This window comes from Equus asinus, chromosome 2, assembly GCF_041296235.1.
Source record: "Equus asinus isolate D_3611 breed Donkey chromosome 2, EquAss-T2T_v2, whole genome shotgun sequence".
Lineage (NCBI taxonomy): Eukaryota > Metazoa > Chordata > Mammalia > Perissodactyla > Equidae > Equus > Equus asinus.
In genome coordinates, this window is record NC_091791.1 from 154,373,217 (window position 1) to 154,517,395 (window position 144,179).

Sequence of the window (144,179 nt, forward strand, 5' to 3'; positions counted from 1 at the left end):
CCACCACGTTACTCAGGGAAAATAGAGGATCTCTCTCAGGAGGCTCCAAGGGAGACGGAGGAAGCTGCTTCTTCTTGGAAGGCCTCAGTACTCCTTGGCACTAACTGAGTTAGTTATCAATTTCTGAACCAACTCCTGGGGCCCAAGGGATGGGCTGTGCTGATTATATTAAGCTGCTAGGGCAACCGTTGGAGCTGGATTTGGAGTTAATCTCACCCAAATCATATGACTGCGAATGGAGGAGGAACGGTTTTCCAAACCATGTTTGGGGACATGGTACTATAAGGAGAGGAAATACTGCTTAGCAACCAATAACACAGGCTTGTTATAGGAGCCACACTTCTGAACGTCAAGGCCATGGTCATGGTTGTACTTTCTCATCTTCCATTTATTCTTTAGCCCTGATCCCAGGACAAAAGCTGCTCCCCAAGCCAAGATCACTAATAACTGCCAAATCCGTTGTTCCTTCTCAGTTCTTACGTTGTTTGACTCATCTGTATCGTTCAGCACTGTGGACGACTCCTCCCTTGGCTTATGTGATGCCACTTTCTCGAGATTCTACTCCTGCCTCTTTGGCCACTTGTTCCCAGCCTTCTTCAGTTTCCTCTTCCTCAGGTTGTCCTTTAAGTGTTGGTTTTCCATTTTGAACACTTTTTTCTTGTCAATCCGCATACTCCGTTGCATCCATCCCGTTGCCCAGCACGATGGCTGACGTATAGTAGAACTCAAATGATATACTGAATGAATGAATGAGTGAATGAATGAATATTCACTCAGGATTGAACTCTACTCTGCTAATAGGAGTCCCAGGATTGTATAAGCAGCTGATTCTGCTCTCCAGGTAACAGTCCTACTGCACAGCCCCTCTCAGATGTCCCACAAGTACCTCAGGTTAAAATGTGTAAACTGACCTTCTTATCTGTATCTCTAAACCCGTTCCTCCTCTTTTACTCACTATACTAATTGATGGGATCACTGTTCATCCAGTTATCCAAACCAGCTCCCTGTGTTCCTTCCTCAAACCTCCCGCAAACACTTGTTAAGCCTCCTGATTCTATCTCCTCAATACATCTCCCTGTCCCCTTCATCCATCCCCCTGCTGCTGCCTTCATTTAATACTTTAAAGTATAGCATTAGTCTCCTCGCCTTCTCCTTGGCCTCTACACCATGCCCCATCTCTTAAAGCCACCCTGTGACTTGTTCTTAGAGAACATTTTTAAAAAGTCATATCTGATTTGTATCTCTCCTTTCAATGATCACCCTTTGTCTCAAGGATAAAGTCCAAACTCTTGGGCTTGGTGTAAAATGTGCTTTGTGGTGTGGTCTGGTGCAGAACACCTCTACAACAGTGTTTTTCAAACTGTGAGCAGTGACCTGTTTGCAAAGTCATAAGATCAATTTAGTGGGTCATAAGTAACATTTTAAAAAATGTAATAGTAGAATCAATATACTGTCAGAGTATATTGCATATAGTAATGGAATACTGTATGGTTCATTTATATGTTACGTAAGTGAAGGATAGGCTAGGTTTTGCTTTAGTAACAAATAACACCAACATCTTAGTGGCTTAACACAGCAAAACTTGTTTTTCACTCATGCAAAGTCTACTGTGGGTCTCAGAGATGCTGTAGAGCAACTGTCCTCTTCTTGTTGGATTAGCGCTGCGGGGTGATTCAGTTTTGTGGTGCATCCATCTCAGTATATGCTTTCACAATCATTGCATCAGGGGAAGAAAACATCGGATGATCTTGAACCTGGAATGAAATGCTTTGGCCAGAAATTGATCAATGTTAGTTCTGCTCATAATCCATTGGCCATGACTAGTTGTATGACTACCTAATTGCAAGGAGGCAGAGAAGTATAATCCTCCAATATGCATGGAGGGATAGGAGCACTGGATGTCCGTGAGCACTAGAAAATTCTACCATATTACTATGTATGTAGACACCGGCTTATAATAGATTGCATTTCTTACTGTGGGTCACAGCAAAAACAATTTTTGAGAAACCACTCTACTGCTTCCTTCTCCCTCTGGCCTCGCCATACCCTGTGGTCCATGGGAGCGTGTAGAGTGCCTCAGCCTGCATTCAGAGGCCAGTTTTACCACCTTCCTGTTTCTGTAAAATTGGCCAGGTCACTTAACCTCTCTGAGATTCATTCTCCTGAGGTAAAAGACAGAAATGACATCTATCATACAAGATCGTGGTAAAACGTAAGAGACATGGCCCTAGGTTTGACTCTGTGTGTGAATTTAGTCAATAGATATTGTTACCAGTGTGCCAGGCAGAACTCCTACATTTCTGCAGACACATGGGCTGTTTCACAACTCCACGCCTTTGGGTGTGTGTGCTTCCTCACCTGGATTGCCTTTCTCCCTCTCATCTGTCTGTTAAATGCTATATCCTTCAGTACTCAGCTCACTTCTTGCCTCTAGGAAGTACTCAGATAAGCAGATGTGATACCGAGGAGTGGATAATGAGCATGCATCCTGGAGATAGCCAACAGACATGGTTTTAATCCCAGCTCTACCATTTCACCAACTGTGACAAGTTTGTGACTAGTGAGTAACTTAACATCTCTAAGATCAGTTTCCTCAACTGTGAAATAGGTATAATATTAGTACCTGCTTCATAGGATTGTTGTGAGGATTAAAAGTGAAAACACTCAAAAAGTGTTAAGTTCAATGCCATGAGTACTCCTTACACGCCTTTTGGGCCACCCCTGTACCTAGCACCTCGCTCTACTACAATTCTCTCACACTGGGCGCCTCATATGGGCACCTCATACAGGTGACATGCCCTGTACTAGACTGAGTACTTGTTGCACACTTCCCCAGTCAGAGTTCAATAGTAATAGATAGCTTTTTTTGAACACTTAGAAAAAATTCCAAGAATTATGCTAAACACTTTACCTATAGCATCCCATTTAATATTAACGAGAAACCACATCAAGGTCCTGATACCTACTAAGGTTGGACAACACCCCTGCCTCTTTTCTCTCTGACTGCAACATAGTGAACTGCAGGGCTTTACTCATTCATGTCCTGATGCACGGTGGCTTCAATAGCCTCTGGTCCCAGACTTCCAAGTGATGTTCATTTCATTTTGAGCAAGGAGGCTTCTCTTTGCAGTGGCCTTCTCTTAATCTGCCTCATTTTGTATCCTTTGTTGTGTTATTATTTCAGGGCATTTGGCTGCCCTATATCTACAAATAAGTAGACTGTCCTCTGTTGTCTCCATTTCTAATTTGGGTGGGTTTCAGTTTTGTTATGAATAAAGCCACAGTTCAGCTCTGGTGGAGCCCACTACCAGGAGCTCCTGGGAGGCTAAGGGAGAAGATGACACAGGTGTGGCTTGGTTAACCTAAATAATAATTTTTCCCTAAAGCTTTGTCCTTATTTCCCTCCCACAATGTCTCTATTCTCTCTTCTGCCTGCCATATTGTGTCCTTCCTTCTTGACTGGAACAATTTCCCTCCTTTGTGTTAGTTTGCAAACTGGCCCCTGTACACAGAGGGCAAGGAGAGACCGAAGGAAGAGGCAGGCTACTCCACATTGGTGGGTTGCAGTTTAAATAAGCAAGGAGCTTACATACGAGGCTTGTCTTGGGAGGCCACAAGTTGAATAGATCTCTGCACCCACCTGCCAGAATCTTAAAAGTTTTTTTTTTTTTAGATTGGCACCTGAGCTAACAACTAGCCAATCTTTTTTTTTTCTTTTTCTCCCCAAAACCCCCCAGTAGATAGTTGCATACTCTTTTTAGTTGTGGGTCCTTCTAGTTGTGGCATGTGGGACGCCGCCTCAGCATGGCCTGATGAGCGGTGCTGTGTCAGCACCCAGGATCCGAACCGGCGAAACCCTGGGCTGCTGAAGTGGAGTGCACGAACTTAACCACTCGGCCATGGGGCCAGCCCCACAGAATCTTAAAAGTTTATATAGAGCCCTTAACTGGGTTCAGTCACGCACACACTCCAGATGGTTTCAACAACACCTTACTCTCTCAAGGCTATGTCCTTGGAACAGATCCCGCTGTGGGAATGGTAGACAGAGCCTACATTCCAAGGACAGGGAAGGGGGTGAGGAACCTCTGATAGTCCGGGTCTACCTCGAGGGTCAACTGGTGGTCATGGTCACATCCTTTTGATTACCTCCTCCAACATCTTCAACCTCCCATTCCTCCTTGGAAAAAAATACACATGGGGTTTCCTATAGTTAAAAAAAAAAAAAAAGCAAACAACTAGTGACTAAGGAAATGCGAATCAAAACCACAAGCTACCACTTCACGCACATTAGGATAGCTATTATTTTTTAAAAAAATAACAAATGTTGGTGAGGATGTGGAGAAGTTGGAACCCTTGTGTATTGCTGGTGGGAATGTAAAATGGTGCAGCCACTATGGAAGACGATATGGTGATTCCTCAAAATATTAAACATAGAATTACCATATGTCCCACCTATTCCACTTCTGGGTATATGCCCAAAATAAATTAAAACAGGGTTTTGAAGAGATATTTGTATATTCATGTTCATAGCAGCATTATTCACAATAGCCAAAAGGTGGAAACAACCCAAGTGTCCATCAGTGGATGAATAGATAAACAAAATATGGTATATACATAAAATGGAATATTATTCAACTTTAAAAATGAAATTTTGGTACCTGCCACAACATGGATGAAATTTAAAGGTATGCTAAGTGAAATAAGCCAGACACAAAAGGATAAATACTGTATGACTCTACTTATATGAGGTACCTAGAGTACTCAAATTCATAGAAACAGAAAGCAGAATGGGGGCTTCCAGGGACTGGCAGGTGGGGTGGGGGGTGGGCACAGCTAGGGAATGAGGAGTGAGTACATAATGGATACAGAGTTTGGGAAGATGAAAAAGTTCTGGAGACAGATGGTGGTAACGTTACACAACAATGTGAATGTACTTAATGCCAGTGAACTATATACTTAAAAACGGTTAAAATGGTAAATTTTTAGTTATGTATATTTTATTACAATAAAACAGCAAGCAAACAAACATTGGTGTAGCCTGATCACTAGTCTCCATTTGAATGTATCATTTTATGATGTTACAACTTGTCACTTCTCCCAGTTTCAGTCAGTTCTATTTCCGGAGCTTTTCTGGGCCTCAGTTTCCTCATCTGTACATGATACTGGCAGCTGCCTCATGGACTAGTTTTGAATATTAAACTATTTTAACACATGTACAACACATCAAAAAGTGCCTGGCACATAGTACATACTCAATAAATGTTAACTGGTATTATCATCTCTCCTAGTAAAAAATTCAATTTTCTGCCCAAAGTTGCACTACTTTTATTTTTTAAATTATTTTTAATTTTTTGTGAGGAAGATTGGCCCTGAACTAATGTCTGTTGCCAATCTTGCCCCCCTTATTTGTTCTCCCCAAAGCCCCAGTACACAGTTGTATATCCTACTTGTAGGTCCCTCTAGTTCTTCTGTGTGGCATACTGCCACAGGATGGCCTGATGAGCAGTGTGTAGGTCTGTGCTGAGGATCCGAACCTGTGAACCCCAGGCTGCCAAAGTGGAGCATGCGAACTTAACCACTATGCCACTGGGCCGGCCCCCTGCATTACTTTTAATTCGCCCATTTGCTCCTTACTCCCCCTAGAATCAAGATTCTGTACAAGCTGCTTAAACTGTTCTCATAGAGACTATAATCAACATCAATGAGGCCACATTTGGCCCTTTTAATATTATGAACCTTGGAAATTATTGCACTCTGTTTTATCTTGCACCATGTGTACTCTCCTTGCTCATTCATTAGGTTCATGATGGGATGTCTAATAAGCATGTAGCAGAGTGTAGGCACTATGGAAAATTCTAGACTCTCATGGAGGCCTTTCTCTGTCCAGCCCCAGGGCCTTTTTGTGGGCGTGTGAGAAAGAGTGGCCCTGAGCTAACATCTGGGCCCATCTTCCTCTATTTTGTGTGTAGGATGCTGTCACAGCATGGGTTGATGAGCAGTGTGTAGGTCTGTGCCTGGGATCTGAATCCGTGAAGCCCGGGCCAACAAAGCAGAGCACATGAGCTTAACCACTACAGCACTGGGCTGGCCTTTGCCCAGGGCATTTTTTTTTTTTTAAAGATTTTATTTTTTCCTTTTTCTCCCCAAAGCCCCCCGGTACATAGTTGTGTATTCTTCGTTGTGGGTTCTTCTAGTTGTGGCATGTGGGACGCTGCCTCAGCGTGGTCTGATGAGCAGTGCCATGTCCGCGCCCAGGATTGGAACTAACGAAACACTGGGCCGCCTGCAGCGGAGCGCGCGAACTTAACCACTCGGCCATGGGGCCAGCCCCTGCCCAGGGCCTTTTTGAAGACCTCCAGCTTTTTTTCTCCTTGCCTTGGGAACTGGTCTTCTACCCCAGATCCTTCTTCACTCAGCCCTCTCTATGCCTCAAAGTTCTTCCCCATGGGGTGGAATACAGTCTCTTGCTGCAACAGATGTCCTTATTCTGAAGAGGGAAATTTGCCATTCTGACCAAAGTTCTACAGACTGGGTGACCCTCATCCCACTAGGTGGTCCTCAGCATCCTCGACCTTCTTGGGAATGATCCCCTCCAGGCACTTCTACACGTGCACTTCCACCCAGAATGTCACCTCTTACATGCAAGTAGGAGGCAGGTGGAGCTAAAACAGGTGGCTTCACTTCAAAATGAAAGTAGTAAATCTGTGTGGGAATATAAAGCAGACTGAATGCTAAATGAGGTTACAGTGAAGTAATAGAAGTGGGTGAAAGCTCAAAGGGGGATGAAAACTTGAGGACTAAATCCTGAAGAACTCTACATTTGGGGAAGAGGGAGAGAAAATACAGAATAATGCCCTACTGGTAAAAACCATCCGAGCCAATATTACCTGACTCTTCTGAAGGTTTAATCTGTGGCAAAAATTATATGTGACTCAATCCTACTTCCCATATCATGTTTATTAATCTCAGACTTTCACATGCTGACTGATTCAGGAGTAACTCACAGTTCTCTCTCCATTTTCTAGGACTACACTGTCCAGTATGGTAGCCACTAGTCACATGTGGCTATTTAAAGTTAAATTAATTAAAATTATATAAAATTAAAAATTCAATTCCTCAGTGATACTAGCCACATTTCAAGCACTTGATAGACACATGTGGTTAGTGGCTACCTTGTGGAACGCTGATATATGGCTCTGATACAGAATATTTCTGTCATCACAGAAAGTTCTATGGGCTTAGGAGGTCTCTGCCCATTTGCCTGTATTTCCCACTAGGTCTACCTGGATGTGCTATTTTTGTTAAAAGAGAAACGTGATCCCAAGGTGGTCAAGCTGTACACTTACAGATAATGGCACAAACTGGGATATATTATTTAGGATTAGGGTTCCTGTGGGTGATAAACCTGAATTAGCAGTGGCTTAAATAGGAAAAAAGTTTTTTTCTTTTTCATGTTGAAGTCCAGATGTAGGCAATCCAGGGCCATTTGGCTGCTCTGATGACAAAGTCCTCAAGGTCGTAAGCTCCTTCCTGCTTTCTGCTACTTCTACAGGAGGTTGCCCTCATCCTCATGGTCCAAGATGGAGTTCTGTCATTTCCAAGTTCTAGGAAGTAAGATGAAAGCAAAGGGAAAGGGGAGAGAAGACACATGCCAGCTATCTTTTAAGGAAAGCTCCCAGTAGCTATCACATGACATTTCCACTTCCATTGGCAGCTGCAAAGGAGGCTGGGAGATCTAAACTTTAGTCACATGCCCAGCTAAATATTCTATAAAATCAAAACGAAGGAGGAATAAATATCAGGAAACAATGAGTAGTTTTCCCCTCAGGGTTCAACACCTGAATATGAGGACCAGGTCAGGAAATGCCAATCAGAAATGGAATCTGTCCAATTCTTGCTCCCTGGCCAAAGCAGTTCATGTTGAGGAAGTTTAAATGGTGTAGCAGATGTAGCAGGTCTTTCCCAAATCCAAGTCAGGGGGGGACTGTGAGAGAGCCTCCTGGGTTGTGATTGCAATTGTAAAGGAGGATAAAATGCTTCAGTCTGAAGTGATTGTTGTGCTCACATATTGCTGGGGGATGGATTGGGGTTTACCTGCCTGGAGTCAACTAAGACCAGAACCATAGAAAAGAACATGTCTGTGTTCAGATATTTATTAAAATGATATCATACAGTGCCTGGCCTCGGCACTGCAGATAGAAATATCCCCCAAAGAAGGACAGACAATTCATTTTGTTTAATGGAAAACCCGCTTGAACACTGTCTTCTCTGATTATGTGGCCCTCCTCACCCACTAGCCTATGTCTGGTCTGCAGGGTGGCCTTGCCCACCAGGAGGGACTGTCCTGGATAGATGATCTTGGATCTCAAATGAAGCCTATTTTCTGTTGTAGACAAATAAGCAGATATTCTGGTTTGTCACTTTTCCTCCAGTGAAGTTGCTTGGCATGGAGTAATCCTCTGAGCAAACAGAGAAAATCAAGTTCCTCAGCAAAGCAGAGAACTAACCCTGGACCTGTAGGGACACCACCATGACCTCAAACTCCCACGAGGTAATCTTCTTTTCTGAAATCATTTATTTCCTTTGCCTGGATCATACCCTGATCATCTGAAGGGACTCCATCAAGAGATGAAATTGCTGAATTGTATTTGCCTCTTGACTGAACTACTGAAATATTCTTTGCTGGCCTGTGTCACTACAGCCCTTCCTAAAGGTTTTCATGAAATTTTCTTTTGCTTGGCCTCTTAAGGCAGTTCCCACTCTGTGTCTAGATTTGTGCAGGTTACTGTAGAAGGTATATATTTTAAAGTATATGACAAAATCACTACCTTCAAGGTTTTTACCCTCCTGTTGAAGAGAAAAGGCTTGTACCCATAAAACAGTGAATGAACAGTTTAGTCATGCTTATAATCTACTTTTTATTTGAACATAATTAAGTACCAATGTGTATAGCACAAAGAATAAATATGATAGGATGTCAGAAGTGGAGCAATCATTATGAGATGGATGTATTAGGGAAAGTTTTTAAAGAGAGCATAGGATTTAAGGTGTGTTCTGAATAGGTGGAATCAATGTATCAATTAAGACCTATAGGTTGCAAGTGATAGAAACCCAACTCAGATTAATTTAGGTAAAAGGAATTTATTGGTGCTTAGAAGTCAAGGAACGACTAAATAGCTAAGCCATGGGAGGACCAACTAGAAGCCACAATATAAATGCTTGACTGGACCTTCTTTTATTCTCTCCCTTCTGTCTTTCTCAGCACCTGATTTTATTTTCTCTTGCTGCAAACCAATTTTCTTCACAGTATTAGCAGGCAGCTCAGGAGCTCCTCAGGGAGACACAGGAGACACCAGGGTCAAAAGGGCGCTTTTCTAGTTTTAGTTCAGAAAATCCCTGGGAATAAGCTGATTGGCCAAATCCTGATCAGATGCCTACCACTGGACCAAACAGCTGAAGTGTGTGTGGGGGTGTCATGTAAACACCTGAGACTAAACTTTTGGGATGTGGAAGACAGAGGAATGCTGAGCATAGAAAATATTAACTCCATTATGAGGAGGAATGAGTGTGGTTTAGGCAGATACCAGGTGGGATGAGAAATTGAGGATACGTATGAGTAGTATAGATGGAACAGGAGATTATGGAGGGCTTAGAATTTACACAGTGGCATGTCTAGAGGCCAAAGCAATATGGTGTTTAGCTCTGGGAGCCATATTTAAAAACGGAAATAGACAAACTGTCGTGTCCAGAGTAGGGCAATCAGTAGATTGAGCGTAAGTTGTATAAGGGCAATAACTATTCAGGTTTCACTGGGTTTGGAAAGGAGGGGAAGATCCAAGACAGCGAAGAGAATTCAATAGGATTTAGGGTCAGTAAGAGGAGATTTTAAGGAGAGAAGCCAAGGATTTCCAGCTTAGAAGATGTGGGCATTTACAGAAATAGGGAAGCTAAAAGGAAGGAGTTAATAAGGGTAAATGGTACATTAAGTTTTAGACATACTGATTTTGAGATGTTAGTGGTATATCCCACAGCTGGAACTGCTATCAAGAGTTTGGAAATGTATGCTGGGGTTTAGGGAAAGATATTGTCAAATTGTCTATAGATAACATATCTGAAACTAGGAAAGAGGAAGGCCAGGCTGGGCTTCGGAGACAACCCGCATTTAAAATTGTGGGAAGAGAAAGAAGAGTAGGTGAAGGAGGAAGCTGGGGAAGGTTCAAGGAGGTAGGAGAACCAGGGAAGGGTAGAGTCTAAAGAAGTCAAAGCAGAATTTCAAGAAGGAAGAGATGGTGGCAGGGAAACGAGTAACGGAGGAAACTTGGAAAAGGCAATTGTATTCGGTGAGGTCTTTCGGATCTTTGGGGAAGAATGGTGTTGATTGCCAGGTGTTACAATTCATTCAAATTCATGCTGAGGCTTAATTTCTGCCAGCACGATGCTAGGTGCTGGGGACGGGAAAAGCAGCACAGTTCCGGACCCAAGAAGCTAACAGCGCCGGCCGAGGTGAGAAGTGAATGCACAATTAAGATACAATGTTGAAGATTCAAACAGAGGTTTGCACAAAATACGATAGAAGACCGAAGAGTGGGCGACCCCACAGGGCGGGACTGGGGAAGGGTGCGTAGGACGGTTTGCTGTTCAGGTACGTGCTGGGTCTCCAAAGATTCCACGGGGGCAATTCCAGCAGAACCAGCCCTCTGAGGCCATGGACAGCTCTTGGGGGACTGCGGGGAGATGGGGCCCCAGGCTACCTTGGCACCTGAGGGCGAAGGGGCGTTAGCAATATTTGGGTCCTATTTGAAAGACGCGGGATGCAGGAAAGACAGGCGAAAAGCGTCTCTAAATTCCTCCCACTTTCTCACCTAGGGCAGAAGAGATTAGGAGGGGTGGAAGCCAGGCCCTTTGGGAAGGTGGTGGACCAAAGGCCTCAGTTCCTTGGTCTTCGCTGCTCTTCTCGGCCCTCCGCACCGGACCGGAACGCTAGTGTCATAATGCCTAGTTTGGCGCCGGACGGGAAAAGCAGATGGACTTATACCGGAAAAGTGGAGAGCACGGTTGAGAAAAGGGGAGGACTTTGGCAGAACTCGCAGCTGGGCGCCAGCCCGGGAGGCGAGCCGCCGCTGGCCGGGTGTTGGTGCCTTCGGGACGTGGGGGACCGACACTGCCCTAGCAGGTGAGGGTTGAGGGGGTCGCCTGGCCGCGGCACTATTCCGTCTGAACTGCTCCGCAGACTCGAATCGGGAGCTAAACACCGGGGCTCTAGAGTTGGTTTTGCCGCTTATTAGCTGTGTGACCTCGGGTGATTTAATCTTGGAACCTCCGTTTCCTCATCTCTATACTTGGGATAATAATAGTACCTCTTAGGATTGTTGGGAGGAGTTAACGAAAATGCACTTAGAACAGTTTCTGGCACATGGTGAGCCCTGGATGTACACTTTTTACTAAGACTGCCCGCTTTTAGCTGCATCGGATACGTTGCCATCAAAACTCACCGTCAACTTCGGCCCAGGATCGTCCAGTTAGTAGGTTTGACTTTATGTTTATTGGTAAAACTATGAAACAAAACATTTATAATTAAAGTTATATTGTTAGAGAAGTAACAGCACTACCGAGGGTTTGGAAAATAGGTGAATAATATTACTCACAATTCCATCAGCCTACACACGATTTTAAGCCTTTTTTCTTTCCCCCGTAAATCTTTTTTGTCCATACATTTTTATACTCCTAATGTTAGCGTATATGCAATTTTGATTCCTCCTTATTTACCACTTAGTAGTGTAGCCTAAGCATGGGGTTCGTCAGAATCATTTTTATGATTGTACACATTCCACTTTATGGGTTTATTACTTGTTTTCCAGATTCCTGTATATGTAGAGGTAAAATCATTTAAGCACAATCAGTGAGGGAAATTTAAGTATTACCTGTGATTCTGGGACCTGTGATCAACTGTTTTTATTTTTTTCTGGTTCCTTTCTATTTTTAGTCCATGTGAAAACATATTGTTTACATGGTTTTCATTTATTCAGCAAACATTATTGAGCATCAGTTATGTTCAAGCCATAGTCCCTAAGATTAAGGAGGTCAGGGTAGTTAGGTAGACTGATAAGAGCAAGATTCTAAGTTTATGTAAGTTCTGTGAGAGGTATGCACAAGTTCTTATGAGAAAATGGAGAGAGAGCAATGTCAGTGCCCACCAGTCAGAACTGCCCTCCAGTTCCCTCCAGGAACATGCCTATGGTTGAACAAGTTCGGGTTATTACTCCTTGTAGTACGGGAGAACTCACACCATGGGAAACCATGGGGTGTCTCAGGAAGAGGCTATTATTAGATCTAGGCTTGTGTTAGGTGATTTTCAGCAAAGTAGTCAGGAGGTGGAGATAATTCTGCGATTAGTTATCGTAAATCTAATGTGGGGGAGAATCTTACCTATGTAGAGTAAGGCTAATGCCATGATTGGTCAAGATAAGCAGTCACTCCTATTAGCCAGGATAGTAGACTGTTTGGTCACTTTTGTGGTTTGAACAATGTTCTTTTTTATGTGTATGTGTGTTCAGATGTGATTACTGTTGGTCTTATTAGAGCTGAGGGTATTGCCCATGGATACAGGGGGGTTAGGCCAGGGAGTTGGGCACCTTTTGTAGGGCCTTGTGTACAATTTTAGAAGTTTGAATTTCTGGGAGGAATTGCTGAATTATTGTAAGAGGAGTGCCCTCATATTTAGACAGATCTCTTTTGTTGCCAGGCAAAGGATGGATTGGGAGAAGAGGGGGAGATTAGAGCCAGGGGGATGAGTTAGGACTTTGCTACTTAAAGGGTGTCCCATGGGCCAAGAACAAGGGCATCACCTGGGAGCTTGTTAGAAAAGCAGAATCTCAGGTCCCATTATACGCCTACTAAATCAGAAGCTGTATTTTAACAAAATTCCCAGATGATTCATAGGCACTCTAAAGTTTGAGAAGCCCTTTATTAGGGGAATTGCAGTATTCCTGGTAAGAAGCAGTAAGGCCCTAAACCAACACACTGATGGCTGAGGTGGAGAAAGGTGGAGATATTATTTATTCAACAAATATTAGAAGCCTCCTGCATGCATGGCACCATACTGGGAGCTGGGAGTACCACAGTGAAGATAGTCTCTCCCCTGAAGACACTTCCAGTCTGGTGGAGGAGACTGATAAGTGAACTGGGTAGTACGCTGTAGCAGGGGAAGTGTAAGTCCAGGATGCAGTGAGAAGACATCAGAGGGGCATCGGTCTTGGTGGAGTTGAATAGTCAAGGAAGGGTTCTTGGAGGAGGTAACCAATGTCTAGGCTAAGTCCCAAAGTATAAATTAGCCAGTCAAAATTGGTAGAGGGCATTCTTGGCCTAGGAGCATTAATTGGCCAAGAGCTGAAGCCCAGAGAGATAGTACTGGGTGACACTGATGGACCACAAGTATTCTCTGTGGTTGGAGCACAGAGTAGGGTGTGACTAGAGGTGAGGCTGGAGAAATGAGCAGAGGCCAGATCTGGGGGAGTCTTGTAGACCCTGTGAAGAAAGTTGGGCTTTATTCTGAAGACCATGAGAGAGCCTCTGAAGTGTTTTCTTTTTTTGAGGAAGACTGGCCCTGAGCTAACATCTGTGCCCATCTTCATCTTCTTTATATGTGGGACGCCTACCACAGCATGGCTTGCCAAGCGGTGCCATGTCCGCACCCAGGATCAGAACCGATGAACCCCAGGCCACTGAAGCGGAGTGTGCGCACTTAACCGCTGCACCACCGGGCCGGCCCCCGCCTCTGAAGTGTTTTAATCAGAGAAGATAAATGATCATTTTTGTATGTTGGGCCCTTCTAGATGCTGAGTGGTTGATGAGGCGGAGGTAAGGTTTGCAAGCCTGGAGGCAGGGAGCAGAGTGCAGTGATCTGAAAGAGAGAAGGTGTGACCCACCTGATTTGGGCAGTGAGGAAGGAGGGGCATTCTAGAAGGATGACCAGACCTGTGTTGTAGTTAGCCATTTTGACGTGGACTCTTAGGCAACTAAAGCAGGTAAGCTGGTTTGTTGGATTTTTGACATTTCTGAGGCTTAAAAAAAAATTTTTTTTTTAAATGTTTTTGGTGTTCCATTTAGTTTCTTATTCAGGACTGTGTTCTGAATAGTGGGCGAGTTTTTGGTTTTGCTTTTTCTTTCTTCTGGTCTCTGGGGCCAGGATAGGAGAAAAGCAAAGAAATTGGCCTTGCATATTTTCTTTCCTTTTAGGGGTAGCTGAAATAGTTAGAAGAGGGGACTATTCTTGCCTTCCTGATTCTGGTAGCACTTCCTGCCAGCACTCATTAAATGTTGCTGCTAAAAGCAAAGTTGTTATTTTATTAGAGCTATAAAAGTTATATTGCTAATGTTTTGCATATAGACAGGCAGCAGCATCTGGTGGAAGGACTTAAGGCTAGAGTTCTAGTTCTAACTTTGGTACTGACTAGCAGTGTGAGCTTCGGCAAGTCACTTCACCTGTTGGTGTCAATTTCCTAGAGAAAGGAAATATCTAGTTGACTTGTCTTACAATGTCCAGGTAATGTCCAGGGGTTCCTTAGAGTGGATGTAGGGTCGGCTTGTGGCTTTTTTTTTAAGTAAACTTTTAATTTTAGAGTAGTTTTAGATTTACAGAAAAATTGCAAAGATTGAGTGCAGAGAGTTCCTATATACCCCTCACCCAGCTTCTCCAATTGTTAACATCTTAACATTACTGCAGTCCATTTGTCACAACTAGGAAACTAACATTGGTACATTCCTATTAGGTAATCCTTATGTGGGTTAAATGAGATAATCTATGAGATAATCTATGTCAGAGTGGTTTGAAAATATTAAGAATAGTATTTAAATGTTATGGTATTATTGCTGCTGTTGCTTAGGTTCTTTCTTTGAGGAGCTCGAATAGTGACATGGTCAAAGCATTGTTACTCACAGTGTGGAGTGTGGGCTAGGAGCTTGTTAGACATGAAGAATCTTGGGGATCTTGTCAGACTTAATGCATCAGAGAGACCATCTGATCCTCTGAAGAATCCCTTTACGTAAGTGGCAGAGGTATTAACACAGCCTTACCCCTCTGGAAATGGAGGCCTCAAAAGATCAACTGCTTTAACTGAGGGTAAACAGCTTTATTCCGTTTAGCCATATGAAATTGCCAATATTCACAGTACTCATAACCTAGTAAGTGGGCAGAGCCAGGTGTCAAGTCCTAGTTTTCTGACTCCACATAGAATGCTCACTATAGTCCCTTTTTTTCCCCCCGTTTTTCCTCCTCAAAGCCCCCCGGTACATAGTTGTGTATTTTTAGTTGTGGGTCCTTCTAGTTGTGGCATGTGGGACGCCACCTCAGCATGGCCTGATGAGCAGTGCCATGTCCACGCCCAGAATCCGAACCGTCGAAACCCCGGGCTACCAAAGCAGAGTGTGCGAACCCGACCACTCGGCCACGGGGCCAGCCCCATGTAGTCTGTTTTTTCACAGATGAAGTACTAGAGTGTCCAGTCACTTGGCTGAGGTCTTAGAGTGAATTGATTTAATATTTTATTTTAGGAACCAATTGTTTCTTTAAAAATCCAGCATAAAAATTTGCTTTAAAATTGATGAAACCTCTTTAGGTGGCTTTTAGCACATACTTGAATAATTTTTGGGTTGATCATTAGCTCCATGAAGGGGCCTGTGTTTTTATTCATCTTGGTGTTTTTTTTTTTTCACACTGCAGTGGGATGCATTACGTACAGTGCAAATAGTGCTCTGCTCATAGTAGGGCCTGGGTAAATATTTATAGGATTAGAAAGTAAGTTCATGAATTTCATAATACATGATCCATGTTGAATCTGAAATTGTGGTACATTCGTTACTATACTGGTAACTCTTCAATGTCTCTTCTGTTATAGGTGAAATTGGGCTATTTGCTGCAACTTCTTTTCCTGGTAGCCCAGCGAGAAATTTACATTTTGACTTTTTATTACCATGGCTTTGGTTCACAAATTGCTGAATGGCACTTGTATTCTCAGAAAATGCCCAAAGCCAAGTGTTGCCTTGTATCCATTTTTGGGTACTCGCTTTGCAGACTATTGTTCCAGTAGTCTTCAGAAACCAGCGGCTGTTCCTGGCAAAGCTTCCTCTCAGAGGAAGACTGAAGGGGATTTGCAAGGACATCACCAAAGAGATGTTGCGTTGGATATAACCTGTCCTGAGGAGAAGCCTGAAGTTAGTTTTGATAAAGCAATTAAAGATGAATTAAAGAACCATTTTTGGCGTTTGAAGGATGATATTGTGAATCGCTGGATAGGCCCTGAAGGCCGCCCTCTGCATGAGGTCTTGCTGGAACAAGCGAGGGTTGTCTGGAAGTTCCGTGGAAAAGAAGATTTGGATAAGTGGATAGTGACTTCTGATAAGACAATTGGAGGCAGAAGTGAAGCGTTCCTGAAAATGGGCAAGAATAACCAAAGTGCACTGCTGTATGGCACTCTGAGCTCTGACACACCTCAGGATGGGGAGAGCAGCCGCAGTGGGTACTGTGCAATGATATCCAGGATTCCAAGGGTAGGTGAGGCCCAGGAGCCTCAGTTTTCTAGTGGACTGGGTGAACTTCACTGTAGCATGGACTGTAGCAGACAACTTTTGTTTCTGGAAATGAGAACACCTGTCATCTCTTCTGCGTGTGGGGTTAAATAACTACTGGGCACAAGTATAAAGTGGCAGCACAAAGGGGAAGTGGTTCTTGAGGAGGAGTTCCTTGTTTCTGGGCATCACCTTGGGCCATGGGGGGCATTCTTATGTTTGAGGAGCTCTGAGAGGTTAGACATTTGAAAAATGATCTGGGGAGATTCGTATCTCCTCTATCATAGACCATGGAACCGGTAATGTCCAGGGGTTCCTTAGAGTGGATGTAGGGTCGGCTTGTGGCTTTTTTTTTAAGTAAACTTTTAATTTTAGAGTAGTTTTAGATTTACAGAAAAATTGCAAAGATTGAGTGCAGAGAGTTCCTATATACCCCTCACCCAGCTTCTCCAATTGTTAACATCTTAACATTACTGCAGTCCATTTGTCACAACTAGGAAACTAACATTGGTACATTCCTATTAGGTAAATTCCAGACTTTATTGGATTTCATTAGTTTTCCCACCAATACCCTTTTTCTATTCCAAAATACCACATTGCATCTATTGTCATGTCTCCTTAGTCTCCTCTTGTCTGTGACAGTTTCTTAGTCTTTTCTTATTGTTCCTGAGGATTTGAGAAATTCTGATCAGGTATTTTGTAGAATGACCCTCAACTGGGGGTTTTCTGATTTTTTTGTCCTGGTTAGACTGGGGTTCTGGGTTTTTAGGAATAATACCACAGAGTTGAAGTACCTTCTCATCACATCATCTCAGGGGTACATGCTAGCAACATGACTTATCACTGATGTGTTAACCTTGATGACCAGGTCAAGGTAGTGTTTGCCAGGTTACTCCGTTGTTCAGTCACTTGTTTTTCTCTCGTTTCCATACTCTGTTCTTTGGAAGCAAGTCACTGAGCGCACCTACATTCACTGCGTGTGGTGGGCCGTGAGATTAAGCTCTATCTCCTGGAAGGGGTGGTGTTTACATAAATTATTTGGGATTCTTCAGTAAGGAAGATTTGTTTCTTCTCCCACGCCTATTTATTCAGTCAGTCATTTAGTATGAACTCACACTTTGGATTATAATCCAATATTGTGTTATTTATTTTGTTACTCAAATTGTTCCAGCTTTGGCCATTGGGAGCTCTTTCAGGTTGGCTCCTGTCCCTTTGACGTGCCCCCATCCTTTTGTTTTTTGAGCACTTTTTGGGACTACAAGATGCTCTAAGCTCAACTTGTATTTTCCCTGTTCCAACCCTAGAATTATCCATTTCTCAAAGGGGCCTTGGTTCCTTTTTTTGGAGAATGGTATTAGAAACTGAGATCTGTGCACGGTGTCCTTGTTCCTCCTGGTTGGCACTACTTCTAGGCCCTCTCAGTGGACACAGCTAGGAAATACATGTATGCATATCAACCTGTGGAAACTCACATCTATAATTGTATCTATGTTATGCTAAATATGAGTTCACCTTAATGTTCTGACTAATCTAGGACCATGTGATTCATTCTAGCTTTCCCCTTGTTTATATGTAATTTCTCTCTGTAGCACTGAGAAACCTGTCTCCCACCGTTCACCGTCCATTTAATTATTAATTCAGCCTCACTATACATGTCAAGCAGTTTTAGATTTTTTTTTTCCTGAGGAAGATTAGCCCGGAGCTAACATCTGTGCTAGTCTTCCTCTATTTTGTATGTGGTTTGTCACCACAGCATGGTTGACGAGTGGTGTAGGTCCACGCCCAGGAGCCGAACCCGTGAACCTGGGCCCCCGAAGTGGAGTGAGCTGAACTTATCTGCTATGCCACGCAGCCAGCCCCTAGAATTTTTAACCCATAACCCTGTGAGAAACAACTTTACCTTCCAGAGTACAGTGTTTATGTATAGTTTCTTTTGTCTTTAGCCTCACAGTTTCCAGTCAGAACCCTATTTTCCAAAGTTCCTTAGGTCAGCTCCTTCGTCTGACTGCTAGTCTGTGGCTTTTTGCCAATTTGCTGACCAGGCGTCGTTTCAGGGTGGCCCTGGAGAGGCTCCTGTGCCTGGCCTTGGCCACAGCCTCTGAATGTTTGCTTGGATATTGTGCTTTAAAGAGAAAGGCAAATGTTAGGAGTAGTATTAGGCTACCTCTCTCCTGATAATGATGAAAGAGAAAGGTATGTGTTCTTTGGGAGGCAACAAACTATGCATACAAGATCTTTTTTTCTGGACCTGAAAATCCACAGAATGGATCGGGTCAGTCCACAGGAGAAAATAATTTTCTGGCTGGATACCCACTTTGGAGTCATTAAATTAGTTGCTAACATTTGTTAAGTCACCCTGCCAATCCTTGTGCTGATTACTTTATATGCGCTATCCCTTTTATTCCTCACGACAACCCTGTAAGGTATGATCACCCCAATTTTACAGATGAGGAAACTGAGTCCTGGGGAGATTTAGTAACTTGGCCAAAGTTCACAGCTAGTAAATAATCGTTCATATCTGAGCACTGGTATTCTTGAAGTCAGAGTACCTCTGAGATTGATAGAAACAAACACGTTTGGAAGTTAACACTAAATCTCACTTTTAGAGAGAGAGAGAGACAGCATTGATAGTTTTTATGAACACAGATTTTGGAGTTTAACAGGGCTGGATCTACCACTAATTAGTTGAGTGCTCAGTTTCTTCGTCTGTAAAATGGAGTACAATGATAGTACCTACCTCAGGGCTGTTGTGATGATTAAATTATGCATGCAAGGTGCTTCATGTAAGTGTTCAATGGATGGTAACTGTTGTTATAAAATATCAGGTTTTTTTGATGAGGAAGATTGTCCCTGAGCCAACATCTGTTGCCAATCTTCCTCTTTTTACTTGAGGAAGATTGTCCCTGAGTTAACGTCTGTGCCAGTCTTCCTCTGTTTTGTATATGGGATGCCGCCACAGCATGGCTTGGTGAGTGGTGTATAGATCTGCATCTGAACCGGCAAACTCCAGGCGCTGAAGTGGAGCACACACTTAAGCACTAGACCACCAGGCTGGCCCCCAAAATATCAGTTTTAAAACTTGAGATTTTTCATAGTTTTCTCATTTATGGGAAGACAGCTGTCATAAAATGGCCTACTCAGAAGCCATGGCTCTGAGGGAAGGACGAGGGAAGGAAAGTACATACAGTAATTCACTGCCATTCTGTGAACACAGGTGAGTGCCTTCCCCAGGTGAACGCTGTCCTGAGCCAATCACGTCTTAAACATTACCTTAGAAACATAACTCTGTCAGGATTTTGTACTAAAATAAGAATCACTAGATTTACCTGTCTATGGTAGTAGAAAGCCAAAAAAGGCAGAAAAATGGTTAGTGGAACCTTTTGATGCTGCTGACTTGGTGATGACTCACATTTTGCTAATAGTGGAAAATGAGGTGAAATTAACTTTCCTTTTTGTACCTTAGGGCCCTTTTGAGAGAAAGAGGTCTTATGATTGGTCCCAGTTTAACACACTGTATCTCCGTGTCCGTGGAGATGGTCGGCCTTGGATGGTGAATATCAGGGAGGACACGGATATAATCCAGAGGAAGAATCAGATATACAGTTACTTCATGTTCACCCGGGGGGGGCCCTACTGGCAGGATGTCAAGGTAACAGCACAAGTCTTTACTGTTTATGAAAATAAGGTCTCTTGAGATTATGGTTACATTGTAGTTTTTTTTTCTTACTAATCCTTCTTGAAAGATGTGGGGAGGGAAGGAGGGAAGAGGACCTGGGGGCAAGACTGACATAATTGACTTTTTCTTTCATTAATATGTATGTTAGCTTACTACCAGTAAATGTTTTTGATAAGGATCTGGCCAGGTCCATGCTAAGTCATGGGTACATCTCTGCTCTGTGCCCAAGTAGATGTTTCTTTTTAAGTTTCTGCCATGTCATCTCCTCCAGGCAACTCCACTAAGCTAGTGTCCCTACGTTAATAGAAAGGCTCCCTTAAGAGAAATAAACACTTCATACTTTACAATCATAAAAATTTTTATTTCTTGGTAATATAAAGCAGTCTTATTTTGTGAGTGAGAAGAAGCTTTGAGATGGTAAATGATGTTAACCTGGAGGAAAATAAGTGGAAATTCAGGAAGTGAGGGCAAAATCAAGTACTCATTCCTTCTGCCTACTGAAGATTTTTAATCCATAAATTCAAAAGAAAGTCCCCATTTTGCTTATATTCAAACCTAAGGGTCATCCTGGCTTCCTTTCTCCCTCACCCTGCATCCAGTTGATCAGTAAGTCCTGTCACCTCTACTTCCAGAGTACACCCAGAATCTGATCTTTTCTAGCCATCTCTTCTACTCAAACCCTAATCCAGGCCTTTGGATTACTGCAGCAGCTTCTTTATTGATTTCCTTCTTTGTCCTCTTGCCCCTTAAAATCTACTCTTCACACAGCAGCCAGAGTGATTCATTAGTTCAGATTGCATCACTCACATGTTTAAAACCCTCCAGTAGTTTCTCCTTACAATTAGAATAAAGTCCGAACTCCTTAACGTGGCCCACATGGCCGTTCTACCTCCCTCCTCCACACTGGCCCCTCTGCTGTGGGTCAGACTCAGCAAGCTCTTTTCTGTCTCAGAGCCTTGTACTTACTGTTGTATGTGCTGCTGTGCTCTTCCCCCATATCTTCACCTGCTTTCTCTTTGTATCATTCACTTCTCAGCTCAAAAGTCACCTCAGGCCTTTCCTGATCCCTCTAGCTAAAGTTGCACCCTCTAACTCAGTCACTTTCAGTAACACCACCCTGTTTAATTTTTTCATAGAATTTATCACTGAGTAAAATTATTTTTACTTTTTTTTTTGAGGAAGATTAGCCCTGAGCTAACATTTGCTGCCAGTCCTCCTCTTTTTGCTGAGGAAGATTGGCCCTGAGCTAACATCTGTGCCTATCTTGCTCTATTTTATATGTAGGACGCCTGCCACAGCATGGCTTGATAAGTGGTGTGTAGGTCTGCAGCCGGGATCCAAACTGGTAAACCCTGGGCTCCCAAAGTGGAGCGCGTGAACTTAACCACTATGCCACCAGGCCCCTATTTTTACTTTCAAAAAATTTTTTAAAAGGAATTTTACTCTTGGTTTATTGTCATTCTCTATGCTACTCCCCTGGAACATAAATCCGTAAATTCTGAGAGCAGAACCTTGTCTGTATTATTCATAGCTGCTTCCCCTATACCTAGAATAGCGCCTAACATAAAATAGGCACTCAGTTACATATTTGTGCACTAATATGGATATATAACCAAAAAATTATGACATGTAACACTTGTATACAAATAATATGTATAATGGATTATTAAAGAAGTATTTCATTATAGAAAATTTGCAAAATGCAGAAAAGGAAAAAATCTTGAAGTACCACTACTGATAGGTAAAATATTATTTTCATTTTAGTGTAACCACACTTTTCTATTTATACTTTTTTTTAACAAAAATGGTATTGTGCTAATGCTGTTTTATGTGTATTTTGTTCACTGAACTGATTTTATATACAACATTCTGTTGAAATATATTTGTACATCATTTTTAATGTCTGTGATATTTTAGTATAGAAATAGAGCACAATTTACTTAATCCATCCTCTTTTATTGGTACATTTGGGTTGTTTTCAGAGTTTTTCATTATGAGACCAAACTCTGAGGTAAACATCCCTAATTATTTTCTTAGGATATATTCCTGGAAATAAAATTCCTAGAATAAATGATATGTACATTTTTAAGGGCTTTTTTGCTGCACATTGCCAATTATTCTCCAGTATCACTACCATTTATTTAATCATTAACAATTACTTTCTTTCCTGAAAATACACATAGTTATAATCTTTGGCTGGAAGTAATAGTTTTTTGCAACAGTTCTCTTTAAATTATTGAGGGAGCCAAAACAATCTTGAGAAAAAAGAACGAAGCTGGAGGCATCACAATCCCTGACTTCAAAATATACTACAGGGGCCGCCCCAGTGGCACAGCAGTTAAGTGCGCACGTTCCACTTGAGCTGCCTGGGGTTTGCCGGTTCGGATCCCAGGTGCGGACATGGCACTGCTTGGCAAAGCCATCTGTGGTAGGCATCCCACATATAAAGTAGAGGAAGATGGGCACGATGTTAGCTCAGGGCCAGTCTTCCTCAGCAAAAAGAGGAGGATTGGCAGCAGTTAGCTCAGGGCTAATCTTCCTAAAATATATATATATATATATATATATATATATATATATACCACAAAGCTATAGTGATCAAAACAGCATGGTACTGGCACAAAAACAGACACACAGATCAATGGAACAGAATTGAAAGCCCAGAAATGAAACCACACATCTGTGGACAGCTAATCTTAGACAAAGGAGCCAAGAATATACAACGGAGAAAGGAGAGTCTTTTCAATAAACGGTGTTGGGAAAACTGGACAGCCATATGCAAAAGAATGAAAGTAGACCATTATCTTACACCATACACAAAAATTAACTCAAAATAGATTAAAGACTTGAATGTAAGATCTGGAACCATAAAACTCCTAAAAGAACATATAGGCAGTACACTCTTTGACATCAGTCTTAGCAGCTTCTTTCAAATACCATGTCTACTCAGGCAAGGGAAACAAAAGAAAAAATAAACAAATGGGACTACATGAGACAAAAAAACTTCTGCAAGGCAGTGGAAACTATGAACGAAATGAGAAGACAGCCCACCAACTGGGAGAAAGTATTTGCAAACCATTTATCTGACAGGGGATTGATTTCCAAAATACATAAAGAACTCATACAACTTAACAACAAAAAAATGAAAATCCAATCAAAAAATGGGCAGAGGTTATGAACCGACATTTTCCAAAGAAGATTATAAATGGCCAACAGGCACATGAAAAGATGTTCAACATCACTAATTATTAGGTAACAAATCAGAACTGCAGTGAGGTATCACCTTACACCTGTCAAAATGGCTATAGTTAACAAAATGAGAAATAATAAATGTTGGAAAGGAGGTGGAGAAAAGGGAACCCTCATACACTGCTGGTGGGAATGCAAACTGTGCAGCTACTATGGAAAATAGTATGGAGATTTCTCAAAAAATTAAAAATAGAATTACCATGTGATCCAGTTTTCCCACTACTAAGTATTTATCAAAGGGCATGAAATCAGTAATTCAAAAAGATAAGTACACTCATATGTTCATTGCAGCATTAATCACAATAGCTAAGACTTGGAAGCAGCCCAAGTGCCCATCAATAGATGAATGGATAAAGAAGATGTGTATATATACAATGGAATATTATTCAGTCACAAAAAAGAATGGAGTACTGATATATGTTACAACATGGATGAACCTTGAAGACATTATGCTACATGAAATAAGCTAGACACAAAAAGACAAATATTTTATAATTCCACTTATATGAGGTAATAGGCAAATTCATACAGTCAGAAAGTAGAACAAAAGTTACCAGGGGCAAAGATGGGGAATTATTATTTATACAATGGAACACTACTCAGCCATAAAAGGACAAAATTGTGCCATTTGCAGCAACATGGATGGACCTTGAGGGTATTATACTGAGCAAAATAAGTCAAACAGAAAGACAGACACCATATGATTTCACTCATATGTGGAAGATCAACAAACACATAGGTAAGGAGAAGGATTAGTGGTTACCAGAAGAGAAGGAGGTGAGGGAGGGTGAAAGGGGTAAACAGGCACATATTTGTGGTGACAGATAAAAACTGGACTGTTAGTGGTAAACATGATGCAGTTTCTATACAGAAACTGAAATATAATAATATACACCTGAAATTTACACAATGCTGTAGGCCAATATGACCCCAATAAAATAATTTTTTAAAAAGATAAATAAGGGAAAGTGTTGGGGAAGAGATTTTTAAAAATCAAATGTTATCAATTGTTCACTTCATGAATAATTCTCCTTTGGTAAATGGAAGTAGGAGGCTCTGATTATAGAGAAAACAGGAAAATGTTGGAAGAACTGTGTATTAGTTTTCTGTTACTTGTAGACAGAAAACAACTATTTATCCTTTTCTTTTTATTCAAGCTTTACAGATTGAATGTTCCTTCTTCAGTTTTTTCCAGGCTCAAAATTTCCAGTTCGCTTGGTGTGGAGAGTGGTCTTAGACAGTTATGTGCCTAAAAAGAGATTAGTTTGAGGGGACCAGTGGGGTGGGTGACACATACTCCTTGGATGGCAAGCAGGTAGCGTTGATTCCATTTCCAAAATAGATTTTAAATGATGAGGTAGATGAAGTGCCAAACTAGGATTTAAAATGAGAAATTCACAGAAGGGGTCCCTTCCAGGTTGGTTTGACAGAAATGAAGGGAGCAGTTGAAATGAGGATGTGACTACACTTAGATTTGCTGTGTGAGCAACATGATCTTGTGCAATGGTGGCTTATTGTATCAGCTTTGAATTGCATTTGTTTTTGTGTGAACAAGTGTTTTTGGTGATAATCTGAACAGTACATTTTATTTTTTAAAATTCGTTTTTATTTTTTGGTTCAAAAATCAAAATGATATAAAGAGATGTACATTGAGAAGTCTCATTCCCACTCATGTTCCTGTTCACCCTTTTCCCGCCCACCCTCTATAGTAACCCCTTTTATTAGTTTCTTGGGTAGCTTTGTAGTTTCTTTATTCAAACACAAGCAAATATGAATGTATATTATTTTCTCCCTCTTTTAACTCAAAAATAAAAATAGCATACTTTATGCACCTTCTGCACCTGTTTATATTTTTTAAATTTAGATCCTGGAAAACTTCCATATCACTACATGGAGTTATTCTTCATTGTTATTTTGTTTGGTATTTGTGGATAGCCCACAGTTGATTGAACAAGTCCTGTGTTGATGGACACTTGGAATGTTCCCAATTGCTATAGTAAATCATGTTGCCAGGAACACCCCCACGTGCAAGGTCATTTTGTGTACGTACAGGTATGTCTTTAGGCTGACTTCCTCCAAGTGAGATGACCGTGCAAAGGGTAAATGCTTTGTTATTTCGATCTATATTGTCAAAGCATCCTCCAAAGGATTTGTACCATTTTTGCTCTCCCATCAGTAATGAAATAACAGTGGCTGTTTCCACAGCCTCACCACTGGAGTAAATTGTCAAACTTTTGGATTTTTGCCAGTCTGATAAGTGAGAAATGGTAATTCTCAGTGTAGTTTTGATTTGCATTTCTCTTGTTATGAGTGAGATTGAACACCTATTCATGTCTTTAAGGGCCAATTTGTATTTCTTTTTCTGTGAAGTGTCTGTTCATGTCTTTTGCTTGTCTTTCTGTTGGTGGTTGGCCTTTTTTCCCCTCGGGTTCTAGGAACTCTTTATTCGGAGATTGGCCTTTTGTCTGTGATATAAGCAATTAGTACACTTTCTACAAGGGAAAAACAGGTCCCTCCTCCTCAGACTCCATGTCAATCTCCCAGAGACAAGCACTGTTAACAGTTTCTGGCATATCCTTCAAGACATTTCTGTTAATATTGAAGAAGAATTTTTTTCTTTCTTGTTTTCCTCAACATTTTATTATGAAAAATCTCAGACAGACATAAAAATTAAAATGGCATAGTGAATGTCCAGATAGCCACCACCTGCATTTCTCAAGGAACATGTTGGCTGTATTTACTTTATATCTGCCTAGCCTTCCTCCTATTTGTTTATCAATCTATCTTTGTTTTAAATCTATGTTTTTATTTTAAAGTAAGTTGCTGACATCAGTACATTTTGCCCCTGAACATGCTTATCATTAGTCTTCAGTATTTATTTAGGGTTTTTTTGAGACCTTTTTAGAAAAATATAAATGAGATTATACTATAGATTTTGTCTGTATCTTCCTTTTTTACTAAAAGTATATTGTGGAAGTCTTCCCATTGCATCCTGTGTAGATCTACTTCATTTTTAAAAGTAGCTGTATAGTATTCAATTGTATGGCTGCACCATAATTTATTTAACCATTCCTGTATTTTTCTTTTTTTCTATTAGAAAAAGCTATATCTTTATGTGTTTGTTAGAGTTTATCTAAAATATAAATTCCTAAAAGTGAAATTGGTAAGTCAAAGTTAACGGCATTTCAAATTTTGCTAGAAATTGCTGTGTTAGTTTTCTATTGCTACATAACAAATTACTAAATTTAGCAGCTTAAAACAACACACATTTGTTCACTCACAGTCCTGTAGGTCATAAGTTGGGACACGGTGTGGCTGGGTTTGATGCTTGGGACCTTAGAGGCTGAAATCAAGGTGTCAGCTGGGCTGTGTTCTTCCTGCAGGCTCTGGGGAAGAATCCACTTCCAGGCTCATTCTGGGTGTTGGCCAAATTCAGTCCCTGTGATTGTAGGACTGACATCCTTATTTCCTCGCTGGTTGTCAGCTGGGGGCCACTCTCAGCTCCTAGAAGCTGCCTGTATTCCTTGCCATTTAGCTCCACCTTCAAAGCCAGCAGTGGGAAGTGGCCCCCTCCCCGCCCAACCTCTGGAAGCCCTCTTAGGCTTCTAATCTCTTTCATCAGAGTCCCTTCTATGGGCTTAAAAGTGTTTGTCAGGTCTACAGAGGATAATCTTCCTTATTTTAATGTCACCTGATTTGGGACCTTACTTCTGCACAGTCCCTCCCCAGCAGCACTGAGATTAGTCTTTGAATACCTGGAAGAAGGTGTCTGTACACCAGAAGGTGGACATCTTGAGGGGCATCTTAGAATCCTGCCTGCTGCAATCTCCAGCTGCCCTCTAAGAGTGGTACTAATTTGCACTCCTACTAACAGTATACAAGTGCGCGTGTTTCTTCCCATCTTTCTACTGGGTTGTTTAATCTTTTTCTCAGTTATTTGTAAAAGTTTTGTGTTTAGGGGGCCGGCCCCGTGGCTGAGTGGTTAAGTTCGCGTGCTCTGCTTCGGCGGCCTAGGGTTTCGCCAGTTTGGATCGGTTCCGACATGGCACTGCTCATTAGGCCACGTTGAGGCAGTGTCCCACATATCACAACTAGAAGGACCCACAACTGAAATATACAACTATGCACTTGAGGAATTTGGGGAGGAAAAGCAGAAAAAAAAAAAAGAAGATGGGCAACAGTTGTTAGCTCAGCTGCCAATCTTAAAAAAAAAAAAAAGTTTTGTGTTTAGGATACTAGTTTTTGTCCATAAATCTTACAAATTTTTTTTCCTAGTTTACCCTTTGTCTTTTGCCATCAGAAAGTTATAGTTGTACTCTACTGTATCACTTTTCCAGTGGGACTTCTGGTTAGAAAGGTTTTCATCTGTTTTCTTCTGGTGTTTATGTTATTTCATTTAAAAAAATTTATATCTATGATCCAAATGACTGGCCACTTGTCATAACTGCATATATTAAATAATTTAGAATTATTGTTTTATCATTGCAATTCCATACAAATGCCTCAGTTGCTTACATTTCATCTATGAAGTAAATGGTTTCTTCTTTCAGATTCCTTTCTCCAAATTTTTCTTCTCTAATCAAGGAAGAATCCGGGATGCCCAGTACCAGCTTCTGCTTGACAAGGTAACATTTTCCTGTACTTTCACTCAGAACTGTATTATCTCTAGTGAAACAGAACTCCTGTGAGGATGAGTTCAGTCCATTTTTGAGGGCTGACAAATGAAAGATGACAATTCCTACTCAAGGCCCCCCGTTATACCCAGAGAGATGTTGACTCAGACCTATCCTGTGAGGCAGCTCTCCATCCTGGAGGGGTCTCAGAATGGTCATCTTCTCAGCATGCCTGCATTTTATTTTAGCTTTAAAATAAGAGAACGGTATTAGAGTTCAGGAGAGCTTCAAGGAACCTCCATTAGACATCCATGTTGTCGTCACTAGTCTTAAGTGGCACTACTTTAAAGGGAGAGGAGAGGAAGTAGAATGTGGAAAGAAAAGCAGCCCTGTACTTCCTCTTATAATTTGCTGCAGCGTATGAGGAGTGTGGTAGACTTGCTAAGGACTGACAGTTCAAAGGCCCAGCTATAGTAATCCCCTCATGGAAGTTTAAAGGCCCAGCTATAGTAATCCCCTCATGGAAGTTTAAAGGCCCAGCTATAGTAATCCCCTCATGGAAGTTGAAAACTCAGGAATGACGTCAGCACATCAGTGTGGGATTTTGATCAATTTCTCTATTTTAAATTTAGATCTCTTCTATCGGATTCACCCTGGCTGATAAAGTGGATGGTCCCTTCTTCCTGGAAATAGATTTTATTGGAGTGTTTACTGATCCAGCCCACACAGAAGAATTTGCCTATGAAAATTCTCCAGAGCTTAACCCAAGACTTTTTAAATAGAGATTATGTGGTAGTTTTGTGTTATTAAACTGAGAGTTGTAGGATCCACAATGACACAGACAAAATAAAGTATTTCTTTGATGGCAACCAACTAATGGCTAGTATGTATTCCCTGAGACAAAGCTAAATGCTGCTGCTAAAAGGGACTATAAAGAGGGAAACACAGCATGAAACCAGATTCTGAGCTTTACCTTAACTTATAGAATGCAAGGACTCATGCAGAAGTACTATGTAAGTAACTGTTTTTGGCTAGAATGATTCCTATTAGGAATAATTCCTACAAGAGTAGGTGGTTTCCAAAGCAAGGAGTCTCTGACATTACTGTTGATGACTTTCTACCACTCTATTCCTTATAGGTTTCTTCTGTTTTCTAATCTACCTTTGAGGAAAGGAGACTGCCAAAGAATATTAAGGATGCTGTAGAAGTCACTGGGAAGAGATGCCTACTGTCTTAGTCTTCTTGGGCTGCTGTAAAAATCACCATAGACTGGGTGGCTTAAACAACATTCATTTATTTCTCCTAGTTCTGGAGGCTGGGAAGTCCAAGATCAAGGTGCCTGCAGATCTGGTGTCTGGTGAGTGTCCACTTCTTGGCTTGTAGCCAGCCGCCTTCTTGCTGTATCCTCATGGCCGAGAGGGAACAAGTGCTAGTCTTGCTCCTGATAAAGGCACTAATTCCATCATGAGGGCTCTACCCTCAGGACCTGATTACCTCCCAAAGGCCCCACTGTCAAGTACCATCACATTGGGAATTAGGGTTTCAACATAGGAATTTTGGGGGGACACAAACATGCAGTCCATAACACCTACTTGGAGAGCTGGTCCTCCAAAGATGCATGATCCTTACTAGTTCTTACTTTATAGTGACTTTTAGTATAACCACTCAGATATTAGGCTAATGTCCCCAAAGCTTCTCCAGTCATTTTAAGTATTACAGAGATTGCATATGCCAAAAATAAGGCCCTGATTAACAGTTTAAATTGATCAATTCTTGTCATCTTAGAGAGAGGAGGAGGTAGGAAGTTAATATAGCCAGAGTATGCTAAGAGCGCCAAGCTTAAAATAAAGAGAACACACAAAGGCTGATTAATAGCTTTTTCCATCATCTTGGCCTAAAGTCTATTTTGTATATTTTCATGTAATTGTCTTTTTATTTTTAAAACTTTAAAACTTTATTGAGGTATACTTTACATAACATAAAGTTCACCTAATTTTAGAAAATTTCCATCAGCCTAAAAAGAAACCTCAGTGCCCCTTTGCAGTCACTGTTCATTCCCACTCCCAGCCCCAGGTAACTACTAATCTGTTTTCTCTTTAGGTTATCTTCTCTGGATATTTTATATAAATAGAATCATACAATATGTGATCTTTTGTGTCTGGCTTCTTTTCACTTAGCATAATGTCTTTGAGGTTCATCCATGTGGTAGCATGTTATCAGTACTTCATTACTTTTTAGTGTATAATATTCTTTTTTAATCTATTCATCCACTGATGGACAGTTAGATTTTTCTCCACTTTTTGGCTACTATGAATAATACTGCTGTAAATATTTGCATACAAGTTTTTGTGTGGACACGTGTTTCATTTCTCTTGGGTATATACCTGGGAGTAGAATTACTGGGTCATATGGTAGATGTACATTTAATTTTAAGAAACTACCAAGCTCAGGGCTGGCCCAGTGGCGCAGCAGTTAAGTGTGCACGTTCTGCTTTGGTGGCCTGGGGTTTGCAGGTTTCCATCCGGGGTGTGGACATGGCACCGCTTGGCAAGCCATGCTGTGGTAGGCGTCCCACATATAAAGTAGAGGAAGATGGGCATGGATGTTAGCTCAGGGCCAGTCTTCCTCAGTAAAAAGAGGAGGATTGGCAGCAGATGTTAGCTCAGGACTAATCTTCCTCAAAAAAAAAAAAAAAGAAAAGAAACTACCAGGCTCTTTTCCAAAGTGGTTGTATCATTTTACCTTCCCAGCCACAGTGTATTTGACAGTTACCCAGTTTTCCTGATTGATCGGATCTCTGCCTCTTGATAGCAAAATCTGAGTTTATTAAGCACCCCGGAGTATGCCATGTTCTGTGGGCTCATAGATGTATAATAATAAATATAACAGGATCAGACACGTGCTGTGAAAAGAGTGAGATGTGGTCATTTCTTCTTGGGGTGGGAGTGGATCATCAGGAGAGGGTACACCAACAGTACAGGTAAACTCCTGTTAATCTTAGCTGGTTAACTAAATCTTGGAAGCCAGTTATGTTTACAAAGAATCAATCTACCACCATGAGAAAGAAATTTTATTTATGAAAATCTTAAGCAGTACAAAGCTTCACTGAGGTGCAACCGACATACATATGATGCTAAGCAACTCTAGTCTTTTCCATAAGTTGAATAAGATGTAAGTTTGGCAGAGCACAGTAATCCTTAAAGCAGCAATCCTCAAATTTCATTCATGGCCCTGTATATTTTTAAATAAGCAAGGCTAGAATGAATGAGCTAATAGTTTTTGTTTTTAAGAATATATTGAGTGACAGATGGCAATTACATGAAGTGATTTGAACAAAGGTACAAATAAGCTTAAACAAAACACTTCACATAGGTAAAATAGTGATGCCATAACCAACCCATATGGCCCACAGTTTCATGAGAACGACTAGACTCCAGAGGATGAAGAGGTGGCCTTTCCCAGCTTACCCTATTCAAATTTGTTACTGTTCAGTTTCTACTAAAGCTTGTGTATAACTAGCTACCATCAGGTAAATGTTTTTGCCTAGAAGAGGATTACAGTTCTGTTAATATTAAAGCCAGCAGACAGAACTTGGCATCAAAAACCTACATCAAGAATCTATAGGATGGGTCTGATTAGAAAACTGAGTTGTACAGGGACTTAGGTAAAAACGAGTTCAAAGAGTTTGTGAGCTTTAAGGCAATAATGTCTTTGCAGAGATGTACCATGTGAAGAACTCACTGACACTACATACATTAAGAACAAAGTTAACAGAAGGTCTTTTGACTAAAGTGGAGAGGACAGTATAAAAAATTTACAAGAAAAAGATTCAGAATAAAGGAATATTTACAGAATGTTAAAAAATTAATTAATTTTCAGCCATGAGGCCCCTTCGAGCTCCCAAAACCTTTGCTTTCTTCTCCTTTCGTTCTTGCTCATGTTTCTTCCGTTGCTCCTCCCTAAAAGCAACGGGGACACGTTTGGCTTCCGTGAACCTCCACAACAGACCACATTAAAGCACCTGTTGTTAGACTAACATCCAGCCACTTGTATAAAACACACTCTTACAGGACACTGTTATCTAGTGGTCTGTGCCATGGAAGTCACACCTGTAAGTCACTACTATGTTAAACGGCTAGAAATTGCTATTTTCCTTTTTATGTTAATGCAGCATTCTAAAATCAAGCATGGAACTGGAACCAGAAGGCACCTTGGTGAAGGAATCCAACCCCTGTAGATTTTGTTTTAAATGAGAAATCTCTGTCTGGAAGTCAAAATCAAAGGTCAAGCTCAAAATCACACAGACTAGTGAAAGTGCTGGAACTAGAACCAGGGTCTACTGCCTCAAGCCACTGTGCTTCTCTAGAGAGGCTAGGAGGGGAAAAAGCCCAGGATCACATTAACAATCTTAATAGCAAATACAGTTAGTAAAGGTCTTGGTGGCAGCTGGATATAGACAAGTCAAATAGAGGTAACCCTCTATCGGGAGGGTTTCACAGGGTCGACTCAACGAGGACCAGCTGCAGCCCAGGGCAGACTCTGCTTTAACTTGGTTTTCATGCAGAAGGAGGCTTCTAAGGGGACCATCCTGGGATTCCCCCTGTGTAGGGCCTTGAATGCCTAGTAGCCTGGTTTCCCTGGGAGTGAGGAATTTACATCCATCTGCATACCCGGGTGTCCTGTGTGGGCAGATGGACCATTTAAGAGCAGTACCCTGAACCCGGGTCCTCTTCTGAATCACTGTAGAGCTCCGGAAAGAGTGCAGATGCTTGGGCCCCACCTCAAACCTACTGAATGGGAACCCACTGTGGTGAGGCCTAGGCACACGCACTTTTAGAAAGTTCTGTATGTGATTCCACTTCTGCCTTCTTCTTAAACACCACTATTACTGAGACTCTGTCCCTCAATGGTCCTACTTTTATATACAGTCTTTGAAAATTTGAAAGAATTAGAGAACTGGATAATTTTGTACTCACCTGGTCTGGAGATGAGGTTGTTTGTAAGTTCTCTTGTAGAGGGTGACTCTGTTTTCTTTAGATTGTCCCCATGGTTTCAGTTTTCCTAGTTTAGGACAGAGATAGACAGATTTAAGGAGATTCTGGTATTTATATTCCCACTGTTATTCTCTTTATCTGTGGCTACTTTGTTTGTATAGACATTTGCCAGTATAATTCGCCTATTTCAATTTCATATTCCACGGATATAAATTGTATTTTTTCTCTAAAAATTAAAGTGTGTTGTACTTTTTAATCCCTGGAAAGTCACAGAAAAAAATCTTAATACTAAAGGGGGCCGGCTTGGTGGCACAGTAGTTAAGTTTGCACGTTCTGCTTTGGCGGCCCGGGCTTCACCGGTTCAGATCCCAGGTGTGGACCTACACACTGCTTGTGAAGCCACGCTGTGGCAGGCATCCCACATATAAAGTAGAGGAAGATGGGCATGGACGTTACCTCAGGGCCCATCTTCCTCACCAAAAAGAGGAGGATTGGCAGTAGATGGTAGCTCAGGGCTAATCTTCCTCAAAAAGGAAAAAAAAATCTTAATACTAAATACTTAAATACTAAAAAAAAAAATTCTAGGGGCTGGCCTGGTGCTGTAGTGGTTAAGTTTGCATGCTGTGCCTTAGCGGCCTGGGGTTCACAGGTTTGGATCCTGGCTGCAGACCTACACACTGCTCATCAAGCCATGCTGTGACAGCATCCCACATACAAAATAGTGGAAGATTGGCACAAATGTTAGCAACAATTTTCAGCAAGTCAAAAGATGAAGATTGGCAACAGATGTTAGCTCAGGGCCAATCTTCCTCACCAAAAAAAAAACAAAAACAAAAATAACTAAATACTAAATCCAACTACATAGCACATTAAAAGAAGCCATTACAACCAAGTAGTTTATTCCAAAGTTGCATGGGTATTTTGTTTAAAGTAGTATTTCATCTATGTAGCTTATTACTGTTACCTATTAAAATGTATTTGGAGTGGAATGAGTTGGAATATTTTCTTGGCTTTAGAACTGTGACCAAATTTCCAGATGTTTATGTATTGCTTTATTTGTATACTTTAGGACCAATTTCTGAATACTAATCATTATCATTTGCGTGTTTCCTATTTTATAAAAAGGACTTTCACACCCATCATGTCATTTGATCTTTTCAATAACCACACTGAAGTATTACAAATTCATTTTCCCTTCCATAAAGGAACTAAGTGACTTGTCTAGGATAGAAAAATAATAATAAGCACAGATAAAGCTCTAGTCCAGGTTTTCTACCCTTAGCAGAAGTTAGTGGTGGGCAGTCACTCCCATAACAAATACTTTTTGAAAACCTGGTATATGCCAGAGACTGTTGTAGGTGCTGGGGACATAGCAGTGAACCAAGCAATCAAAAATCCTTGCTTTCTTGGCTTACCTCCCAGTGGCAAAGGTAGATAATTGTCAAGTAGTTATCTGGACATAGGTGGTGATACGTGCTGTGAAGAAAAGTAACAGTGTGGGAGGCAGGGAGAGGAAAGGCCTCTCTGAGCCGGCAACTGTTGAGTGGATGCCCTATTAAAAGAAGGGAGCAAGCTGTGCACAGGTCTGTGGGAAGAATATTCCAGGTGGCGCAGAGGGATAACAAGTTTGAAGACCTGGAGGCGGGAATGAGCCTGGTGTGTTTGAGGAGCTGGAACACCAGTGTGATTGGCACAAGGTCAGGGGAGGGAGGAGGCGATGAAATGAGATGGGAAACCTTAGGAGGTTCTGAGGAAGGCAGTCACATGCTGATTTGTTTTTAAGGTTTTAGTGGGGCGAAGAGGCTACTCTAGAAGCCCAGGTAAGAGATGGTGATGACCGGGACCAAAGGGAATCGCAGTGGGGGTGAAAAGTGGTCAGGTCAAGGGTCTATTTCAAAGGTAGGGCAGAAAGGACTAGCTGATGGACTGAATTATGGGGTCTGAGAGGGTGAGGAGTCAAAGATGAATCTTAGGTTTCTGCCCCGAGGACTCGGGAGACAGAGGTGCCACTGCCACAGACGGGAAAACTTGCGGGGAAAAAGGGGGATGTGAGAGAAGCAGAAGTTTTTGCACCACGTTTGGTAGACTCTTAGTTTAAATAAGATTTATGTGTTCATTATATTTATGTTTCATTAACATGAGTAATTTAAAGATAAACATTGTCACATAAACCTGATTCTTGTAGGAAGTTTTTTTGTTTTAAAGTAATTCCGGAAGCACTGAAAGACAGATCACATTAAGTATTGATACTGTAAATGGATGTAAGGATCCTTGAATATATGCCCCAGAGTGACATCTGGCCAGTGAATGTTCTAGGTGTTGGACCAGTGGTTCCCAGCCTGGGGTCCTTTGAAAGCTATAAAGAAAACATTCATTTACCCACAGCTTAACTTCTAAATTTCTTGATTTTGTCTGAAGTTTGATTATTTGTTTTATATTTTGTTTTCGGTGAGGAAGATTGTCCGTGAGCTAACATTTGTGCCAATCTTCCTCTATTCTTTATGCGGGATGCCACTCAGCATGGCTTGATGAGTGGTGTGTAGGTCCATGCCCGGGATCCAAACCCACGAACTCTGGACCGCTGAAGTGGAGCGTGCAAACTTAACCACTACACCACGGGCCAGCCCCCTGTAGTAACATTAGAAGTTATGTCTTTGATTAACAAAAATTTAAATGAATCAATTATTCAGTGTTTGTTTAATGGACAGTCTTTTAAATCATGGGTCACGTGGGTAGAAGGGCTGGGGCAGGAATTCTAGGTAGTCACGTATGGCTCCTACTGAATTTCACTAGAATTTTTTACCTCCTCAGATGCATAATTGTTTAATCTTAAGTCTTTTGCATGTCTTGTACCTCAAAACATCCCCATGTACCTTTGTGTGGCTCATAGTTGAGGGGACGAGACAAACTTGCTTTGAGATCAAACACAGGTTTCTTCTGGGAGACGGGAGTCGGTGCTGCCTCAGCGGTCAACTTGAATGGGGTAATAACTGAAAAAGAAAAAGAAAAATCAAAACCCAAGGGCTTAATTAGAAACTTGTTATAGTTTTTTACTGAAGTATCACTTCTCAATCTTAAAAATATAATCTATATGAATGGTCTGAAACAGATACAGGGTTAAAAAGGAGAAAAGAGGTCAAAAGAAAACTGAGGAGAGCTAACCACTGAGGTCTGTTTCCCCTGTGAGCACACAGCTCCCGAAAGAGTCTACATATTATGACATCTCCTAGGATCAGCTGGGAGTTTAGAATCCTGTTTAAAGTAGCTGGGTGATTTTTCTGGCTATTTCCCTGACATTTTTACCCTTTAGAAAATTATTTAGGGGCCGACCCTGTGGCCGAGTGGTTCAGTTTGCGTCCTCCACTTCGGCAGATCAGGGTTTCGCTGGTTTGGATCCTGGGCGCAGACCTGGCACCGCTCGTCAGGCCATGCTGAGGCGGCGTCCCACATGCCACAACTAGAAGGACCCACAACTGAAGATACACAACTATGTACAGGGGGACCTTGGGGAGAAAAAGGAAAAAGAAAATCTTAAAAAAATTAAAAAATAAAAAGTAATTTATTATTAGGGTCCAGCCTGGTGGCGTAGTGGTTAAGTTCTCACACTCCACTTTGGTGGCCCAGGGTTTGCCAGTTCGGATCCCAGGTGTGGACCTATGTACCGCTCAACATGCCATGCTGTGATGGCGTCCCACGTACAAAATAGAGGAAGATTGGCAAAGACGTTAACTCTGGCACAATCTTCCTCAAGCAAAAAGAGGAAGAGTGACAACAGATGTTAGCTCAGGGCCAGTCTTCTCACCAGAAAGGAAAAAAAAGTTTGGTCAGTGGCATTGCTACTGAATTCAACCAGGACAGTAAGCGTCTGCATACCTACTATCCAGCTGCCCCACTCCGAGGTGTAGAGAAACTTGCACATGTACAGGAGATATGTTCAAGGATGGTCATAGCTACACTATATTTGATAACAAAAGTTGGAAATACCCACATGTCCATAAGTGGTAAAATGGATAAACAAATATATTCATACCATTGAAAAACACAATGAAACGAGTGAATTTTAGCTCATTTATCAAAATGGATGAATCTTGAAACATTGTGTTGAGTGAATGAAGCAAATCTCAGGAAAAAAATACAGTTTGGTTTTCTTTATATAAAATTCATATTTGATAATCAGGGGAAAAACATGTATCCCATTCCAACTGGGCACTCTCTTAAATTACTTAGAGGAGAAAGCTCAGAATGTGGTAAATATTTAGTTTCTGCCTCAAGTCTTTATCCATGCCTATTTCTGAGTCATTTCTGATTATAAGGTAGGAGGCTGCCGCTCAATAACCCCAGCTCTCTGTAAAATGACTGTCATTATCTCAGGCAAGGCCACTCTCACTTTTTAGCCCCTTTCTTTCCATACTGCAGATGTAGAGTGTTACATGGTATGTTTGCTTGCTGGTATAGATAAGATTAAGGTTAGGATGGGAATGAGAGAGCACATTTAGAGGAGGAACCATATAAACTTACTATTCCCACCTCTGGACTCTCTTGAAATTTAGTTGTCACTCTCACTGTTCAATCTTTAATTTAGGTCTTTAAGGCATGAAAAAGTCCTCAGACAGAGTCTCCACACTGATTAGTACTGACAACAATACTCTCCTCTAGTCTCTAGTCTCAGGGAATCTGGCAATCCTCTCTGTGTAATGAGGCTCTTGACCGGCATACTCCATAGGACTCTCAGGAGAATCCTGACGTACTCAATCCTAATACAGGCTTCAACCTGCTGGCAATATTGTTTTAAACCCTCGCCTGCTACTGCAGTATTCTTTGGAAAACCACCTGGTCATCGTAGGTGATGCTGAAGTAGACAGTGTGTTGAAGAGTATCTATATGGCTTATTCTGGCTTACTCAGTCTACTAGGCAATAGTATAGCATGTATTCCATGAACTCTGGGATCCTGCTGGTTTCAGAGTCCTGCAGGACCACTCAGAGGCTGTAACGTACACTGTGATCCTTGTTCTAATCCCTGAGTCCGAGAAGAGGCTGAATGCTCTTCAGGGAGGATCACCATCTTGGCTCTCCTCTTGAACAGGATGGAGTCCTCAGGCAGCTATCGGTTTTTCGTCTCTGGTATTTCCCTCACCAGTATAAAATGAAAAATATGCTATAGTGAAATTTTTGCTTTTGATTTTATAGATATGAAGTGGCTTTTACGAAACAGATATACTTAATAATTTCAGGAAGTTAAATGGTTTAAAGATGAACCAGAAACTTTTTTTTTTACCAGCAGCAGAATCCCTGCTTGTGGTCTTTAACTTGTGTGTCCCGAGCACAGCCTGGCCTTTTGGGGTACTCCCAGGTATGGTGACAAGTGGAGACTTTCTGGCTGGAGTCTTGGTCAGTGAACGTTTATGCTCATTATCTTTCGTAGCAGCTGAAAACCTAAATAGGACAGGGGAGTACAAGACATGAGTACCTGGGTCAAGAGTAACTCGTGTCAAGCTTATAAATAAAACCGCTTGCCCAGCACCTAACAGTGAAGGGGCCTCAATAAATACTTGTTACATGAATGAAGCTCTTTTGCAGCATAAACATGTTCTTAAAACACTGATGCTAAAGCAAATCGTTTATCAACTTCTGTTATTGTAAAATATGGTTTTGTATTCTCTGCTCTCCCTGCCTTGGCCCATGACAGTACAAGGCAGAGCTTGAAGGAGACGCCTGCAAGCCTCAAGTTACCGTTTACGACATACTCAAAGAAGCTCCCCTTCTTTCTCCTCCTTCTGGTTATGGCAAGTCAGAGAGAACCGGAGACTGCTATGCCAAATGAATGACAGGAACAGATCTTACATCTTCCTGGAAGGATGTCATTCATTTGAGTGGAACATAGGGCCATTCTCTACTCACAGCAAATTGCCATAAATGTATTTCATTCTCTGATGATAGTTTTTCTACATTTTAACATCCCTGAAATTGGGATGTGTTTTATAATTGGCAACACATCAAAGCTGGCAGTGATTTTTCTTAGTGGTTCATAAAATAATAGTGAATCTTCACTTGATGTTGTCTTAGATTCAATGACAATCCAGTAATGACAGATATAAATAGACATAGCGTTGGTGGTGGGGAGTTAACATAAGGGAACTTCTGGACTTCTAACTAAAGATTTGATGGTGATCCCGAATCAACACCCAAAATTATTGCTAAAGACTCTATAACAGAGTTAAGAAAGTTGGATGTGTTAGGAGAGGGGCTGTGAAGTGCAGGCTGCTCTGTACACTGCACTGGAGCACAGCCCCTGACCACGGTGTTCTTGAATAGTATTAAATACAATCAGAACTGCCAAGTATAGGTACCTCATATTCCAAGCTAACTCAATAAATAGAATTCCAAACATAAGGACATTCATAAGCTTTAAAAACTATGTCAGATAATTGCGTGTGTTGGGGAAGTGTTACCATGCACCAGCTCTATTAGATGCTGCAAATGCCCTTAAAAAGCAGAGAATAAGGGGGCCAGCCCTGTGGCAGAGTGGTTAAAGTTCTGTACGCTCTGCTTCAGTGGCCCAGGTTCACAGGTTCGGATGCTGGGTGTGGACCTGCTCCACTCATCAGCCATGCCGTGAAGGCATCCCATATACAAAATAGAGGAAGTCTGGCACAGATGATAGCTCAGGGAGAATCTTCCTCACCAAACAAACAAACAAACAAACGAAAATTTAGAGAATAAAATTTAGCTATTAAAAGAAAGGAGTCTGAAGATCTCTATCTGTCAGGACAGGAGGACAGTCACAGTTGAGGGCTACCCTGATGTCAGGAAAGGCACAAAGAAAACAGGCATCAATGGGGCATGAGACAGCTATGATACTGCAGTACCCAATGAGTTATAATATTTATACTTTAGGATGAGCCAATTTTTTTTCTCTTTTTTTTTTTAGAGATTGGCACCTGAGCTAACATCTGTTGCTAATCTTCTTCTTTAAATTTTCTTCTTCCTCTTCTTCTCTCCAAAGCCCCCTCCACCCCCCTCCGCCCCGGTACATAGTTGTATATTCTAGTTGCAGGTCCTTCTGGTTGTGCAGGGTGGGACGCTGCCACAACATGGCTTGATGAGCGGTGCCATGTCCGACCCAGGATCTCAACTGGCAAAACCCCGGGCCGCTGAAGGGGAGTGTGTGAACTTAACCAGTCGGCCGCGGGGCGGCACCATGAGTCAGTTTTTTAGTATACTGCATTGAGAAATTTTTTTGTAGGAGTTTAGCTTCAACTTTAAGTCAATGGAAAAATTTCTCTTTACACATCTTTGCAGGCATACATTAAACTAATAAAATGAAGATCTCTCTCTCTATATATCTTACTTTCTCTCTTTACTTATGAATCAAATATGAGCTTAGGGAAGTTGGATAAAACAAGGAAACTGAACACAAATTTAAAGAAAAAAAGATTAGAACTTATAAAAACTGTTTGCTGATCTTTCTTCCCCTTTTCCATCAACATTAAAACACAGTTGATACAGTCCACCTCAAATGGTTAGAAGCAGGAAAGCTTTGAGACCTTGTGCTGATTATATTCTGGAATTCTTTACCTGACGTTCATCTTAGTGGCGGAGAGAGCAGAGTGCTTGGCCGACCCCTTGGCACACAGGGTGCTCCGGCCTGCGGCACTGTGGGGTCGGCCCTGCAAGCGCCGCTGGCTGGCAGGAGTATGAGCCACAGAGCGTCTTCCCTGGAGAGGAACTGGAGTTGCCACCACTCCCTTGCTGATGAGCTGCTTCTGAAGAAAGGGAAATGCACCATGTGACCACGTGGCCTGAGACAGTATTGTCATCTTGGCAAAGTGCGGAAGAGCACCCTCATTTATCTCCTTGTTTCATCCCCACTGTTAACCCCACCGGTCTCCCCTCCCTTCCCCACTACCTCCCCCTACCCTACCTGCCTGGCAGGCTGGGCAGTTCACTGCACCTGTGTTGCTGTGGTGACTGATTTAAGAGTAACTTCTGGTTGTGCTGAGTAATATGTTACAAAAAATCCTTCCCAGCTGCCACGTACCAGGTATTTTCTAACTAGAGAAAGAATGTGACTAAACAGTCCCCTGCGGCCAGAAAGGGAGGAGGAGAAATAGGTTGTCTTGGAAATATGGGACCTTGAGAGCATGACATGCAGTTTATTAAATACAAACTAAAAGAAGAACCTATTATATAATTAACGTGCAGAATCTGCAAATAATTCCACCTCTACCCTCTCCCTAAAAAAGCTTTTACAGTTCTTTAAACAAAAACCTAAAGAAAAGAAAGAAGAGGGCCGGCCCAGTGGTGTGGCGGTAAAGTGTGCGCATTCCGCTTCGGTGGCCCGGGGTTCACTGGTTCAGATCCTGGGTGCGGACATGGCACTGCTTGGCAAGCCATGCTGTGGTAGACGTCCCACATATAAAGTAGAGGAAGATGGGCACGGATGTGAGCTCAGGGCCAGTCTTCCTCAGCAAAAAGAGGATTGGCAGTAGTTAGCTCAGGGCTAATCTTCCTTAAAAAAAAAAAAAAGAGAGAGTGGGAGGGAAAGGTTTTTTGAAATGGCTAGGAAGGGTTCCATCTAGGCTATCTTTTTTTAGATGCTATCAAGGTACAAAGAGTAATTGAGTGTTTTACTATCATGAATCTAAGCTCTACTGCAAGCAGAAGAAATATAACTTCATTAAGTGACAACAGAGGTAGGGCTGTTGAAATTGACAACATAAAGCCAAAAGACATAAAAATTCTAATTATATTCTAGGAAACACAAGCAACTAGAGAACTATGTTAACCAACTTCTGATTTCCACATACAAGCAGAAGAGATTCTAATGTTGTGAGACAAATTTAAAACCAAAATATTTAGTAAATACACATCTTTACTATACGCTGAGAAGCCAGGTTAGACGTAGTAAATATACTGTTATATTTAATCACACCTTTTATGCCTTCTTCTCTCTTTTCTTTAACATTCCTACTTTCCACAGTGTCTCCTTGCAGTTCACTTGGTGCCAGGACCACCAACTCTATATCTTTGTTTGAGCAACTTATAATGTATTAATGATTCTACTTGCCCTGAGTACCAATCATACTGACTTTTTTTTTTTCAGGTGGAATATTATGCCGCTGACTCTAATAGTATCAATTCGTTTTGTTAATGTTATCAGTTCCTTTCTTTTAATAAAAATCCTGTTCTAACAAACAAAGCGCTCAATCATACCACATGTTGAAAAAAGAAATGTGGGTTAAGAATTGGACATAGGGAAAAATAATAAAGGCAGTAAAAGTAAATATAAGAGCATATTTTTAAGATCTCGGGATAGGCAGGGCATGACAAAAATTTCAGGGCCTTAAAAGGAAAAGTTGGATAGATTTAACTAGAAATAAAACAAAAAAACCTTCTACAAGGTAAAAGACAACCATTAATATAGTTAAAAGATAAACTGTGGGATCTCTGCTCATTTATTCTTGTTCATCACTGTCCACGTGACCAATCCCAAAACATGTCAACTGTCAAGAAAAGCTTCATATCAGCTATGGTGAAATTACTATAATTGTTTTTTATCCTCCAGTCTCCAAAGAGATCATCCCAAATACCCCATCTGATAAGCCAATACTTAAACAATGGGTGAGGGGTGGGGGGGGGGGGTGCAGTGGCGAATTTTAGAACTAAACTCATTCAGATGGTGCTATCACTGAAAAATAAGATAAGCTACTCATTTAGAAAAAAGAGTGGCCCTGCTTCCAGGCACATTTGCAGCCAGCTCAGGCCTATGCAGAAAAGGAAGCTGAACGTCTACTTTCTGTACAGCGTCAGCATGGGCCCCTTGTCCCCGTACTCAACTGTAATGTGGTGATACCTGCTCTTGCTTAGATTTAAGAAAGTCTTAATATGGACATACTGAATATCTCTTCTCTGGATTCTCCACCCATGGTGTTAGATCAGTCTGAAGGAATAGAGCCGGTTAATGCCATGACTTGGCTTTGTCACTGTTTGCTGAAGGTTGATAAACAGTGTCGTCAACTGTGGTAACAGTGGTTTTATAAATACTGTTCAAATGAATGTTTATTTCTGAAGATTAAGCCTCTAAGAAGCTTATTATGCTTGTTTTTAAAAATTTTTTAGGGGGCTGGCCCGGTGGCCGAGTGGTTAAGTTCACACTCCACTTTGGCGGCCCAGGGTTTCACTGGTTCAGATCCTGGGCATGGACATGGCACCACTCATCAGGCCATGCTGAGATGACATCCCACATAGCAGAGCCAGAAGGACCTACAACTAGAATATACAACTACATACTGGGGGTTTTTGGGGAGAAGAAGAAGAAAAAAGAAAAAGATTGGCAACAGATGTTAGCTCAGGTGCCAATCTTAAAAAAACAAACAACTTAGAACTTATCATCATAGGGTGATAGAAAGTTGGCTTATTAGCCATGGTGTATACACGGTATCAACATTAAAATCAAATAATTTAGTCCCCTTAAGAACATAACTTTACCAGCATACCTTCAGTTCATTAAATGAATTGTGTTCTTCAAAATGTTTCTTTTTTCTCTCAATATATTGATCAATCGACTCCATTTCCTTAAAACGAGCCTCATGAAGCTTCTTAAAGTCTAGAATGTTCCCCAAAATATGAAAATTAATAACAAGACAAAATCCATTTATTCACCTTCCCTATGTTTTCCTGTTAACACTTAATCTCTTCTCTGCATCTCTGACATTCAACTTCAACATCATCTGTACTAAAACTTTAATTTTAAAACATTTAGCTTTTAGAAATTCAGGGGCAAAGCATATTCATCTTAGAAACTATCAAACATTCACTCTCTCTCCATTGTCCATTCCACTGCTAACTGACATCTTGGTTTAGTCCAGAGGATAAGAAAAGAACAACAAATTTCCCCTCCCCCCCACCAATTAATCAAACGGCCTTTATGTAATCATAAATTTAACATTTTATAACGCTCAGCAAGCTCTATGGCAAGGATTGGCAAACTCTTTATCTAAAGAGGCAGAGAGTAAATACTTCAGGCTTTGTGGCCACGTATGGTATGATCTCTGTCTCATATTCCTCTTTGTTTGTACAACCCTTTAAAACTGTAAAACCCATTCTTAGCTCAAGGGCTATAAGACAGGCGAAGGAAGGCAGAAGTTTGCTGACCCCTGCTCTGTGCTACTCTAATTATATATATAACTATATTCTAATTAAGTATAGTTAAATACTAAGTATATAAATTTCCAACATATGCTGAGCAGCATTCTAAGTACTATAAATATATAACACTCGATTAACATTGTATGTGCCAAGCAATAGAGAGGAAGAATTACATCCAGAGATGGAGTCCCTTAGACTTACTACTTAAAAAAAAAAAAGAAAAAAAAATTTATTACAAGGTGGACATTGTGCTAAGTATTCTATAGACATTCATTCTTAGATATTTTTGAATATTTGCTACATGCTAGTTGCTGTGATAGGTAACCAGGAGTGGAAAAATAGTCTCAATTAATCTCTATCTCAATCTGGTGAAATAGGTAGTACAATCCTTCCCACTTTAAACTGAGGAAGTGGGTCTACGGAGGCTGAACTGCCCAAGGTCTCACAGCTAGAAAATGAGAGAATGAGGATGCGAGCCCGAGGCCCAGTGTCCAAGCTTGCAGCTGTTAGAGGATACTGCCTCTCCAGCCTCAGCCCGGAGGCCAACCAGTACTTTATGCTTCTTCGTGTGCAAAACTTACTTGGAGTAGTGCTTGCAATTCTTTTATTTTTTCCAGGTTTGGAAAATCCATCTATGTAAAGAGACTTCTTTCTGTTTGAAGATACCTTTGAATCTTTATTACCTGAATCCAAAGATGCAGAACTAATGAAATATTTCAAAAAAATTCTTCCCATTCAGAAATATCTGTGAGTTAACATGGAGCGTTTTCCTGTGATAGGCTCTGCCAAGGTGGTGGGAGAAATGGCACATAAGGAGCACAACGAATTATAGCATCACTACAATTTTAGCTCATCTGCTTCAAGTAGGCAGAAATTTTATGCTTCCTGTGTAGAAGTTATATAAATATACCAGAAATTTAATAACAGTTTTTCAGAACTTTTGCTGTGAACATATTACTGTTATAACTAGAATGATAAAAATCACACAATCCCACCAGCCTAAGAAAGCATTAGCATTTTGGCCGATTTCCTCAGGTCCTATGTGCTATACTTTTGTTTTTGTTCTGTAAATCCAGTTGAAAGCATGGTGTATATAAGTCTGCTATTTCTTCCCACTTATAATGATTTTCCACATTCTGGTATCTTTTTCAACTTGAGGCAATCTACTAAAAAATATGCAAGTGGGTTTTCAAGAAATACTACTTATCAAGTCACTCATGCTTAAGGTTCCCCAATGCGTCCATAGAACAAGGCAAAAGAATGATTCAGTGGAGCAGGAGGGGCTGCAGGAGCTTTTGCTTGGAACTTGGCTCTAAAACCAGAGCGGAAGAGTTCCATGAAAAAGAGGATATTTACAGAGTCAGAGTCATTCCTCACAAGATACTATTACCGATGGCAAAGTAGTAACTTTACAAAGGGGCAAATTTGCAGACGCCATGATAACCAGGTGATGGAAGTTAACATGACTAGTCATGGGACAAACCAACACCTGTGCCTTCTGGGGTGCCACCTGAGAAGGACACAGCACCACTCTGGGGGATTCCGCCCAACAGTGCATGATCCGAACCAGCCATCAAGCACGCATTAGACAAACCAAGCCAGAGGACCACAAACCTGGCCTGTATTAAAAAATGTCAATGTCTGAAAGACAAAGGAAAACTGAGGAACTGTTCCAGATTAAAGTAGACTAAAGAGACATGACCACGAAATGCAAGAGATGAACTGAGATTTTCCTTTGCTTTAAGGGACATTAGTGGAATAACTGATGAAATCTAAATAAGGTCTGTCTACAGATTAGATTAGCAGTTCCCACACTTTCTGGTCTCAGCTTCCTTTATACCCTCAAAAATTATTGAGGACCCCAAAGAATTTTTGTTCATGTATGTTATATCAGTGTGTGCCATATTTGATATTAAAACTAGGACATTTAAAAACATTTGATTCAGGGGGCTGGCCCCGTGGCCGAGTGGTTAAGTTCGCACGCTCCGCTGCAGGCGGCCCAGTGTTTCGTTGGTTCGAATCCTGGCCGCGGACATGGCACTGCTCATCAAACCACGCTGAGGCAGCGTCCCACATGCCACAACTAGAAGGATCCACAACGAAGAATATACAACTATGTACTGGGGGCTTTGGGGAGAAAAAGGAAAAAATAAAATCTTTAAAAAAAAAAAAAAATTTGATTCAGTAAAATTAACAATATACCCATTATATGTTAAAGTAAATACATTTATGAAAAATGGCTAAAATTTCTAAAACAAACAAAAACAGTGAGTTGAGTAACATTTTTGTACAATTTCTTTAATGTCTGACTTACTAAAAGGCAGCTATGTTCTCTTATCTACTTCTGCATGCAATACATTGCAATGTGTTATTTTGGTTGAAGCTCATGAAAACAAATCTGGCCACATATAGATAATATGGTTGAAAGGGAAGAGTGTTTTAATAGCTTGGGTTAGTTGCAATGTGGAATATGAAGCCATATTAATGAACTCTTTGTGTTCTGTACATTTATTTGTGAGAGAAAGTCCTTCTGTTTTAAGAAATGCACACTGAAATATTTAGGGCTAAAGGGGCACGTATCTGCAACTTACTCTCAAATAATTCAGGAAATAAATGTACACAACACATATATGGAAGTGTATGTGTATATGGATATAAGTAAGAGAGAGAGAAGGATAAAGCAAATGTGGTAAAATGTTAACATTTGGGAAATCCAGGTGGAAGATATATAGGAGTTCTTGGTACTATTCTTGCTACTTCAAGTCTGAAATTGTATGAAAATTAAAAGTTTGAAAAATTCCTCACCAGAAACTATGATTCGATTTTTTCCCTTCAAACAGCCTGCGTTTCATTAGGCGAACATGACTTAATGGGCCACCCTCATTTCTTCCATTCTCTTTTGAAACTGAGTGCTAAAGCTGAGTCTCCTTGATAAAATGGTTGGTAGCACAGCAGACATTTGTTAATTCCACCCCCACTTCTGAGTCTGTCATATTTCTTTACATCTTGCTCTAAGTCTTGATTTTAACATGGGTTTATGAGGCATATGCATCAAAATTACCTGGATTGCTTATTAAAAGCTGTAGATTCCCAGGCTCAACACAGACCTACTGAATGAGAACCTCTACCTCCTGTAACTTTCCGGATTTAGGAGGACATTCAACGTTCTAGGGAAGATGGGAAGGCTCACCATTAGAAATTCTGCATTTAATTGCTTGGGAAGCACTGGAATGGGTCATCTTCTATCTCCCCTCAGGCAAAGCCTCAGGTGCCCAGACAGATTTCCTGGGGTGAAACTAACCCTGAGACACTGTTGGCAATTAGCAGGCTTCCTAAAGAATGAGATCAGAAAGCACCAAGTTCTGTTGGGTATGGGGGAACTGAAGTTTTCCGGTCTTTTTGAAACAAACTTTACTTGAGAAAGTTAGGGAGAAAGTTTTTAGGAGGTTAGAGACTAAGAAAAGTAAACATTTATCATAATAAAAATGGCCACACGACTGGGAAGGTAAACTTTGCAGGTCCCTTTAAACTGTCCTGGTTGAAGAGGCAAACAGGTCTTTGCACCTGTCTGTGGAGCAGGCCAGAGGAGCTAACAGACAAAATTCAGGCTCTCCTCAGCAGTGAGCAGAGATCAACTTCCCTAACCCTTCCAGCTACCACTCTTATTCTGCTTTCTTCACAAAGTTATTGAAGATGACCTGATGGCCTATTGTATTTGGTTCTTTTGCTTTAACTGCAGAAGCCTTATAAGTTCTATATAATAATTTTAGAAGTTTAAATGTGTCCCCCCAAAAGATATGCTGAAGTCTTACCCTCTAGTAACTGTGATATGACCTTATTTGGAAATAGGGTCTTTGTAGATGTAATCAAGTTAAGATGAGGGCCTTAGGGTGGATGCTAATCCAACATGATTGGCGTCCTTTCAAGATGGAAAGAAAGGCACAAAGGACAGTGCCAAGTGATGATAGAGGCAGAGGTTAGTGTGATGCAGCTGCAAGCCAAGGATTGCCGAGGGTCAGCAGCCATCATCAAAAGATAGCAAGAGGCCAGGAAGGATTCTGCCCAGAGTCTTAGAAGAGAATGGCACTACCGACACCCTCATTTCAGACTTCCAGCCTCCAGAACTGGGAGGGAATAAATTTCTGTTGTTTAAAGCTGCCCAGTGTGTGGCCCTTGGTTACAGCAGTCCTGGGAAATAAACGCACATGGCCACCCTAGCAATTTTGGACTTTTGAAGTTACTTGGCATACCATTTCCTGCACTTCTTCCTGAGGATGCTGCATTCTTATCTCCTTGGCTCTCGTCGGGTGGAGAGGGGACTTCTGCAGCAGGTCTAGCAGCCTGGTTTTCCTGCTCATCTGGATTCTGCAATTCAGTGGGACCACTTACTTTTATCTCTGAATGATCCTGCTACAAAGTTTAAAAGGAAATAAATGATTTAAATGATAAATAAGTAATCACATTTGGAAGGTGCTAAGAGAGTAGATTTTAAAAGTTCTCATCACAAGAAAAAAATCTTCTAACTCTGTGTGGTGATGGATGTTAAGTAGACTTACTGTGGCGATCATTTCACAATATATACAAATATCGAGCCATTACGTTGTACACCTGAAACTAATACAATGTTATTTGTCACTTATACATCAATTCAAAAATCTATCATTAAAATGTTTTTTAATTGTTTATAGTCAGACGTTAAAAAAAAAAGAAAAGAAAAGAGAAATAATCATTGCCTTCCAAGATAGGTACCGAATTGAAGGGGGAGCGGAGTTAAAAGAAAAGTAGGAAGATACACTTTTTGAGCGGCAGCTGGGGTGCTCTGCCTCAGCAAGTGTCACAAGAATGTGAATTTGTGGACAGGAGATCCTAGGAACCACCGGAAGGAGGAAATGGCAAGATCAGCTCTCTCAGGGATGAGAAACTAACACTAGGAGACCTAGAGAGGCTAAGGACTCCGGGACTACACAAAGCGAGAAAATAAAAATCAGGGCCGTGTTTTGTAAGAGTTACACTTGAGTGAAAGGATAATAAAATCCTCTCAAAGCAAGTGAGGGAAGCCCCTGGAGTCACACGAGCGCACTGCTGAGAGTCGGCGTGCAGCATGATCACCAGGCCTGGACCAGAGAGGGAAGAGGGAAAAAAAATCATATTTGATGTTGGTTTCTATTTCCTTCTTATTTACTACACCTCACTTAAGTAAACACTTAACGAATGTTCATATTTATTCAACAAATATTTAATTTGTGCTTAATACTTAATGAGTGCTTCCCAGGGCCTGGTGTGTGATGATGAGCAGCCCTGACTTGGTTCTGTGCTTTCCCGGAGCTCACGGCACAGTGTCTACAACCTCCTGATACCACACGGGAATTCGCAGAGAAAGCCCCCTGAGGACACAGCGGTTCGGCACAGGTGGTGGCTTCTTTTCAGTTTGTAAACTTCCATTCACCTGGGAGTCAGGGTTCCGATGGACTGTCCCGCGCCTTCTCCTCGTTTTGGTGACATGGCCAACCGGCTCCTTTTCAGCTTGTTCCTGGCTGCTAATCTGCATCTTGGTTTCATCAGAAGAGGATGTAGAAGTTTGATTTTTATCCTGAAAAAGAGAGACATTAATCTGCCTTGTCCTAGGTATAGAGTTTTAATGCTCAGGAAGAATAAGATTTTAAGCTGAATAAAAAACATATATATGAAGCAAAAGATAGTTTTAAAACTCCAGCCCTAAATTATTGGCAAGGACAAGAATTACAGAGTATTCAAAAATAAACAACCACATTTAACAACCTAAGCTAGAAAACAAAGCTAGGAAAGCATTCAAAGTTATCTTAAAGTGAATAAATAAGCAAGTTATTAAAAGTGCATTTATTTATGGAATATACACTATGTGTCAGGCAGATGCTCTAATAATAATAATGACAGCTAATATCACAACCTTACTGGGCTAAGTATTTATATAGATTATCTCATTTATTCCTCAAAGCCTAAGAAACAAATACCAATATTATTCCCAGTTCACAGATGGGGAAACTGAGGTTTAGAGAGTTCAAAGTGTCTTGTCAAAGGCCAAAATAAGGGATTAAAGTAAGAATGGCACTTGCAGTATCATAAATTCAAAGAGCTATGTTATCCAAACAGTGTGGTACAGGTACCAGAACATCCAAACAGTCCTGCTCACAGAAGAAGTCATCGCAATGCTAATGGCTGCACTGCCTGTCAGCAGGGGAAGCTGGATTCATTATTCAACATGTGATGCTGAGAAAACTAATAACTATGTTTTTTTCATATTTTTGGTGGGAGGTGCAATGAAACTTAATCCTTCTCTCACATCAAAATGAAATCTGGATGGATTAGAGATTTAAATGTAAAAGATGAAACGATAAAAGCATTAGGAAAAAAATAGGTGAATATATTATCATGAGTATGAGGGCCTTCTAAAGCATGTTATCTCACCTAGAGACTATAAAGGAAAGGCTTGATTTGTTTTTGGTGGTTTTGTATTTTCTTATACATAAATTCTAATTTTTTGAAATAAGCTAATACATATGGCTAAAAAACCCCAAATACTAGAGAGATTGTAATGAAAGGCAATGATTCTCTCTCCTGCCCTTCCCATTTCTAGGGCTTAATTTCAAGTGGTTACTTATATGTCACGTCACTACTGATTTGCTGATGGGATATTCATTTGTATTTTCAATGGCTATTTTTAGTGCTTATGAATGTGCTAAACTTTAGCTCACTTGTACCACTCTCATCTCATCTGCTTCCTCCTAACAAAATTATACTACTTTAGTCACTCTATTAGTTGCCTTTGCAGCTTTACATATACTTAAACCTTTAAATCTTGTTCCACAACACATAGCCTGTAAACTGCAGGTATGTGCATCCTTACACCTTCCTTCACCTCTTATTGTCCTTTTGTCTTAACTTCTGTCATCCATTCTCTTTAAGTAGCAGAGCTGATAACATTTACAGCCCGTTGTGCCTTGTCTGTGTAGCTTGATTCTAAGAGTTAATAACTCACTAAGTTATGGTAAGGCTTTTTAAAAAAAGTTTTTGTCCATTTTCTATATCATTTCTGTTTCCTTTAGGGTTATCCTTTCCTTTTTATCTTAAGCTCTCTCAGACTGCAAGCTTTCCTGAAATGTCTGGTGACTGCTGGTTGTCTGTTGATATTCAGAGCAAAAACCTCATTAGGAGCTTAGTGTGTGGGATGCTTGTTAGCTGGTGGCATCTGACCTACCAGGTTCCTTAGGCGGGGAGGCTGTTGTGCTGGGGGATCCTTGACTGCCACAAGGCAGAGGTCTTTGCCTAATAACCATTGAATTTCCTTGCAGGTTTACCTTCTAATATTTTAGCAGGTAGCAGGCACCTGGTATTCTGCACGTGGAAGTGGGGGGTAGATTGCTTTGTATCTTCACTTTTCAGTCCATTTTACTCTGGTGCCTGGACCCCACCCTCTGTGAGTAGATTTAGTTGGTTGGGGTTTGGCCTATATGTCACTATTTTTAAAAAGCTTCCCAAATGATTCTCTCATACAACCTGGGTTGAAAACCACAATATAAAGTAAATGTGTTGGGAGTGACAGAATAAGGAGGCTTAGAAAATGGAAGGTGTTAGACAGAGGCGAAATGTTATAGTTTAAGTGATATAAGGTCCAGGATATGCCCAGAGAAGTGATGACTGATGAAGAATGGAAATGAAAGTCACAGGAGGTAAGAAACAAGGAGGCAAGAGCAGTAAGGGGCATCCAGATGGAACCTGAATTCACCCAAAATAAGGTCACGACGTGAGGTGATGAGGAAGAAATGAGACAGTGAATACTGGAAAGCAACCAGGAGGTCAACAGATGACAGGTGGGAACAGGTAAGAATAAATTCAAAGATACAAGGAGATTTACAAGACAGTAGAAAGATGCCATCTGGATGCCACTTCCCAACTCCCTGGACAGTCATGGGCAATAAAGTAAAAAGAAAAAGAAGAAACTGTTTTCACAATAGAAGTGGTACCTTTGGGTTACACCACATACTGCTGGAATATAAAGAGACACTTTTAAAGTATTTATTTATTCCTCCCCACCCGACAACCCCCATATTAACAGTACAGGACAGGACCTATAACTGGTTTAAAAGCCTGTTAGCACAACTCCCAGCGATGTCTTGTTTTAACCCCATACACCTTAACCATGGTATGTTAGTCTGGGAGGCTGACAGTGATCAGAGAGGATGTGCTCCTTCGTGAATGCACCATGATGTAGCTGTAACAGACCCGCCTAAATCCAAGAGTGAAGAGACACATCTAGTTCAGATGAGCGAGTTCCCAGCACGCAGCCAGAGCTGCTCCAACTCACAAAGTTAAGGCTGACCTGCAGTGGGAGAATAAGGCTTCCAGAAGGTCCGATGTGATCCACACCTGTGCACTCCCCAGGTGATGACTGGGGGTCTGGAAGCTTACCCATCTGTGTGTCCTTGGTAACATTAATGATCTCTTTGCCGTGTATTTGGACTGTGCTGACTCCTTCTGTAGCCTTAGACAAATAAACTGTATGTCAGGTCATTCCATCCATCTAAGCTCACTATTGAGATGCCCCACTTAGGAATTCTATCCCTGACTGAATTTTGACTATCATCCTACTCTTGTGAAATTTTTTCAAAATGGAACAGCCCCTGAGATGTGTAATTTGAACTATGATAGATCGTTTTTAATTTAGTCTGTCAATTAATACCCTAAGTAAAAATCTTTATTTCAGAGAGCACTAAAATCATGTATCCTTAACCATTAAAAAATAGTAATAAAATAAAATTTAAAAAAATATAAAGGATTTAGTTATGTAGAAACTTTTAAAGTGGGAATTCAAAATTAATTATTTTTTGGCACCTATTTTAATTAAAACTTGGAATCAAAAAGAATTTTGAATGCTGAAAGTTTCTACATGTTTATACCTTGGAATATAGAGAGTCAGGAGACTGTGAAGACAGAGAAGAGGAAGCTGGATTTTCAGGTCACGTGTATATTTGCCTTCATTTCAGACATATAACGGATACTCTCCAAGGCCCGGTTCCTTAGGGCCTTTCAACGTTTTCCTCTTTTCTCAAGTTAAGAATCCTGGCCCTAATGAAGGAGTCATTGATCCACTTAGGTGTCATGCTTTGTCAAAAATCTGTGGTGTGGGGTTACAGCAGCCATGATGACCCCGCCCATCAGCAGTGGTTTACACTTGACTACAAGGCACTTCAGTCCCGCCTTCATTTAATTCTCACAGCACTCAGTTTAGCAGAGCAGACATTATGTCCATTTGACAGAAGGGGAAACTAAGAGTCAGAGAGTTTGAGTTTTCCAAGGTCACACGAAAAGAAATGAGAGCTGCTATTTCACCTGGGTTTTTCTGACTTTGAATCCAGTTCCCCCACTACTCATACCACACTCTCTCTTACTAGTAATTAAGCTTTGCATTTGTATAGGAACATCCTATTCAACAGATTACATGCCACAAGGCAGTTTCACCATTTATAACAAATAGTTATTATGAAAGGATTTGCTATTACCAATAATGATCAGTTTGGTTATAAACAGCATGTCTTAAGTCATCACTAATCATAGTTTATCACTCATTAACTAAATATGTTGTTTTGCTATTTCATAGGTGATAAAAAGTGTTACTTACTTGATTCTCATTTTCTTTTCTTGCTTCGTTTCTAAGGTGGGCTTTCAAGGCTTTTAACAACTTGTTTGCCTGCAGAAAAGTTAAAGAGCTTACCAGTGGAGCCAAAAATCAAATCAGCAGGAAAGATACGTTGAACACTTGCCCCTGTTCTTGTATTCATCAAATGTCCTTTGGGCAGACTCTGGGAACAGGATGATGACGGAAATAGAATTGGTTCCCGCCCTCCCAGATTTCACAGCAGAGGCCGTTACAGGGCAGTGCGCTAAGTGCCAACACGAGGAAGCTCGGGCTGTTGTGAGAGGACGCAGGGGGCTGGGCCCCCAGCCTGGCCCATTAGGGGAGCTTCCAGGAGATAAGTGGACACGCCAGTTCTAAGATAAAGACGTGATGTCTCCCGCTGCTGAGGTCTGAAGGATGATCAGTAGAGAGTGGGATATAGGGAAAAGGGTACAGAAACAGCATGGGAAGGCAGGAATGAGAGTGGAATTTGAAGAACTTAAGTTCAGTGTGGCTGGAGCACGGAGCTGTTGAAGGGGACGGTGAGAGACAAAGGTGCAATCCTTTCAGGCCTTGTGAGCCTCTGAAGAGTATGCACTCTATGCTCAGGGTCAGGGCAGTCTCTGAGGAGTGCAGCAGGGCAGTGGGGGACCAATTTTGCATTACGCAGAATGATCATCTGGCTGAACAATGTGCAGGAGGCATTTGATGAGGATAAGATGGAAGACAGGGAAATGGCCAGGAGGCTGTCGTAGGAAACCGGAGATGACTGTGGCCTGAGCTAGAACAGGGCCAAGGCAGCACGGATGGATTCAAAGTCTTCCTGGGAAGTAAAATCAGCACAAATGTCAGGGTTGAGGCGCAGGGAAGCTTTGTTACACCCAGGTTTCTGGCTTGGGCAGCTGGTGGAGTCTGGTGGGGGTCCCTAAGATGGGAAATGCTAAAGGTGGGGTGTTCTTAGAAGGATGGATACGGGCACCTGGGGAAAGAAAACTCCTAGTTTCTCTTCCCACCGCAGGAAACCTTCCCTTCTGTCTTGAAAGAGGAATGCTAACCTGATTGGGTATGTTTTCCTGTGGTTTAAAGGGCCAAGCATATTGGTTGGCTTCTCTTTTCCTCCTCTTCCCCCAGCCATGAAGTTGAGAGCCAGAGAGTCCCTTCTCAAGGGGGCCAGCCACCGAGCTCGGCTCTTCTCACACATTCATCATCGGCCATGTGTCCAGGAGAGAATGGCAGATATCCTGGTTTGGGTTTGTGAAGCACATCCTCCAGCCCAGGCCACCAGAATGCTCTCTATCAAGATATCAGGCTAGTAACAAAGTGGTACCTTATGTTCTACTTGCTATTGTTCCTCGAACCTCTCTCGGGGTCTTCTCTGTGAAGGGGGTGACTGGCAGGGCAGAACTCAGGCATTCTCAGTTCTTCTTTCTGACTCTGACATCTTTTTGCCCCCCAACCACTTTATTAAGGTATGATTGGCATACAAAAAGCTGTAGATATGTAATGTATACAACTTGAGGTGTTTGGAGATAAATATACACTTAGAAAACCATCATCACTGCCATAAACTTATCCATTACCTCCAATAGTTTCCCACTGACCCCTCTGGGGTTTTTTTTGGTGGTAAGAGCACTTAACCTAAGATCTATCCTCTAGCAAAATTTTAAGTAGACCACACAGTACTGTTGATCATAGGTTCTATGTTGTATGGTAGAGTTCCAGAACACCTTCTTGAAATACCATGAAAACATCGCCAAACACACAACAATGACGAAATGAGGTGTGTGTGGCAGAGCCGAGGGAGGGCATCTAGCAGGTCAAATGATACGGGGTGATGCTCAAGACAGTTGAGCTGGGGGTACAGATGTTACTATCAGTACACATCCACTCACTCCTTCTACAAGCCTTTACCGTGCTGGGCACTGTTCCAGGCATTGGAGAGACGGTGGTGAATGAGAGGGACAGGGTCTCTGCCCTGCAGGAGCCTCTCGAGGTGGACTATGGGGAAAGGGCCTATTACCAGAGTAAGCTAACATAAATGATATATCAGGGGCTATGAAGCAAGCGAAACTGGTGACTGGGGTCGGGTGGCAGTTCTACCTGAGTTAGGATGGGCAGGAAAGGCCTCTCAGAGGTGGTAACTTTTGAGCTGAGATGTGAAGGAAAGGAAGGAGTAGCAGGGGAAGATGACGGGGAAGAGGATCCCAAGTAGAGGGAACACCAAGCCCAGAGGCCTTGAGATGGTCGGTGAATTTAAAGGACAGAAAGAAGCCAGTGTGGAGGAGCATCGTGAACACCGGGGTGAGTGGAGGGCAAGAGCAGTGTGGATTTCTCCCTGCTAACTTTTTATTATAAAAAATGTCAAATCTATAGAAAAGTCAAAATAGATTAGTAAACACTCTCATACTCCCCACCTAGGTTCAACAATCATTAATATTGTCTCATATTTACTTTCTCTTTATATTAATATATATTTCTTGCAATGCTATTTGAAAATAAGATCCAGACATCATGAGACTTTGCCAACAAATATATCAGCCACATCTTCTAAAAATAAAGGGATATTTTCCTATATAACCTCTAATGCAGTAACATGCCTAGGAAATGTCATAATTTCCTAATATCCTCTGATACACAGCCCATAATAAAATTTCCTCGATTATCTCCCATTTTAGTGGTTTTCTTTTCTTTATTTAAAATTTCCCTCCAAATCAGGATCAAACCAAATTTCTCATATTACATTTGGAGGAGTTTGAATTTTATTTTAGGTGTGAGGAAAGTCATTGGAGGGCACTGAGCAGAAAAATGACCCGTTCTAAGTTTCAAATGTCAGCTCACTACCAAGAGAATACTACTGTGAGGCCACAGTAGAGGCAGGGAGACGGGCAGACAGACTGAAGCAGTGGTCAAGAGACGAGGGTGCCTTGGCCCAGGTTCGCAGCACTGGTGATGGTGCCCAGAGGTCAGATTTCAAGTGTACTTGGGAGGAAGGACTGACAAGGATGGATGGGTGTGAGCAGTGAGGGGAGGAATCAAGGGTGACTGAAAGTGGGTCTGAACCATTTACTGAGCCTGGAAGGGATCTTAATTGTTCTGAACCGACTATGCCCTGTAAGATGCACTTAAATACATGAGCCAGCTGCTCAGGGGAGACCCCCCCACTGGAGATGTGGACTTGGGAGTCATTAGTTCTAGAGGAATTTAGAGTTATGAGAGTGGATAAGATCACCAAGGGAGAAAGCAGTTAGAAAGAGGAAGGCCGAGGAGAGAACTCTGGGGCACTGGCCATTTAGAGATTTGGCAGAGGAAAAACCAGCAAAGGAGACTAGACAGAAGTGCTAACCAGGCAAGAAAAAACTCAGTATCAAAGTCTAGAAAAGAAAGTGGTTTGAGCGGAAGAGAGTGTTCGGTCATGCCAAATGCTGCTGATTGGCAGGTGAGGATAGAGATGGACCACACGGTTTGTGAGATGTAGGGCATGGTGACCTCAGTAAGAGCAATGTCAATGGAAAAGAACAGAGAAATTGGGCAGTAGTTGAAGGACATAGGGTCAGGAGAGGGTTTTTGTTTCTTTTTTTAAGATGGGTGATATTAGGACTTGATTGCATATGTTATGGAAATGAGCCAGCAGAGTAGGAGAAACTGGCGTAGGAGAGAGGAGCTCATTGCGGAAGTGTAGCCCCGGAGGAGGGAACGGATCCCCAGCACAAATGGCAAGGCTGCCCTTAGGCACAGCCTTTTACTGTAACAGGAGCGAGGCAGAGTACACAGGACAGGTGCAGGCTGGCTGGAGGGCTGTGGTGGAAAGATGAGGTAATACTAAGCTGACTGCATCCATTTTTCCATGACCTATGAGAAAAAGTCATCAAGTGAGGGAAGACAGCCAATCTGAGGTGAGAAGATATGAAATAACTGTCCTCAAAAATGGGAAAGTTAATGACTACTAAAGAAGTGTAGTAGAATCAAGTGCTCATTTTACAATTTATGGTCATCATTTAAACTAAGTTCAGTCAACAGAGTTAGCTGATTCTCTCTAGCCAGGGTCGGTTGGTTACGTACAGGCAAGGATTCAGTACGGGGCTGGGTTTAATCAGGCTTGGAGTTCTGCCAGGTCAGGGAGAGGCGCTGCAAGAAAGCGGAAATACTGCCAGTCTTTGTAATCTAAGCTTGGGAGAAGGAAAGCAAGGGCAGGAGTGGGAAAAGGACAAGCCGCATAGGATACATACTAGTAACTGCCTCCTTCATTTTGCTTTACTGTTAAGAGTAGTATCTCAACCGGAAGAGCTAATATTTTCTCTTTGAAATTTAGCTAGAATGTTATCATACTGGTGGAATTTACTTAAATCTTATTCTGTTAAGTTTTAAAAATAATCAAATCGATAATTTCTTAAAGCAATTTATTCATTTTTTGCTATTTACTTGGAATTTAAAAAGGGAATTGATTTAAGCCTCTGGGCTGTACCAACTGTAAATAATTTAAAACATTTTAACTGGGGAAAATTTCAAACACATACAAAAGTAGAGAGAATAGTGTAATGTATCCCCATGTATCTATCACCCAGATTCAACAATTATCAACATTCTGCCGTTCTTACTTCATCTTGCCCTCCCTCTTTTTCCTGGAGTATTTTATAGCAAATCCCAGGCATCATAACATTTCACCTGTAAATACTTGGCATGTATTACTAAGAGAGAAGGACTTAAAAACCAGACAAACATAATCATAATGCCATTATCATGCCCAACAAAATTAACAATAGCTTAATATAATTTAATACCTAGTTGAAGTTTAATTTTCTCCATCTCCAAAGTGTCTTTTTATAATTGGTTATAATAAAGGCTTGTATGGTCAAATTTGTCTGGGAAATAGTACCCCTCCACAAATATTTAGTGACACTATGTGCCAGATATTGTCTGCTAGGCAGGCAGTGGGGTCTGCAGTGACAAACTGTACTATTCCACCTCCGTGACAACAGGTGATTAATTGGCTACCCCATATCAGCTGCCTCAAGGCACAATGATAGGTGGGACTCTCATAAAAATATCTAACTTGGCAATAGCTCTTCAGAGATCCAAATGGTTATGGGGCCTTAATGTTAGCCAGAGCTCTGACTCAGGGAGGCATCTCCACTGTAACTCTCTTGCTACCCTCGGGTGCATTATTCTAGCACTGCCAGGAATGGTTGTAAATAAGAGTAAATAGTAATTATTCAGCATCCCCTATATAAAACATACTGTACTTAGTGCAGTAAAGACTTCCAAGCTAGATGGATAAGATCCCTGTTCAAGGAACTTAACTTTTAGTGGAGAAGATAACATACACACACAAATAACCAGAGTACAAGGCGGAAGCCTGCAAGTGCTCAGAGTACTTGAAATTAAACTACTTTAAAAGCACAGAGGGTTCCTGGGATTACTGGGGTGTGGACCTGTGGCCAGGGGAAGGAAGAGGAGATGAGGCACCAAGACAGTGATGACATTTCAGATGGACTCTGAAAAGTACTAAGAAATTATTCATGAAGATAAAGGACAGAGAAGGGATCTGAGGCCAAAGGGCCAAAATTAGCAAAGGGACAAAGATGGAGAAAGGTAGCAAGTGCTCAGGGACCAGTCCAATTTGGATGTAGCCTTGGATAAAAGATTCCAGTCAGCCTGCAAAAAGCCTAAGGGATTTAAGCTAAGGATTTAAGGCTTTCTTTATGAAGTATTGGGGAGCCATTAAGATCAGAGCCCAGAAATATCTCCAGACACTGCTTTATCATTCAGCCCCAAGAGGTACCTGGGCACTGGTTATTTTGTTTAAACCATTTAAAAATATTTGTGATGGCTGATTTAGGCATTCACTCAGCATAAATACTACAGCTTGCAGAACAAATCTCGAGTATACATTAGTATTAGACAGGAAAATTCCACCAGAATCTAGTATAGAACGTCAATCCCAAATTGAATCCCCACATTTTCCCCCAACATTTTGCAGCCTCAGAGTCAAAGACCTCACCGGTTTTGAAACAGAACACTCCTACAACAGTGATCAATAAATGAACGCCCATACTAGATCAGGGCTAATTATAAAAATTTATCCACGGGGGTGGTCCCCTAAAACTCATCCTTTCTTCTAGGTCCCCCAATAAAGTAGCAAGAGATCTTGGGGCGCTATTACAGTTTACCGAAGTGTTACTGTTTGGAATTTCCCAGAAGCCAAGGCAATTACTTCTGCGACTGCCTAACAATTAATCGGCATTGGACACAGCATTCCTTGAGCTTTCTGGGCCTGCATTTCCTAATTGATGCCTCGGGAAGTATCACAGAGTACTCCAATAAAACCAAACCAAACAAACCCTTTTGGAGCCGAGACCTATGTGAGCCCTTAGAAAAGTCAGTCTCAAAATAAGGTGACGACTATGGCTCCCTTTCCGTCTTGCAGAGTTGGAGGGACCGTCGTGAACCAAATCTACTGGCCCAGGGGCGGGCTCGGTCCCTTCCGACCGCGTCTCCCTAAGGCCGCTCGTCCCTACCCCTCCCGCCACCGGCCTGAGCCATCAGCCCCGTACCCTCAGGTTAGCCCGGAGGCCCAGACTCTTGGCCAAGTTCTGCAGGTCACTGTACTTGAAGGAGTCCAGCTCCTCCAGGGAGGGGACGGTCATCGCGTTCTGTAAGCCAGGCGACCACGCAGACAATAGACGCTCCGTTCAAATCTCTGGCGCCACTATAAACGTTGACCTCGCGGAGTTTTATAGACAGTTTAAATCAAGGGTGCTGCACTTCCATTGGTTAAAAATGCCTAGGAGGTGGCTTTTCCTGGCGTTGGCCAATAGAAAAGCTAAGCCTCCCTATTAGACGCACGTTCTTCCCCACCCCCACAACACGTAGGCGTCGAAGGGCGTGTCCAGGCAACGAGCGCGCCTCAGAGCCTCACGATGTCCAATGAGGACGCAGGAACAGTGCTTGGGGCGGGGCCTGGTGCCAGTTCGAAACGGAGGCGCCGCTGCAGGAAGATGGCGGCTCGGCCGCGGCGGCATCGCTCGCGGTATGCGAAGCTGCCCCGGGGTGACTTTTGTGAGGGCGCTAGGAAGGCGACGGACGAACCTTCCTTAACGACTTCCATGGAGTGGGACACGCAGGTGGTGAAAGGGTCCTCGCCGCTGGGCCCTGCAGGGCCGGGGGTGGAGGACCTGCCATCCAGCCCGCGGTTGCCGTCGTGGCTGCAGCCGGAGAGGTGCGCCGTGTTCCAGTGCGCGCAGTGCCACGCCGTGCTGGCTGACTCGGTGCACCTCGCCTGGGACCTGTCGCGGTCCCTCGGGGCCGTGGTCTTCTCCAGTGAGTGGGGGCGGCATCTGGGGAGGGCGGAGGAGGGCCGGAGAGGGTGTTCCCGCTTTTTCACCAGGTGGCGGAGAGCCGGCTGGAGAAGAAAACTGCATGAGAATTTGGAAGGAAATTAACCCCTTTGCTGGGGCTGGGGGCAACTTTTCTTGATTTTTGTGGTCATGATGAGTCTGAAGGGGAAGCGTTTTCCCTTTCAAGGCCTCACAGGTACTCATTCTGACTTGTGTTTGTGTTCCCAGGAGTCACAAACAACGTGGTTTTGGAAGCTCCCTTCCTAGTTGGCATTGAAGGTTTACTGAAAGGCAGGTATGTACTGAGACTTCTCGATCTGAGAATTCGCGATCGATTACCTATCCGTCTTTAGTCCTTGACTTAATGAGACCGAGCAGCGTGGAACCGACATGCACCAGTGTTCCTATCTTGCGCTAAAAGAAACGTTTATTCCATCCATTCACTGTATTTATTTATTTTGAGGAAGATTAGTCCTGAGCTACCATCTGCTGCCAATCCCCCTCTTTTTTTTTTAAATTTTTTGAGTTAATGATAGGTTACAATCTTGTGAAATTTCAGTTGTATATTATTGTCTGTCAGTCGTGTTGTAGGTGCAACCCTTCACCCTTTGTGCCCACCCCCCATCCCCCCTTTCCCCTGGTAGCCACTAATCTGTATTCTTTGTCCACAGGTTTAAAGTCCTCATATGAGTGGAGTCATACAGAGCTTGTCCTTCTCTGTCTGGCTTATTTCTCTTAACATAATTCCCTCAAGGTCTATCCATATTGTTGCAAATGGGACGATTTTGTTCTTTTTTACGGCTGAGTAGTATTCCATTGTATATACATACCACATCTTCTTTATCCAATCATCTGTTGATGGGCACTTAGGTTGCTTCTGCATCTTGGCGATTGTAAATAATGCTGCACCAATCCCCCTTTTTTTGCTGAGGAAGATTGGCCCTGAGCTAACATCTGTGCCCATCTTCCTGTTTTATATGTGGGACTGCCTGCCACAGCATGGCTTGATGAGCTGCGTGTAGGTCCTCGCCGGGGATCAGACTGGGGAACCTGGGGCCACCTAAGCAGAACCTGGGAACTTAACAGCCACTGGGCTGTCCCCCATTCAGTGTATTTAAAGGATGCTCCTTTTACCTCTTTGAGTCTGTTATGGAAACCGAAGTGGGTTTGCCTCTGGGCGAGTCAAATCAGACTCTCCACCAGAAGTAGTTGTGTCACAAAGTAAGGTGTATTTGCAGAAAATAGGAGACCATGCGGAATCACTTCCAGAGTCGAGGAGTCCCTGAACAAAGGGAAGCAGGGACCTTTTATTTCAGATGAGAAATGAATATTCAAAAAGGAGAAGTGGGCATTTACATGCACAGGCTCGGTTGGAAAACGTGCTTCCACTTACACTGCAGGTTATGGGAATAAGGCTTAAGCTCCTCCTGGAGAGATCTTAGCAATAAAAGTGAGGCAGAGGTCATAGGCGGAGCTCTCTGGTGAGGCTTGGTCTGGTTCAGTGTGGTTGGTGATTGCATCTCCTTACCATAACAAAAGGGGAAAAAAAATGATTTGGAAAAACAGTTAAATGCTTCCAAACCCACCCTTGAGTTCCTTGGGGCAGCTAGGCGGGTGACAAGTCTTGTTACAATCTTGATGTGTTAATGAAATGGAAAAGTTGTGTTTATGTGTAGCTTTTAAAATCTTTCTGAGGGTCACATCTCCATAGTGGCTTGTGCAAGTGCAGTGAGGCTTTCAGTGTACAGTGAGAATCACTGACTATAGACTACAATCCTTTGAGATAACTAGGACTTTTAATTTTGCGCTTACGCTGGAGTTTGTGATAAGCTACAGCAGGACTAACTCTGCTGCAACCCTGGAAACTGGGGAAGAACACAAGTTGAATGATATGTACTTGAATACTGCCTGGTAAACTTTGCATCTTGCCTGTACCATGATTTATAAGTGACAACAAAGTACTCAGTGAATTTAGTATTACAAGGCTTCTCAATTTGTGTGTGTGTGTGTGTGTGTGTGTGTGTGTGTGTGTGTGTGTGGAAAATTCACCCTGAGCTAACATCTGTTGCCAATCGTCCTCTTTTTTTTTTTTCTTTTGCTTGAGGAACAGTAGCCTTGAGCTAACATCCAGGCCAGTCTTCCTCCACGTTGTATGTGGGACACCTCCACAGCATGGCTGATGAGTGGAGTAGGTCCATGTCTGTGCTGCTGAAGCAGAGCAGCAGAACCTTAACCACTCGGACACCGGGCCAGTCCCCAAAGCTCCTCAAGTTTGAGTGTTGTCTTTAACAGCCAGACAATTCATTCTGACCACAGTTTGGTTCTAAGTTTTAGGGGTAAAGTATAGGCATTCTTAGTTGCTTTACTCAGTAACCAGGAAGAGTTCTGTAGCCCCTCTTTCCCCACTGAAAGACACTAACTCCCTTCCTTATGGGAGTGTCCTTTTCCCACCCAAAGGGAACAGAGAGGGAAGGGCTGGTGGTCTGCTTGGAACTGGGTCATTTGGGGCCAGAGGCAGAAGCTCTCTGAATATCTCCTTAGGCCTGTGCCATCCAACACTGTAACCATTAGCCACATGAGCTGTTGAGCACTTAAAATGTGGCCATTCTGAATTGAGATGCTGTGAGGGTAGCCTTAGTACAAAAAAATTAATAATTTAAAAATATTGATCACATGTCGAAATAATGTTCTTGATATATTGGGTAGCATAAAATATATTAAAAGTAATTTCATGTGTTTAAGAAATGTTTTTAATGAGACAAATAGAAAATTTAAAGTTACTTATGTGGCTCATATTGTTTTCCTATTGGACATTACTGATCTGATGGTTTATCAAACACTGGAGGGAAAGCCCCATGTTTCTGTATTTATGGAATAAGGAGAGCCACGGGACTTAGCAGTGATGAGGATTTTAGGCTGGTTAATTTTAAAACTGCAGATGAGAAGCAGGCTCCGAGGAGTGGAATTTGCTTGCCCTCTGATGAGAGACATTTGCATTTGTGAAGGAAATCTCCATGCCTCCCCCTCTGCACCAGGAGGAAGCGGGGATGGCCTTATCTCTGGAAACTCTTAATGGGGAAGGCAAGGACTTAAGTTGGTTACTGTCTGGCAACCTCATGTAACTGATTTAGGGTGGTGGCTTCTGGCCTTTACTTAATCCGATTTGATTCTTATCTAAAAGTTGTGAGACCACCCAATGGCCAGACCCCACCTACACTGATACCATTTTAACTTTTCTGCATGTTCTTTCCTTTGTCTTGTAAAGAGATGGCTCACATACCTATGCCTTAAATTTAGCCTTACTCTCCACCCATGTTGGCAGCAGTAGCGGGGGCAGCAGCAGCAGCACCTCCTCCTGCCCGTGGGCCCTGTCCCCACGCAGCAGCTCTGACTGCCCATGGGTCCTGTCCCCATGCCAGCAGCAGCAGCAGCAGCAGCACCTCCTCCTGCCCGTGGACCCTGTCCCCACGCAGCAGCTCTGACTGCCCATGGGTCCTGTCCCCATGCTATTCCACACTATTCTCTAAATAAAAGAGCGCTACTGCCACATCTTAAGAGTCCAAGAAATGTTTCTTTCGACTCCTCGGCTCACCGACCCCGCATCAGCAGGAAGAGATGTGTTACCCGGAATTGGCTGTGCAGTTCTGGAGGGTGAAAAGTCCCAAGAGCTGCTGGAGACGGGAGAGGCAGTGGTTTAGTTCTAGTCCAAGGCGCAGGCCTGAGAACGGACAACCAAAGATGTAAGTTCCAGTCCAAGAGCCAGCAGACTCGAGACCTAGAAGACCTGACATTTCGGTTCAAGTCCAAAGGCAGGAAAAAAGACCAGTGTCCCAGCTCAGCGCAGTCAGGTGGGAGGAGTCCCTGTTACTCATGAGAGGGTCAGCCTTTTGTTCTGTTCAGGCCTTTAACTGATTAAATGAGGGCCACCCATGTTAGGGAGGGCAATCTGATTAACTCACTACTGATTCAAATGGTAATCTCATTAAAAACACCCTCAGAAACACGTTGGGAATGATGTTTGACAGAATGACTGGGCACCCTGTGGCCCAGTCAAGTTGATACATAAAATTTAACCATCAGTTGTTAACTTGGCTCTCACATGCATATCCTAAAACCGTACTTAATCTCCAAATAAAGACAATAACAAGGTCATAATTCTGCCTAACTTGTTACAACCATCCTGTGCATAACTGAGTACACACTAACCCCTTCTCCACAAAAGGAGGTAAAGTCTTTAAGTGATGTTTACTTTTTCTTTGCTATCTCATAACTTAAATGCTATGATGTGAAATTAACAATACTTAAATACTATGATAAAAAGGCAGTACATCTTATATTACGTGATGAGGGAATAAGAGAGGGAAGAAGACAGACATAAACACACATATACATACCCACATATTTATAACAAAATAGGGAGGAAATACTCATGACGTTACAGTCCTCGCTTCTGTAACTCGTCCCGTGGTCATAGCTGGTGTTCGTAACTTCCTTCTTCCACTACCCGTTGTGTATTCCTTCTGCCTCCAGCAGGCATCCAGCTGGTCACAGCTCTTTACCTGGCGTGGTGATGCAAACCTTCATTCCTGAAGGACCTGAGCCATTAGCAGACTAATGTTCAATGAAATATTTGCTTTGTATTGCCTGCATAGGCATAATTTGGGGATTTCTTTACATTTTGCTCTGTGCCATACATTCGTTTCTGTGAGGTACTGTAGATACTGTGCTTTGTGTGATCTAATTAATTCCCACATAGGAATTAATTCAAATTAACGCAACTTTATTTCATGGCTCGCTTTTTGGTTACCGTATTCACAAAGATACAGTACTACATGTGTGGTGTGAGACTTCATTTACCAATAAATTTAGTATGTTTTATTGCTTGCTCTTTTTTAGTATCCATTGACATGAATCTTTCTTTTTTGCCCTGTGGCTTTTATACTCTATTAATAGAATTTTGATGCATAGCATATTATATTTATACAAATAACTTTTCCCTTACCAAACCACTTTAACGTTCCTTTCAGTACATGTCTGATGAAACATAATTTTTTCTTAAAACATTTCTTTGTAATATTTGGATATGGCTTATATATATATAGCAGCAAGTGGCTGGTAAGTGACCTACCCAAGTGGTATAACTAGAACTGAAATCAACATTTCCTGATCCTCATCCAGTAATCTTTCAGAGGATAAAGGAAAAGAAAATAGCTGGCTTGCTAGGGTATTAGAATTCCTTTCCTTTCCTTTTCTTTTCTTTTCTTTTCTTTTTTCTTTCTTTTTCTTTCTTTTTGTCTGGGTAATTTTTTTCAGTTAATTTTTTGTAATATCTGCAAAAGAAAAGGCCTGATTTGAGTTCTATTAATAAATTGTTTAGTAAGCCCCAATCAACTTGATTAATTTACTTCAACTGGAAATTGGTTTAATGGTAACTAATTTATTTGGTCATGTGTAGTTTTCTAGGTTTAAATGTTGATCTGATGAGTTACCTGTTTTTCTGCTTTTCAGATGTAAATTACTTTTCTCTATTGAACTGACAGTTGTACATCCGTGATTGCTTTTGTGGCTAGCATCCTCAAAGGTCTCTGCCATCTAAGGTGTGATTATATTAAAATCTGAGTTAACCTTTCTTTTTTTTTTTTTGAGGAAGATCAGCCCTGAACTAACATCTGCTGCCAATCCTCCTCTTTTTGCTGAGGAAGACTGGCCCTGAGCTAACATCCGTGCCTATCTTCCTCTACTTTTTTATATGTGAGACGCCTACCATGGCATGGCTTGCCAAGCTGGTGCCACATTCACACCTGGGACCTGGGATCTGGGCTACCGAACTCCGGGCTGCCAAAGTGGAATGTGCGCACTTAACTGCTTTCCCACCAGGCCAGCCCCATGAGTTAACCTTTTCTGACATTTCTTCAGTCTCATTCCTGTTATAAGTGTAGTTTTTAGGAGTGCATCCAGAGACTGATGATTTTGTCTTTGTTCTCTTATTTTCTTTCTAACCCATATTCTGGTTTTATTCCCAGCACTTACAACCTTTTATTCTGTAGTTCCTGTGGGATTCCCATTGGTTTCCATCTGTATTCTACCCATGCTGCCCTGGCCGCCTTGAGAGGTCACTTCTGCCTTTCCAGCGACAAGATGCTGTGGTGAGTAGACTTAGGTATTCGTTATCAAATAAATTTTAAAAGATCTTCCAGAAAAGGCAGAATATTTATATCAAAGAAGATGCTAGAGCCAGGCACTGTCTTTTACAAAAAAGATGGCAGTGGGACCAAAATATAATCTCATAACATTATGATAACTTTAGATGCCTTAGAATCATACCATGTCTTAATAATCATACCATGGAATAATTGAGAGGATATTCTTTCATTGTAAAAACTTCTGGAAGGTAGGCTTTTGCAAAATAATGTAGTGGACACTTTTTGGGTTTGTGCCCAGCTCCTGTCGCCCCGCCATAGGCTGTGGCCATGTTTGTATCATGAGATACCACTCCCAGGTGATGGCATCAAGAATGGATGCCTGACCTAAGCTAAGCCAATCAGGCTTTCTACCCTAGGAATTTGAAAGAAAGACCCAGAGGCGTAGGTCATTTGTAGATGGTCTGGTTGAAGTTGGGACATAAAAGCTGTAGCTGGGTTTAGGGTAGCGATTTTCTGTTATGCATGTAGATGCAGAGAAAGAAGAGTGAAGCAGATACGCAGAGAAAAGTGAAAAATAAGGACCATGTGGCCTCATAGAGTCAGAAAAAGTACACTACTGGCTGTTCCTTCTCCTGAATTACTTTGGATATTTCTTTACCTTCCTAGTAAATTCTGCATTTTACTTAGGCTTTTTTGTTTATTATAACAAACTGAAGCATCCAACAAAGTCTTTTCTTGACCATTAAAAACGAAAAATCAAAAATAGCCATGATGACCTAGTTTGTGCCAGAAGTTGTGCTTATCTCACTCAGTTCTTAATATAAGAAAATTGGGGCTCAGAGAGGTGGAGGAGCTGAGATTTGAATCCATGTTTTAACTCCAAAGCTCATTTTCTTTTCATGAAACAAAGTTTCCTTTTTCTGTCTCTTTTTTTTTTTTTTTTAAAACCTTGGCACCTGAGAAGGCATCTGTTGCCAATCTTCTTTTTTTTTTCTTTTCTTCTTCTTCTCCCCGAATCCCTCAGGACATAGTTCATAGTTGTAGGTCCTTCTAACTCTGCCATGTTGGCCGCCATCTCAGCGTGGCTTGCTAGGTGGTGCTAGGTCCGTGCCCAGGATCCGAACCAGCCTGGACCTCTGAACCAGAGTGTGTGAACTTCACTTGGCCATGGGGCCGGCCTCCTTTTTCTCATTTGATGTGCTTAGAAAAGTGTTTCTAGCTGAGTTATGGATGACTAAACAAACTTAGAAATAAAGCCCCTCCTTTACCCTGAGGTTGTTCTGTGTGCATTAGGTATACCATTTGTTGTTCTCTGCAGATTTTCAATAGGAAATATAGACTTAGATGGATTGATATTTTACTCTTAATTTCTAGTTTCTTTTTAAATAATTTCTATTTAGAATTAAGTTTAAAGAGGGAGGAAAGAAGTATGCCTAAATGTGTGCATTAGTAACCTCTAAGCTTTTTTAGAAACAGTTATAAGTAATTGTTCCAGCAGACCTATAATTGAGTTTTTGCTTCAGGAAGTAAGCTTTGTAACAAAAATTTTTAATGTAAATTTGAAAAGCATTGTGGGATTTTAAGTAATTTCTTAATCTTTAAAATAAGGGCTTGGACTCAAAGGTCGGTATATTCTTCTTGATTAAGTAGAAATTAGTAAAGTATAGGTAGCATGAGTCTTGGAAGATAATAAATCTATGTCTGTTGTATCAGTTAGAATGAATTTGGTTGCTGGTAACAGAAAACTTGACTAACATTGGCTTTAATAAGTGAGGAGTGGGGGCAGTTGGCCACTCTAGGAGTCTTGTGGTGGCTCAGTCGTGACAGTGCTCTGAGTCAGCATCTCTGGCTCTCTTGGCCTTTTCCTCTTGGATGCAAGATGGCGGCTGCAATTATAAGCATTATATCCATAGATAGTAGCATCTCCAACTGGAAGGAAAAGGATATGGAAAGTGTGGGAACCCGGGGAATGGTCTCCTTTTACCAGCAAACATTTCCTTATTATTGGCCAGAACTATGTCACATGGTTGCTGGTCACCTTAAGCTGGGAGAGCAAATATGTGACAATAGGGAATAAGGTTGCCACAGTTGGCTTAGAACAGCTATGATTCATTTCTTAGGACTGCGCACACTGCTGGCCTACACAAAATCTGGGTTCTGTTCATAAGAAAGAAGTGAAGAATGGCTACCTAGTAGGCAACCAATGTATTTGTCACAATGCGATTACTTCTAACTGTGCTACAAGATCTGGTGGAGTGTGACACTTAAACTCATCGTGATTTTTCATATGACCCTGGTTTTTGTCTTCAGTTTGTCCTGGGATAATTTTGTCTCATGTATTCCTGGCTGGCAAGGGGTGGGACGAGGCACTGAGTCTCTCTGATGATTTGTTAATTGAGAATTTGTTTTTTCTACAAAATACATTATGAATTTTGAAATGGAAATCGATAAGAAGGCCCTCTTTGCTTGACAGATACTGTCAGGCAAGTTTGGTTCATTGATAATCTTAACTGTGGTATGGAACTAATATTTTCTCTATTTTCTATCTAGCTACCTCTTAAAAACAAAAGCAATAGTGAATGCATCTGAGATGGATATTTACAACGTACCTCTACCAGAAAAGGTTGCAGAGGTAAGGTTTCATGATGGTTGTGTGTTTCCTTTAATATAGACAACTCTTGATAATTTCTACCAATGAACTTAAGAGCATTTAAATGGTGTGACACTCCAATAACCTTTATACTTGGTTTGTCATTCCTTATTGACTTTATGACACAAAGCAAAATATTGAAGCCATATGCAAAGTCTAGTTCAGGAGGAGGTGGAAAGCTGCTCAGCTCCTGCATTCCTGTACTCTCTTCTCTGTGCTGGGAGTGGACACCATCGTCTTTCGTAGATCTGTCCTCTTTGCAAGCACCTTATGCTTAGGTATCTCAGAGGAAAAAGTAGTAAAACAATCATTAAGAATTCTTACTTAAATGGGTTTTACTAGTGGTTGATGGCTTTGAGTTGAAGAGAGCAACTTTGTTTTGGTAGCCTGCGAACTCATTCTGAATAGAAACTGGCCCATAACTTTACTACCTTCAGAAGAACAAACTTAGAATTTAGTGTTGGTTTTGTTTTTAGTAGCATTAATAGTTTATTCCTTGCTAATTACACATTTGGTAACCAGTGGCATTTATTTTTCAGTTTAAGTACTTTTTAGTACAGGGGAACAGTGATTGTTTTTCCCCCCCATAATTAACCAAGCTCATGAAACCATGTTCCAAGTCAGGAGTTGGCGAACTTTTTCTGTAAAGGACCAGATGACAAATATTTTAAGCTTTGTGACCATTCAGTCTCAGCTACTCAAGTCTGCCATTATAGTGTAAGAGCAGCCATAGACAATGTATAAACAAAGGGGTTTGGCTGTGTTACAATAAAACTTTATTTACAAAGATGGGCAGCCGGCTATCCTGCAGTTCATAGTTTGCCAACCCTTGCCCTAAGCTACTGAGGTGATGAGGGGTGGTCAGTAAATATTGTGATTAAATAATTGGTATGGGGGGCCGGCCCAGTGGTGCAGCGGTTAAGTTTGCACGTTCCACTTCAGCGGCCTGGGGTTTGCTGGTTCGGATCCCGGGTGTGGACATGGCAGCGCTTGTCAAGCCATGTTGTGGTAGGCGTCCCACATATAAAGTAGAGGAAGATGGGCACAGATGTTAGCTCAGGGCCAGTCTTCCTCAGCAAAAAAGAGGAGGATTGGCAACAGATGTTAGCTCAGGGCTAATCTTCTCAAAAAAACCAAAAAAAATTGGTATGGGCAATAACTTTCAGAATGGTGGCCTGAGAAGCTCCATGGACTCCCCTCCCCAGCAAAACGGCCATAACTGGAGAAAGTTATAAAGAAAACAACCATCTTAAGTATGTGGAAATTTTCCTAAAGGCATAAAGCAAATGAAGAGACATTTACTCAAGAAAATCTCCTAAACCTTGGTAAGAACAGTGGAACCCTATGGCATTTCAGCCACATCTTGCTCCCTCCCTCCCACGCCCCTCCAGCTCAGAGGGAGAGAGGCTCCATCTGGGAAGATATAGCCAAGAACACAGGGATCTTTTTCCCCCAGCTACCAGAGGAGGGCTGTTTTTTCCCAGGAGGGGTAGGCTCCCAGCATCTCTCATTGGAAGCTCAATTCCAGGCAAGAACAGCCATTTGTAGTGTGCAAGCTCTGCCACAGGCATAGTAGCTAATAGTACTGGGAACCCATTCACCCTTGCCCCCCTTGCTCACAGGGCAGAGGTTTCTTGCTGGCAGAGGCAAGCTGAGAAGACCAGAAGCTGCCACCTCTGCCTAGCACCCTGTTTGTAAAAGGGGCGTCATTCTGAGAGACACTACCCCCACACCCAGCTTGGGAGCCCAGGTTAAGAGGCATATTGTAAAAGCAGAGCTCTGGAGCTCTCCCAAGGGAGCTGACATTATTTGAAACAGTGTAGGGATGTTCAAGGGTGCTGCCCAAAACAATGGAGATTTTGGTGGTCTGCAATTAAGAGGAAGCTGATAGTTCCAGACAGCAAGAAGCTAAACCATAGACTAGTTAGAAGTTTATAAGAGAGAATCAGGGAAGTAAACAACTAAGAAGAGTCCTCCTGGGGTTGGAACAAAAAAAGACTGGCCTTAATTTAGACTACCCCTACAAAGGAGTCTGAATTTGGATTAGACTGTGGAGCAATTTATGTCTCAGGTCATTGTCATAAACTAGAGCAATCAGCTAGCATTAGCGAGGCTAACAGCTGGGTGTGATACCAACAGCAGTGGCAGACAGCTTACACAGATCAGAGAAGGGGACGGTCAAAAGAGAGCCTTGCTAAAACTGCTATCACCCTGGGTGACTGCACAAGCCCTAGGCTGTGTCCTCTGAGGAGTGGCATCAGAGGCTGCACGTTGTGGGGGAAATAGACAGCAGTAGACGTCTAGCCAACTCACTGAACAGATAAGCAGACAACCACCAAGAAGAGTGGTGGTGTTAGCATCCAGAGTTGCTACAATATATTATCTAAAATGTCTATTTTTCGATAAAAAATTAGACATACACAGGATAAGAAACTGGCATCAGAAACTGCCTTCGGAAGGCCCAGCTGTTGGACTTAGCACACAGAGCCTTCAAAGCAGCTATGTTAAATATGTACAAAAAACTTTAGCTTACTTTTGAAGACCATTAGCAAAATATTGAAGAAAGAAAGGCATTTGTTACTGTAAACAAAGAAAAAAAGTTAGATTTTTCCACTGGAAGAGGAGGGGAAGGCTAGTTGGCGTTTCTGTGTCCACAGGCTCTTACCCTGCTTTATTCTTGTCTTCCTTCCCAATTTCTGGAGTTTCAACCTGGTGATAAGGGGTAGGAGGGAGGGAGATGGGAAGCAGTGATGCTCAGCAATGGCTGGTCTTTTTTCACATGAAACTTTATATTTAAGGATCTTGTGTTCTAGATTTGTTGTATAAAGTTCTTTCAGAAAGAGAACAAATGTGTTCATGAAGTGTGTTGAGACATTGCCAGCTCCCAATCAATAGCTTAAATTTGAAGTAGCTTCCAGAACTAGCAAATAGAGTTAAGCTTAAGATGCCCTGATGTCTATATATTTCTCTTCCCAGCTGAAGGAGAAGATAATGTTAACACATACTCGCTTAAATGCACTGATGACAATTCTGAAGGAAGTGACTCCCGGCCAGTCCAAGCCAGAAAACTGATCCGACCAGAGCTTGAGTATCAGGGTCAGGCTTTCCTGCTGTCTTCAACAACACATGCTTTTTGATCATTTCTCAAGAAAGATCGGCCTCAAGAATGGATGGCAAATGTGGATTATTCTGTTTACCTCCGGACTGATTTTCCAAATGATTTGTGAAGCTATTTCTAGAAGATGAGAAACTAAGGAGACTTCTGTCCAGGTTTCATAGCTATTTGCCTTAAGAACTTATTGTAGCTTCTTATCAAGTTTATAATACTTATTTCTGGAAACATCTTCAACTGCAAATTTAGGGATTAAAAGGCAGTGTCCCATGAGTGCTCTGATCTGAAGATGCGTGGTTGGTTTGAAAAGAGTTGTACTTAATGTTACTACTATTATTCCTACATGGGACAGTTGTTATATGAATACTGAAAAGTCATTTTTTTTGTATGTTAAATACAGGTACATACATATTCTGTAAGTTAATATTCAATAAGTTGACTGGATAATATACAAGTTCTCTTCAGTTGCAAGCTGAGCTTGACAGGGTATTAATGAAGCAATGATAAAACATCAAACATTGATAGAAATGCTGTTTTTTCATATTTTGCTTTACATAGCATTTGGCTCAGTAGCTTATCATATTATTCATTTAATAAATACAAGGTATTATGCTAAGCTGCTGGGGATAAACGGTAAGCAGAAACAGCCACTCTTCTATCGTAGTTTATAATCTTGTCGGAAATGGACATTCAGATAAGCACCTGAAGACATAAACTTATGACTGCAGTGAGGGTTTTGAAGAAAAGGGACATGGAGATGCAAGCACAGATAGCACGTAACTGACGTGGTCTGGGGGTCAGGGGAGGCCTCTGAGGAAGGGAAGTTTCAGCGGTGGTGGGAAAGACGAGGAGTTAATTAGGCGATGGAGGGAACAGCCTCTGCACAGGCCCCGTGAGACCCTTAAGGCCTGCAGGAGTTGCAACATTGGTCAGAAACCAGAGCGAGAAGGCCTTACTGGCCTCCTGAAGGATGTTTCTTTTTATTCCAAGAACAATGGGAAGCCCTTGAAGAATTTTAGAGGAGGCGGCCTATGACAGGATCAAATTTTCTTTTTTCAGGACCTCGTGGTTGTCCTGTGGGGAATAGGTGGGAGGGGCTGGCACTAGCACAATCGAGATGATCTAGTCGAGTGGTGGTGCAGAGAGAAGGCAACTTGGTCCAGGTGAGCTAGCAGATTTTTTTTATAGCAGATTCTTTCCCTTTTATACTGCATAAAGAATATTTTCCTTTAAAATATTTTAAACTGGAGAAAATTCTGGTTTGCTTAATGCTTCGGAGTTGCAAAATTTTGGTCCTGTAAGCAAGGGTGAAGACTGGCAACAAACAGTACCAGAAAAGTTCTTAGTTACTTTCTGCTCCTAAAGAATAGGACTGAATAAAGTAATACTATATTGAATCATCCACACACATTTTATTGTGTGTAGGCATGTCTGCCTCAACGTATTTCCTTTCTTTACCTAAATTAAAAAACTTATGTCAAAACAAAACAAAGGCCAGCCCTGGTGGCCTAGTGGTTAAGTTTGGCACACTCCGCTTTGGAGGCCCGGGTTCAGTTCCTGAATGCAGAACCACACCACTTGTCTGTCAGTGGCCACGCTGTGGCACTGGCTCACATTTAAAAAAAAAAAAAAAGAGGAAGATTGGCAACAGATGTTAGCTCAGGGTGAATCTTCCTCAGCAAAACAAAACAAAAACCTTATATAGCTATTTCCTTTAACCTCTGGATTTGCCATTTTGGTAGACTTTCAGTAGAAAATCAAATGCTTGAACTTGACATCAAATTAAGCTGGCTGGTTCTTTCTTTTCCTTTTTCTCCCCTAATCCCCCCAGTACATAGTTGTATATTTTCAGTTGTGGGTGCTTCTAGTTGTGGCATGTGGGATGCCGCCTCAACATGGCTTGATGAGCAGTGCCATGTCCGTGCGCAGGATCCAAACAGGCGGAACTCTGGGCTGCCGAAGTGGAGTGTGCAAACCTAACCACTTGGCCACAGGGCCAGCCCCATGCTGGCTGGTTTTAAATAGATTTGTTTTCCTCCATAGCATGCTGGGAAGTGAGCAGACACTGGGGCCAAACTATTTGGATTCAGATTGTGGCTTGGGTACTTAATAGCCATGAACTTGAAGAGTTTACTTAAACTCTTCTTGTGATATAAGGATTAAAAACTAACTGGGGCTAGAGTGAGGATTAAGAGTTCATGAATACATCTGATGTAATCAGACCAGTGCTTAGCACATAAATGGTGCTCAATAAATACTAGCTATTATAACCTTCGTGCAGGTGAATATACACCTATAGACATAAAGGCAATTATAGTTTTCATATTATTCTGCAACCTGCTTTTTGCACAAATGTCATGGACAACTTTCTATACCATACCAGCCCATACACAAATTATTTCATTTGTTTTAACACCTGCATATGATTCCATTATGTGAATATATCAAAATTTAACCATTCTTGTATTGGATCTTTGTACATATCTTTGCATATCTGTACCGATACTTATGTAGGAGTGATTCCTAAAGAGGGACAAAGTCAAAGGGCACGTACATTTACAACTTTGGTATTGTGCTTTCCATAAATATTAGGCTGATTGATACAAATGGTTGACTTTTACAAGCTTTAGGTGGTATAAGAGCTCGTCTGGAAGTCTAAGAGACATCAGTGAGAGACTGGCTGATAGTAACAGATTCTAAGACTACTACAGTTTGATACCATTTAACATTGTATATACGTTGAATAAAAGTATTTTCAAAATTCCATGTAGTTATAAGAACAATAAAATTGCATAGTAAATGTCCCTGAGTTGTAAACTTTTGAGTTGCTTAATTAACGGCAGAAACATCTCCATTTTTGTAACCCTAACATCTGGCACAGTGCCTTGGAGTGGAGTATAGTGTTAAGTGTGTGTTAAATGAAGTCTTCTAAATCAAAGGAAGTACATTAGTAGTCACACCACAAAAACCACATAGCTTTTGTTCTTCTCCATGTGACAACAGCTGATCCCAAAGAAGTTTGTAAAATCTACTTTCCTAAACTTGAAGAAACTCCTTTTCCTGAATAAGGAAGAGGATTTCTTCTTAATTATAGTATTTAAAAAACCTATTTAGTTAACTCAGCCATTTAAATATTAAATATAAAAGCATCTTAAATACTTTATCTATTTCAGAGAGGAAGGAGTCCCTGCAGTAGTTGTATCATTATTGTATTAGCTCACTATTTCCTTACCGGAAACGAAACATTCACTTGCTCACAGACCTGGCATAACGTTGGTCCTGCAGGTAAACAGGAATGGCCTAAGTTTACGTGGGGTCTGTCTTTCTTCAGATGGCTGCCTGCTCCCTTGGACTACACCAGAAACTGCCACAACTCAGTATCAAGAAGTCCAGGTCTTTTGTCTTTTTTGACATCTGGAGCCTACCTCAGCACAGGTTTATGGACATGCTCCTTCTCCAATCTCCGTAATTTACAGCATTATTAGAAACTACCCATTCTAAGTAACAACACACGGTGAAATTTCAGTGCATTCTCAGCCCATGCTGCTTTATTGCCAAAAAATATATATACACAGGTGCAGAGTTTCAACTCTTACAGCAGTTCCTTTTTTACATCAAAGAAGAAAATTTCTTCTAAAACCCCAAAGATGCATAGATTAAAAAGCAAGCTGCCTTTTGTAATACTTTAAACATTTCATGAAATTCCTTTAACATCTTATATACCAGTGGTGCAATGGAGAAGATGCAGAATAGCAAGTAAAAACAGTGAGCAACAACTCTACTTATAGGACAGTAAATAAAACTATGTGAAAGGTACTCTAATGTGAATCTTTAATTACAAGGGATAGGTGGTTTTAAGTACGTGCCAAGACTGACTGCTGTTGAAGGACTGATGATAATGTATTGTCAGAATACCTTTCTTATCCCTGGGAGAAAAACACATTTTAACTGATGGCATGCCATACCATCACTAAGGGAGACAAAACCTGAAAATTGCCAGTTCAATTTGGAACTACTGGAAAGTTACCATTCCCTTTAAACATTCCCAAAGGTATCTGGAGTAAAATCGCACAGCAAAGAAAATGAGGTTAACATAATTTTAGAAAAAATATTTTTCAATCGTAGAACATGAAACCTGGAAGGGGCCTAGTGAAAATCATCTAGTCTAATCCTGAATTCTACTTAGGCCTATTTCAGATATAATGAATTCTGTTTGCATATTATTTGTCATGATCACTTTTACTTATAAGGGCTATTTCGAAGTCAAGAATCTTCTCAAAAGTCTTAAGCTACCACAATAAACGGATCTATTTTCTTCATCAACTAAGAAAATAAATGGCAAGGGTTTTCTTTTTTCAGAATTGGAAATCTTGCTCTTGTTTACCTGGCATCAAAAAGCTTTAGGCAACAAATTATGCAGTCTGACCAAAACATCATTGATAAAACTCTGGCTACCAAAAAAAGATAAAAAACAAAAAAATTAATACAGTAACAAAAGAGAAACCAAACCACAGATGACATGTCAATGTTTTCAGGACTATTTCCAGACAATGGAACTGTCTCCTTTGCTCCAGGGATCCTGCATGGTTGATCAATACCAGAACCATCCAGAAGAGGTGCCTAGTTATCTGAAAATGTTAGAACATCTGAAATATGCATATTGCCTCTATTCACTTCCAAGATACTAGTTTTTAAGAGATCCAAACCAAACCACGCACACTTTATCTGTCAAGCCTCATACCTAGTTATTTCACATGCGCCACACTGGGATTCCCTACTTTCCTATCCTTTCTGAAACTCTGCACCTTTCTGATTATTACAGCCATAGCAGCTTATTTATTCATTCAACATGCTTAGTTTGTGCCTTTTGCTTTTAAACATGCTTAGGGACTAAGGGAACCAGGCAAGAGGTTAGAGGGTGAGCACTATTATGCTCTATTCCTGACAGTTTGAATGTCTTGTGGTTGCCCCTGTTTATCTTCTAGCTCCCATTTTAAATGGAAGTAAGATAATTTTTAATTAGAAAATGAAAACTAATAATCCAAACAATAAATACAAACTATCGGTTTACATCTCTATTGCTTCATTATTAATAAATGCATATATATAAATACTAGTAACCACATAACACTGGACATTTTCAACCATGCATTAGGATATTAGTACTCTTAAGACTGCAGTTATGGGCCTGCCACTATTGCTTGCACTTTCATCCAGACCCACTTTTAATAAACATGCAGGGTAAACCCCTTGATTCAGAGGAATTAGGGGAAATACCAAAGATACATGCAGTTTCAACCAAAAATGTGGGTTAATAAAGTGATTGCTTAGAAATGTAGGCAGGTGCTCCACATCTATCACAATCCTGCTTCAGAAGAGGTACAAAAGTCCCACACAAGAAGGTTAGTATTAGGACCACTATTCAGTTATAAAAGGCTTAACTGCAAATCCTGGTCCCTTTGGGTAGAGAATGATGTAAAACACTCTGAGAAAAGAAAGAAGTGAGAGATGTACATTCTTCTGGAGCACTCAGTTTTCTTGGCCGTGTATTGACAGCTATAGCACAGAAGAGCATAGGTGGTGTAGGGATGGTGAAGATGCTCTTAGGCAGAATGGTTCCTCTTCTGATCTACATTATTGAGCATTACCTGCACAGCTCCCTGGGGAAAAGGAGTTTATGAACAGCAGAGCTAATACAATGTAAACTCAAAATCAATGCCCTGAAATTTAGCATAGCCCTCTGCTTTTGAAAACTGTTGGCCAAGGGATCCTTCCAAGTATGGTCTAATTAATAGCCAAGCAATGTTCTGAATAAACTAGAAGCAATTTGCTTGCACCAGCAGCACCATGAGAATGTAAACTCCTGGAGGCCAAGGGTCTCTTCATATTTTGCATATCACAGGTACACAGAGTAAACATGAGACTACAAAAGCACTGAAAAGTAATTAACTGCATACTGTGAGACTACAGAAACTTGTAGCACATGTTAGCATTTAGAACTATTAACGTGGCTGTTAAGGGTAATCTTTAATTGTTCTAAGTAACTAAAATGTTGACATCACTGTAATATGCAGCATTGTCCTCATGATTGTGCAGATGTCTGAATATTGCTTGGTTATTCCAATGTCTCTAACACCAACAGATGGTGTAGTGTAGGACATTTAAACAGGAGCTATAATCAATTTAATATAGCCTTCTCTCTATCCTTTGGAGTTGCCATATAAAGAATTAAATATTCAAGAGGCACTGTTTTCTTAGATCTGCTCCACTTTTAGTTTTTTTCCCTGGGAAAACAAGGAAACATAGACCCACCAATCTTTTCAGGGTTCTTCAAGGTGCTAAATGGCCAAGATGAACATGAGGTAAAAGGGAGTAAGAAATCACCCTCGTTCCACTATTATATCCTGATATGAGCTGTGTGATTCCTCAGATCAAGAAACTAGTTTGATGGGTTCTTGTTAAAATAAGCAGTCACAGGCCATAGGCCTCGGCACATCTACATTAGACAAGGCTTAAAAAACCAACATACTGTCTTTGGGTATTCCCTTCAATCCTTTTGCTTTACACCTTTAAATCCTAACTCCCCTAAACCAACCATAGGCATGAGCAAAAGCCAACTATCTAAGTTCTTGGTTTGTATTATTTTTTTTAACCTTAAATATACACTCACACCAAACTTTTCCTTTTTTAAAATGCACCCAGGAAATGGATGGAGAAAGATGAGGTGACAAAGCAAAAAGGATGCCATTTAATAAATGCCTGTTGCTAAAGCAAAACCCCCACCCAATGGCTTCAGTGGGGCTCCATCAGTTAGGAGTACATTTGTTTCCAGGTTAAGCACTAGGAGTTTCATTCAAGGGCTCTAATGCTCTGCTCTAGGAAACAAATAGGGTCCTTAACTTACACAAGTCGCTATTTCTCACACAAAGATATTTTCATATACATTCAGAGTTTTAAAAGTACCTTTTATATGCTCTTTACCTAGAACATCTTTTTCCTTTTGTGCAACTCTGTTGATCACAGAGCTAACAAACTCAAGTAGTAATACTTACTCTACTGTACAACCTTGCTAATGCAACTTACTAGACATGCAAAACTTATTGCTACGAAAATTCTACCTCTTGAAAATTATTAGTTCGTTGTATGGCTTTTTTTTTTGCAACAGGAAATATTCTTTCCTATATAAGTGTGCTATTTTGCATTCATTACCTTTTCAGAGGTATTTTAAAAAATGTTTAAATGCTTTTCAGAAATGGATTCTCCCAGGCACTAAACTACTTGAGCCAATAGTAAAACTACTTTAAGTACGCTATGAGAATCTAAACCCGGGTCCCTGGAGAGTCTGTTTGTTTAAGGTTGCTTCTGCACACAAGACACACCACATTCAAACAGTTTTGCAGTTCCTATCATGCTAACTGTAGAATCTGTGTCAATAAATCCTGGATTCTCCTAATACTGAGATTTAAAAATTACCTCAGAAAACTGCCATTTCCAAGTTCTCAAGGCCGCTTTTAGAGGTAGGAATTTCTTTTCTACAGAAAGCTATCTTATGCTTTCAGAAAAACTTTTATTTCTACAAGGAAAGCGGAAAAAAGTGAAAGCTGTCTGAGGCAGCTTACTATAACCAAGCAAAAGAGTTAGTATTACAGGGCAACCTAGGTAGGCTCCATCTAGCTACATTTACAAATCTCATGAAAAGGTCTGGAATCCCATCAACACACATTTCAGCAGATTTGGAAGTAGGAAAAGCCCATGCAAATTAATCTCGGATTCTCTGAACTACTGACCAGTGTTCTGTTAACACACAGCATGCTGCAGACAGGAAATGTAAATGGTCTGCAGGTCAGAAAAGCACTCACTTAAGCAATTAACATAGCATCTCAGGCGGACATGCAAAATATAAAAAATTTAAAATAATTTCTTGATGCAAAAGGAATGGGAAAATAATAAACTTAGAAGATACACAATGTGAAAAGCGCATAAGAACAATCTCACCTCAAACTAAGAGAGCAAAGCAGAATCATGAAATGGGGCCTCATTTTGATTTGAGGTTTCATAAGACACAGACAGCTGGTTTCCAGCTACCTCATGGAAAGCGTAAATATCCTCAAACACAGTATTTCACACTGTGACCCCCACATTTCTATTCCTAAGTGAGTCTTTTTGGCCTTAATCTCCTTTCCCCAGGGAGAGTATCACAGATTCAGGTATTTATGAAAAAAGAAAAGGTCTAGATTTTCCACTCTTTTTACACTATTGGTTATTATTAATTCAACCCAAAGTTTAAATTATTACTAGGCTCATGCACTAACCCCTAACATGGCACTACAATATGCTACCAAGCACTAATGCTTACAAAACTATACACATCTCAAAATGGAAGACATTGGTGATTTTGTTGTTCTTAAACAACTTGTAACATTTGTCCACAAGTATTAAAATATACATATATATATATTTCTATTGCACATATCCCTTTTTTGTTTAACTTTTTAAAAGAAAAACTGCCAGCTAACATGGATGAACAAAGGAAAGCAAGTAGGCACAGCTACAGATCAAGGCATAGTTCTGCCTAAAATTAATAGCTTTCGCCATCAAGAAGGTGACCAAAACAGACCAGGTAAAAATGTTGATGTATTAAGTAAACACTAGGCAAGCACAACTGGAATATACCTATTTTGTTAAATGCCAACTGGTGACAACCATGGAAGATGCAGGGACAACTTGAAGAGAGCTGTGAAATGAAAAAATATAAAGCAACTAGAGAAGCTGAGTCTGGGATATATTCAAACAAGTGAGCCAGAGATGGTTTCACTGGTGCTGATATTACAGGGTTGCTATTCCCTGCCAAATGATCCTACCCCAAAGGTTGCCAAAGGGACATGGGGAAGATGGGTAACAGACAACTGAAGACAGAAATTCTCCATGGTATGATATTCTCAACATACCAATGGGATTCGTGAACATAGGTTCCATTCTATTTTTAACAATTCCAAAATACCAAAAGAAAACTTAAGGAAGTGGCTGCGAAGTTACTTAGAGAAAAATTTAAGTTACCTTTACCCAAAGCTACCTACTATGCTTTACCACTCAGTAATTGCCCTCAATTAAAGGACATTATATTTTATCTCTATGATGTAATTATTTGACTGAAAAGCTTTCTTATGCCAATTCAAATTGGCTAACCAATTTAACTTATTAAGAGTGTTCAACATTTCTCATTTTCGGCCATTTCTATCACACTCAAATTTTGTTAAATCTACCCTATTTTCGGCATCACAGCTTATATTGCCTTGGGCAAACATCCCCTAAATCAGAGAGATGGTCTAAGATGATTTGTTCTTAATTTCATCTAAGAAGTTTTAAATTCTTTCTCTACTCACAAAGACTCATAAAGGTTTCATTCTTCTTATGTAAAGACCTGCTAATTCATACACTCATTCTCTGTTGATATGGAAGCAAGGGCAGCTTTATACTATAGTCTGTTCATCACAGCATTAAGTTATAAGGGAAAGGAAGATCCACATTTCTTATTGGAATATTTTTCTTATTTGAGGTGTTTTTGAGACCCTGAATTTCTTCTAAATCTACACTGACCCAACCACACCTTTGGGAACATTGCTTCTGAGGCCCATTCTCTGATGAGAAAGCTCAGTTACAAGTGGGGAAAGTTACCTGAGTCCCAGCCTTTTCAGCCTAACATTACACCTATTATCTAGAAAAATTAATCAAACATCCAAGTACCCATCTTGGGTCAAAGGAAAAATTATTTATGCTTTTCCAAAAAACAGAGCTATAGAATGTAAAATACCATAAAGTCAGATGGAGCAGCATAAGGTATTTTTGCTTCTTTTTCTTAGGAAAAAAGAGTTATATGGAAACTTTTCTCATTTTTCCCCTCCATTCCTCCATGTTCAAAGTTGAAGGCATTTCATATTGTAGGGTCCACCACATCTTCTGAACAGAAAAAATACTTATGCCATTTTTTTCCCCAGCCTTAGGAGGATGGAAAACCAAGTCTCAAGTGCTATATAAGACTCCACAAAAAAGAATGAAGTAATTTGTAATACAGCAGCCTCTCATCCTAGGGAGATAAACAGGGTTCCATCACTGGACTCAAAACTGTTGTTTCCTTTCACCAATCTTTCACTAAACCCAAGCATGCATTCATAGCATTAGCATCTGCACGTGGTCCTTTCTCAGAAGAATGAAAAAACATTTAAAAATACCAAATGTCCAAAGACTTCTGAGAAAGAAGTCAACAACAGCTTCCTTCTCTAGGAGAAAATCCCCTCTTCTCATCCAAAAATGTGGATTTACACATGCAATAATGTGTATTTATACAGGGTCTATGGTGGTTTATTCACATATAAATTAACTTTGTGATATCTTGTCTTTATGCTTCTTTATCACATCAAAGGTTTTATTGCAAAATTGGACCTTTGTTCTTATCCAGTACATCTATGTCACAGGACAAGCCAGGATTTAGGTATATGTGTAATTGTTTAGCATCTCTTTCATTTCAAATTAGAATATATATTTGGAATTTACTGCTGCTGTCTCAACTGTGCTTATCATGACAGTGGCTGAAACTGGAAGACATTTCAAAAAAAAACCCTGATGTCATCCATACTTGCTATTTATTTCGTCTTCTTGTTTCGAACAAAAGATAAAGAATTCATAAATACCACCATCTAAGCACCTGTTTCAAATTAAACATCAGCCTTCGGCTTGTAAAATAATTTCTTTACAATTAGGCAAATAGCAGCAGAAGATGCATGTCAGTTGCTTCTTTCTTCCTGGAGAAGTTGGCAGGATGACTGCATCCTAGGAGCTTCTCTGTGGTGACTCAGAGATGGAACAAAAAGAAAAGCGGCCTTTCCAATCCCAGCCATGGAGGTGAAGTGTAGAGAAGAGATATCCACCTTTCAAGAGGGAAGGTGGCTGCCTACAAGAAGCAGGACTACTCACTCCAGGAGACAACAAAGGAATGCCTGGAAATACATAATAAATTAGAAGCAGGAAGATTAAAATAGGCACTTCTGCATGAGCATACTTTTAAAAGTAATATTTAAAAACACATAGAAAGAAAATATTATTTTGGATTACACATTGTCTAAAAGAAAATGTACAACCACAACACCAAATTTAGTATTGTTATCAGAAAAGCAGAAGCAGTAGCCAGAAAAAATATAAGCATGATACAAAAAAAGCTAGATTTAAATACTTGTACTGTACAAAATGAGATATACATGTCAATTTCCTCTTATGAAAATGGAGTAATGTACTCCAAGTTGTACAGCCATAAAATGACTCTATATAAAATATTTGTGTTTAAAAGTAGCATTGTAGGGCCTGCCTGGTGGCACAGCAGTTAAGTTCGTGCGCTCTGTTTTGGCAGCCTGGGGTTTGCCAGTTCGGATCCTGGGCACAGACCTACGCACCGCTCATCAAGCCATACTGTGGCAGGTGTCCCACATATAAAATAGAGGAAGATGGGCACAGATGTTGGCTCAGGGCCAATCTTCCTCAGCAAAAAGAAGAGGACTGGCGGCAGATATTAGCTCAGGGCTAATCTTCCTCAAAAAAAAAAAAAAAAGAAAAAAAAAGCAGCATTGTACTCCAAATTTGATGTCTAAATACTTAATATTCAAAACCACATGTATCATTGTACTTTGAACTATCTTCAACTACATAAGAAAAGTGAACAATAAAAATTTTGTAAAATATAACCATAAATTATACGTACTGTACCATTATCATCAAATTCAAACACGTAAAAACATTACCAGTTCATTGCACTAAACACAAAACTTGTTAAATTGCAAATATTTGCAAAAGTAAATCAGACAAAAAAGGACAAATATTCTATAATCCCACTTAGATGAGGTACCTACTACAGGCAAATTCATAGAGACAGAAAGTGGATTCAAGGTTCCTAGGGGCTGAGGGGAGAGGTGGCGGGGAGTTATCAATCAGTGGGTACTGAGTTTCTATTTGGGATGATGTATAAATTCTGCAAATAGTGGTAATGGTTGCACAAAAATGTTACTTAATACTTAATGTTACTGAATTATACATTTAAAAATGGTTAAAATGATAAATTTTATGTTACATACATTTTACCATAAAAAATAAATCAGATACATATGAAAGGCTCAAATAAATTACTTTAGCTTACAAAAATGGCTAATAGAAATTGGCTAACCAGTCTTCCTAGCTCTCCATTTTTAGTTATGTGACATATGTAAAAAAAATACCTCAACTCTAAACTGAACTTCAATAACCTCTTCTGGTTCAAGAGAAGACAGAGTTCTGATTCAAAACCTATGAAAGGCGGGGACAGCCCCGTGGCATAGTGGTTAAAGTTCATGTGCTCCACTTTGGCAGCCCGGGGTTCACCAGTTCGGATCCCAAGTGTGGACCTACGCACCAATTCTCAAGCCAAGCTGTGGCAGGCGTCCCACGTATAAAACAGAAGAAGATGGGCACAGATGTTAGCTCAGGGCTAATCTTCCTCAAAAAAAAAACAAAAAAGGGGCCAGTCTTGTGGTGGAGTGGTTAAGTTTGCATGTTCCGCTTCAGTGGCCTAGGGTTCGCCAGTTCGGATCCTGGCTGTGGACCTACATACCGCCTGGCAAGCCATGCTGTGGCAGGTGTCCCACATATAAAGTAGAGGAAGATGGGCATGGATGTTAGCTCAGGGCCAGTCTTCCTCAGCAAAAGAAGAGGATTGGTAGCAGATGTTAGCTCAGGCTAATCTTCCTCCAAAACAAAAACAAAAACCAAAATAACCTCCAAAAAACCTATGAAAGCCAAATGTAAATTCAGAATCAAACCAGGAGAAAGAGAACTACAGAATTTGCACTTGTTGAAAAAGTATCAGTGGCACTAAGAGGAAAAAATAGCCAAGATCCACAGACAGGCCTTCAGAACCCTATGGCTATTTCATTATACAAGCTTACTCAGCCTAATTCAAAGCTTGCACTAGCCAGGAGACTGTTCTGCAGTTCAATTCTAATGGCAAGATAATTGGCAGTAACATTGAGGGGAAAAGATACACACTAGTTCTTTCCAGACGTAAATATCCTGAAAGAATTCTATATAAACCAAACAAACACCAAAGAAGCCTTTAAAAAGAGCACTGTTTCTTAATAAGGAACCTGTCTAGATTCTTTTAAAAACAAATCCCTTCAAGGGCCGGCCCAGTGGCCGAGTGGTTAAGTTCAAATGCTCTGCTTCGGCGGCCCAGGGTTTTGCCGGTTTGGATCCTGGGTGCGGACCTGGCACCAATCATCAAGCCATGCTGAGGTGGCGTCCCACATGCCACAACTAGAAGGACCCACAACTAAAATATACAGCTATGTACTGGGGGGCTTTAGGGAGACGGAAAGGTAAGAAATAAATAAAAACAAATCCCTTCAGCAACACCAACTAATAAAAATGCATACATTCATCTTATATAAACCTCCTCCTTCAATGTATATCTTAATATTACACAATAATGCTAGATTATCATAAGCTCTTCTCTTCAAAATACCCAAGTTCACATCTCAGACATGACTCTTCAATTTTATACACTCTAAACATGTATATGTATGTATCACAAACTATAGGACCCATTTGAAAACTGAATGAATAGCAGCTTAGTAAGAAAGCCCAAGTTCTGACCATGACCTAAAGTTCCCCTAAGATCTACACCACCCTCTTCCACCATCTCTCTTCTCACTTCAACTCTATCTCCCCCTCCACCACGGGCTCCGACCACACTGGACTCCTTGCCCTTCCTGGAATGTCAGGCCTGCTCCCACCTTATAGCCTTTGTGCTGGCTGTTCCCTTTGTGAGAAGACTCTTCCTGTAAGTATCTGCATAGCTAATCCCCTCATTTGCAAGTCCACTCAATGTCCTTTTCTCAATGAGGCTTACTTGGAGCCCCTATGTGAGATTATATTATACCCCCCTCCTACCCACAGACACACTCCCACCATTCCCCTGCACCTTGCTCTATTTCTTCCTTTATCCACAGCACATAACACTACCTAACCTACTATCTAAGGTACTCACTATGTTTCTCATTTACGGGCTTGTCTGAAATGTAACCTGCACCAGGAAGGAACCAGTTTTGTTCACTGATGAATCCAACACCTACAAGAGCGTGTGCTCCATGGGAAGCACTTAATAAGAATTTGTTGAATAAATGAGTGAACAGCAGGGCCCTTAAATACGAGTTAAAATTTAAATAGACACAGGTTCTAGAGTTAGGGGAGGAAACTACAACTATATACTCCGATCTACAAAATTTACAAATACGTTCCTATAAATTTGGGGCTTCCTAGGCACTTCTGGGTCTCTGTAGTCACTTGTTCAGTGCTGCTGATTATACAAAGTAACTTTGTATTAGAAAATCTGACTTATTGGGGGGATGGAAAGGAAAAGTGGGAATTCTCAATGTAGAACCTGGGCTGGCCAGATCTGAGTCATGACTTTCTGTGGTAGTCAGCTTCCAAAATGGTCCCCAGTCACTGCTGCCTCCTGCTATTCACATCCTTTTGTAGCCCCCTCTAACAATGAATCAGGGTTCATCTATGCAACTACTGTATAACAAAGCATGTCACTGGCCTTCGTCCCTTGGAAGGAGACTCTAAATCCTTGGGATTTAGAGTAAATGAACCAGTGGAAATTAAACAACACACTCCTAAACAACCATTGGGTCAAAGATGAAATCACAAGCGAAATTACGTGTCTTAAGACAAATGAAAACAAAAACACAATACACCAAAACTTATGGGACGCAGTGAAAGCAGTGCTAAGAGAGAAACTAAGAGCTATAAATGCTTACATTAAAAAAGAAGAAAGACCTCAAATCAACAACCTACCTTCACACCTTAAGGAACTAGAAAAAGAATAAACTCAAAGCCAGCAAGAAGGAAAGAAAAAAGAAGTATTACAGCAGAGATAAATAAAATAGAGAATAGAAAAAGGAGAGAAAAATCAACAAAACCAAAAGGTGGTTCTGACAGGGTCGTGGAAAGGCCTGAATCTGCAGCTAGCGGCATCTTAAGTGAGTGCAGTCTTGTTGGGGACCCCGCCCTCTTTTGACTTGTGGGTTCTGCATTAACTCTGGATGGTATCAGAAGTGTATTCCAGTACAATAGTTGGTGTCAAAATAGTGACCAAAAGAATGAGGAGGAAGTGATAGTGACTTCTGAGGCAAGGTCACAGATGGGGCTGTAGCTTCTGGCTTGTTCTGGGAGAAGCCAGCTGCCGTATGAGGACACTCAAGCAGCCCTGGAAGAGGCTGACATCAGAAGGAACTGAGGCTTTCCACCATCAGCATGAATTTGCCAGCCATGTGAATGAGCCACTACGGAATTAGATCAGGTGACTGCCACCTCAGCCAATATCTTGACTGCAACCTTATAAGACCCCAAGCCAGAAACCCCAGCTTAGCTACTCCCTAACTCCTGAGCCAAATAAACTGTGAGAAATAATAAAAATTTACTGTTGTATTAATCCACTAAGTTTTGGGTAATCTGTCATGCGTCAATAAATAACTAACACACTTTGCTTCCTGTAAGGACAGGAAGAATGCTATATCATGGGAGTTAAATACTCCTTTCTTACTTTGCCATGTAAACAGTAAATTCAGAACACATTTCATAAAATACTATAGACAGCATTGTTACTCAAATTAAGTTTTTAAGCGTCTTATTAAAAAAAAAGTGCTGCACTTGTTGGACAGTTTCTGCCCCAAGCAATGATAGGCTATACGAATGTAAAGTCACCGCCTGGGCAGAAAGTTAACTTCTCAGTCATTTATCAAATACTTATTGAGTGCTTCCTTTCTTGGAAAACTTTTAATTATTTACTTGAATAGGTAACAAATGCGCATGATAGGAAAGGGTAAAATAGGATATACAGTGTTCTTGAATATCCTTTTAGAGATATTCTATGGCATATAACACCTGTATAAGTAAATTAATTTCCTCCCAACAAATGAAAGCACAGTATATACCTGGTTCTGCACCTTGCTTTTCCCTTTAAGGTACCTTAGAGATCATTCTGTATCAGAATAATTACAGTTACCTTGTAAGTACAGAAGCACGTACATTTATTTACATCAGTTCCCTAGAGATGGGTATTTAGATTGCTATCAATGGTTGTACTATACCAGTGCCAAGTCTCTATTACTGTCTACCTGGAATTAATTAAGGTTTTAACTCCAAGTAACAAAGCCTCCACTCCAAAGGCTTATGATAAAGATTCTATCACCTAAAGGGCATTTTGCCCATAAGTTTTTATTCATTTTCTTAATGCTGAAATACACCTAGGTAGGTGGAGTTTTTTACTTACCTTTTTTTCAATTTTTTAAAAATTGTAGTATAAAATACACATAACATAAAATTTATCATCTCAAGCCTGAAGTGTTCAGTTCAGTGGTATTAAGTACATTCATATTGTTGTGCAACCATCACCACCATCCATCTCCAGAATTCTTTTCATCTTGCAAAATGGATACTCTGCACCCATTAAACAATAACCCATTTCCCCTCCCTGCAGCCCCTGGCAACCACCATTCTACTTTCTGTCTCTAGGATTTTGACCTTATATAAGTGGCAAACAAGATTTTACTCCTTCAAGCAGTTGTACATGAATGATTTCCATATAACACAATCAAGGTATAAGAGTAAGTAGATGTTATGAGTTGAACTGTGTTCTCTCCAAATTCCTATGTTGAAGTCCTAATCCCTAGTACCTCAAAATGTGACCTTATTTGGAAAGTCACTGCAGATGTAATTAGTTAAGATGAGGTCATACTGGAGCGGAGCGGGCCCCCTAATCTAATCTGACTGGTGTCTATAAAAGGGAGAATTTAGGACACAGACAGACACACAGGAGAATGCTGCGTAAAGACCGGATTATGCTGCCACAAGCCAAGGAACTACCAAAAGCTAGAAGATCCCTCCCTAGTGCCTCCAGAGGGAGCACGGCCCTGCCAACACCTTGATTTTGGATGTCTTGAGCTCCAAAACTGTGAGACAATAAATTTCTGTGTTCAAAGTCACCCACTTTGTGGTGCTTTGTAATGGCAGCCCTAGGAAACTACCACAGTTTAGACCTACTACTGCCACAGTAGGTGTAAACCTTATTTTGCAGATAAGGTTATTGTCAAGTACAAAAGCTCATCTCGTCTGTTGCTCTTTGAGCAACAGAACCTACTTTACTTCTGTGGTAAATTCAGAAGATACCAACACTTGGCACAGAACAGAATCATACCTAGGAATATTAAAGCTGTACTGAAAAGCTTTAGAAATTAAAGATTAAAATACCAATATCTGCCTATTAATAAAAACTTAAATGAATATTTTTTTAAAATTTAGGGGCCGGCCCCACGGCTGAGTGGTTAAGTTCACACGCTCCAGCTTCGGTGGCGCAGGGTTTTGCCAGTTTGGATCCTGGGCGCAGATATGGCACCGCTCATCAAGCCATGCTGAGGTGGCATCCCACATGCCACAACCAGAATCTACAACTACGTACTGAGGGCTTTGGGAGAAGAAAAAAAACAGATTGGCAACAGATGTTACCTCAGGTGCCAATCTTTAAATAAATAAATAAATAAATAAATAAATAAATAAATAAAATTTGCCTAGCAACATTTATATTTTATCAGTTGATCTCCTTCAATCTAATTAAATCTGTATCTTTTTTCTTTATCCAATAGAAGTTATTGGTTTGGGCAAATGATCAAGTTTTTCTTTTCTTTTTCTTTACATGTAACACATTGCTTTTGTTGAAAATAACAGATTTAGCTTAAATATCAATAATTTATAGTCACTTTTGATGTTCATCTTTTACTGAAGCTAATGGTTTATAGTTCTATTTCTATCTACTTATTTTTGAGCTGCTTAAACAGTATTTGGAACCATCAGCCACTATTACTCACTTGCCAAGTCCTGAGCTCAGAATTCTGTTTTCTTTTAGAGATGAATACAAAAGCACCTGGAAGTCAAGGAAAATGTTCTTCCTGTGATAAGGGAAAATAAAAAGAATGTTACAGGAAGGATACAGCCCTCACTTGTGCTATATGCTTTCGTGTGCAAAATTATTCAAATGAACCAAGCTATTCTAAAAAACATCACTATCAAAAACTATTCAGAAGGAACAATCAGAAGGAAATGACTGTCTACCTGCAGTGCATTACTTTTATAAAGCTGTCAAAATTCTTGGAGCAGTGGTTCTCAAGTTTATATGAAACACTGTCTCCTTTGAGAGTCTGATCATGCTGTGGCCCCCCTGCTCCCCACAAAAGATCTTTGCTTTAGTATAGATGACCATTCCCCCGTGGGTAGGAAGGAAGAATGTTCCATTCCTTTCCTCTGCCTTTTATCTTCTCTCTACTCCTAGATGAAATGAGAAATACTCCTGACAAAAGCAACAGATAGGTCTTATTTAGAAGTGCTTCTTTATCTCATATTTTCAGCTCTGCTAAATCCAGGGCCAGCAAAGAGCATATCACAAACGTTCATTTGTATAATGACCTGTCATTCAAACTGGACCCAACTAACGTGCCAGTTTTAGAAAGGTTTCACCAACTTATAAACCTAAAAACAGGCACCTTACCCAGAATTTACCTGAAAGACCAAATGAGGGGTTATAACAATCCAAATTACAAAATGAGATACCTCCTAAACCCAATACAAATGCCTGACAGTATTATACTTTGCAATCCCACCACATTACACAAATTACGTCCTAGTACTATTTCTCAAAACTCTTTCTCATTCTGTCTACAAAAAATAAATAGAAACTGTACATTGACTCCCTTCGTTCTGGAAAACAACAATGGTGAATTCTGCGGAGACCTCGAGTCCGCCAACATTAATGCGCCAGTGGGCAATTAGCAGGTCACGCAAGGACAAAGCTGCTTACTCAGATCTTAAAAGTTCGAGAGGTGGGAGTGGGAACGAATGGATCTAGAAATGGCAGCAAGAGAACATGCATGATACGCTCTAATTAAAATCCCGGGGGGAACCTGTCACACCGAATCTCAAGGTCAATGGGCCAGGGACACAAAATGCTCAAAGCCGCAACAGGCCTCGACTGATACCGGAGCCTCAGGCAAAACAGTGGGCACAAAGCCGCGAGGCGAGGCGTTTAAATAAATCAACAAAACAAAAGTATTCTTTAAAAGATAAACCGACGGCAGACGCAGCGGCTGAGAGACACCCGCGTCGGTGCAACCACCGGGGAACCATCCGAAAACACAAAGGCAGCTAAAGGCGTGACACTACGAGGGACAGTGGCGGGTCGAGGACCGAGTGATGGTGCGACACACCGGGAAGGCGGGTGCGGCCGCCACGGGGCAGCTCGGAAGGAAACCCGCGCCCGGCCGAGGCCTGCGCCGGCTGCGGGCAGGCTCCGCGCGCTCCCGTCCCCCAGCCAGGTCGGGCCGCTCGTCCCCCCGTCACTGGCCTTCTCGGCTTACCTCGTGCGGGCCAGCAGAAGTACTCGACCTCCCGGGGACCGGCACGTCCCCGGCCCAAGGCCGGCTTGCCGCGCCGCACCTCGCCTCACTCCGCCATCTTTGCTCCTTCCCGAGTCCGCCAACCCCGCGGTGGCCGTTTCCACAAGCCCCGCCTCTGGCGCTGCTGCTGAGCACTGATTGGATGAAGGCCTGCGCAGGCGCACTCTTCTTCCGTGGTAGGTTGGTTGGAAATTACGTCAGTCAATAGAGCTAGCCCACTCTTTCGATATTTTTTTTGTCGGATTGGATCCCAGGGTTGAGGTAATAGGGAAAATGCTTTTGTAACTCGTTTGTTAGGAATGTAAAAGTATTTCCGCGTAGAAGCAGGGTCACTCCGTGGAAAGTAGTCTGGTTAGGCCACATGACTACTTTAGGCCGCCATTAGGTTAAACTGTACTACTGGTAATTTCATCCTCGGCCCCGGGAGTTGCCAGTCCTGGGCCTCACAGGACACGTAGGCAAACAGTTCAGTAGTACCAGTTTGTCTCTGACTGGGTCTGACCCATGTCGATTCTTAAAGGGCCCCAGACGTCGGACTGCTGTTTACGGCTCTGGTCAATCCTCAAGAGCAGATTCGTCACTTTTCTTTGAGGGCCCTTCTGCCGAATGTCAAACTCTTATAACTGACAGTTCACCCAATTGGAGGACTCTTGAGAGCCTTTCTGCAGCGATTGTTCCAAGAGAAGCAGGGAAGGTAACTGGGAGCTCCTCTTCCGAGGATGCGACAAGCGGCTCCGGGGCAGGCGGTGGAGGTCCTCAGACACCACCAAGGTTCTCATCTGGGCCGCTTCCTAGAAGTACAGATTCCTAAGGCTGCACCTCCCCGAGATCCAGTTCCCTAGATTTTCGGACGAGGCCAAGGAATCTTATTTTTACAGAAGCTTATGATAAAGGGCATCAACGGGAAAACCTACTTAATGGTGAGACTTCATACTTTCTCTTTAAGGTCAGGAACAAGGCAAGGACACAGACTCCCACCACCTCTATTGAGGGTCCAGAAAGGCAAAGAAAAGGCATCCAGATTGGAAGAAAGAAAACTGCCTTTATTTGCAGATGACATGATCCTCTGTAGAAAATCATAAGGAATACACATTCACAGAGCAAAAACAAAAAACCAAAACGATTAGGATTTATATGTTTAGGTTGCAGGATACAAGATAAGTATACAAAAATCAACTGTATTTCTCTGTACTAATAACAAAAATGAAATCAAGGAAACAACTGCATTCACAATAGCATCAAAAAGAATAAAATACTTAGGAAAAATTTTAATAAACCAAGTCCAAGATTTATACACTGAAAACTACAAAACATGCTGAGAGAAATGAAGGAAGATCTAAATAAGTGGAGAGACTTCCATGTTCATGGATTGTTAGACTTAATATTGTTAATGACAGTTCTCAAATTGATTAGATTCAATGCAATCCTTAACAAAATCCCAGCACTCTTTTTTTTGGTAGAAACTGACAAGCTGATCCCAAAATGTATAGGAAATACAAAGGACCTAGAGTAGCTATGACGATTTTGAAAAAGAACAAAGTTGGAGGAATTACAATACTCAATTTCAAAACTGACTACAAAGCTACTATCACCAAGACAGTGAGTATTGTCATGAGGATAGGCATGTAGAATCAATGGAACAGAATTCAGAGTCCAGAAAGAAACCCTTACATTTATGGTCAATTTTTGGCCAAGATGCCAAGATAATTCAATGGTGGAAGGATAGTCTCTTCAATCCAGGACATTGGCAAGGTTGATTGACATTTAGCTGGGTTACCAAAATATTAAAATACTTCCACACTTGCTTGAGAGGGGCCCTTGTCCCAAACCTAAGTTTCCCTCACTTGCCTCACTCTTTTACTCAGGACCCTCCCAGACTTATCCTCTACTCAGCAACTGAAGGGTTTACTGCCCAGCACAGTAGAGGATCTTCCGGGACTCTGCTCCAGCCCTACATTCTGACTGATCAGTGCAGCACCAGTTGTAAAATATTTTGAAAATCACTCCCAAATACAGGTGTTTTTCTTCCTGGGGCACAGGCAACAAGCAAAGAACCAAAAACAAAACCATAAAATAGTGTCAGCTGGGATATACAGACTACTTCTCATTTATTTCCTCTTAATTAAGTAACCACTCCCTCTTCATGTTTAAAAATTCCGCAGATATACCTGTGTGTGTTCCTAAAAACAAAAACAAATACAAAACATTTTTGTAAAATACTGTTACATCTACTTGGAGAACCTAGTAATTATATTATGAATTAACAGGAAGGCATTCTAGATCATCTAGGTAAACCTCTGTTGTAATTTAGCAATTCTGCAAGATCCCTGACAAAAATGGTCATTGAAGATTTTACTTAAGCAATTCTAGCAACCAAGGGCTAGGGAGTGCATTAGTTGTGGGGATATCTGGTTCCTCATTTGAACAATTATACATAATTATTAGAAAATTCTTCCTTAGAATAAGATGGAATCTGTCAGCCTATCACTTCCATCCATCATTAATAAATCGTATAAAATACTTAGCATGTGTCAGGCACTCATATAATCCTCACAACAACTTATGAGGTTGGTAGTGTTACCATCATCATCATCGTGATCCTCATTTTACAGTTGAGAAAAAGGACACAGAAGGGTTATGTGAACTGCCTGAGTTCATGTGCCTGGTTAAGCGGCAGAACCAGAATATGAACCCACCCAATCTGTTCCCAAACTCCATGCTCTTATTGACATTGAACTACCTAATTCTGTCCTTTAGTATAATAATATAGAGCCTTTCAAGAACAGGTCCTTAGCTATCTGGATATAGGTACTAAGTATCTGAATACAACTACTTTTTTTTTTTGCTTTTCTCTAGGTTAAAGCCTCAGTTTCTACAACTGCCCGAGATAGTAAATTGCTCTGAACCCCTCACCATTTTGCTTCTTGGGAATACACTGTTTTGTCAATCTTGTTCTTAAAAGGTAATGGTCTTCAAACTTCTAATATCTTAAAATACACAGGGGTCTCTTGTGTTTCACCTCTCTTTTTAGCCTAAATACAGGAATTTACATTTATCCTTATTAAAAATCTAGATTGTTGGAGAGTGAAATAATTAAGAGCACGGACTCCGCAATCAGAGTTCCTCCTGGATTTGAATCCATGCTCTACCACTAACTAGCTGTGTGACTTTGATCTTGGAAAAACTCATTTAGCTTCCCTGTGCCTTAATCCCCTCACCTGTAAAATGGTGGTAATAACTGTACTTGCCTCCTAAGTTTGCTGTGAGGATTAGTGTTGACATCTGTCAAGCTCACAGAACAGTGCCTTGCATACAGTAAATGCCATATAACTGTTAGCCGTTATTGATTGAACATAAACTATTAGGATAATTTAATTTCTATTCTTCTATGGAGGAACTATATTAACTACTTTTACGGCTTTATGTTATTTTAAAATATTAATGAACACCACTTTCATGCCTTCGTCTTTGGATCTTGACATGACTGGACTACTAAGAGAAAAGCCCATAGCATGGCATGGGCGATTTTCTTCAGCCCGACACTGACCTTTTATTTTAAACTGCTGTATTGAGATATCTCACATGCCATACAATTCACCCATTTGAAATGTACCAGTCAGTGGCTTTTAGTATATTCACAAACTTGTGCACCAGTCAACACAATTAATTTTAGAATCTTTTCATTACTCCAAAAAGAAACCCCACACCTCTAGCTGTCACTCCCCCATCTCCCATCCCTCCAGACCCTGGAATCATACAGCACTTGTCTTTTTGTGACTGGCTTATTTCACTTAGCATAATGTCCTCAAGCTTCATCTATGTTGTAGCACATGTCAGAACTGCCTTCCGTTTTAAGGCTGAATGATATTTCATTGCATGTATATACCACATTTTGTTTATTCATTCATGTGTTGATGCACATTAAGATTGTTTCCACCCTTGGCTCTTTTGATTGCTGCTGCTATGAACATGGTGTACAAACATCTCTTCAAGATCCTGCTTTCAATTCTTTTGGGTACATACCCCGAAGTGGAATTTCTGCATCATATAATAATTCTATTTTTAATTTTTTGGGGAACTGCCATACTGTTTTCCACAGCCCCTGCACTTTCTTCCATTCCTACCAACAGTGCACAAGGGTTCCATAATTGGATTATTTGTCTTTTTATTATTGAGTCGTAATTTATATATTGTAGGTACAAGTCCCTTATGAGATATATGATTTGCAAATATTTTCTCCCATTCTGTAGGTTGTCTTTTCACTTTCTTGATGGTGTCCTCTGAACTACAAAAGTTTTAAATTTTGATGAGGTCCAGTTTATCTATTTTTTATTTTGTTGTTTGTGCTTTTGGTGTCATATCTAAGAAAACTTGCCTAATCCAAGGTCTTGAAGATTTATGCCTGTATCTTCTTCTCTAAGTTTTATAGTTTTAGCTCTTACATTTAGATCTTTGATACTTTGAGTTATTTTTTGGTTTTAGTGTGAGGTAGGGGTCCAACTTCATTCTTTTGCATGAAGATATACAATTGCCCCAGTTGTACCAAAAGACTACTGTTTCCCCCATTGGATTGTTTTGGCATCCTTGTTGAAGATCAGTTGACCACAAATGTGAGGGTTTATTTCTGGACTCACAATTCTAGTCCATTGCTCTATAGTCTATCCTTATGCCAGTATCACAGTGTCTTGATTACTGTAGCTTTGTAGTAAGTAAATTTTGGAATTGGCATGTGTGATTCCTCTAATTTTGTTCCTCTTTTTCAAGACTGTTGACACTGATCTTTTAGATTCTTGGTATACGGTTATTCAACTACCATCTTCAAGTACATCAACTGTAATCCAACCCGATTTTCTCCGTCTTAACCATGTGAATACTATGAGAGACCCAGCCACATGCTTTGCTGAAATCAACAACATTGTGCCTATCTCACTGATCTGACATTCAAATTTAATAAGAGTTTGAAATAAGTGAAAGGAGCATAATTTGGCATATTTAATTCTTTGCTAAACACATCAACATCCTGGTGGTCATCAAATTCTTTCCCATGTCTTCACAAACCATGAAATGACACATTCTAAAATTCTGCTGGAGGGGCTGGCCCCGTGGCCTGGTGGTTAAGTTCAGTGCACTCCACTTTGGCAGCCAAGGTTTGCGGGTTTGGATCTACACCACTCATCAGCCATGCTGTGGCAGTGACTCACATACAAAATAGAGGAAGACTGGCACAGATGTTAGCTCAGGGCAAATCTTCCTCAGCAAGAAAATCTAAATGAATAAGGGGATGGCCCCATGGCATAGTGGTTAAGTTTGTGCGCTCTGCTTCAGCAACCCACAGTTTGCCAGTTCGGATCCTGGGTGTGGACCTACACATTGCTCATCAAGGCATGCTGTTAGCTCAGGGCCAATCTTCCTCACCAAAAATAAATTTACAAAATAATAGAATAAAATAATAAATAAATAAATTCTGCTAGGGAATAATGTCAAACAGATGAGTGGATCATTTCTGAAATCTGGCTTTCCCCCTTTTGTAAACTTTGCTACTATCTGCCTCTTTCTGTTCTCTAGCCATCTCCCAATATCTGATATCTCCATGATTACACAGCTACCAGAATTGACCCTGATCTCATGGGCATGGGCGAGCGAGGTGAGGAGTTCACAGAATGCAAAGTCATCTTTTACAAGCAAGCTTGTATGCTATTCCCAGGTTTGTGATTCTGGCTCCACATCGGCCACAAAGAGGCAGCAGGCAGCACAAAATACATTTAACATTTAGCACATGCATTCTGCTAAAATTGAAAGTTTTTATTCAGAGATTGAGTCAGTTCTGAGAAAATGGTTAATAAAATAATGAAAATCTCCATGGCAGCTTTCTCCCAACTGACATCCTGCAGAGGATATTTTAATAACAGCTAGAAATTTGCTATTCTGCTGTTGGCAACTCCTAGCCTCAAGAAATTCAGCATCATGGAGAATAATGCTTTTTCTCTCCACAATCCGTAAGGTTGTTTGCAGATATAAGCCTCTAAGCCATGTCACCATTTTCCAAAGTGATAAAGAAAAAGATGTAACATCTGTATAAAGTCAGACAGGAATCACTGGGGTCAACCAGACACAGAGTATTGAGTTACACGGGTACAGCCTGAATTACGTGCAGTAACATTTGATTTTTTTTTTGTATTATCAGGGATGTTTCACTTAAGTAAATTTCCATTTTACTGAAGCTTAAACCTATAAGCACCAGCACATTTTAGACCTTTTATTGATGACTTGAGGTCTTTTCTATAAACTCATGGTGCAATGCCTCCAGGATTAATGAACTGCTAAGGATTATTTGGTCTACACTGGAATGTCTACTGAATCATTTGGTTTTTCATATGGTCTCCTCCTTTGTCAGCTGCCCTTCTTGGTTGTCAACATACCCATTTCTAGCAACATCCCTATAAATATAACTACTTCCATTTTGTTATGGGCTGGATGACCAAATCACCAAATTTAGTAGAATTTGTCAAAATTGTTTCTAAAGAAATGTGTGTTTTAGGGACTAAGACATTTTCTTGTGAATAAAACAATGAAACTCTGGTTAATGGTGCTTGATATATTGTAGCAGCCTAAAGACCTCTCATCAATTCTTACTTCTCCAGCCACATCATTCAGAATATAACAATTCACCTACCTCATTCAGTTCTCAAATAGACTCCAAAGGGTGGGGTAAGTGTCAAGACCATGTCTCCCAATAAAGTCTTGCTAGTTTTGATGAGATCCGAATCTGCTGCTTAGAAGACTGAAGAATATAGAGAAGAAGATTGAGTCTTGGCATCTCAAGACCAAGTCCTTGATCAACTTATACCTCAGGTAAAGATGTGAAGCCAGTTACTTACTCCATCTTGAAAGACATGAGACTCTTCATTGCTGTCTCCTCCCTTCCAGAGCTGTGAAGAAACAGCCTGCAGTACTTTACAAACTCACCAGGTAAATCTCCCATCACTGCTTGGTATAGAGGAAAAGAAAAAGAAAATCTCCCAATTGGAGTTTCTATTAAACTAGAGGTTAAACAGGTCTGTATTGGCAAATACCAACCATCTTTAGTTTGAATTGCTTGTTGACTCAAAGTTCAGCCAAAGTAATGTGAATTTAGGGAATTGCAGTCCATTAATGATGATTGCTTCCTTCCAAGCAATTCTGCTCACAGCGTTTGGGGAACAGGATAAATACTTGGTTTGTAGCATAAGAAATCCAGTTTGCAAAGATAGTCCTCTCTGAGGCATCTCTGCAGTAAATACTTGCTCTAAATCTCAGTCAACACAACCTATTCTAATAGTATTTTAAGTACAAAACTTGACAACATGATTCTAGAGTCAATTTGAAAAAACAGGTGACCATAAAGAACATTCTAAAAAGAACACTGAAGATAAAGGAGAGTAATTTGATTGCCTGGGGCACTGTGGCATTCATTTCTTTTGAAACCTATCAAAAGCTGTTAAGTATATGCCCAAACTTTGACCTAGTAATCCCACTTCCATACAATTTTTTCAAAGAAAAAAAGAATTATATGTAGAAAGGGATTCATTGTATCATTATTTTATAACAGAGAAAATTGGAAACAATAAGCAAACAAGGTAATGGTTAATAAATATTACATCAAGTTGGTAAAATGTTATGTAAACATTAATATAAACTAGGAAGAAATAGATAACATGGGAAAATATTACAATGTTAATTTTTTAAAGCTGATATAATCTCGTGTTATGTTCCATTTATGTTCAAATATGTAATGCATAGATCAGAAGGGAGTAAGAAATAAATTTGGTTAAGGGGATTCTCCTCAAACTGTATTTAATGTTGTAATGTCTTTATAATTTTTTTTACGTATCAATTACGTTTTATCTCAGCCACAGACTGGTATACCTGTGGCCAAGGTCAGTAACATTAAGGTTCCTCCAAAACTGACTGCTTGGTCATTCCATCTATTTTTCACTTTCTCCAAATCCTAAAATTAGACTCAAAGCAAAGCAAAGCTGAAATACCATGCAAGTCATTTTGAATGGATTTTGGAGGCAGAGGGATGGGAAGAGAAGAGGATATCGTGTTAGAATTTACATGACTGATTCCAGCTATTACTGCTTTGAGTCCTGTGGCATGCCACTAAACCTGAAAATAAGAAGAGATGCTCATACCCTGCAGAGACTAAGCAGTCACTCAAGTCTGAAGATGTGAAAAGCCATGTAAGAATACCTGGGTACAGAATGTCATTGAGGCTGCATATTTGAGGGGGTGGACAACTTAATGATAAGCAATAGACAGATACCCTGTTTTTAGGCCTTTTCTACATTTAAGGCACCAGGGAGTCAAGAACAGAAATGGAATCCTACCTGGAGTGAGGGAAGTGGCCGAGGCTGACAATGCCGTGTCCAGAGGCATGCAGTGCTGGCCCCTAAATGAATGCCCCCACCTCGTATGTCCAGGCAGCAGCCAAGCAGACCTGCATTTGACAGCAGAGACATAAACCTAAGTAAGGGAGACACCGTTTGTGATTTCAAACGTGAAGACGGGGATTGAGTTATATAAAATTCTTGTAAAACACGTGGACAAAATCAACCAAGTTATTTTATTTTAACCACAAGTATTTATTGATGGATCAAAGAATACAATTTTAATGGAACAATAAGGCACAACTGTGGATTGAAACAGTTTACTATACAGCCAAAAGGAGGAAAAAGCCATAATCTTAGGAATTTTAAATATGCAAGTCAAGGAGCCTCTGAAGTACCTCTCTAACAGATCAGTGTCAGGTAAGTCTTCCCTTTTATACAATTCCTATATTACATCACTTGATCACAAAGTCAGACTGATACTTCATCAAGAATTCCTCGGTCATTTATACTTGAGTCATCCAGCCGGGCCACTCCTCTGGGCCCCACTCTTCTCAATCCCTTTGCAGTTTTTTTTTTTCAGCAATTCCCTTCCTAAAGTAATGTGTATACATCTCAGATAGCCTTCCAAAGCAAGGAAACAAGTAAGCGAGCAATAAGTCCCAGAAAATCAGCCAGGGCAGATATATGGATGGACAGACTCATAAAGACAGACATGAGGATGACAGCAGCCTGATTCAACGAGGTCTACAGTGAGCTGACTTGGGCAGAGAAGTTGCTCTGGCTCATGCAAAGGCCTGTAATGCCACCTCAGGTTGTACCACCAGTGCCAGACCCCTTGTTTCTAAGGGGTTAGCAGTGGTCCACGAGAGGAGCTAGGAAGTCAGTGTGACCAGGCAGCTGATGGTACAATACATTCAATGCTTTGGACCTGTATTAGGAGCTGACTATGGCTTCCACCATGAACATCTGCCAAGTGCAAAATTCACAGAGAATTTTGTGCAAAACTTCAAGACACTGAGGACAATCTTTAAATCTCTTGGGCTGGGCTAAGTTAGGCACTTCCATAACACTAATCTTTCTACGTGGAAATGTGAAGTGAAAACTAGTCCAGGGCAGTAACACTGAGGCATAAGCCATGCTGCAGAGGTGGGAATACACGAGGCTTTTAGGTGCCCAGCCTCCTTGTTCAAAAAGCCATGAGAAAGTCCCCAAGCATATTGTCAGAGCAGCCATTCTGGTGGTGATGGTGTCCCCAAACTAGGCAAACCTGCAGGCACATGGCTATTTGCTGAAGAGTCAACACAGTCCTAACAAGAGTAGCCACGTGGGTGTGTATGTTGAGAATCAGAGGCCAGAGGTAGAGCGACCTGGGCAAGCCACCTTGAAGACTTGGCTCCGCACCTCTCACCAAGGCCACCACCGTTCAAGAAGAGCCTCTCCAACCAACAGCCCTTTGATGACACAGCAGAGTGCCGGGGACCAAGAGATGGTCACATTCTTCTGAGAGAAGTGTTGCTTACTGAAAAGCTCCTGGAGAGGCAACATCCCAGACACCCATTTAAGAGTAAATGTTGATAAAAATTGCCAGACCACCGAACTATCCTGCCAAGTCAGAAGTACATTTAACAGGCATAGCTTGGGTTGCCAAGTAGAACAGAGGGGACTGAAGCTTAATAAAAAGCAGGGAGACTGAAAGACTAAGTGAATGGTATGTTGGGTGAAAGAGAAGTAGGAGGCAAAGGACGTATAAAAAAGGACGAAGGAGCATGCCGAAGCCCCGCTGGAGGGAAGGCAGCATGGCTAGTCCACACCCTGTGAGAGAGCTCTGCTGGCTGGTTCTTGGCATGATTCCCTCTCTCCCCTTCTCAGCTTGGATGGACGTGTGGCATTCAGCAGCAGACCAGGGGGAGATGATACTGAGAAATGGAGATAACCAGCAAATGATACGCAACAGAAACAGACAGAATGTACCCTTCTATAATGCCCTGTTTATACAGCAAAGGCAGGTCTGTGTGGACGGAGCAAACTGGGGCCATCATGCAACAGCAGTAGTACTTGGGGAGAAGGGAATGATGGGTGGAGGTGGGGCTGGTGGACAGGAGGACTCTCGAGTTCCAGTTCTTAAATACTACAGAGCAAGAACAGTTTGGTCTCAGTCCTTTAGTGAAGAAATCGGATGCTCATTTTCTGTTCTACATCCACCTTCTCCAAAACCTGGAAAAAGAAACCCAGTTACAGTTATGAAGGTCACAACAGGTGATACTGTCCCAAGCTCTTCTTTGAATAATGTTTTTCTCCCTCCCTCTTGTGCAGTAGAATTTAACTTTTTCAGGCCAAAAGGTGACTGACTGACCTTAACAAATTCTGTGAAAGATATGGCACTGTCCCCATCCTGATCAGCCTCCTGGATGGTCCTGTCTGCAATGCTGCCCAGCTGCTCATCTGAGATATTCACTCCGACCATCATTCGTAGCACCTGCAGGACCAAGAGCCAGGAATTATAGGAGACTTGGGGGTCAGGGAGGCTCTTTTATTAAGATTAAAGATAAAGCCACCTACACCCTCTTTCCCTTTGATGTCCTCAAATATAACAGCCAGAAAGCTGAAACCCTTATCTTCTCCTCTGGGCCATTCTAGGCAATGATGTGATCAGAACTCTCTGGCAAGGTCATTGGAGAAAGACAAAGCCTTACTGGGGTCATCAGATAAGAAGGCAAAGCCTCAGTGCATTTTGCTCTTCCCCATTCTTTCTGCCTGGAATGTAGATATGATGCCTGGTGGTACAGCAGCCATTCTGGGACTGTGAGGTAAAAGTCCTATGTGCTACAGATACCAGAGAAAGAATATAGAAGAAGCCTGCTTCCTGGACATCATTAGGTACTGTACCCACCTGGACAGTCTATCCTCAGACTTCTTGTTGCACGAGGCAAACTAGTTCCTTATCAGTTTAAGTCAGTTCAGTTTTGTAGGGCTTTCTGGAATCCTATTTGAGTGCAGTCCTCTTTGAGGTGGGGCATGAACCCAGCTATTCCAAGAGTATGGCCAAGAAACATAAAGATCCTTGAAGGATTAAATATTAAATCTCCCTTTTTAGAAAAATAACAAGCATATTTAAAGGGCTGTGAAAACTGTAGTAAAGAGAATTTAACACTGTTTCACCAAATTTCTCTCAAACATAACAAAGAACCCCCACCCCCATCATTCTGCTAACATCTTTAGGGCATGAATACACCTTGGTGATATGACCCTTAGACACTGTGAGGCGGGGGCCGGGTGCCTTACGATGCCTCGCCTCCCTGTGGCCAGCACCTCTGCCTTCAAAGGCCAGGGCGGAGCCCTCCCACAGGGAAGGAGGGCTGGAGCCCAGCTGCTCCTTTACATCCTTCTCCAGTCTCACGAAATGGAGCATCAAGAAGCAGATTACAGGATTTTCTCAAAAGAAAAAAAGAGCTGAAATGTTGATTTGCATCAACACCAGTTCTTTCTTTTCACAAATCAATTCTTGAAAATTGGAAGTTGTACATTTTGGGTACAAATGTACACACGATGAAGGATTAATAAAAAGAGGCAATACTAACGAAAATCATAAATGGCCAAGCCATTTGCCATCTTCCCTGACTGTGTGTGGCCAACTGGACAACTCCATCCGCAAACAGCAGCTTCTTCCGTTCTCAGTCCAGTTATTCTCCGACGTGTGTTATTTTTAGAATTATAGAATTGAGCTGTGCATGTGTGCTGAATGTGTATGGGGCGTGGGGAGAGGAGTGGTGGTGTCTTAAAAATCCCTCATCCAGTCCGTTATTGAGGACATGAGGGTCCAGAAGTGGCCTGATACAGGTCCCAGCAACCAGTGGCCCGAGCTGTGGGCCCAGGCCTCCATGCCCAGCCAGTGCTCTTTCCACCTTTCTGCGGTGTCACTTATGGTTCCAGCTGCAAGTTTATTAGCAAATGGGACTTTCATTATTACTATTTTTTAATGTCTGGTGAGGTTTCCTGTATATACCCTTTATCAATTTAAGAAAGCTCCCTTCTAGCTCTGTTTTTCCAAGACATTTTTTTTTTTTAAAGATTTTATTTTTTTCCTTTTTCTCCCCAAAGCCCCCCGGTACATAGTTGTATATTCTTTGTTGTGGGTCCTTCTAGTTGTGGCATGTGGGACGCCACCTCAGCGTGGTTTGATGAGCAGTGCCATGTCCGCGCCCAGGATTCGAACCAACGAAACACTGGGCCACCTGCAGCGGAGCGTGCGAACTTAACCACTCAGCCACGGGGCCAGCCCCCAAGACCTTTTTTTTTTTTTGCTGAGGAAGATTCACCCTGAGCTAACATCTGTGCCAATCTTCCTCTATTGTGTATGTGGGTCAACATCACAGCAGGGCCGCTGATGAGTGGGTGTAGGTCTGCACCTGGGAACCGAATCCAGGCTGCCAAAGTAGAGCATGCCAAACTTAACCACTAGGCCATGGAGCTGGCCCCTAAGACTTTTATTTTTAAATCATAAATGGATGATGAATTTTTTCTATGGGAAAAAACATTCAGTTTTTCTTTATCTGTTAACATGGCAAAATCTGATTTTCTAATTTTAAGCCAACTTTGAATTCCTCGTATAAACCCACTTTGGCTATAATATAGTATCCTTTTTGTATATTGCTGGATTCAGCATGTTAATATTTTGTTTAGGATTTTAACATCTATGTAAATGAAAGAGATGGAGCTGTAATTTTCTTTTCTTGTACAGTCTTTACAAGGTTTTCATGTCAAAGTTATGTTGGCCTCGTAAAATGAGTATAGCAACTATGCTGAAGTGTAACTGATATACAATAAACTGTACATATATAAAATGTACACGTGTGACATGTGTACACACCTGTAAAACCATCACCACAGTCAAGATAAGGAACACATGCATCACCCCCAGAAGTTCAACCAGGATCTTTTACAAAAATCACAATAGAAAAACGTGACCACTCAGCCTTTCCTTAGGATAAACTCACCACAAACTTTTTAACAGCCACTGAATAGTTAAGAACTGCATAATACCAAAGATTTCAGAGATGGCAGCGTCTAGAAAGGTAAACCCTGTTCTCTTCGCACTCTGGTAAGATGTTCACATCCTCTTCTTGCTAGGATAAAACTAGTTCTCTGACACCTCAGCAGTCCAGGAGCACATCTGTCCTCAAGTCATTCTGGGCCTGAGGAACACTCTAGTGACACCGACTGGCACTCTGGCCGTACGATCTCCTCCCCACTCCGTGCCTGGGGCTTTTTATCCTAATAACAGAAAATAAATCAACCCTCCACCCCAAAAAGATCTTTCTGAAAGTCAGATCTGGGCCAGAGGATGAAAAGAGGCAACTAGAGGGTGGCTGCCTCTACGTTTTCTCTTCAGAACTCAGAAAACCATACGGAACTATTTTATGTAAAGTAGATTCTTCTCACTGAAGAAAGATATCCCCAACTCTAAAGCAAAGGACACTAACACAGACCTGCAGACTGTTTTGGGTTTTGCTCAGACATGGAAATGTAGGAATACCTTGGGATGGTCCTTAATCTGCCCTGGGTAATCTTCAACTTAGAAGACTTCTCAAGATACGGAATGAGTTCGGATTTACTTCAGGGTGAGTGGAAACCACTTTACTTTTTAGGTGTATCTTGAAATAGGGAAATCTCCCCATGGAAATTTCCCATGAATGTGTTAGCCTCCTAGGGTCCTCCAGGTTCATAAATATTAAGAAAAGAAAAGAAAAAAGGAGTATTTTCTCCCCTCTTCAACTTGTATTTAGGGAAGTGAGGGAGGGGAAGAAGAGAAGGGCGATGCTAACAGGATGAAATGCCAGTCTCTGCTAGTAGGAGGACAGGAGTTGTCCCTGGGGAGCAACGAAAGACAGCGAGCAGTCAGCTCAGCGACACCGGCCCAGCAGCAGTTCCTTGACTCTTACGTCAAGCCCAACAACAGACAAAACAGTAGCATCTACCTAAGCGTCATCAGAATTACCTGGTTGCCAATAAGCTGATTTGACAATAACTGAACTATTTGATCTAAACCATCTTGCATATTTTAGCTCTGCCAGTCAGCACCTAAAAGACATGTGGTTAGCTTTCAAACATTGGAGACATCTGCCTGCCAGAACTCAATGAGCCATTTCAAGTTTCCCAAGGTCATCTGCTCTGCCTTATCTCTAGGATAGGACTCTGCACACAGCAGGTGTTAAATAAATGCTTCCTACCCACAAGAACAGGCAGGCAGAGCCCAAACACAAGTTATTGCCGTGCATGAGAGTTCTCCCACATACCTGTAACAGCTCATCGCGGGAAATCTTGTCATCTTTATCCAAATCATATAGTCGAAAAGCAACTGGTAGGGAAAAACAAGAAGTTAGTAGAAATTTAGTAGTGTTTTGCCCCTTCTCAAGGAACTAAATATGTAAAGGACACTAGACAGAAAACTGACACTGAATTAACAGTTTTTCCAAGAGCAACTACCATTACTTGTAGAACTTTCAAAGACACAGTAACATTTAAGAAATCGAGATGCATGTCATAATTAACGGCATCTCAGCTTTGAAGAAATATAGCCCTTCTTTGGACAAATCAGAAAACCTAATAGAAAAGGAAAACCTGAATGTCCTTTTTCTTACCTTAGAATGTTTTTTTTTTGAAAACAGCAACCCATAAGTGGTCTGTAAATTAGGCCATCTCACACAATCCATCAAGTCTGCTGTGCACCACACGGGGGCACAGACGAAAGGAGCCCTCCAGGCACCCAACAGCTGACTACACAAAGTATTGCTTGGGAAAATAGCCACTTTGGCAAATTCGTTCTAAATTTCAAATAATTCTCTACCCCTTGGGAGTCCTGAAGGTAAAGAATTTCAGTTTCAAGTAAAAATGCTAAGAATCTGATGGCCTCCTGCCCTTACCATGTTTTTCTCTCTTTAACAATAGATAAGTCTTCTAGAAACTAGGATATATAAGAGAGAGAGTTCAGAAGAGCAGAAATCCTTCAGACGGTGCCAGGTTGCTGAAGGGCTGCCAAGTGAATGGTGTGATAACACAGTGATTTTACAGGCCCTGTGAGACACTGTCACACGGACGAAGTGACTGTCTTATAATTACTGCTGAATTTAGTGTGGTTTGGGGGCTCTGGATCACTTCAAGTATGCACTAAGATTTTTGGCTTTCAGTAAGGTGCTGCAAATTACTAAAAGGCCAAAATCCACTGTTTGGAGCTATTAAGAGACACAGACTTAGATCTTGTCCTGAGGAGCTCACGATCTAGTAGAGGAGAGCAACACACACCACTCACGCTAACGCAGTCTAAATGCTCCCATCCATCTGAAACGCTGGGGACAAAGCGTATGGCAGATACGCCTTTCTGGTTCAAGTAACATTTGAACAAGGTCTTGAAAGACAAACACATCTGACGAGGGTGGCATTTCAGAGCTAATATTAGGTACAAGGGCAAGAGAACATGGATGAATATCTCAGAGTTTCAACGTCACCCCTGCTTCCCCTACCCCCCAGAAAAGGGGTGAGTCCACCAAAAGTCCAAGTAAAAATTTCAGAAAAATCTAATTTACTCTTTGTAAGATACATACTAGAATTCTGGAGGGGGGAGTAACTGGGTGAGACTTTCTCTGATGTTTGTCTGTTCTCTTTAATTTGGTTAGTTGAGTATCTTTACAAAATCTGAGAATTCATATGCTTAGGTTTGAATTCCAAGGGAAAGGAGACAAGGATCCTAAATGTTCCTCACATAATATGTGTTTAATATATTCCCCAAATTAAACACACACACATATATACACACGCACACTTCTGCATATGCTGTCATCTTTCTAAAACACCATAACATGTGTTATCTACCAAGCCATCTTTAGAATGATTTCGGGATAGAAATCTGTTTGCTATAGAAGCCATAAATATCTGTTTCTGAATTTCTTAATTGGGTAACTGGAATAAACACTTACATCCCTTTCTGCCAAAGTATTTACAGAAGCTTCAACTGCTAATTCTTGAAACCCAGCTGCCATGGGCTCAATGTTTCTGTTTCCCCAAAATTCCTATGTTAGAACCCTAACCCCCAATGTGATGCCATTAGGAGGTAGGGCCTTTGGGAGGTAATCAGGGTTAGATTAGGTCATGAGGGTAGGACCCTTATAAACAGAGAGACAGGAGAGCTCTGCCCCTGCTCCCTTTCTGTCTCCACCTCCCTCCCCATGTGAGGATACAGCAAGAAGGCTGTCTGTGAACCTCACCAAGAACCCCACCACGCTGGCACCCTGATCTCAGACTTCCAGTCGCCAGGACTGTGGGAGATGACTGTTGTTTAAGCCACCGAGTCTGTGGCATTCTGTTGTAGCAGCCTGAGCAGACTGACACACCAGCAGAGGGCTAATTACAGACATCACCGATAGGACCTTCTGGAAAACACTGTAGCAATGGCAGGTTTTTCTTAACTGACTTGGATTCCTGTCAATCAGCTCTGGCTCTGAACCAGCAGAAACATTTTTCCCAAGATAATGAATGGTCAAATGCACAAATGACTAAGCCATTTTGCTAGGTTCTCTCTCTACTTCCTGTCCTCCGCTCCTCATTCTAGAGCCTATGACTTGGACTCTCAGTCTCCAGTCTCACATCTGCAGTTCCCTAGCTTTAAATGCCATCTCATGCTGATGACTCCCAAATATGCATCTCCAGCTTGGACCCGTCCCCTGAGCTCCTGACACTGACGTCAGAGCAATACAGTACCGTGGTTAAGAAGCTGGCTCTGATGCTTACCAGCTATGTGAACATGAGCAAGTTACAGAACCTCTCTGTGCCTCAGTTGCCAGAGAGGTACAAAACAGGAATAAAAGAATCCACCTCACAGGCTTGTGAGGACTGAATGAGTTAGTACACGAAGGGCACCTTAAACAGTGCCTGGCACACAGTAAGAGCTCAATCAATGTCTTCTATCTGCCATCACCTCTCTGCCCTCCTCTCAAACCACTCACTTCATTCTCAATAATACTTCTTTGTTCTCTGAATACACGAAGTACTCATTTTTACCCAGGGCCTAATCTACACCAGGTGTTCCCTCTGCCTAGCACTCTCCTTTTCTTTGCACGCTGGCTCATTCTTGGTTCAAATTTCAGCTCCTCAGAGAGGTTTTCACTGACCACTCTTTCTAAAGCAGTGACAGACCCCATCACTTTCTCATCTCACCTTATTCACTGCCTTCACAGAACTTGCCGTGATCATAAATCTTGTCTATTCATTTGTCTTTTTCCATATAATCCATTCCCCTTATTAGATCATAAGCTCTGTGAAAGGAAAGACCTTATCTGATTTATACACCACTGTGTCCTGAGCCTAAACCAGTGCCTGGCATATAGTAGTTGCTCAAGCATTTGCTCGATGAAAGACCAAATCAATGATCTCAATCAAACCTTTACTTTTCAATTACTCTTTCTTCTTCTTTCCTAAAAAAATTGTGGTAAAATATACATAACATAAAATTTACCATTTTAACCATTTCTAAGTATACACGGTAAGTATTTTCATATTGTTGTGTAATCATCACCACCATCCATCTCCAGAACTTTTTCATCTTCTCAAACTGAAACTCTGACCCATTAAACAATAACTCCCCATTTTCCCCTGCCCCTAGCAACTTTCCCTCTATGAATCTGACTACTCTAGGAACCTCACGCAAGAGGAATCAAACACTATTTATCCTTTTGTGTCTGGCTAATTTTATTTAGCATACAAGTAGATTCATCCATGTTGTAGCAAATGTCAGAATTTCCTTTTTTAAGGCTGAGTAATATTCCATTGTATGCACAGATCACATGTTGTATATCCATTCATCTGTCCACGGCCACTTGGGTTCCTTCCACCTTTTGGCTATTGTGAATAATGCCGCTCACTGTTTCTTCTTGGCTACTCTCCCAAATTCCACTTCACCAATATTCTTCACCATCCAAAAAAAAAAAAAATCTTCATGCAGACTCATTTTCCACATCACTCATTATGTGTTATAAAAAACTTAAAAACCATTTATGAGGACAATTAGAACATCGAAAGGGAGGCTTATAGACCTCTTCCTTACATACCATGCCCTGGAGCACACTAAGATGGGTTGTACCTTTGGCATAAGACATTATAACCTCACTGATCCCAAGAGGAGAGCAATAAGGAATCCTTCCCGGGACACAAACAGAGCATTAGTACTAGGTGTCCTTGGACCTGTGCCTACCTAGGTACAGTTCAGCCATGCTTGTTGTCCTTGACATTCTTTCACTGTGGCATAAAATAGAAACAGGACAGAGTGTCCTCTCAGAGTTCCTGAAGAGACTATTTTATGCAGAAGATGGACCATAAACAAATTTGGTTCCAGAAGCCTGTATTTGTTAAGTAACAACATTGCTGAAAGAAGGTAAATGTGCCTTAGTGGCAAATGTGTTGCTGGATGTACAATGCTCAGTTGCTCTCAGTCTACAACAAGAGGCACCATCTCGCTGCTTCCATAGCTCTGTAGGAAATTCAGAGAAAACCAATATATAGATAGAGAAGCAGACATCCAGGGCGCCTCCTGTAGCTTTGGTTTCACTAGTCTAAGTACACGAATGAGATCCCAACATATAAACTGCCAACAGAATTCTAATTCATTTTCAGCTTCCTGTAAAAGTTGATCTGAAAGCCAAGACTAAAGTAATGGTAAAAACCATGCATAACTTGCATAGCACTTTACTATTATTCTATCTCATCCTAAAGTCTGCCATTGCTGTGGCATTCAGACCTTCTCCCTTCCTAACAGAGAATCTCATCCACAGCTTCAGGAAGGGATTCTGTCTCTCTCTCCACCGTCAGATGTGAACAGGGAAGCACATAGCCCAAGTGACGCTGAAAGCCATCACGTGACCATGAGGAGCTATGCCTCTGGATGAAGCAGATGCTGAGGATGGCAGAGCAGAGCAATAGCAAAAACCCAGGTCCCTGACAATACAATCAACCCTGACACTTGCCTCAGCTGACTTGTTAAGTGAGCAAATAGGTTTCTTTATTGTTGAAGCCACATGAGTTAGCTGATGGCCACCTAACTGATACACCAAGTAACTACCAAATCCACTCATGCTATCTGGAATATTTTCTTTAGGGTCAGTGTGAATTAATGCACTGAGACCACAGCAATTTATAAAGGAAATGGACTACAAGGAAAGGCCTCTATAGATGTGTTGCATAAAATACAGTAGTCCCCCCTTATCTGTGGGGAATATGTTCCAAGACTCCCAGTGGATTCCAGAAACCATAGAGAGTACTAAACTCTATATATACTATGGTTTTTTTCCTATACATACATACCAATGATAAAGTTTAATTTATAAATTAGGCACAGTAAGAGATTAACAATAACAACTTCTCTTTGGCATATCCAAATTTCCAGCATCACTAGTCTTGTGCTTTGGGTCCATTATTAAGTAAAATAAAGGTTATGTGAGCACAAGCACTGCGATACCATGATAGTTAATCTGATAACCTGATAAACAAGAGGGCTACTAAGCGACTAAGGGTGGGTAGGGTATACAGCATGGATATGCTAGACAAAGAGATGATTCATGTCCTGGGTGGAACAGTGGAGCAGGATGGTGAAAGATCTCATCATCTATTCAGAATGGTGCGAAATTTAAAACTTAGGAATTGTTTATTTCTGGAATTTTCCATTTAATATTTTCAGACTGAGGGTGACCTCAGGTAACTGAAACCATGGAAAGTGAAACCGTGTATAAGAGGCGACTACTGTACCTGGATCAAGCCAAGAGAATACAAAGATAAATAAGTATAATTTTTTTCTTTTCTATTAACTGCCTGCTGATTGAAAGGTCTATTGTGCAGAAATTTTAAAAAACTACAAGGGGTTCAATTTACTTACTACTTTTCCTGCTGAGGGCATACAATGGGGAAAAGAAAGTCTTTTCAACAAATGGTGCTTGGAAAACTGGCAAGCCACATGTAAAAGAATAAAAATTGACCATTCTTTTTCACCATTCACAAAAATAAACTCAAAATGGATCAAAGACCTAAAGGTAAGACCTGAAACCATAAGGCTTCTAGAAGAAAATATAGGCAGTACACTCTTTGACATCAGTATTAAAAGGAACTTTTTGGACACCATGTCTTCTCAGACAAGGGGAACAATAGAAAGAATAAACAAATATGATTTCATCAGACTAAAGAGCTTCTTCAAGGCAATGGAAAACAGGATTGAAACAAAAAAACAACCCACTAACTGGGAAAAAATATTTGCTAGTCATATATCCAACAAAGGGTTAATCTCCATAATATGTAAAGAACTCACACAACTCAACAACAAAAAATCAAACAACCTGAGCAAAAAATGGGCAGGAGACATGAACAGACATTTCTCCAAAGAAGATATATGGATGGCCAATAGGCACATGAAAAGATGTTCATCATCACTGATCATCAGGGAAATGCAAATCAAAACTATACTAAGATATCACCTTACACCCATTAGAATGGCAAAAATAACCAAAACAAAAAATAACAAATGTTGGAGAGGTTGTGGAGAAAAGGGAACCCTCATACACTGCTCGTGGGAATGCAAACTGGTGCAGCCACTATGGAAAACAGTATGGAGATTTCTCAAAAAATTAAAAATAGAAATACCATATGACCCAGTCATCCCACTGCTAGGTATCTATCCAAAGAGCTTGAAGTCAGCAATTCCAAAAGCACCCCTATGTTCATTGCAGCATTATTTACAATAGCCAAGACGTGGAACCAACCTAAGTGCCTATCGACGGATGACTGGATAAAGAAGATATGGTATATATATAATGGAATACTACTCAGCCATAAAAAAGGATAAAATCGTCCCATTCACAACAATATGGATGGACCTTCAGGGAATTCTGTTAAGTGAAATAAGCCAGATAGAGGAGGACAATCTCTGTATGACTCCACTCATATGTGGAAGTTAAACATGTAGACAAAGAGAACAGATTAGTGGCTACCAGGGGAAAGGGGGATGGGGAGTGGGCACAAAGGGTGAAGGGTTGCACCTACAACACGACTGACAAACAATAATGTACAACTGAAATTTCACAAGATTGTAAACTATCATAAACTCAATAAAAATTAACTAAAAAAGAAAACTATAAGGGATTCAATTTACTTACTTATCTTGGTAAAATACACATAAAATTTACCACCATAACTATTTTTAAGTGTACAGTTCAGTAGTATTAAATATATTCACGTTGTTGTGCGACCATCACCACCATCCATCCCCATAACTCTCTTCATCTTATAAAGCTGAAACTCTATACCAACTAAATAATAACTCTGCATTCTCCCCTCCCCCATCCCTGGCAACCACCATTATACTTCTGTCTTATGATTTTTGACTACTCTAAGTACCTCATATAAGTGGAGTCATTCAGTTTTTGTCTTTTTGTGACTGGCATAATGTCCTCAAGGTTCATCCATGTTGTAGCATGTGTCAGAACTTCCTTCCTTTTCAAGGCTGAATAATATTCCACAATATGTATATACTACATTTTGCTTATCCATTCATTGATAGACACTTGGGTTGCTTTCTTGTTTTAGCTATTATGAATAATGCTATCATCTTGGGTGTACAAATATCTCTTTGAGACCTTGCTTTCAGTTCTTTTGGGTACATAGCCAGAGGTGGAGTTGCTAGATCATATGGTAACTCTATTTTTAATATTTTGGGGAACCACCATACTGTTTTCCCACAGGGGCTGTACCACTGAAGACTGTTTTGGCTATTCGAGGTTTCCTGAGATTCCATATGAATTTTAGGATAGGTTTTTCTATTTCTGCAATAAATGCCATTGGGATTTTGATAGGGATTGCACTGAATCTGTAGATTGCTTTGGGTATTAAGTATTAAAACAACTTTGTGATACAGTAATAACTTCTTCACTACACATTAAATTACAAGATGTAATACTGGATCAAAGAACTATCATAATTTTGAACCAGTGATGAGCACAAATGACAAACTGAGATATCTGTAACAACTGTAATGTGAAATAAAAATGTCTGATTTCTATCGGTGTCAAACAAAAGCTTCATGACATTGGATTTGGCAATGATTTCTTGGACATGACACCAAAGGCACAGGTAACAGAAGGAAAAATATGGAAATTGGACTTCATGAAAATTAAAAACTTCTTGCATCAAAAGACACTATCTATTGAGTAAAAAGGCAACTCACAGAATGGGAGAAAATACTGTCAGATCATATATCTGATTAGAGATTAACACCCAGGATATATAGAGAACTCTTAAAACTCAACAACAAAAAGACAAACAACCCAATTCAAAAATGGGCAAAGGAGGGGCTGGCCCCATGGCCGAGTGGTTAAGTTCACGTGTTCCCCAGTGTTTCGTTGGTTCGGATCCTGGGCGCAGACATGGCACTGCTCATCAAGCCACGCTGAGGCAGCGTCCCACATGCCACAACTAGAAGGACCCACAACGAAGAATATACAACTATGTACCGGGGGGCTTTGGGGAGAAAAAGGGAAAAATAAAATCTTAAAAAAAAAAAATGGGCAAAGGACTTGAATAGACTTTTCTACAAAGAAGATATATCAATGGCCAATAAGCAAATGAAAAGATGCTCAACATCCCTAATCATTAGGGAAATGAAAATCAAAATTGCAGTGAGATATCACCACACACCCATTAGGAAGACTACTATTAAAAAGGCAGAAAATAACAAGTGTTGGCAAGGACATAGAGAGCCACAGGTACTGCTATTGCTGCTGTGGTTTCTTGCCAACACTCAGAAATTAAGGAAATACCAAATTTCAGTAGAGGTTAAGAAGCAGTGTTCTACAAGTTGCCCTTTATCCCTTTTCTGAGGCAGCCCTATCCATACTTGAGCATCTCTTTTTAAAAAATTCTTCCTTCTAGGGGGCTGGCCCCGTGGCCGAGTGGTTAAGTTCGAGCACTCCGCTGCATGCGTTCCAGTGTTTCGTTGGTTCGAATCCTGGGCACGGACATGGCACTGCTCATCAAACCACGCTGAGGCAGCGTCCCACATACCACAACTAGAAGAACCCACAATGAGAAATATACAACTATGTACTGGGGGGCTTTGGGGAGAAAAAGGAAAAACTAAAATCTTAAAAAAAAAAAAAAAAATTCTTCCTTCTAGGGGCTGGCCCCGTGTTAAGTTCACACACTCCGCTTCAGCAGCCCAGGGTTTCGCCAGTTTGGATCCTGGGCGTGGACATGGCATCACTCGTCAGATGCTGAGGCGGCATCCCACATGCCACAACTAGAAGGACTCACAACTAAAATATACAGCTATGTACTGGGGGGATTTAGGGAGAAAAAGAAAAAAAAAAGAAGAAGAAAAGAAAGATTGGCAACAATTGTTAGCTCAGGTGCCAATCTTTAAAAAAAAAAAACAAAACAATTCTTCCTTCTGTTGAACTGAAATATCTCCATGATCCTCACTGCAAAATTCTTTTCTACATGACAGACTTTCATATATTTGAAGATAAATCTCTAACCCATAGTCTTTCTTCTGACTTTTGCTGAACTGCGTATTACCCAGTTCTTTCAAAATCTTCCTTATGGGGTGAAAAGGGGAGTTTAATGGGTATACAGTTTCAGGTTTACAACACGAAAAAGTTCTGGAGATTGTTTCACGACAATTTGAGTATACTTAACACTACTGAATTGTATACCCAAAAACGGTTAAGATGGTAAATTTTACACTGTTTTTCACCACAATAAAAAAAGTCTTCCTTATGATAATGATTTACGGTTTTCAGTGCCCTCAAACTTCTGGTTACTTTTTTATAAATGTACTCTAGTGTATCTCTGGGATCCAAAATGAAATGCGGTTCCCAAGACGTGTTCTCTTTAGCACAGAGTACGATTACCACTATTCTTACTCTCAATGATACATTTCTGTCCTTATGGCCTGATAGTACACTACTTTGGGCTGAGGACAGGGGTGCTGCAGGCCAGGCAGTCATAGTGCACAGTGGCTTCATTTTAGATTTACCCTTAGAGCTTGTTCCTACGTGTTGTTGGACGCAAGTGCAGTACTCTAGTTTATCCCTATGACATTCATTTTGTTAGATTTAGTCTGGCTTTTTTCAGCCCATCAGATCTCTTTTGATTCTGAATCTGTGGTCTCTTGTATTCACTATGCCTCTAGGTTTACAGTCAACCAGAAACTTGATATATTTGCTTACTACAACTTCAATGAAAGTCATTGATGAAAAAAACCAGGAAGCTGAAGACGTGCAGCATCGTCCTGGGAACCTCTTTCTGGTGTGATGCAAATGTACATCTTTTGGGTTATATTCTAACCTATTGCTCCATTGTATACAAGAGAATACTGAGGGGCCGGTCCTGTGGCCAAGTGGTTAAGTTCGTGCACTCCGCTTCGCCGGCCCAGGGTTTCGCCAGTTCGGCTCCTGGGCACAGATATGGCACCCTGCATCAAGCCACGCTGAGGCAGCATCCCACATGCCACAACTGGAAGGACCCACAACTAAAAATATATAACTATGTACTGGGGGGCTTTGTGGAGAAAAAGGAAAAATAAAATCTTTAAAAAAAAGAGAGAATACTGAGAAAGACCTCATTAAATGTGTTCCACAAGTCTATTTTACATCAACAAATACGAAGGAAGAAATATGCAAACAGAAGCACATGAATTTCTCAACTGGCCTCCCCAATGTAATGTTCGTTGTTTTTTGGTTTTTGTTATTTTATTTTTTATTTGGAATAATTAGAGATTCACGGGAAGTTGCAAAAAAACATACAGGAAGGTCCCATATACCCTTCACCAACCTCCCCTGGTGGTAACATCTTGCATAACTATAATATACCATCAAAACCAGGAAATTGACAGTGGTACAATCCACAGAACTTATTCAGATTTCACTGTGTGTGTGAGCGTGTGAGCGTGTGTGTGTGTTAGTTTTATGCAATTTTATCACCTATGTAGTTTCGTGTAACCACCACCAGATTCAAGACACAGAGCTGTTCCACAGCCACAGGGCTCCAATGTTACATCCTAGTATTTAATGTGTAACAAAGAAGCATATCTATTCCTGTATCACAAAGTTGTTTTAATATTTCGTTAAGTGTATTTCAGTATAATTGGTTTCCTTTATAGTCTTATGTATTTTATTTTATGCATTCAAAAACATTCTGAGATGGGATGGATAGGGTTCACTAGACTGCCAAAGGAATTCACGACTTAAGAAAAGTAGAGCCAGGCTGAGGATATTCAGGTAACAGGTTTATGCTAGACTTGACGACCTTTGAAGTCTCCTCTAATCCTGGATTAGAAAAGCAAGCATAGTTTCACAGAGCACAGAATGTCCCTTAACTGTCTTCTCCTTAGCCAGCCCACTGCATTCACGGACGCTCTCCCTCCCCTCTGCAAAGCGTTCCAACTGATGTGGCGGCCAACGGCACACTTGTAGCTCAGGGCTCCTTAGAGTGTCTACTCCACCAGCTGAGCTGGATGCCTATCGAGAGTCAGGTGTGTCAACTGCCCTAGAACTGTCTGTGCTATCTGTACTTTTAATAAAACTATATAATTGAATAAAAAGTGAAACGTGAAAAGAAAGTCACTGTTTCTATTAAAATTAGATTGACTACTTCTGAAAGACTCAAAATTGAGTCACTGAAGAAAACCAAAATTGTTGCTAAAGTAAGTGTATCAGGACAACTGTAAAAGATGGAGGAAAAAATGTAAACACCAGAAAGGTTTTATTCTGAGAATGCTTAACAGGTATGTTTAAGTTCTCTTTCCACTTAAAAGAAACTGCAACCAGAAACCTTAGGGTATACATTACAGATGTGCTCTCTGCAAAAACGTCGCACAACTCTCATCAGCAGACCTTTACTAAAATAAAACAAAACAAGTCTTGGTCCTACATCAAAAGACTGGCCAGTGAATGTGTTTTTAAATATTTTAAGGTAAAATAAAATGTTAAACCATGTATCCTTTTCTATGATTCTACACTAAAGCTGACTTTTAAAATTAGTGACCAACTCCTGGTCTGACAACATGGAAGAAGAAAATTTCTACTATACTAATGTCAGAATCAGGCAAACATGTCCTAAATATATGCTAAAACCCTTAAAACGTTAGACACAAGGCTTTGGCTCAGTCTTTAGTCTTGAATGAAGACAGTGGAATTCACTAATAAAGCATCCAACAAATTTGAGAACAACTCATTAGAGTTCTACTTTCTTCTATATTCAGTTTTGTTTGTACTTAAGTTTTCCGCTCTTTATCAAGGTACACGATCTTGTGGTAAAGAAGATCGGTATTTTATTATTTTGGTTCAAAAATTTTCCCTGTTCTGTATAACAATACTTATTTCAGTGCTTCTCAAACTCTTTACCTGAAATATCAACAGAGGAGTGAACTCATGCTCCTAGAGACAGGGAGATGGGGGGATATGGTGAAGGGCCTCAAATTAAAAGTTTAAGTCTCATGTACCATTTTTCAAATGTATATGAATTTGGCATTATATGCTATAATTTATCCATATTTGTTTCACTATTAAAAAGCCTTTTTCTTTAAATCATCCAGTAAAAACTTGATGGGCTCCATTTATTCCATGGTTTCACAGACCTCTCAATACCTCTGTGTACCCTTGTAATAGAAGCTTGGGCTCAATCAATGCAATACAATTTCAATTTTGACTTGTCTTGAACGAAAAGAGAAGTGTTGTAAGGGATTGGGCAATATCATACACAAACCAACAAGGGCAGAGGGAAATCTAACAAGTATCCAAGGAAAGGAGGCGAGAGGCATGGGGACAAAAATTAAATCTTGCACTAACGCAGCTGCCTACTCCTACTTAAGTCATATCCAATATCCATCAAATTCTAAAATGGGCTGAAGATTGCCCCTATTCCTTACAGGAGGGGCTGGGTCTTTTTTCACTGTTGTCACTCTAGCACTTACCACAGTGCCCGGGACACAAGAGGCATTCTATGAATTATAAGGATAATATTAGAAGCTAACTCTTATTGCCAGGCACTGTTTGAGGTACTTGAAATATATTAACTCATTTAATACTCACAACATCCCTATGTGAAAACCCTTAATATCCCATTTTACAGAAGAAAAAATTGAGGCCCAAAGATTTTAAGTAACTTGCCCAAAGTGACATGGCCAAAAAATGGCAGAGCTGGGATTCAAACCCAGCCAGTTTAGCTCCAGGGTCTAAGCTCTAACCACTATGGTCTTGTAAATGCTTGTTCAATGAAGGAATGAATGCATAAAGAAATGATTTGTAAGAAATGAAAAGCAAATATTTTAAGCCAGAAGACCATCTCCTTACAGTGCAGTTTGTTGCTTCGGCTGTTGAGTGGCTCTGGTCCATTCACATCTTTGCTCTTTTCATTATCCTCAATGGGTCGGAAATGAGCCAAAGTTCTCATGAATCCACGGAAGTTTACCTGGTCCTCTCTGATTGGGAAATATAATAGACAGAACACCATGTCAATCAGGGTGATTATTTCTTATGAATTCAATATACTGGCAACAGTTTTAGCTAGAGTGGCTTGAAAGTCCATTTATAATGAGGTCTCTTTCCACATGCATTACACTTTAGGGCTCGTAAACTATCTTCATTTAAGCCTCACTCCACCTTGTGAGGTAGGTATTATTAGTCCTACTTTATAAATGATTAGCAGACTTAGAGAGGTACCAGGACTTACCAAGTTCAGAGTCACCTATTGAATTTACTTCTCTTTTCCCAAAGAGGATTTTGAGTGGCACCAGGGCTATGCTATCAGGCAAGCCAGGACTTGAACTCACTGCTTCAGACTCTGCAGTGAGCAGCAAGTTAGTCATTTCAACCCAATGACTCCCCACCTACCTCCCACGTCTACCCTGCAGTGATGTATAGCTATGATATTTTAAGGTTAAGGCATATTATGGAAAAGCTGCTTTGAAAATAAAGTTTATTTAGTTACAAAAGCAATAACTACATTTTTGGAAATGTGCAAAAAAGAAAAGTAGAAGGAAAAATACCACTCCTAGTTCTACCAATCAATTACAACCACTGTTAGTATATTTTTTTCCAGTAACTTTTCTATGCTTTTTGGATAACTGTGAATATACTGCATATGTAATTTTGCATCCTGTTTTTCTTTTAAACTTCTAGGCATGTCTCCAATTAATATAAACCCTGAAACATTTCAAACGTCTGCATAATAATTGTATGGCTGTATCATGATTTTATTATCCGTTCATAACTGGATAGATTTTTCCCCCCACTTATCATGACCATGATGTTTTCAAAGACCTCTTTGTGTATAAAGCTTTTTTGGTACTTAAGATTAGAGAAAATCTTTTTATTGCACCACAGGCTAACCAGTAACCCTATAAGAAATAATTCTAAAACTTGAAAGAAAGAAGAATGTTCTTTAACATAAAAAAGAATGTCCCACGTGACAGTTATTTATCTAGGCAGTCATGGAAAGAACAGGTTACCTGGTTCCTGCGGCTACCTAAAAATAAACCCCAATCTTTGTGTGTCCCATCGAATAGATGACGTATGTGGGGTCTCTTAAGTGCCATGCCAGGTAGACATAGAGATCAGAGACCTCCTAAAGGTAGAGTTCCAAGGCTAGCTCATTAGACCACTGTACTCAAAACAATGACCTTTAGTTCTTCAAGGTAGCTAAACTGCTAATGGAGCAGTATCTCATAAAAAATGTGAGTTAAGATCTGAGGACTTGAGCAATGCAGAATAAGATGTGAGTCATATGCCAGAACAAACAGGTTAATAAGTACATATGTTACTGGCATAATGTCTCTGAGTAAAAGGAAACTAAATATCAATGTTCCACTTTCAAATCCCATTCTTGAAAAAAAAAATTCCATCTGCACAAGACTAGAGAAGAAATAAAACACCCAGAAGCCAAACATCTGTATCTGATTAGAGCAAGAAGCAGAGGTACAGCCCACTAGGATCTTAGCAGTGTAGCCCAGCACGGGCCTCGGCTTCCGTATGTACGCCCGCCCAGTGTGCTTAGCAGATCGGCGGATAGGATGGCGGGCGATACTGTAGTCATGACAAAGGTGGTGTAGCCTTATAAAACAGCTTTCCACAGCTGCTGCTTCAAGTAATCAATAGTGACTACGAAACTCTGAACAAAAAGTTGGCAAAATGACTCTACTGGGTTTACTTTTCATTGCAAAAGGTTTGGATACAGAGCATAACTGTGAAAGTTATCTCTGGACAGGGCTCGGTCTTTTAGCACTCAGCAGGGGCTGAAAGAGGAAGAAAAAATGGAAGAACTCAGCAAAAAACCACACCTGAAACAAACAGGGCAGTTCAGGGAGAGAAACGGGAAAATGAGGGAGGGTAGAAGATTACTCATGGTTAACATGAAACTGAAGAGAGCAGGTCTCAGTCTGATTCGATTCCTGTCTTCACATAAACTGGCTAGTCTTTTCCCCCTGATGGTCGCTCAAGTTTACTGAGCGCCCAACTTCTCAACTTGCAAATTCCTTTGCTCTCAATGCACAGTTCTAAAATTTCCTCTCCAGGCACTTTATCTGATAGTGTCCTCCTGACGCTTAGTCTCATTATTAAGAATTGGCAACCATGTAACTTTTTAAAGTCCTTTGGGTCATACAGACAAGTCACGAGGAACTAGGAAGAGATTGTGAAAGAGATTACTTAAATAAGATTACATGATAAGATTTACTCATGAAAACATACCTAATCAAATCAATAAACATTTACTCAGTACTTTGAAGGCAGTGTATTAGGTAGTAAATCGTATCAAAAGCTTAGTTCTACATTAGACAAACCCAAAACTATTTAAGAAAGTTATGTGTGTGGCGAGGGGAAGTGTACGCTTAGTCAATGTCGTGAAAGAAATATAAAGGCTGCAGGGGAAATGTTCTAGGTTAAAGGAGCCTAAAGAGGCATGACAACTGACCCAGACTGGATCCCGTATTGGAGGGGAAAAGCGCTATAAAGGAGATTATTGGATGAATTGACAAAATTGGAATATGAGTCAAATACTAGAATAACTGAGAATGGGGGAAACAGGTAAAGGAGGTCAAAGGGTACAAACTTCCAGTTATAAGATGAACAAGTTCTGGGGAAGTGATGTACAGAATGGTGACGATAGTTGTAAGAGTACCGTATTGTATATCTGAATGTTGCAATGAGACTAGATCATAAAAGTTCTCATCATAAGAAAAAACTAACTAGGCGAGGTGATAAATGTGTTAACTAATCTTATTGTGGTAATCATTGTGCAATATATGCACATATAAAATCACTATATTGTACACCTTAAACAATGTTATGTCAATCATATCTCAATAAAGCTAGAAAAAAAGAATAAAATACACACTATTTTATATTAATATTATTACAGCATTTGATAAGTACTCTAAGTATAAATTACACACTAGATTTCAAAGACATAAAAAAAGAATGTAAAGTATATTAATTTTTAAATATTGATTACATATTGAACGATAATATTTTGGATATACTGGGTTAAATAAAATATATATTGCCAAAGTTAATTTAACTTGCAAAATATTAATAATATATAACAAGAGATGCGTCTGGGTAAAAGATATACAGGTACTCTTTGTACTATTTTCAATCTTTTGCAACTTTTCTGTAAATTTGAAATTATTTCCAAATAGAAGTTTTTAAAAAGTTTAGTTTCACATCAAAGATAAACAGAGATTAAAGATGAAATTTTGAAGATGGGCTCATATACCTATTTGAAGTCTAAAATGGGGAGGACAGTAGAACAGAAGAGATAATTCTAAATATGAACAAGTTAGGAAGGCCCAATATAATCGGAAGGATCATGGAGTGAGATGACCCAACCAATATCATTATTCTAGATTAGCTTTGGAAAGGAAGCCCAACAAAACCATGAGGACTCACCCCTCTGGAAAGAAGGCATTGATGATCCGGTCCCCCAATGGGTTGATGGCAAGTTCAGGAATCCGCTGGAAATCTTCCCGGCTGCCAAGAGAATCACTTTGAGTTAGAGACCAGTGGCCCTTAGCATGAACTCCTTCAGTCATACAAAAGTACAACCTAGCAAGAATATGACCTCCTGGAATTTACTTCTGTGGCAAATTAAATTAAACAATTGCAAAGAATAGCACTTTAATAGCTGCCAAGTGTTTCTTGCACCAGCTCAGGAGTGGAAGAAGCCAGATTTGACCATGCCACATTCCAGTGAATTCAGCACACAGGTTATGTGAATAAAACAACTGACAAGTAAATACTAAGCTGTCCCTGTAAATGATTCCTTGAACATTACCATTTTGTACTTAGTTATTAAGTTTGGAGAGTGAACAGCAAATGCAAAGTATCAAACACCACAGAGCTTGAATAAGGGAGCAAAAACTCAGAGGGGCCTCGGTACCCTTGGTAAGAAGATCTACAGCACCTATGAAATGCAAGGAATTCTTAGACAATATTTACATCCAAGGAAAGAATAAAATGTGACAACTAACTGAGTTCCCTACTTCCTTGCTCTGACTGGCTCTCTCCGTTGCCTTCTACAGACTAGAGTGGAGAAGTATTTGACCCTCGAACTCGGCAAGAACAGCCATCCTCCCACAACCTGGAAGTTATGTTGAAGTGAATATTATTAGTGAGCATTCACTGTTTACACATCATGTCCTGCTCTAACTCTGTTTGTACACATTATCTCACTTCTTCATGCCAACGTTTTATCTATCCTCTTTTAGAGCCAAGGAAACTGAAAGTCAGTGAGATAAAGTAACTAGCTCAGTGCTACAAAGCTAGTAAGTGGCAAAACTGCGATTTAAATCTGAGTCTGCAGGTCCAAGCATATGTTCTTTTTTTTTGAAAAACCACATTTCTTTCCCATATTAAAGTTTTTGAAACAAAGGTGCTCCCCTAAAAAACGTTCAAGAAGTATTTTTTAAAAACTTCTTGGTTGATATTCTCTGCCAAGAATATAAAGCGGTCTACAACATATCTGTGCTGTACTCTTCAAAAATATCAATGTCACGAAGGACAGAGAAAGGCAGGATTGTTCCAGATCAAACAGGATTAAAGAAACATACAATTGAACTCCATGCATGATCCTAGACTAGGAAAAAAATTGCTATGAAGAACATTACTGAGCCAACAGGTAAAAAGGGAATATGGGATCATTATAGAATATGGGATATTATATAATAATACTGTATCAAAAGGCTAAATTTCTTGATTTTGACATGAGAATGGCCTTGTTACAGGAAATACACACTGAAATAAGTGGCAAAATGTTAGCAACTGGTAAATCTGGGTATCAGGTATGTATCTTTGTATTATTCATGTAACTTTTCTGTAAGTTTGAAATTATTTCCAGATAAAAAGTAAAAAAAAAAAAAAAAGGAATATAAACTTGAATAAATCTGATTCCTGCCTTCAAGACATTTATTAACAGAAGAGAGAAAACCTCCACCTGCTTTGTACTAAATGCTAATGAAATGTCCCTATCTTACCCTGGAGCCTTCGACATTCTGTTCCTCTCGTGGTTTAACCTTTACACGGTGCTTAATTAATTCAACAAGCTTGTCTCCACCACATCTGGCGGTGACACAGGTAGAAACTGACCTAGGGGGCTGAGCACAAAGCTCTGGAACAATAACTTTGGGTTCTAATCTTCCTTGATCACTTAGGGTAATAATTTTTATAGCAACGAATGAACCAGAAGAAGCCACTCATAAGATAACTGGATTGCTTAAGATGATAAAACATAAAGGAAATTACTGAAATCCTGATTATTTAACTTAACAAACATGTTCTAAGCTCTTATTATATAATTTGTTTTATAATACAAAGTCCACATTGTCACCAAAATGTAGCTTCTCTTGTTTGACAGAGATTAAGAAACAGTAACCACTCCCTTTTAAATGAAGATCAAGGCTGATTTGAACTGCATGGCCACATACCTCAGATTAATGTCTAACAAACTTAAGTCATTTTAGCTGAGAAAGGCACAGTTTAAATACCAAGTCCCGTATCAAGTAGTGAGTGTGCAGCCTAGCCTGAAATCCTCCCGTCTCACTAAGGGATCTAGTCTGGGACTTCCCAGGGACTTAAACCCTGTCCTTTGACAATTTTTAACTCTACTCTTAGAATTTATTGCATATACAATGTAGTTCTATAAGATAAAGGGGAATACTGTTGATTGTATCAAAATTAAAATGAAAGAATATAAAAAATAGTTTATAGGGGCTGGCCCTGTGGCCGAGTGGTTAAGTTCACGCGCTCCGCTTCGGTGGCCCAGGGTTTCGCTGGCTGGGATCTTGGGCATGGACCTGGCCTGCTCATCAGCCACGCTGAGGCGGCGTCCCACATGCCACAACTAAGAAGGACCCACAGCTAAGGATATACAAGTATGTACTGGGGGAATTTCGGGAGAAAAAGCAGGGGAAACAAAAAGATTGGCAACAGTTGTTAGCTCAGATGCCAATCTTAAAAAAATAAAAGTCTGTAAACTATTAAACAATATACAAACAGTTTACTATCATTATTAGTTGTTCTAGAGTAGAATGGAGATCATCGGGGCAATTTCTCTAAAACGTAGCTTCTTGAATTTGTCCACCAACATAAACTGAACAGAGAAAAATACTCCAAGCAGCCCACACACAAGTGGAAGATTTGTTCAAAATGTAGATGTGTGTGTACTCATGAAAAAGCATACCAATATTATACTCTACCCTCATATTATATATAGGAAAATCTTCCTGGAAGATTTCTTTTTTTCCTGAGGAGGATTGGCCCTGAGCTAACATCTGTTGCCAATCTTCCTCTATTTTGTATTTTGCCGCCACCACAGCATGGCCACTGACAAGTGGTGTAGGTCTGTGCCAGGGAACTGAACCCAGACCACTGAAGTGAAGCATGTTGAACTTGACCACTAGGCCACTGGGGCTGGCCCTGGAAGATTTTTTAAGAAAAGATATTATTACTGGTGGGAGGCAAGTCCATGAACAGAACTATGTATAATGGCATTCTTTGTGGCTAAGAAATTCCCAATGAGGTGCAGACATGGCACTGCTTGGCAAAAGCCATGCTGTGGCAGGCGTCCCACATATAAAGTAGAGGAAGATGGGCACAGATGTTAGCTCAGGGCCAGTCTTCCTCAGCAAAAAGAGGAGGATTGGCAGCAATTAGCTCAGGGCTAATCTTCCTCAAAAAAAAAAAAAAAAGAGAGAGAGAGAGAGAAATTCCCAATGAAAAATGGTTTTCCAGACATTCACAGGCAGAGGGATACTCTGAAAAACCAAAGTTTGAGAGACCTTTAGTAATCAGAGTGCCAGCCCTCTACACTGATCTTCACTGTGCAAGTCTCTTTTCTTACTCAGAGATTCGGCCTAATAGTTAACTGCTTATATTTCAAGGATCCAGGGTCAATGCTTAGATGACTTAGACATAATGAGGACTTTAAAATCTGTTAATAGGACATATCTGCAGGAACATATTCAATTAAGAAAACCATTTCCATATTTAAGCAGTATAACAGAGATAAATCATTTATTTCTATTTATTTCTATTTATCAACATTGAAATGACAATAATTTCCACTATTTAAAGCATTTAATATTTTAAATTAAATTGATAGGATAATTTTGCTATTGTTTTGATACTCGAATTCTCTTCATATAAAGTGTCAATAAGTGCTAAATCCAGTCTTTGCCAGCTGTTTTAGTGTTCTAGGGCCAGACTGGAATATTTGCAAGGCTGCATCTGACTTTTGGTTGAGAATGGTGGGCACATACACGTTTCCCTCCTCTCATTCTCTAAAACCCCCTGAAATGCCAGCAAAAATGTATACATGGGAATACATCTGTGACATAACCAACCAGGGTGGTAGGAGTGTACTAGTAGACAAGGGATTCTGACAAACTCTGCAAGTCAAAGAATAGACACAAATGTAATAACAATAAGTCAGAGCAGAGGGCCCATGAAAAGGCTGCAGCAGAATTGAGAGCCACTCTGCCCTGCAGAGTCTCAGCAAGGCACCACCCTCAGAACTGCCACGTGAGGGAAGCAACATTCAGGGTAATTAATTAAAGGAACTTTTATTAAAGAATGAGCCAGCTGCCCACTGCTGCCAGCATCCACCTCAAGAATATAAAACCATTTGTCCCCAGGATAAAAATGGAGAGCTGCTATGGAAAGAAACGGAAAGATCTACCTGGGCAGGGCTTCAACTGAGTGTGGGGGCTGGCCCCCCCGGGAACATAATCCTTTTACCTCGGGAAGAGTGTTGCAAATCTGTCGCCTCGCTCCCTCACCATACACCCTAATGGGAGGTCTACCAACTTCTTGGCGCTGCTCAGAGTATGGAGGGCTTGAAGTCAGCTCTTCCCTCCAGGGAAAGACCTGTGGAGAAACCGACCACAAACAAACCCATGCCAGTTTTCTACAGTAATCCATCCAGGCCTTTTGATAAATATGAGCGGACAACCAAGGCTCACCAGGTACTGTGGGAAAATCAATAGCACAAAAGAGTAGAATCAAGATGAACAGAGATAATAATTCAGGAAACAAAAGAGAATTCTGAAAGATTCTAATAAGTAACCCAATAGACATTTGTTAAGTTTTTGCATCTGTAAAACAAAAATAAGCTACTATGATAGAGCAGAGGTCAGAGAACAAGAAAGGTTCTTGGAAATTAAAAATATGATTGTGGACTAAATACAGAAGTTCAGCAAAAGGACTGAAAAATAAATTTAATGCTATCTTTCAGAAAGCACAGGAAAAAGTCAAACAATCAGAAAATATGACAGAAAAGTTGAGTCCTGGTGGTCCAACAGCCAGCCAACAGAAATGTCATAAAGATCAATAACAAAAGCGGGGGAGGAAATAATCAAAGAAATAACAGAAGGAAACTTCCCAGCTGAAGGACATACTGTTAGATTAAGAAGGTTCACCTAATACTGAGCAATGAACAATGAAAAATAACCCATAAAAAGGTACATCTTTGTGAAATTTCAGAACATCAAGAGGAGGTACTTGAAGCTTTCAGAGAGGGGAAAAAAAGATTATTTACTAAAAGAACAAGAATTAGATTCGCATCATGGTTCTCATCTGTGAAACTCCATTCTGGAATGACTGATACCACTGCGTACAAAGCAAGTGCTTGTCAGGACACTGAAATCACCTGTCCTCTGGATAAAGTCAAACAAGAAAAGGAACCTCAAAAGTAATTAGTGTTGGGGCTGGCCCCGTGGCCGAGTGGTTAAGTTCGCGCGCTCCGCTGCAGGCGGCCCAGTGGTTCGTTGGTTCGAATCCTGGGCGCGGACATGGCACTGCTCATCGAACCACGCTGAGGCAGCGTCCCACATGCCGCAACTAGAAGGACCCACAACGAAGAAGATACAACTATGTACCGGGGGGCTTTGGGGAGAAAAAGGAAAAAATAAAATCTTTAAAAAAAAAAAAGTAATTAGTGTTTAAGCAGATAAATGGCTACCATTCAGGACACAATCTCCTAAAATTTACAGGTAATCGTGTCTTAAGTGATATGAAACAACACAGCCAACCAGCAACTCCCAGTAGTAATAACTTCCTTGCAGAGTTGAGCTGGTCTGTACTGTCCCCTGTAGTCAACTTAACCTGCCTGATTTAATATCCAGGAATATTTTTCATCATGGTATTATTTGAAAAAAAGTAGTATCTGACAAAGACCCAATATTAAAAGTGCTCAAAGCAGAGGATATTTTTTAAGTAAACTTTTATTGAAGTATAACATACATACAGAAAAGAGCACAAATCACAAGCATTCAGCATGAGGGATTTCCACCAAGTAAAGACTGTAACCAAATGAAGGGTCCAAATCAAGAAACTGATACTATCAGTACCTAGACACTTTCTTCACGCGTCCTTTGTCTTTACCTGCTCCGCTCCCCAAAGGGCAATCATTATCCTTCTAACACCATAGATTAGATCAGCACAGAGGATATTTAAAAAAAAGAAACCATCTTTGTGGCAGATGCTGACCAGGCTCTCATCTTGACCTGACCTACAAAGGACCATTTCAGGACTCCTTACAGAACCCAGCTGCCTTTTCAGAAGCTTTTCAACAGCAGTGGTAGAAATATTTCACTCAAAATCATGGCATCTGAAGAAAGTAAGGTTTATGAGGTTAGAGTATATATTTATATTCTATGAAATACCAATCTGAAGAGATGGTCCGTGTAAAAGGGAGTCTACAGGGAAACAGCAAGTCAATTTGGCAAATACTGTTTACAATACTCCTCTCTTGAAGATGCCCAATTCACTTGAGCATACTAAAGATGCTGAGAAATCCTGTAACAAAGAAGTTTCCCAAGCTTTTCACAAAGTTTTAATGGGTAACTTTTTTCTTTGTCTTTTTAACACAATACTTATTGGTAGATCAAGGAACTACGGGTTCCATAAAACATAGTTTGGGGTGAATCTGTGAAAGCATTTTGCAGAAGCTCCATTTCTAACCAAAGCCTTCCACAGTTCCTGTTTTACATTCCCACTGGGACTGACACTACGAAGGAATACAGAATGCCTTGGACAGTACACTGTATAGCCTCTTACTCTGTACTTTTTGGCTTCAGGCCCCAGACGTGGAGGATCTTGGAAGAGAAAACTGAAGAACATGTAGAAGGGAAAATATTTCTCCTAATAAGCTTCTAAAGAAAGTGGACTCTGTTCAAGGTAATAAAAGACTGGAGGTCACTTGTATTTGGCTGAGTAACCTGACGGGTTCTGGAAAGGTCAAAACAGGTCTTGAACTAAGTTTGGCATTAAACACTGGAGAGAGCTAAATTGCTCTGTGCTACAGAAGAATTCAGAGTTCACCAGGTAATCTCTAAGGCTGGAGGGAGCAGAAGAGAAGATGGGGTTGGGGGTGAAGGGAAGACAATCTAACAAGATGGCCAGAGTCAGGAGGGGCAGCCAGTGTGAAATCCCTGAGAGTGAGTGGGTCCAAGAAAATGATTTACATATAATATGCTAGTTGTTCACTATGTAGTACAACGGGGCAATTTCTTCTTATACTCAAAGTGGCTTGGAGTTTCTCCCACATTTTAACCTACATCACGATGGAGATCAAAGAACAGATTTCAGACCTGGTGCTTTGTAAAGCTGAATACAAAAGAATCAGTTAGATCCAGGTAATCATGAAATCAAAAAATTACTCCATCATTTCCTACCATGTCTTCTCCCATCAAGAATTTGTAGAAATGAGCACCGAGAACAGTGCCCAGCATATTATAGGTGCTCACTAAATACCTATCAAATGAGTGAGTGAGTTCACTGACTTTCCACAAAGTGTAAAATGGTGTTTTAGGGGTTGAGCAAATCTTATCTAGGTTTTAAGGATCAAGTATCATTAGCTAACACCTGGAAAGTTTTCACCCTTTCTAAGGAGAAACAGCTCCATTCACAAAAGCTTTTCGATTGCTTTCCAGCAAAGAGTAAAAGTAATTAAAACACACATACATTTACAAATCACCTACTTTCTACAAAGAAGAAAAGGACACAGAACTAATGTGAACTCTGTATCTTTACTTAGTAGTTAAATCTGAATTTATGAGGATGTAATACCAAACTCAAGTAAATTATTCAAGTACTGGAGCTGAAGGAAAAAAAAATAGATTTCTAGTCTGGTTTATATTTCAAGGGCAAATTTACATAGTCTCTTCAACAAATGGTGCTGGGACAGGTGAATACCCACATGCAAAAAAATAAAAGTTTGACTCTTACTTCATACCATATATATCTATATATACACATACATACACACACATATATACACACACATATACATATACACATTTTGTACATATATACAAAAATACACTAACTCAATGAACCAAAGACCTAAATATATGAGCTAAAACTATCAAACTCTTAGAAGAAAACATACAGGTAAATCTTCATGACCTTGGATTTGGCAATGGTTTCTTAGATATGACACCCAAAGCCCATGGACCAAAAGAAAAATTAGATAAATTGGACTTTATCAAAATTTAAAACTTTTGTGCTTCAAAGAACACTATAAAGAGAGTGAAAAAACAATCCACAGAACAGGAGAAAAATATTTGCAAATCATATATCTGCTAAGAGTCTAGTATATAGAACATAAAAAGAACTCTTACAACTCAACAACGAAAAGACAATCCAATTAAAAAAACAGGCAAAGGACTTGAATGGGCATTTCTTTAAAGAAGATATACAAATGGTTAAGCAGCACAGGAAAAGATGATCAACACCAATAGCCGCTAAGGAAATGCAAATCAAAACCACAATGATATACCACTCACACCCAGTAGGATAGCTAGAATCAAAAGACAGATAGTAAGTGTTGGTGAGGATGTGGAGAAGTTCGAACCCTCACACATTGCTGGTGCTGGTGGCAACATAAAACAGTACAGCGGCTATGGAAAACAGTTTGGTGGTTCCTCAATAAATTAAGCATAAAACTACCACATGACCCACAATTCTACTCCTAGATATATACCCAAGAGAATTAAAACATATGTCCACACAAAAATGTTCGTAACAGCACTATTCATAATAGCCAAAAGGTGTAAACAACCCAAATGTCCACCAACTGATGAATGGATAAACAATATGTGGTATATGCAGGCAATGGAATATTATTCAGCCATAAAAAGTAATAAAGTACTGATACATGCTATAACATGGAAGAAACTTGAAAACATCATGTTAAATGAAAGAAGTCAGTCACAAAAGGCCGCACACTGTATGATTCCATTTATACGAAATGTCCAGAGAGAGAAAAGAATGTAGATTAGTGGTTGGAGCAACCACTAAGGAGCAACCACTAAGGAGGAACGAGAGGTGACTGCATAACAGGTATGGGGTTTCCACCTGTGGTGATGAAAATGTTCTGGAACTGGATAATGGTAATGGTTACACAACATTGTCAATGTGCTTAATGCCACTGAATTGTACACTTAACATGGTAAATTTTATGTGTATTTTGCCTCAAAAAAAAAAAAGAAAAAGCACAAGGTGGTCTTTCCACACAGTAGGTATTCCACAGTTGTTGACTTTAATGACTGTGCAGCATGCTGTTGGTCAATTCCAGCTTCCAGTGATGGCAGATTTTGCCCTGAACAAACATGGCTCTATGGATTTACCAGCATTCTCTAGCTCTTCTGCCTGAGGATTAGGTACAAAGGCTTAGCAACTATATTCCTTTCCCCTTTATGCTACATCCCACCCCTGTGCTAGAAGCCCTCCCAAGAAGTCCTAAACTGCTTCCCGTCAGCCACCAGAAAGGCAAACAGCTTCATTCTATAGCTGTCAATCAAAGCAGTACAAAAGTAACAAAAGACTGCTACTAAGAGTTAGGTTGGGAGGTGGTGACCAGGAGAGACTCCCTTTGACTATGATAAGACTATTACAAATATGAAATGATACAGCATCACATTACTCTGAAATCATATAGTACTGACTCTAGACCAAAGTTTGTCAACTTTGGCACTTTTGACATTCAGGGTGGAATAGTTCTTTGTTGCGGGGGGGCTGTCCTGTGCATTGTAGGAGGTTTAAAAGCACTCCTGGCCTCTACCTACTAGACATCAGTAGCACATCCCAGTCGTGACAATCAAAAATGTCTCCATGTTGCCACTGAGGGGCAAAATAACCCTCAGTTGAAAACCACTGCTCTAAACTAAAATATTGAACATCTTACCTAACATTAATACATATAAAGTGATGTACCCTAGGGCTACGAGTTGGGGTGGAAACAGAGGAGAGAGGATAAAACAACCTAGACCATCTTGGATTGCTATGGGTCAACTTTCTAAATGCTGATATGGGTTTGGGAAAGGGCTGTGGGAAAACTCAAGCAGAGAGAGCTGAAATTCTCAAAAGTATGTTCCTAGGACCAGAACAACGGCCACCCAAAAGAAGGGAGCTGGAGTAAAGCAGTAAGAACCGAGTGATAACTGTAATGCCATTGTTCTGCTTCTTTAACTCCCTCCTGGATCAGTGATACTCAAAGAGGAGTAAAGAAATGGTCCCTGCTGTTGCGGCCACCCAGTGGAGCAGTGGTTGAGTTTGCATGCTCTACTTCGGTGGCCTGGGGTTTGCAGGCCTGGATCCTGGGTGCAGACCTATGCACTGCTCATCAGGCCATGCTGTGGCAGTGTCCCACATACAAAATAGAGGAAGACTGCCACAGATGCTAGCTCAGGGCCAATCTTCCTCAAGCAAAAAGAGGAAGATTGGCGACAGATGTTAGCTCAAGGCCAATCTTCCTCACCTGCCACCTCCCTCCCCACCCCAAAAAAGAAATGGTCCCTGTTCTCCACATGCTGGATGCCTACCATGTCTCCCCTTGGGATAAAGGCAGCTACTCAGATATTGCCAGGAAATAAAGGAACTGCCTACCTGAGGGTCCCGTTCTCTCCTTTGTCCAGGCTGGTGAACCGGCTGTAGAGGCGAGTGATCTGACTGTGGGAAACTAAAAACACAAAGTTAGTCCAGTTGTAGAAGTCACCCTCCACTCAAACAGAACCTGAGTGTAGCCCTTTAGAAGCCAGCTGCCCTTCTGGTCCCAGCCCACTATTAAATGCTTCAAAGTGAGTAAAATGGGGAGATGTCTCAACTCTAACTGATTTCTAGAGTATCAAGGCAGAAAGTTTAAAACCTAAAGAACAAAAGAAGTTAGAAAATAACTAAATCAAGAGCAATCAAAACTGACTCTCAGGAATGAAGTCTAGGCTAAATTAAGACTATGTGTTAAATGCCAGGTGGTTAAGATTTAACAAAACAAAGCTAAATTTAGTTTAAGGGGAAATTGTGAACCTTTCACCTTTCAGTGCCCTGACTTAGAGGCTATAAAAATGCATGCTTCGATTAAAACCACACACCTATGAATCAGTTTGATGTTTCCGGCTGGCACTGGTGGGTAGCTAACTTGTACTGAATTAAAGACTGGGGTACATCAAAGAGATTCTGTTTTTTAAATCTAGTTTACTCCTTTACCAAGCATTAGTGGCTTTATCTTTTCCTTTGCGACTGATCTTTGGGTAAAAGATCACGACAGCCTTGGGTCAGCCTCTTTTCTCAGACTGCATGAGCTCCACTGAGTTCCCAATAAAGGAATGGGCTCCCAAAAAGCAAATTAGGCAATTTGTCAAATAGTCACGTTATCACCAGATGACATCTACAAGGAAGCTATCTTGCTCCTCATTTTGGATTAACTGAGGCACAAGCTGACAATTAAAATGAGGTAATAACCGCAGGTATAAAACTTTGAAAACGCAAAAAGGAATTTCTGGCAAACAGTTTAGTCTCAGCAGATTGGAGGTAGGAGGAAAAAAAAGAGTTATCAAAGGAGAAAAGACAACAGCCAAACAGGGTGTGGTAAGTATGAACTTTGTCCTAGGCTGTACCTTCAGGAGTTTAAAGAGGTGGCCCAAAGAGTTCTGGTAGTTGTCTTCCTCCCCCAGCTTACTTGCAGTTTTAGGAACAATGGGACAAAGCAAACAGGGGCGCAGCAGGACGGCGGGGGGAGGAGGAAGTGAGTGGCCCAGAGTTAGGGTGAGAGGACACAGTAGGTGCAGCTGTGAACTCTCCGGCATCAGGTTTCACCACAAGCCCGGCTCCGTCCTGGACTAGCTCTCTAAGGAGAGCAGAGAGCAGAGAAGAAGCCAGAATCATTCCCAGCCAGGGGAGAGCCAGCAGGGGTCCAGGCACTGAGGAAGCAGTTGTGGACCTTTGTGCCAGCTAGGCGGGTGGCACAGTTCCGTGTAAAGAGTATGCTCTTGTGAGGGTCAGGCTGACAGACTCTGACTCCATTCAGGGCACCACCGCTTGCCAGTGAGGGGTGAGTGCATGGGGTTATGGAGTGAACCAACCAAGTCCACGAGAGGAAAGTGCCTTCAAAGCGTCTGGCACACAGTGAGCACTCCAGGTTAGCTATTATCACCATCATCATCTTTACATCATGAGCCTGAAGGTACAGTTTTACTGCTGCACTAATTAATCTCCACCTTGCTCTTGATTCTGCCAGCCACAGCCGTCTTCTTCAGGAACCTGACCAGTTTACCCCGGCTTTGGCCTCGGGCCTCAAAGGCTGCCGTAGAACTAAAGTTCCCTTTAGTTTAACAAAAATAAGTCAGTTAAAGAATGACTAACTTTCCCAAAAGATTTTTTTTTTTTAAGATTTTATTTTTCCTTTTTCTCCCCAAGCTCCCCCGGTACATAGTTGTGTATTTTTAGTTGTGCGTCCTTCTAGTTGTGGCATGTGGGATGCCGCCTCAGCATGGCTTGATGAGTGGTGCCATGCCCGTGCTCAGGATTCGAACTGGCGAAACCCTGGGCTGCTGAAGCGTAGGGTGCGAACTTCACTACTCGGCCATGGGACTGGCCCCCAAAAAGATTTTTCGAAAAACCAAATTCATTCACAACGTCAACACCACTGTTTTAATTTCTGTTTATCCTATCTACTATCAGTGACAGGTACACTTTACCTAGTTGTAATAGTTTATTTTTCATTTATTTATGCATAATTTTTCTATATTGCTTTGGAGTTCTTTTTAATAACTGCCTGATATTTAGTCCATTGGATCAGTTTTTAGTACTTAAGAGTATTATATAGTTCAGATTACTTTTCTTTAACAAGGAAAACGTTCAAATTGTATTTTTATATCAGTTTTTTTAATTTGAGAAAATAATCGATGCACATGGTAAAAATGCAAATAGTACAAAAGTCTAAACAATGACAAGTCTCCCTAACAACTGAGTTCCCCAGGCTCCCTTGCCAGAGGCAGACACTATAACCAGTCTCTTGTGAATCCTTCTAAAAATTCCATACCTGTATATATAAGTATGTATAGTGATTTACACAATTTTAAAATTGGGAAGAACGTTGTCATCTAGTCCAACCTCTTCAACTAACACATGAACCATCAGACATCTTTCTAATTTAGATCATCATCTGAAGAAACTAGGCACTGAAACCTTTTACAGTTTGATTTTAATAATTCCCTTAGCAAGTACTGGTATGGCATTACACCTCATATTTCAGGGGAAAAAAAAGATCAGTTTATGGCAGCTTGAGTTCATAATTTACCAATATGTTAAAAATAAATACATATGGGCTGATCCGGTGACGCAGTGGTTGGGTTCGCCCACTGTGCTTTGGCAGCCCAGGGGTTCAGTGGTTCAGATGCCAGGCACGGACCTACGCACCACTTATCAAGCCATGCTGTGGTGGGTGTCCCACTTATAAAGTAGAGGAAGATGGGCATGGATGTTAGCTCAGGGCCAATCTTTCTCAGCAAAAAAGAGGAGGACTGGTGGTAGATGTTAGCTCAAGGCTAATCTTCCTCAAAAAATAAATAAATAAATAAGTGGCCAAACCACCATAAAATTGCTGCCTTCCAGAATGAACTGGGTTATATGGAAATCAGTGGAGAAATGTGCAGCCAAACGTCAACTTTTAACGTAACTCAATATGGTCACACCTCAATCTATCTCCTAAATTTCAGAGCTAATGTTATCATGCTATTGTTACTCTTTTATTTGTTAGCTCTGTTAACAAAAAAAAGAACAAAGAAAGAAAGATAGCTTTTATTTAGGGGCTAAATCCACTAGGACAAAGAATATAAAGCAACCTCCAAGGCATAGAGCTCAGGGCAAATTCAAGGAGCACAAAGGTTACTGGAGCTGCCTGGAACGAAGGCAGGACAGGTTTCCAGTAAACTATTCCCACCAGAAGGCACGAGGCTAGCTGGACAGGGGTCCAAAACCTACACCACTCTTGGTAACCCAAAGGAAGTCTCAGTTGACACTCACTCTCAGAAAAGACTGTACACACGGACATGTTTTGAAGGAAGCTATATTTTTCTCCACAGGTGGGCAAATAATTATTTTATATTGTTGAACGATTACTTCAAAGACCCTGCTAATCCTCCTCCTTTCTATCATCACTGCCTTGTGCTCAGAGGAGGAAGTGCCAAGCACTAAGGAGGAATGGCAGAGGGAAGAATAAAAATGAAAAGGGAGGGGCCAGCCGCGTGGCCGAGTGGCCACTCGCTCTGCCTTTGGCGGCCCAGGGTTTCACCGGTTCCGATCCTGGGCGAGGACACAGCACTGCTCGTCAGGCTACGACGTTGAGGCAGTTGAGGCAGCATCACACATGCCACAACTAGAAGGACCCACAACTAAAAATATACAACTATGTACTGGAGGGCTTGGGGGAGAAAAAGCGGGGGCGGGGGGGAAAGAAGATTGGCAACAGTTTTAGCTCAGGTGTCAATCTTTAAAAAAAAAAAAAGAAAAGGGAGTAAGAAAAAAGTTATTGTGCCCTTGCCTTTAATCCTAGATCTTAATGCAGAAGAAGAGATTGATGACCTAGGTAAGGCACACAAGTGCAACCAAAGGTAACTCTAGGTAAAGGACTGAGAAGTTGAAAACTGTACCCTTAACCACTCCTCCTGAACACTCGACACCCCAACATTTCCCGTTTCCTGATGAGAGGACTTTAAGAGCTGGCCTGCTCCCTTAGGGAATCTAGAGATTAAAAGAGACTTAAAAGACATTTAAAAAACCAAACTACCTCCCTATAACAAGGGAAAATTTGCATGGTAGATGATATTACAGAACTACAGTCAACTTTCTTAAGTGTGGTAATAGCATTGTGGTTATGTGGGAAAAATTCCTATTCCCAGGAGATACATGCAGAAGTATTTAGGGGCAAAGAGTTCCACTATCTGCAACTTTCAAATGGTTCATCAAAAAACACATATAAACAGACAAAGCAAATACAGCAAAATGTTAACAATCGTTGAATTAAAGTGGAAGGTATACGGATGTTCATCACACTATTTTAACTTTTCTGTATATTTGAAATTTTTCATCATAAGTTGGGGGGTAGGGAGTACAAAGCCTTACAAATCACTTAACCCAAAACCAGTCAAAGGTATTAGTTACATGTTCATTTCCATTTCAATAGGAGCCAGGAGACAGCAGGGTCTTCTGTAATGACAGAACCTTCAGGCACCATGTCCGGGCAGGTGAGGGCCATGAAGATGCCCTGCATTTTGAGGTAGTAGCAGCCTCAAGTTGAACTTCCACTTACGGTCTAGCCCAGGAAGTTATTCTCAAGCAATTGCCTTTGCCAGGCTTGTGCTCTGTGTTGCAACTGTAGAGAAACTCACACTAGTTCCTAGTATCACTACACCCTTTCAAGCAAACAAAACCTCACCAGCCTGTAGAACTCACCTCCTAAACCTGTTCAACACCCTCCCCATACCACACGACACATATCAGAAGATAGAGACTAAAAATAAATGAATCTGCACTCATTACTTCTCAGTTGGCATGAATTGTTTCTCGCAGACTAAGTGGGTATTTTTTTAAAAAAAGGTTTTGAATAATTCACAGCCAGGTTATTGCTACATTTAGTGAATTAAGAGTGGAGATTACAGAAACTCACAAGACACTAATGACCTTCCACCTAATGACAACTTTTATTCAAATGAGCTTTAATTTATGGAAATACTTAAGTGTGAAAGAATGTAATAGAACAAAGACAATACAGCAAACGTTTTATGCCAACATAAAGTGTTTTTAGACAGTGTTTTTTAAACTGTTAGAAACATCAGAATTTTTACTCCTTTAAAAGTCTTATTTCCTTAGAATTGGGAAAACATCATCTGTACTTGATTCCTAATCTAATGACACCTGAAAACAGGAAAGTATAAAATGCTGTCACCTCCCTAGTTAGATAGCCCTAGACATAGCTGTGTGTTTTTTTCAGGAAGATTAGTCCTGAGCTAGCATTCGCCGCCAATCCTCCTCTATCTTGTTTGTGGGACTCCTGCCACAGCATGGCTTGACAAGCGGTGCTAGGTCCACGCCTGGGATCCAAGCCCGGGGCCTCCAAAGCCAAGTGCATAAATCCAACTGCTATGCTACCAGGCCAGCTCCTAGAAAAAGGTTTTATAATAACTAGCACATGCAAATGGTATTTTCCCAATAAGATGATTGTTATCTGTGGTTCAAATTAATAATAGCTAACACGTACCTGGCACTTATAATATACCATGGACTATTCTAAGTAGTTTACATAATTTATCTCATTTAATCCTCATAAGAATCCTATAAAGTAGGTACTATTATTATTCACATTTACAGATGATGAAATTGAGGCTTACGGTTAATTCTTACCTAGAATTACTTTTCCAAACATTTACAGATTAAATTTCAAATTCCAGCTAAACTAGTCATATGTGAATTCTAATCAATTTAGACTTACAAAAAATAAGTTTAAATATAGTCAGAGCTTTCATATTGAATATAAAGTCAGTTTTCCTCAATTATGCTACATTTTCTTACTGGCCAAGGGAGTCATGAAATGTCTTTACAGTGTTCTTCACTTGAAGTGTTTCTGATTGATAGTTCCCCAAACTCTTAATGGAACAAGAAGCAGATGAAAACAAGGACAAATTCCACCTCTCTACCCCACCCTCAGGTATCTGTTGTTTTTATTCTTCCAAACCTTTTGCATATGCTAAAATTACTGCTTTAAAAATCAACTCTGCTTATGGGCACTAACTGGATAAAGTGATGGCTCAACTCCCAAGGCAGAGGAATGACTGCATAGCAGCCTAGGGGAGAATGCTCCTGGAAGCCACCCAAAATGCCCTAGGTTACTTTATCCAAATCTAATCCGTTCATGCATGTATTAAGACCCAATTCCTGTCCTCCACAAGGCCAGCCCACAAGGACTCCGTCTTCCTTGAGTTCTGAAGGTGGGTGCCACAGAATTCCAGCTATCTAATGTATGATGCTGATCCTAACTCTTGTGGGCATCTTTTGGGACCATGTGCTTTGAGTACCAAGCATAGTACTGAATACAGACACTGGAAGATTCAAGAGGTACTTGTTTCATTAAGTTTTCTGGCTCAATATGTATGTTTGCACTGGTTGTGGTTGAGAATCTCCCTCAGGCTTGATTCACTTTTTGGCAACCAGAAAAATAGCTCTTCCAGGAGTACTTAATTCTGTTTGTCCACAAGTCATATAGTAAAATAACCCAGAGGCTTACAGCAATCCAGGACCTTTCATTTGGCCTAATGAAAATAAACCAGAATGGGATTACTGTTCCCTTCATACTGAGGCAAAAATAGCTTTTTCCTATCCTCACTATGGTTTACACTTCCTCCTTATATGACTTTTTATTTTAAGCACAAATGCTTTAATTCTGGTGTCACTTTAGACCTAAAGTGGTTCTTATATTACAAGCGTGGCCAGAGGTCATCGACACAAAATGGAATAAAATGCTTGCTGAATCCAAAGCGCCTATATTTCTCCTCTTGGAGTCAGATTAAGTCATTAAACGACCATAAGGTCAAGTGGCCAAACAAGTACTGCACATTGTAAACAGCTAACTATTTTCTGTCATTCACCCAAAATCAGAAAAAGGATTGCATTTGTAGGTGGTGAGCTCATCATGGTTAAAGGTCTTTACGGAGAGATGTAAGGGCCATATGTTAGGGGATGCTGAAAGCATTAAACCAACCTGACAAGGGGTGGGCTGGATAACATCCTTCCAACTTGACGATTCTAGAAAATTAAATTTTTCAGAAAGCATAGAGCAGCATTTAATTTACCTCAGGCCACAGCGGCCTGAGTAATTCTGTAGTTCCTCCAGCATCCTTCCATATCATCTGCATATGGGCCACGGAGTTACTTACGGGTCACCTCATTCTCAAAGACAGGTACCATAAAGAGATAAGAGCTCAGATGTTTAAATAACTCATATACAACACATGAGTCATAAAGGATTTCTGAGAAAACATTGTATGTGTTATCAAGGGCTAAACAAATGTGTGATGGAGTTTTACAGAGCTTCCGAATTCCCAAAGCCCTGTTACCCTTTTGTTCAGGTTAATAAGGAAAAGAAATAACCATAAAAAATCAGTTCCTAGTACAAATTCACACAGATTTTTGGAGCACACCCAATTTCCACAGAGATTGCATAAAATACACCAGCATAATAAAAATCAATATATCTGAAATTAGGACAGGAAGCATCCTCAGTGTAAGGAAAAAACTGGTGGTCACAGTATCCGTGCTTTTTCTCCCCAAGTTCAGAATGAAATTAGTCTCCTACTCTCCAACTCCTGATTTTTTAAAGGTACCCCATCACCAGGTTAGTCTTCCAAAGCCTTACTATACGATCTTGCTTTCTGGGTTTATTTTTCCAGTTGTGGCAAGGATTTGTTTGTGATTTCCCACAGCTGTCAGCGGTTTTAAGTCCTTTCCCAGAAACGTCACAGGAACGGATTGTTTTCTACAGGATCCATCCAGAGTTCCTGAATTTGAGATTGGTGCGAGGAAAGATAAAGGAAAGGCGTTCGGGGACTTTCACGAGTAGGGGGAGAAGAAAAGAGAGGTGTCTGGGCTCTACGGGTGATCGCGACTCCCGCCTTTGAGAGGAAGGACAGTGCCACAAGACCCAGTGCCCCGCTCCGGGTAGCTACAGCTGGAAGAACAGGTCCTCCAGCCCTCGGCCCCGAAGCTCCAGCGCTGGAGGCTGCCCAGGACTCCGCAACCTCCGAGCACCCCACCTCCAGACCTCAGCGACAGTCGCCCTCGGTCCTGAGGCCAGCTGGAGGCGCCCGGCCGCGTTCCCACCCCCGACCAGAACTCACAGCCAGTCTCCTTCTTGATCTCCTCCAGCTCTTCGTCCCGCAGTAACGTGGAGGCCCGAGACCCCATCACCGAGCTGGGAGCCCCTCCGAGAGCCGGGGCGCCAGACGCGACGGCGGTGGCGAAAGGGAGGGAGGGTGGGAGGGGAGGATGGGCCAGGGGTCAAGAAGGGAGAGGGCAGCGTTTCCACTGCAGACCAGGGAGGGAACCGAGGGGTGGCGCGTGGAGGAGGGCGGCCCCGAGGACCGGCCAATGAGAAGCGAGGCTGCGCCCGGCGCAGGAGGCGACGTCGATGATCCCGGCTCCAGCCCCGGAATGAATCAGCCCGGCGCCGAGCCGGGCCTCGCCAAAGGCGGGCCACGCCCCCGGAACCGTGATGTCACCGGCCTTAAAAGGGCAATGCCACGCTGGCCCTAGCGACTGCAATTAAAAGGGCAACGCCATCGACGCGCCGCTTTACAACAAACTAACCTGCGGCAGGCAGCGTAGCCAACCCGTTTCTCACAGAACTCTCACACTATACATCCCATCCTACAAGGGGTATGGTTTGCGGAGAGAAACAATAAAAACAGACAAAACGTCGCTCCGGGGAACAGCAGGGTGTGTCTCCTGGGAACTGCATGCTGGGAGTTGCAGCTCCTCATTTTTCCTGGAGGCCCTCTCTCCTCCCGGCCGCAGGGGGCGCTCGGGAGCCGGCCTCGGTGCAGCGCGCCGATTGGCTCCTCGGGGGACTCCTCGTTCAGCCGCGCTGGCGTCTGGTCGGCGGTGGGGGTTCCCAGCGTTGCGTGCTTTTCTCCAGTTGGGTTTTGGGGCTGTCGCTTGATAACCGCCACCGCGGCTTTGGAACTCCCCGAGAGTTCTTCCTTAACAGAAGTCTCTCTTTTTTTTTAGTTCAAGACTGAAGCTCGAGGAACTCACCATTTGCCCGAAATTGGGACAGGACTTCTCAAACTGCCTTCAGAAAACAAAACAAAAAACCCTAAAGGCGGAGGACAGTGAATTCTTAATGTATGGCCCGCCCTTTATTTGAAGTTTCTTATTTTGCCTTAAAAATGAGGAATTTTGCATTTTGTTCTTATGGCATATTTTTGTTTTCTTGAAAACGTTTAAAGCCACCCCTTAGATTAGTGCACCCTCTCAAGTGATCCAGTTCTTTTCCTGGGGCTTCAATGCCTTTACACCGCCTCCCCACCCCTGCCTGGAGGGATGCATTGTACAGAGCCGGTCTGAGATAGGGAAGAAGCAACTTCTGACCACTACTGCCTAGTACCTGAACGGTATGGGACGCTGTCTTAGCCAGCTGCCCAAGTCAACTGAGGTTACTGGTTTTAAGCTTTACCTAAGGCTTTGACGCCTTAGCATGAGGCCTAAATTCTAGCCGCACTGAGCTGTTTTCGTGATTGAT

The 144,179-nt window shown here is 41.0% G+C and overlaps 5 protein-coding genes across 26 annotated transcripts in view; 3 read left to right on the forward strand and 2 right to left on the reverse strand.

The window, feature by feature from the left end:
• Nucleotides 1–11,014: 11,014 nt before the first annotated feature.
• On the forward strand, nt 11,015–30,244 carry NDUFAF1 (NADH:ubiquinone oxidoreductase complex assembly factor 1). 7 transcript variants are annotated; one of them, XR_011500216.1, is made up of 6 exons: nt 11,015–11,173; nt 15,894–16,545; nt 20,027–20,212; nt 28,039–28,113; nt 28,734–29,114; nt 29,240–30,244. XR_011500216.1 is itself a non-coding variant. In XM_070503441.1 (6 exons), the coding sequence occupies exons 2-6, from the start codon at nt 15,970–15,972 to the stop codon at nt 28,881–28,883; spliced, it is 1,053 nt and encodes a 350-aa protein (XP_070359542.1). In that variant the 5' UTR covers nt 11,037–11,173; nt 15,894–15,969; the 3' UTR covers nt 28,884–28,974. The 7 variants fall into 7 exon arrangements, 6 of the variants coding, with proteins under 6 accessions (XP_014712845.1, XP_014712847.1, XP_070359542.1 ...); XM_070503441.1 differs by lacking the exon at nt 29,240–30,244 and adding an exon at nt 26,586–26,651 and having other exon boundaries at nt 11,037–11,173; nt 28,734–28,974; XM_070503442.1 differs by lacking the exon at nt 29,240–30,244 and adding an exon at nt 26,586–26,651 and having other exon boundaries at nt 11,117–11,522; nt 28,734–28,974.
• A 912-nt stretch (nt 30,245–31,156) lies between these two features.
• On the reverse strand, nt 31,157–92,797 carry NUSAP1 (nucleolar and spindle associated protein 1). 15 transcript variants are annotated; one of them, XM_070503435.1, is made up of 14 exons: nt 92,623–92,760; nt 91,081–91,161; nt 65,625–65,825; nt 53,900–53,968; nt 52,601–52,762; nt 49,691–49,834; nt 48,495–48,654; nt 44,826–44,927; nt 43,593–43,702; nt 40,672–40,859; nt 38,372–38,529; nt 35,969–36,085; nt 33,078–33,162; nt 31,157–32,060 (listed from the first exon to the last, which is right to left on the reverse strand). In XM_070503435.1, the coding sequence occupies exons 3-14, from the start codon at nt 65,628–65,630 to the stop codon at nt 31,970–31,972; spliced, it is 1,392 nt and encodes a 463-aa protein (XP_070359536.1). In that variant the 5' UTR covers nt 65,631–65,825; nt 91,081–91,161; nt 92,623–92,760; the 3' UTR covers nt 31,157–31,969. The 15 variants fall into 15 exon arrangements, 14 of the variants coding, with proteins under 14 accessions (XP_070359536.1, XP_070359538.1, XP_070359539.1 ...); XM_070503437.1 differs by lacking the exon at nt 44,826–44,927 and having other exon boundaries at nt 65,625–65,789; XM_070503438.1 differs by lacking the exon at nt 52,601–52,762.
• On the forward strand, nt 60,814–75,943 carry OIP5 (Opa interacting protein 5). 2 transcript variants are annotated; one of them, XM_014857362.3, is made up of 5 exons: nt 60,814–61,213; nt 61,459–61,525; nt 67,254–67,376; nt 69,924–70,005; nt 73,000–75,943. In XM_014857362.3, the coding sequence occupies exons 1-5, from the start codon at nt 60,814–60,816 to the stop codon at nt 73,093–73,095; spliced, it is 768 nt and encodes a 255-aa protein (XP_014712848.1). In that variant the 3' UTR covers nt 73,096–75,943. The 2 variants fall into 2 exon arrangements, with proteins under 2 accessions (XP_014712848.1, XP_070359551.1); XM_070503450.1 differs by having other exon boundaries at nt 67,278–67,376; nt 73,000–74,747.
• An 8,464-nt stretch (nt 92,798–101,261) lies between the features above and the next one.
• Nucleotides 101,262–143,435, reverse strand: CHP1 (calcineurin like EF-hand protein 1). The gene is made up of 7 exons (XM_044765123.2): nt 142,777–143,435; nt 134,498–134,570; nt 124,004–124,084; nt 120,410–120,537; nt 107,327–107,388; nt 103,387–103,509; nt 101,262–103,247 (listed from the first exon to the last, which is right to left on the reverse strand). The coding sequence occupies exons 1-7, from the start codon at nt 142,841–142,843 to the stop codon at nt 103,194–103,196; spliced, it is 588 nt and encodes a 195-aa protein (XP_044621058.1). The 5' UTR covers nt 142,844–143,435; the 3' UTR covers nt 101,262–103,193.
• A 79-nt stretch (nt 143,436–143,514) lies between these two features.
• EXD1 (exonuclease 3'-5' domain containing 1) overlaps nt 143,515–144,179 on the forward strand; it is a 30,813-nt gene continuing 30,148 nt past the window's right edge. Inside the window, exon 1 of the mRNA XM_014857363.3 lies at nt 143,515–143,782. The gene's annotated coding sequence lies outside the window, so the exon portion shown is untranslated. The remainder of the gene's footprint in view (nt 143,783–144,179) is intronic.

What these genes read in the sequence shown, in the direction of transcription:
- NDUFAF1 (XM_070503441.1), top strand. Translation starts at nt 15,970, where the DNA reads ATGGCTTTGGTTCACAAATTGCTGAATGGCACTTGTATTCTCAGAAAA. An exon ending in CCTACTGGCAGGATGTCAAG is followed by an intron (nt 20,213 to 26,585) that starts GTAACAGCACAA and finishes TTTTTCTATTAG; the next exon opens with AAAAAGCTATATCTTTATGT. An exon ending in ACCAGCTTCTGCTTGACAAG is followed by an intron (nt 28,114 to 28,733) that starts GTAACATTTTCC and finishes TTTTAAATTTAG; the next exon opens with ATCTCTTCTATCGGATTCAC.
- NUSAP1 (XM_014857350.3), bottom strand. Translation starts at nt 60,540, where the DNA reads ATGACCGTCCCCTCCCTGGAGGAGCTGGACTCCTTCAAGTACAGTGAC. An exon ending in GAAAAGAAAATGAGAATCAA is followed by an intron (nt 52,763 to 53,899) that starts GTAAGTAACACT and finishes TATTTGTCTAAG; the next exon opens with GCTACAGAAGGAGTCAGCAC. An exon ending in ATTCATTTAATGAACTGAAG is followed by an intron (nt 40,860 to 43,592) that starts GTATGCTGGTAA and finishes CCCTTTCTTCAG; the next exon opens with AAGCAGCTCATCAGCAAGGG.
- OIP5 (XM_014857362.3), top strand. Translation starts at nt 60,814, where the DNA reads ATGTCCAATGAGGACGCAGGAACAGTGCTTGGGGCGGGGCCTGGTGCC. An exon ending in CGGGGCCGTGGTCTTCTCCA is followed by an intron (nt 61,214 to 61,458) that starts GTGAGTGGGGGC and finishes TTGTGTTCCCAG; the next exon opens with GAGTCACAAACAACGTGGTT. An exon ending in GAAGGTTTACTGAAAGGCAG is followed by an intron (nt 61,526 to 67,253) that starts GTATGTACTGAG and finishes TTTTATTCCCAG; the next exon opens with CACTTACAACCTTTTATTCT.
- CHP1 (XM_044765123.2), bottom strand. Translation starts at nt 142,843, where the DNA reads ATGGGGTCTCGGGCCTCCACGTTACTGCGGGACGAAGAGCTGGAGGAG. An exon ending in GATCAAGAAGGAGACTGGCT is followed by an intron (nt 134,571 to 142,776) that starts GTGAGTTCTGGT and finishes TTGTGTTTTTAG; the next exon opens with TTTCCCACAGTCAGATCACT. An exon ending in CTTTCACAGAATTTGTTAAG is followed by an intron (nt 103,248 to 103,386) that starts GTCAGTCAGTCA and finishes TTCTTTTTCCAG; the next exon opens with GTTTTGGAGAAGGTGGATGT.